Source organism: Vigna umbellata, chromosome 1 (assembly GCF_029865625.1).
Source record: "Vigna umbellata cultivar VRB3 chromosome 1, Vumbellata_1.0, whole genome shotgun sequence".
In the NCBI taxonomy this organism is placed as follows: Eukaryota; Viridiplantae; Streptophyta; class Magnoliopsida; order Fabales; family Fabaceae; genus Vigna; species Vigna umbellata.
This window is the reverse complement of record NC_142165.1, coordinates 46,598,770-46,719,034: the sequence shown is the minus strand read 5'-3', so window position 1 is coordinate 46,719,034 and position 120,265 is coordinate 46,598,770. Positions and strand designations below refer to the sequence as shown.

Here is a 120,265-nt window from a genome sequence, read left to right as displayed (position 1 = left end):
AAATTAAAAGTTGATCACTGCAAAATTGGCAACCGTTGTTGCATTTGGTGTTCCACCATATTTATATTATTACAAATTCCTTAATAGATACAATGATGAAGGATGATGAAGGAAAACGATAAGTTAACAACACCGATAATATTTTGACACAATCATGTATTATTTCGTCACTAATTCATTTTTTATTTTTTAATGTATTTATGTGAAAACTTAAAAGTGCACACTTTCATTGACTCATTACAATTTTCATTTCACGTTTGAACTTTTACTCTACAAAACCTAGGTCATGAGCTTTTGTTTTCGCATTTTAGTTGTTTCTTCTTGATTTCGTGTTGTTCCTTTGTTGCTTCCTTTCATTTGTTGTTGGCAACCTTTGGGACTGAGTATTGTGTCCTTTGCCCCCGTTTAGAGGCCATTTTGTTGTGGTTGGCGAGTTTCTTAGGCACGAGTTGTTTCTTTTCAGATACGAGTTCTTTGTCCATTCATAGTTGCGAGTTCAGAGTGGAAAACCTAGCTTGCTCTATTTTGCTCGATTTTCTTTCGTTCCTTGCTCTTTGTTTCACAGTTTTTCAATGAAGTCGATGTGCATGAATACACTCACTATTTAAAAAAATGTCAAAACATATTTCTGTTTAAGGTTCTCACAATAACCATTTTGATGTACTATCCATCTACCAATAAGATCATCATTGGTAGTAATTATGAACACAAACGGCAGGAATACACTCATTATTTTAAAAAGAGAAGTTGTCAAAACAAACATTGATAATAAGTGGGGAATAAAGACCAAATAAGTGAGTAGTTGTGTTGGACTTTTTGCACAAATTTTCTTTAAGATAATTCGTTAAAGGTTCTCGTAACAACCATTTTGATGTACTATCTACTAGTAAAGTCATCACATGTTGTAATTATGAGGACAAACTGCATCAATAAATGCTTTAAGAAAAAATTATCAAAAATAGACATCAAAATTAAGTAAAGAGCAATGACCAAAGAAGTGGGTGAGTGTGTTGGATATTTTGCATAGATTTTTCTTAATGTAATCTGTTCAAGGTTCTCACAACAATCATTTCAATGTACTGTCCATCTACTAGTAAGATCATCACTAGTAGTAATTATGAACACAAACTACATGAATTCACTGTTTTAAAAAGAAAAGTTGTCAAAACAGACATAAGAAATAGATGGGAAGCAACAACCAAATAATTGGGTAGCTATATTGCATTTTTTGTATAGGTTTTACTTAAGGTAATTTGTTCAAGGTTTTCACAACAACCATTTTGATGTATCCTCCATCTACTAGCAAGATTATCACAAGTACTAATTATGAGGACAAACTACATCAATACACCCACTGTTTTGAGAATAAAATGTTAAAATAAACATCAAAATTAAGTGGGAAGCAAAGAACAAATAAGTGAGTAGTTGTTTTGGACTTTTTGTATAATTTTTCCTTAATGTAATAGGTTCAAGGTTCTCACAACAACCATTTTGATGTTCTGTCTATTTACTAATAAGGTTATCCCATGTATTAATTATGAGGGCAAACTGTTCTTTCAAAAAAAAAACGGTTAAAACAAACATCAAAAATTAAGTGGATAGTAATGACCAAATAAGTAGGTAGTTATGTTAGAGTTTTTGGATACATTTTTCTTAATATAATTCGTTCAAAGTTTTTATAACAACCATTTCGATGTACTATCAGTAAGTCTTCACTTGTAGTAATTATGAACACAACTGGCATGAATACACTGTTTTAAAAGAAAAATTGTCAAAACAGTTGAGAGCAAATATGTTGAACATTTTGCACAAATTTTTCTTATAAAATATTCAATTCATGGTTCTCAGAACAACTATTTGATATAGTGCCTATCTATAAGTAAAGTTATATCATAAGCACTAATTATGAAGAGGTTTTAAGAAAAATCACAAGACACTGCTTGTTCATAGTCTTTTATATAGCCTCGGAGGCTTTCATGGATAACAGGGAGGAACCCTCTCTTACCGTAAAGAATGTAATTATAACCATTTTTCTTTCTCTTTTCAGAAAGTAGAAACTTAATTTTTTTTCTTCCTTCTTTTTACCTTTGGCTCATGTTCTCTTGGTCGTTTAACTTCTTAATGCCGTACGTTGTGTGTCCATTTAAATGGAATATATATATTTATTTATATATTACGTATATATGGTGCGGAGATGAACGTTCTTTTAGCTGCAAAACATATTCATAGTACTCCTTTCTTCTTAAATGGTTTAAATAATGAATGAAATTTATAACACTGTTTAGAAATATTTGGACTTAGTGACTATAGAACAACTTCAGCCTCCAATGGTTGATGTAGTTCTTGATCATCCATCTCTTTCCGTTATAATCACTCGAACCATGATGTCTTTCTTTCTTTTTTTTTCTTAATATATGTGTGATGAAAAGGAATTGGAGCCAAAGAGTCGTTTGCCTTTGTTCTTTTTGTAGAATTAAAAGAAGGCCCACTTCCTTTCCATGGAAATTAAAGAACATTGTATATTTAGGAATATAGTCTGCCTTTTTCTATTTTTTTTCATGCTTTTACATGTCAAAGTTATGCAAATTAGAAGTTATGCCTTTTTCTATTTTCTCTCATCTGATTAAGCAAAGTTTTACATAATTACAGAAGATGCAACATTAAAAGTATGCACTTTCAAATTTCCACGTCAGCACATTAAAAATAGAAAATGAAACAATAACAAAATGACACGTGTCGAAATATTATCAAAATCTGTTATAACTTGTTGTATTCCTTTTCAAAATGAAAATTTGTTGACAGTGTACGGTATAACTAACTGCTATTGATAGTTTAACATCAGATTCACCAAAACTGTTTTAGTTTATGGTTTGATCCCTTACCTATTTAAGAATTTTCATTTTATTTTTAACTCTGTAAATTTGCTTATCAAAACAACAACAAAAACATTTGGAGAAAACAACACTTTCGAAATTTGGAGTATAGCACACACTTAATTCCAATGACAGTTAACAGAATTAGTTACCTAATTGGAACCACATGGATTGAAGTCAGGACTAAGGTTGGAGTTGCCATCGTCAGCAACAACAAAGATGCTACCAGTGGAAGGGTATTAGGGTTTTGAAGTTAACACAATTTATTTTTGCTTTGAGTGGATGCTAAGTAGTATACTACATTGTTTAGAAGATGAGATACAGTATTATCTTTATAATTTGAAATTTGAAATTAATTTTTAACTATCACTATTTTGAAAAATAATTACCTTAAAATACGAAGAATTAGTGATGTTAGTTTAGATTTGATAAAATAATTAAATTATATTCTTCTTACTTAAGGAACCAAATTATATAAAATAAATAAAACATAAAACATATCAAAGCCCAAACAAACAAGGATAAACGTTAGAAACAAACTATTTCTTAATAAATACCGCAGAAGATTTAATTGAGTGTTAGTAACACGTAATATCACACTAGTATAATTGTACAAGTATTTTCGTATTATGATCTATGATATATAATTAGTTTTGGATAAGTCTCCACTTTAGCCGCTTATAATGGTAAAATAAGATGTTATAAAACTAATAAAATAAAATAGATTGTCTCAACATATAAACATATGATATTAATATATTTATAAAAAAAATAATTATACTAATAAAATATATCTAAATTAACTACAGAAAATTACTAGCCGACACTGAATAATATTACGTAGAATCATCATCCTTCATCAGAGATGTTTCAATGCATATCTTTCATCTGTTTACACCAATAAGATAATCATCGCAAAAGAAACAAACAATACACAAAAAGACAACAAAAGAGACAACAGAGTAAGCTAGTTTTCAAAAGAAGACATCATCAAACCTTTTAATTATATCACATACTAGATCAATATTTATAAAGTATTAGAAACTCACAAACAACATACATACAGTTGACTCTAGACTCAACTATTTAAATACATACTTTGACATATGACTTCACTGTATGTGTACACTCGTAATAGAATTTATGCTCTACAAAGTCATAAACACATGAGTTATCACCCTACTACTCACGAGGTTAATCTTTCACGCCTAAGACCAAAAGTCTAGGGTAAAGTTCTTTTGTCATTCTCTCCCCTATTGATCTCTATATGATTTGAATGACTGGTAGTATATCAAAATATCTCCTTTTTGAACTCTCATATGTCAAGCATATACTAAACATCACCAAAACATAGAATTTCTCTTTGAAATTCTCTCAACAATCATATCACACATAGACATATCAAAGGTTCTCATATACATTCATGCAGTCAATATACTCACCAACAAAATTAAGAATGATACAAATCAATACAAAACAATCAAAGGAATAAACCAAAGTAATCACATAAATTAGCACTCGAGGTGGCACTCAGCTCGAAACCTCTCGCACAAAGGTGGCGCTTAATGGCAACTCTGGCACTCAATGTCATTCTTCTTGAAAAATGGCTTGCCCAACGACACCATTTTTGTCATTCAATGACCTGAAATTAAAATGGTTCTAGATCTGCAATGAAAAATGGAGCTCAACTGTTCGCTGTCATCGCTAATGCTTTGTTCACTTGGAGGAGAGAAATTGGGGGAGAGTGAGTGGATAAATTTGAGGGTGAATTAATTGTTGTTTATTTGAGTAGATTTGGAGGTAAATGAGAGTAGATTTGGAAGTAAAATTTATGAGAATTAGTGTAGGATTTGATTGATGTGAGAGATAAAAAAATTGTTTAATTGGTAGAAATTGAAGATTACAAAAAAGGCCCTTAGTTATTAATGTAATATAAAATGATAATTGTTAATGTTATATTTAATTGTAAAAAAGTTTATAAAGAGTAAAATATTTACATTAATTATTAAAATTAATTTTAATATTGTACAAAAAATGTACTTTAGTAAAATGAATTTATTTTTAATTGTATTATTATTTATTACCAAGGTGAAATTGAATATTTTTAAAAACAAAAAAAATTAATCACACAACCACCACCACCCAAACACAGCCTTTCTAACTTCTCTCTTCATCCAAATCCAAAACCTCTCTTTCTCCTCTCTCTGCCTTCTCACTTCTCTCTCTTCACCTTCACCAAGCCACGCTTCCCCGCTTTCAAACTCTCGTCTTCCCACTATTCCTCCTCCCCTCTCACCACCGGCTTCCTCATCGACGACGTCCTTCGCCGTCTCAACTCCCTCGAATCCTTACTCTACTACTGCGACCTCCCCTCCGGCTCCCTCTTCGACCTCTTCATGCGCCCCCACGAGACCCGTTCGACCGTTCTCCTCCTCGCCCACTCCTTCGTCGAGTCCTTGCTCATTCCCGCTGCTTACGTCAACCTCCTCGCTTTCCTCATCAACCAGTACCTCCTCCAACGCCTGACGCTCCTGCCCAACACCGCCACGCTCGTCGCCTTCTACACTCAAACACCATCGCCATCTATTGCTACTGCTGCTAAAGAAGACGAGGAAGAACCATTACAAGAAGACGATGGAGCGCCCTTGGCTAGAACTATCAAGATATGTGTCAACCGAAGAGGCACCCCAAAACCGAATCCAAGAAACGAACGCCTGGAACTGAATACAATAAACCAGAATCAAATACACCAAAAGCTTTCGTCTATCACTGGAGTGTAACCGAATACGCACACCCCAGAACCGAATATAGCAACGACTTTCTTCTTTTTATATGGTATTATGATATCTAGGAAGGGCAAAGATGAGATTTGCCTTCAATTCACTACAAATCATCCCATATATGCGAGTGATTGTATCTCACAAATCCGCTGCGTTCCATCTTCGCAAATCGTCCAAAGCGAACACCACCTACCCCACAAATCAATCGTCACTATTACTCATAAACAGTGCATCACCTTCAAGTGAACACAGCGTAAGCGCTAGACTATTCGCAAAAAGGTCACTTAAGAGTGAAAAGGGGGCTTAGCAGTCTGGAGCAAAATTGCTTCCATACTTGTATAACTAAGATTGTGCTAGCGCCGCACCAATACTACTTAACATCATACCGAAAAATAACCAACTCAAATTTATGGTTTGGAAAATCATAAACCTGTTTGAATGATCAAATTGGTATGCCGGACTTAGTGCTTGGTTTAAAAACAATTTTCAATGTTAAAGTGTCTACCTACTTGCTTAAATAGTCAAATCCTCAATTTCTGCAATCACCATAATCCAAACCCAAACCAAACACTCAATTCAATAACAATACCAATTTCAATTAGCAATATCCAACCTACACATACTAAAGCATCTAACTTCCCTTACTTAACCAACAACTCAAAGGACCCTAACTAGCAAAACTCCTCCCAACTTGCAGGATGATGTTCTATCTACACATAGAAACATCACAAGAACGATGAGGATATATCATTATGATCACATTTTAGTAGAGACTCATATTGATAACTCAAAAGACACATGCAAGCATAACAAGGCTCACGTGCAACCGATAAAAGAAAAAAACCAAAGAAAATGGTTGAAATTCAACTTACTCAAACAAAGAACCTGATCGATCGGAATTAAAGAACTCGTTGCAAGAATCAATCCTACATTCTCGATTCTTCAATAACAAACAAAGGATAAGAATTCTTAGAAAAATTGAAGAACTTTATGTGTTTTAAAATAATAAAACTAATTCTAAAACGATTTATATTAAAATCATTTAATATTAAAATAATCGAGTTTCACTATTTTTAAATCAATATCATTTTTAATATTATGCATCCAAGACAACTAATATCCACATAATTTATTTCATTCCTAACATCAAATTGAAATTTTATATAAAAAAATAAGCAACAAAATATAATTTTTTAATTAAATAACAAGTATTTTTTATTTTATTTATATTAAAACTATATAAAAATATAATACTATATTAATAAATTAAATTTTATATATTGTGACTATTTATTTTTTATATATTAAAAGAATATCTTCTCAATGGTGTAGATTTATGTTCTTTTAGAATAATTTGTAATTTATTGATGATATAACCTTTATGATATCTTAAATTTATAATAATTAAACCATTCAAATTTTATTAAAAAAAATCTTTATTTTTTATATTTAAAAATTTAATTTTCAAAAATTTGTTTAGATTTTAGTCAATATAATATTCTTCAATAAAATAAGAGAAGTGAAATAATTTAATTCAAATATACGTGTATGTTTATTTAGAAATTGGAATATATATATATATATATATATATATATATATATATATATATATATATATATATATATATATATATATATATATATATATATATATATATATATTCCCAATAAAGGAACGATAAATTCCCCTTCTAAGAAATTTAAAAGTCTCGAAATAATTCAGTTATTTGGGGAGATAACAGGGTGGTTCAAGGCGGATGTTTCGGCTGAAGGGATGGATATACAGAAAAGGTGAAATAAAAAAAAATAACCAAAGCAATTCGATTGAAAGTAAAAGGTTTAATACCCAATTTTGTCCCCACTTTGGTTCGGAAATCTCAAGTTAGTCCCTTTATAGAAATGTGAGTGCAATGGATCCTTACTTGTAATTATTTGAGTCTAATGAGTCCCTTCCGTTAAATAGAAGGAAACGGAGTTAGTGGGCTGATGATGTGACAGTTGTCTTTGATGAGGTGTTGTTTGCGTGCTTACGTGGTGTCCCCACTTTGGTTTAATACCCAATTTCTGCGTTTATGGCCACCGCTGCACTCAGCGAAGCCCTCTTCAACCGCGGCCAGATCTGCGGCGCCTGCTTCGACCTCCGCTGCCGCGACGAGGACGCCGACTGTCCCCGTTGATTTCACTCATTTCTTCGCCGGACCTCCAGCTCCAGGAATCAAACCGCGATTTTGAATCTCTCGCTCTACGACGAGAACAAGGAGGCCATCGCCTCCGCAGGAGCGATTAAGCCGCTGGTTCGCGCGCTGAGCACGGGAACCGCGACGGCAAAGGAGAACGCAGCGTGCGCGCTGCTGCGGCTGTCGCAGGTTGGGGGTGATTTGTTGGAGAAATCTTGAGGGAAGTTCTGGAGAAAGCTACGAAAACTGTTCGAAAACGTAATTGCTTCTAACCTCGTAACCTTCTACGTGTGCTGTAGCCAACTCTCCCACGCGCGAAAACTGTTCGACAAAATTCCCACAACAAATGTTCGCCGCTGGATTGCCCTCATTGGCACGTGCGCTCGCTGCGGCTTCTACGATCTACCACAGACATGTGTCTTCTCCTTTAATTGAGTGAGTTTTGATGGCAAAGACACTGTCCTCTCTCTTTCAGCCTTGGACATATTCAAATTTGAATTGTCACCAAACTTTTGCACTCTTGCTTTCTCAGCCTTTTCCTTAATTTGTTTTTCCCTTTCTGAGGCCAATTTATGGCGGTCTTTATATGCAGGATATTTTCCATCCAGATGCCCAACCACTGTCTTAGACATCAATTGGAATGAAGATGCAACAGAGTTTAAGGATTCACAGGATGAAACTCTTCTTATGCTAGGAAGAGCTAGTGTTTCAGGAGAATTAGAAGGTTCCTGATCATTCGGTCCAAAGGTAGTGATGGCTACAGAATCACTAGCATTCCTTTGCATCAACGATTCCAGGGAATCCCTAGGTCTACTACTCATATTCATCCTGCTAGGAGAGCCACCTGAAAGATATCTGGCTGGTGATGAAAGAGCACTTGAGTCATCTTTGCTTTTGCCCCATTTCTTCAACTTTTGGATTAAACTAGTTTTCTTGCTAACACTACTATGTTTACTCATAAAACTATCAATGGAAGAAGTATTGTCAAAATCTTCACTGCCTGGTGAAGAGGTATGAGAGAAGTAGCTATCAAGATCTGTATCTCCTTGTCCATGCTCTGATCCCGCATATTCTAACATTATCTGCTTAGCCTTCTCTTGTGATTTTGGGCTGAGACTTGTGTTTAGATCACGGGTTGATAATTTTCCAGGAGGTGCCTGGTAATTCTTCAGCTCATACCTTAAGCATGCATTTACCCAACGAAGATATACAAGCTCTTCAACTTCACTGAACCTATTAATTTGGAGTCCTTCTACGTCGCGGCGGACATCCTCGACGTCGACAGCCGTCCTGAGCTTCCTGAGCAACCTTGCTTGGAGATGCTTTTGCAAGCGAGCAGCTCGCGCGTGTCACGGTCGATGCAGAGGTAAGTCACGCCGAGCTCGCGGTCCACGAGGTAGCAGTCCTCGATGTTCTCCTTGGGCACGCCAGCGAGGACCGTGATCGGCGCCTTCTGTTTGACAGCCTCAGCCCCGGAACCGCGCTTGCCATGGTGGTCTGCGTTGGAGAAGCTCGATTTGACACCCTCGCGGGCCACGGCGGCCGGGATCTGCAGCAGTTTCCCATGGTAGGAGGAGCGGAGATCGCGGCGAAGGGGAGGGTTTCAGAGGAGATGGTGGACGATGTGAGGTGAGGTGAAGGTGAAGGTGTGAGGGTGTTTTCGCCATTTCATATATAAATTTAAGGTTTAATACCACGTAAGCACGCAGACAGTTGTGTTTTGACACGTAATCAATAAGTACTGCCACATCATCAGTCCACTAACTCCGTTTCCTTCTATTTAACGGAAGGGACTCATTAGACTCAAAAAATTACAAGTAAGGATCCATTGCACTCACATTTCTAGAAAGGGACTAACTTGAGATTTCCGAACCAAAGTGGGGACAAAATTGGGTATTATGCCAAAGTAAAATAACTACAAAAGCTATTTTCCACGGGGCCATTTCTTCATGTAGCCCTTAAATTTGAAAATCTCGTATTTACCCTTATGAAAAGTTATTAAAATAAAATAAAAATTAAATGTTGCTCTTCTCCTTGCTTACGGCTGCCTTCGTCCCTCACCTCCTTAGTGCATTTCATCTTCTTCGTTACTCTTTGTTCTTTTTCGTATATAAAAGGAAATCCATCAAGCAAGATAAAAACTTTGTTCATCTCATTAACAAAGAAGAGTATGAGTTTGTTTTATGACTTTCGTAGTTCTCCGATACGGTTCAGGTAGGGATGGTTAGTGGGTGGACGTGTTTGAATTTTTTCAATTACATTTCGGATTAAGTAATCTAATATGCATCATTGGATTCAGGAGTGTGTACTGGATTGCACAATCCAGAAATATGAAATTGAAAGAATACTGGATTGGACAATCCGATAAGCAATACCGGGTCCGAGAGTGCATTCCGGATTGGGAAAATCGAGTATGTACAAATAATGGAACAACAACATGGAGAAGAAAAGGATGGGGTGCTTCGGCAGCGTTTGGAAAGAAATGATGGGAGAGAAGATCACATTAGGGTTTTTAAGAGGATAGGTGTGGGATTTCAACGGTGGGAGAGATGCCAATGTCTCCTCTTCAAACAACGAAAGGATGTCAATAAATGAGAAAAACTGGTTGTTTCCAATAAATTTTAGAGAGATGATACTTACTCAAATTTTCACTCCTTTATACCTGCTTTTATTAATTTTTTATTTAATAATTCAATTTATATTTTAATTAAATAACTTAATTTAATATCGTATCATTATAATGACTTCTTACAAGGTTGTAAAGTGACATGTGAAGTTTCAATATAATTTATTTTTCTAAATTTTAAATATCATGATATATCCACGATCTCTTTTCTTTACACCTATAAATCACAACTCTTATTACTATTATTTTAATAACTTTTATAACATTTAATTGCAAACATACTCTTTATTATTATTAAAATAGTCAAATCAAAAGCTATATACAATTTTTAAGGTGTCAAACTGTCATAACCCTTAAAAATCCTATGTGAGTGGAAGTCAGGTGTTAGTGAAAATCAGAAAGGGAAAGACAGGTGTGGACAGCAGAGTGGCTGATCGGTTTTTGACAGTGGTATAAAAATCAAACTTCCAAATTTTGTGTCACTTTTTCTGCATGCACCCTTCATCTTCAACCTTCTGAGTTCTTCATTTTCTCCTCCTTCTCTCTACAATCTTCTTCTTCTCTCTAAGAATTCTTATCTTTTTCTTCTTCCGATCGTCATTTAGGCAGCACCTAAATAATCTTGGTGCCAAACTCTCTCTTTTAAACTGATCAAGTGGTTGTTTGGAAGTGGTAAGTTAAACCCCTTCGTCCTTTTAGGATTTATGTATTCTTTTTTACATGCAAGCATTGTTCAGCTTACATGTATTCATCAAACTCTCCTCTGAATCTAGTTTTTGTCTTTGATTTATGATGGGTTCCTCTTCACCGAACAGAGGTTTGTAGGAGGGTATAAAGGTTCTGACAGTGTAGGCAATACTGTAGAAGCATAGCAGTTTCTGGGTTTCAAGGTAAGAGAAGCTTGTATAATTTAATTATGATTCTCTGTTCTGAATGGTTGTATGTTTGTAAGATACTTTGTTTGATTATTTGATGAATATGAAATATTCGTGCTACTGCATGTTTGGCTGTATGGGTGGATGATTGATAAATGGTGTGAACTGGGTCGAAATAGGGTTTGATCTTCAAACTGCAGTATTCTAAGTAAATTCTATAATTGTGGCTGAGCGTCATTCGTGATCGTTCGATTCTTCATGGAAGTGTAGGATCTTAACTGAATTCTCATGCTTTAGGGATTTTCAGTCAATGATTGATCGGTTATCTATTGAGTATAAGTGAAATTTAAGAGTTTGGTCAATTATTAAGTTTTCTATTTTCATTTAATAGTCAGTCTAATTAAGTACTCTACATATAATGTAAGTCTTTGACCCTATAATTATTTTCCAGTTTATAAATAAGCATTTTCGTATTTTAGTGTTTGACCAACTTATATCTGTTGTGTAATTTTAAAGTGCTTGAACCAAGCGCTCGTTTTCAGTAGCGCTCGTTCTTAGTAGAGCTCGGTCTTGAACCAAACGCTCGATCTCAATAGCGCTCGGTCTTGAACCAAGCGCTCGATCTCAGTAGTGTTCGGTCTTGAACCAAGCGCTCGATCTCAGTAGTGCTCGGTCTTGAACTAAGCGCTCGGTCTCAGTAGTATATTCCGTAAAATATATGTAGTAGGTATTAAGAGTGTTAGGCCAACCTCAATAGTGTTCGGGTCGAGTTTGTAGTATTAGGTTTAAACTCTTAGGTCTCTGATAAAAGCTTTCATCATTTTCGGTTAGGTTTAATGATATGTATTCTATAGTATTCCATAAATTATTGGAATTCTGTCTAGTAAAGACCTTTCGGTCTTGTTCTGTGGATAAGTGAAAGACCGCTCGGTCTTACACTAAGTGTTCGGTTAGATTAGTCTAAAAGGTATTCTCTCGTTCGGTCTTGCTTCTAAGATGTAAGTTATTTCTTTCATTTCTGTTCTAAGATGGGATCTGATTTTCAATGATCGGTCTGATTGTATTGATGATGAAGTATGATAGTATTTAAAATGTGATATGAATGAAATAGTATGAATATGAATGAGTATTCCAGGGAGGAATATCTCGGGATTGGTTATTGAATGGTAAAGTATGAATGTGGTCATGCTAAGCTGGCGTTTATCCTGATATTCTGTGATTACTCATTCTCAAGTAGAGAAGAGTAAATCATGTGTGAGAAGGGCAGGAGGTCTTAGTCCATAAGGTGAACTTGGGCGAGGTATAACGGACTAACCTCGGGTGGCAGCTGTTGAGGGCATCCCAGTTACTACATTACCTGGGTGTAAAAACGTCGTAGCTACACAAAATTCAGACAGTCCGAACAGTCAGAGTAAAGTGGTCGATCATTGAATGCATTGATGTATGATTATGGTTGGAAATTTATGATTGGTTGTTGCATGATTTACCTATTGATTTATATCATATTTATGTGAAATATATGTTTTACTGAATTAATTAAATTACATAAATTTACCCTACTTTCCTGTCTGTCATGTTGTTCGTCCGATTATTCTTCCTGTTGCAATGATCATCCTGTGGATGTGAGCAGAAGGAGACGAGTGTTTGCTGGAAAAGGCTTTGGAAGGAGTGGAAGTTAAAGCTAAACCATAGAAACGTTTGGTCATTAGAACTAATTTTATTTTGTATAACCGTTCGGTATAAGCCTAGTTTTGGAACCGTTCGGTCTAGCCGTTCGTTTTGTAAAGTTTAAATTCTGAAGTATTTTGTAAGACCGTTCGGCCATAAGCTCACCTCTTTTCTCTCAGACTGAACTGTAAAATTGTTAATTGTGAATATTCTATGATATGGTTGTATACTGTATTTTTGGGATGTTACACAAACTATCATTTTTTAAACTAACTAATTATAAATTGAATTGATTTTTGAAGAGTGTTAGGGAGAACCTGTCTGCCATTTCTCTTCTTTTTTACATTAACTAAAGCAACTGGTTGTAACTCTTCCTGTTATAAGCAAGATTCAGACACTTTCCCGGTTTCCATACAGGAGGGCAACACGAATGGATGAAGCAATTCAGGAGGCAAGGGAATAAAGAACATCAGAAAAAAACAGCATCAAAGATTCTGAAGTAACAAACTAGCCCGAAGAGCTTCTCTTCTTTCCTGCTGTTTTATTGATAAAACAATTTAAATGTTAATCATTACATCCAATGGCTACAACATATGAACCAATATCAACTACCTATATGAAGAGGAGGGGGTGGGGGGGAACTGTACATCACTGGTCACTATACACTGCAGAGATCATGCAATGGTCGTGTGCTCCAACTTATTACCAATTTTGGCTTTTCGGCTGCTTGTTTGTTCGTTTTCCCCCAAGTCTATCGAGTAAACATTGAATCTTGGAGAATATATATGAAAACTAAAAATACAGGTATATAGGATTGACCTTCGTTGGCAAACCTAGTCTATGCTTGCAAACAGCCAGTTTTTGCTAGACTCGACAATATTTTAAACAGTATACTGAGTCTATGCAGCAACAATGCTTTAGTGAACTCACTGCTTGATCAATCGAAGCTCCCAATTACCTTCACCATCAATCAGCCGCAATTCCACTGAATGGAATGGTATTAAAGCAGGACGCTGAGGGCAGGAACAGAGAGAGATATTTAGTTTTCATCAGATTATTACGGTTAACATGCATGCTTTAAGTTTAAGCTAGTTAACATGCATGCTTTAAGTTTAAGCTAGTTAACATGGTTTATCTACAACTAAAAAATCAAATAGTTGAGCACTGGGAGGGAAATGAGGCAAGTTCAGAAACACCTTAGTGATTGAGTAAATTCCCCCACAATTTTCTTTTTCCTCATACTTATAGAATCAACTTACTTGTGACGAAGTAACAACCGTGATTCCCATATCTTTCGCAAGTCCATACAGATGTTCTTCGACATCAACACTAGTTGCACTGTCAACATGATTTTTTTCAGAATATTAAACAAGACCAACAACGAATAAGAAGTAACAATTTCCCTGAAAAGGAAAGGGGCAAAGGAAAATCATACGTACTTGGTGCACTCGTCAAGGATACCAAATTTGGGCTTGTGAAAGAACAAGCGTGCCTTACAGAACAGAATGCACAACGTTAATAACTCGAAGAGAATATGGCAAATTATAAAAGTGTCTTCCTTCAACGAATTTAAGCATTAAAGGACGTCTGCGTGATACAAAAATATTTAAAACATTCTATCTAAAATTACAAGAAATTGGAGTTACATACCATCCCCAATCTCTGTTGTTCTCCAAGGGAAAGTGTGTCTTCCCATTTTAAAGTGGCATCCCAATTGCCTTCCTCCCTTTCTAGAAGATAATTCAATCGGACACACTCTAGGATATATTTTAACCGTGAATCTAACAAAGTTCTGGTGTCAGCATGCTTTTCACCTGAATTAGCAAAATTACAATTATCAGAGCTAAAATGAAAATGCAAAATAAAGAAAATGCACTCTTAAAAGCAGTTGAAGAGAACAAAGAAACTGTTTTTGATCTGTGAAAGGAAACAGTCCAGAGTAATTTCCCCCAAATAAAAGGTAAGCAAAAGAGAATTTTTCAACAATACAATCATTCTATTGCCCAGCCACAACCTTAGAACTTATTCTCAGCTAGTGATGATGATTTTAGTGAAAAGTAACAAAGTTGCATGTTATAAACTTTGGCGAGTCAAATACTAAAACGAGTAAGCCTTGTTCCAATGCGGAACACATTTCATTTATATGTTAACATAGTAATAGAAAGAAAGAGTACGACACACTTTAACCATTGAATAGAAAATCAAAGCGGATTTACCAACTTGCTATATAATGTATGGTCAGAAACTTCACTTTTACTCATAATGGAATTTTTAAGCCCTGCCGTGTTTCTTGCGCCAAAGATATTTTACCTTTTCCATACATTTTCAGTGCCTTAACCTCTGCCTCCTCACGGGAAAGGGGATATATAATCTGATCCCTTAGGGTTCCCAAACATGTATATGGCCGTTGAGGAACATAAAAGATGCCACAACCGGATCCAGTCTCTTGATCCTCAACCTCGGATGGTTTAGAGAGTCTTCCACTGGCTATTGGCCAGAGTCCTCTAAGAACTCTGAAAATGGAACTTTTTCCACTTCCATTCGGACCTTTTAAAAATAAGATACTTGTAAGACTAAAATTTAAATCACATTAAAATCCCCTATTCTAAAGGGACAAAGCAAATAAAATACAAACTATACTAACCAGTAACAAGTAGGCTTCTCCCACCCTCAATGTCGCATATTAATTCCCTAGCCAACATCTTTTGAGCAGGGGTTATGATATCAACTTTTGAGAAGGAAATGACATCAGTGGAATGAACATCCCTCACTGGAGGTATAGAACTAAGACTCGTGAAATCCTCTGTACGGTACAAGCTCATTAGCACACATTATGACTATTAAAGAGAGTTACTGCCATAGAAACACCAAGATATTGTTTGATATGATTAATTGTAAAACTTAATGACAATTAATACCAGATTGTGCCGCATCCAGAAGTTCTTCAAGCTCAAAAATCCTGTTAACTCCACCAGAGAGCTCTACAAACTTTCTATGCAATTCAAGAATATCACCAAAAGCTAAAAAGCTTTGAGAAACTACAGAAGCCAAAAACCTCAGTGCATGTGCCAGTTCACCTATTTGTATAGTATCGTCTGTGAGATGGGAGAGCAAGAACTATAAAGAGAGTAGATGACTCAATGCAAACATCTTACCCTGGGTGGTTATTGAAGCACGGTCTCCCTTGTGTTCCATGGCATATAACAAGCTTAAGCCCCAAGTCACATTATGTGGAAGTTGCTTAGTGATAAAATCATCCAGGATACCAAACAGCCACTTCCTTTTTAAAAGTAACTTGGAGTGAGTGAGAAGTTCCCTGAATCTAGACTCGACCATCTGCTCAAACATTAAGAGTATAATTTACAAATTGGCAATAACCAATGTTTTAATCATGTTACTGAAACTAAAGTCATCCAGATATTATCATAACATCAAAAGGAGCTAACAGAATAAATTTGATCTCTTCCTGTCAAACTGAATCCCAATTCACACTTTCCTGTATTAGAGCCTAACATCATGTAAAATTTGATCAAACACATAATCAAGTGTATGATTTAGGGTATGCTTAATCAAGAGGTGGATGATGAGAAAGCGGAAAGTTGAGACAACTGAACATGGTTGGATGGAGGCTTTGATTTTTACTCTCTATGGCTTGGTAAATGGTCATGGTGATCCCCGTCATAATGGTATAGTTGCTGCTTCATGACCAGGTAGTCAAGGTGCTACTCAGAGTGATAACTCAACCGCCTTTTATTGCTTCAAATAAGGGTAAAAATACTTTCAAACAAAGTGCCTAAATTTTGGATGGTGGATTGACGCCCTAGTTTCCTCCCACATTGTTATTGTGAAAAACATTTATTTTCATTGAAAAGTTTGCAAGTCCTCAAACATGCACACACTTTAAGAAAATAAATTCAATATTTGCTTGAGTTAGGATGCTCACAGCTTTTTCTCGATAACCGCCTCCAAAGAAAGCAACAGATTCAGCATGAGTACAAAGTCTTTCATGCATGAACCTAGAAAAGAATAAAGAGATACAGATCAGAATAACTGCACAGCACTAGTTGACGAGTACCTGGAATGTTAGCAGACAGTAGTATAAGTTTACCTAAATGTTCCTTCAAGTTGTTGTTCTTGACTTATCAAATCGCCAAATTCTGGAGTTACAGTTCTTAGAAATCCCAGACCAAGGAACATGTAAGCATAGAGTATGGCAACTCCCCTCCGACCTGTTAACAGCTTCATTCTCCAAGTGAACCTTTACAATAACAAAAGTACTTAGTAATTAAATAAAAACAAAGAGAACGCATAAAATATGTTAATTCATCATGTACTAGTAAAATACACTGTAGTAATATAGTGACTACTTTGCAAATGAAGGTGCTCACCATAAAATATCCACAGATGGCTTTACCATTCCAGTGACCAGTCCTGACAAGTCTGTTGTTAACTTCTCCAAGTCATGAGTTATCCTTTGATCAGCATCAATATTTTTGCTTGCCATGTGGAAGACCTACGAAGATATGCCAAGTAATGTGAATTTGGAACCAAGCCTGTCAAATCCTGTGCTAATTACTTTTTATTAGGGTAAATTAAGTTTTCAGTCTGTAAAAATAGGAAAACTAACAAAAAATTTCGTACTAATTTGTCCTCATAAAACTTAAAACATATTTTTGTCGTCCTTGTTGTTAACAGCACTGGACAGAAACATATCCTGGCTAACAGACGCTGCATCAACCACAAATCCTTCACCGTTCTGTGTGCCAAAATCATTCTTACATTGCTGACTTTCTTCACCACCAACTGTTTTGCAATCCTTGGGTTACTTCCTCTTTCAACTGCCATGGGAGGTCACATCAAAGGTCCTAACTTTCATTATTGTTAACCCCTGAGCGAGGTTGGTCACCAACATTGTCGTTGTTACAAGCAGAAGAAGACACTTACAATTAACTGGAAACCATTTCATAGGATCCATCTATGATTGGGTTGCAGTAATACGGGGAGGAGAGCCATGTCCTTCACGTTTCTCAAAGTGCATCCCGCATGTTAGCTTGGAAGGCATAACAGCCTCCGGCAATTTTCACAATCCTAGGGCTACTTCCTCTTTCACCTATGCCGGGAAGTCACAATGCTATTATTGTTAACCACAATCCGAGGTTGGTCACCAATATTCCACTTGGTTCGCTGTTGCAGGCAGATGAAGACACACACTCCTTTTGAAACCATAACCAAGGATCCGAAATGGGTTGAGGTAATACGGCAAGGAGAATCACATCCTTTACAATTCCCAAAGCATACCATACATGTTGCCTTCGAAGGCATAACAGCATGCGGTGGTGATGCAACTGGCTTTGTGATCCTTGGAGAAGAATCTGGCACCAACGAGCTTGCAGTTGCAATTTTTGGGAGAGAATTTGTGCCGGTTTCAAACATGACTTTCCAGCAGAAGGGAATGAAGGGAACGAGGCCAAAGTTTAAAGCAGAGAAGTAACAGTGCTCTAGCCACATGCTGGTGTCAAAGACTGGCGATGACTGACGGACTCAAATTAAAGGCCTTGCTAGTTGCAGTGACCGAGGAATTACACATGCAAGCAAAGAGGTGAAAGTTGTGAAGGATAGTGGTGGCAAGGGCGAGAGTTCGTTTTTCAGTCAACCATCATAAACAATGAAGACCACAAAAAAAATATTTATGTCATTGGGACTAATACAAGTTTAATTTATGATTTTTATTAAATTCCCTTTTTTACCCTTTTATTATATCCCTCATTCCATGAGAATGTGATTTGTGGTTAAATCTAGTTACCCACCCCCATCCAGTCACTAATACTCATCCTATAAGCCTTTTCACCCTAGAAAATTGCCAACTTTCCATGTTTGTATGAGAAGGTAAATGTTGCTATTAACTCAATTGTTAAAGACAACGTGGAACTATGAAGAGGTCAAGGAACAAAATGGAAAATTATGTTAAATTTGAAGAGGAAATAGTAGAATGTAATATAGCCATGAGATTTGAGACACGAATTTATTTCAATAAAAGGTTCCAGATATAACAATAAAACAATTTGTGACATTGATTTATCGGAAATTACTATTTATTCAAACATAGATAAAGACACACAATCTTACAGTCTTCAAAAAGTTAAATTAATGAGGCTGAAAAATGAATGAATTTACCTTGTAAAATCCATTGTTTCTTAAATAGTTCTGGAGTAGATGTTGTGTCAAACGAATCCGCCCACCAAGAGCAAGCCTCGCAGTCAAGTGTCTGTAGATAGACATACTAAATTTACTTTCTGAAAGACTCTTTTTAGGTCAACCTAAACAACCTTTTCCTCCATTCCAATGCCTTGAACTATCTACGCAACTATATAATATTTTTCATATTTTAAGTGCTATCGATAACATACAAATAATAGAATATAGAAATCAATGGTAAATGGTAATACGTCAACAATTATCCATTCCAGTAATTCATGGTACGAACAATTTAAACAGAAGTCCTTATACGATGCCCTTTAGCAAAGTTGTTTCTTGTAATGTGAATGTTAAATACCTTATAGAAGGCGCAATGAAAGAAGATGCAGCACTTTGGAGAACACTTGTACCAATTAATCGAATAAAGGAAACTTTATCCTGCTCCAAAACAAGCTTTACAGTAGTACCTGAGAACACAAATACCCAGGGCCATTATACATATGATCTCTTAACGAAAAGTCAGAGATAGCAAAATACCATTCAGTGATGCAATCCGATCTGACACCCAGGTCCTTGAAACAACAAGAATAACAACAGCAAGCAGTCGTGCTCCTTGTTTATCAAATATGGTGGGCACCTAAAAGCATGCAATAAACATGAGAAAAATACACTGATGATTAACCAATGCACAAAACACATCGAATATCAGTTTCTAGTTTCCAATCAACAATAATTGATCTACAGGACATACACAAACACATAATTCACAGTGCCATTCAACTACTTCAGGGTTTCGGACAGGGAAAAATGAAAAGAGAACCAAAGCTAAGATGTATTACTAGATTGAGAAAAACAATGCAATGCCAAACCTTATACTTTCATTTATACTTATAATTAGGTTAATACCAGTGTTATAAAAACAAGGCCGAGTAGGAATGATAATGGGATGGGGAGGATGCCAGTTTAACTATCCCTATCCCCGTCCACAAAGTAAAATCATACCTATCCCTAATCCTGATGCATAACGAGAATGAAATTTGTACCTTGTCTTATCCTGTCGGGTAATGGGTATACCTCTATACAGTTAATAGAATAAAGTTGCTATCGGTGAATTAGAAGTTAACCATCCTCCCTTTTCGGTATTGAAGCTACTTGTTAACAAAAATTATGTATTCAGTTATCCAGATATTTAAACTGTTTTATTACTTTGTATCAAAGCCAATTAAATCTTCCAAGCCCGCAGGACCCACCATCATTGTCCTGAACCTTAAAGATCATTCAATTTTAGCAAGTCAGCCTGATCTTAAGATAATTCAGATTCATTCGATCTTATTACCATTGTTAGTCAAACGTAAGACTTGCCTAAAACTAAATTGATTGATTAGACATCCTGATTTTTCATAACTTCACTAGCCAAGTTATATAATCGAAAGAATTGTAATTGCATCCATTTTACAACTAATAAAAGTCTAAAAATAAATTGCCAGTAAGCCAACCTACGTAACAATGTCACTATCAGTCCGCAACACACTAGAAATGCATGTCACTATCAATCCGCAACACACTAGAAATGCAGGTTGCAGAGATTTGGAACATTAAATTGACTGAAAAGACACAAGCAATAGATATTCAGACTAATAAATTTATCATTAACAGGGTAATATCAACACCAAAGATTTTCATAAATGTCATATCCAAAAGCATATACAATTAACCAATTATTCAATATGATGGTAAAAGTGTTCACTTACAAAATAAATATATAAAGTCAAAATCGTACATTGCATATCTACTCAAGATACTTACCAATACTTTGCACATGGCAGCTACTCTCATTGGCAGTGCCCTTGAATTACCACAAAGTTGGGGAACAGCAGATGAAGCAGTATGTTTCGTAGATGGAGATGATGCTATCACTTCTGTAATATATGATTGTGCCTTTGAATTCGAGAATGCAGAATCCTAGGCATAGGAAAAAAACAAAAAATCCTTCATTATTAATTTAAGATAATGAACTGTGAAGATACCAAAAAACAAGAATCATAAAAATCTAAACCTTTTTATGCATTGCAAATGCTCTTTGAACTGCCTTGGCATCATTCTGTCTGTTTGTCTCCAATGCCTTCATTGTATTATTTTGTAATGCGGTAGAAGAGTCCTCACTGCAGTTAAATTTGAATCTTCTAATTAATAAGAGTGTCAAAGGAAAACCGTAATCAGCGCACAGTCAATTTCCAACCTTCTATGATGAACACTCCAGCCTCCCTCACCATCTAAGGACAAAACCACATCATGGAACGCAACTAATGCTGGACGATGTGATATGGTAATACATGATGTACCCATAGCCCGAACTTTAGCACAAAATCGTTCTTCCATATCAGTTGTGACAGCACTTGTGCACTCATCAAGAATGGCAAACTTAGGCTTATGGTAGAAAAGTCTAGCCATGCCTAACCTTTGTTGCTCACCCAATGAAAGTTCATCACCCCAGTTTACCTCTTTTTCAGGTGGATATCGATCTAATAGATACTCAAGATCAACCTTGAATACATGTAAAAGTAATTCAAATGAATAATAATTATTAAAATGATATAAATATCATTAATGTGGCATTGCCAAAAAGTAGGAGTATATGAATTTCACATTTTTCAATAGCTCCACCATCCCACCATTTGTAAGTGGTTCATCCTCTTGATCGGCAGTAAGAGGATAAATTAACTGATCACGTAGTGTTCCTACAGCAGTATATGGTCTCTGTGGCACATAAAAGATTTCTTTATTAAGATCAGATCCTACTCCTGGTTTCACAATATGTCCAGATACCAAGGGCCAAAGACCTCCTAAAACCCGGAATAATGAGCTCTTTCCACTTCCATTTGGACCTTCAGCAACATAATTATAAATACGTGTCAAAAACAATTAACCATTTGAAATCTTATTTTAAAATCCAAGGATACATGTAAAACATGATCATTTCAGATTGTCAAAAGCCAAGCCAAACAGACAAGCATCATATCAATTTTGGTTTTACTTGACTCCGTAATATATAATTTTCCATCCCCCTCAAATCTACATGCTCACCAGAGTATAATGACCAACCAGGACCGAACAGTTAAACTATTTACCATCTTTGTGTTAGTTTATATTTTTTTCTTGAACAGATAGACTGAGCTAGTCGACAGATAGACTGAGCTAGTCCACGCATTAGAAGTGGTAATTTGCTCAAACTGTGAAACAAAATATTGTTAGAGAGGCATAACTGGTTCAACAATATTGCCACAAGATGCATTAAGGGAATTGAGATTTGAAAACGGGTGCATACTATCAGTGGGGCCGAGGATACAAATGCACTATCAATTACATTACAATTAATATTATTAACTTTTATTTGATTGATGCCTACAAAATCAATCATCAATGCAACCGCCTGGCTTTGTTGCTCAGGGGGAGTCATCTGGATTGGTATGTCGTCTTCGCAAATCCTTATATGGCCTAAAACAGTCTCCTCGGGCCTGGTTTGGTAAATTCAGTTGTGTTGTTCAACAATTTGGTATGTCTCGCAGTGAAGCGGATCATTCAGTGTTCTATCGCCACTCGAGTGCTGGATGTATCTACTTAATAGTGTATGTCGATGATATTGTTCTCACAGGAAGCGACTATCTTGGCATCTCTCAGATGAAACAACACCTTTGTCATCATTTTCAAACCAAAGATCTTGGCAAACTCCGGTACTTTTTGGGTATTGAAGTAGCACAATCCAATGATGGTATTGTCATATCTCAGAGGAAGTATGCGTTAGACATCTTGGAGGAAACAGGGTTAATGAACTGTAAATCTGTTGAGACACCTATGGACCCTAACATCAAACTCCTACCAAATCAGGGGGAGCCTTTCTCAGATCCTAAACGGTACAGAAGACTAGTTGGTAAATTAAACTATCTTACTGTTACGCGTCCTGACATTTCCTTCGCAGTTAGTGTGGTGAGTCAATTTCTAAACTCCCCATATGAAGACCATTGGGATGCAGTTGTTCGCATACTGAAGTATATTAAAAGATCACCTGGAAAAGGTTTGCTATATGGTATCTAGAGCACAGGAATAGTTCCAGTCAACTCCACGGTCTCCGGCACCCATCACTGCCGCTGTCGCTGCCGTCGCCGCTGCCGCCATCGCCGCCGCCGCCGTCGCCACCGCTGCCGCCGTCGCCGGAGTTCCACAATCGACCGGCGACCACACCATCGGAATTGTCTCGGCCGGGCGACCACCGTCGTACGAAGATCGCGGCGAACGGACCTCCCACGCGCCTCCACGCGCCGCCGCAAGAGTCGCCGCTGCCGCCGCGCGTGCCGGCGCGTCGCCGGAGCTTTCCGCTGCCGATCAGCACCGCCGTGATCGCCTCCTCGCTCTCTTTCTGGATCTGTGGTCGTTGCGTCAATCGGAGCACTTTGAATTTTTAGGGTTTCTCCCTCTCTATGGCGTCTTCCTCGTCTACAAATACCTCTATTGGTGGCTCATCTTCTGATCCTTCAATATATACCAATTATGTGAATGTACACTTGTCCATTGACAAGTTAGATGGCACAAATTATGCAACATGGGCGTCCGACATCAAACTTTGGTTGAAGAGTCAAGGGTACTTAGATCATCTTACTCAAAATGTGACTACTGCTCCCATAGATGACACTTCCCGCTGGATGAAAATTGATGCTCAGTTATGCATTGTTATAAAGTCCACCATTCACTCCTCCCTGAAACAAATGTTTCGATCCTATGAAACATGTTCAGAAGTATGGGCACAAGCGAAGTTGTTATACACAAATGACACTCAGCGTCTTTATGGTGTTTGTCAGGACCTATTAACTGTTATTGGTCCGCGCAATCCTGGTCCTATGGCAGAATATTTGGGTAAAATTCATGCCCTTCTTCATGACTTTAATGATATATTACCTCCTGCTTCCACTCCTGCTGAAGAATTGGAACAACGATCAAAGTTCTTCATGTTGTTGGCACTATACGGACTCTCTGATGATGTTTCTCATGTCCGTGATCAAATTTTGGGTTCTCCTGTCATACCCAACTTTACTTCTACTTGTTCTGCTCTTTTGCGTATACCGAGCAAACCCGTCACTGAGACATCCCCTCATACTGATGATTCCTCTGTTATGGCTGCTCAACGTGATGATCGAAGTCGGTCTCGCAAGCCAAGTAAAGGACGTCCAAAATGTGACCATTGTGGCAAGTTAGGCCACAAAATTGATAGATGTTATGCTCTCCATGGACGTCCTCCTCGACCTGTAGCAATGGCAAATTCTGATCCACCTCCCCGATCACCGTCTGCAGACCATCCTACTTCATCTAATATCGTAGACAAACCTGCAATCTTTAACGAATTTCTCAAATGGTATGAGGATCATCAGCACTCTGGTTCCACTACATCTGCATCTGTTGCACGTACAGGTACACCTTTTGTTGGTCTAACTCACTCCCTCGGACCTTGGGTCCTTGACTCAGGCGCCACCGATCATATCACTGGTAACAAGTCCTTGTTTTCTTCCTTGTCATGTCCAAATAATTTACCCTCAGTAACAATGGCTGATGGGTCTAGAGTCTCATCTCATGGTATTGGTACTGTTAATATTTTTCCATCCATATCCATTGATCATGTACTTTATGTCCCTGGGTCTCCCTTCAACTTATTGTCCATTAGTCGTTTAACTCGTACTCTTAATTGTGTTATTTCATTTACTAAAGATTCTGTTTGGTTGCAGGACCGGAGTTCGAAACACATGATTGGCACAGGATGTGAGTCTCATGGCCTTTATCATCTCCGCCCTTCTCCACATGTTGGCGTTGTCATGGAGTCACCATCCCTTCTTCATGCTCAGTTCGGTCATCCCAGTCTTGCCAAACTACAACAACTTGTCCCGAGGTTGTCCACATTATCAAGTTTGTCGTGTGAGTCTTGTCAGTTAGGGAAGCATACTCGTAGTTCCTTTCCTCGTAGTGTCTCACAACGGACGTCGTCTCCTTTTTCATTGGTTCATTCTGACATTTGGGGACCTAGTCGTGTTAAGTCCATTTTAGGTTTTCAATATTTTGTTACCTTTATTGATGACTATTCCAGATGTACTTGGTTGTTTTTAATGAAGAATCGTTCTGAGTTGTTTTCTATTTTTCAATCTTTTTTCAATGAAATAAAAACACAGTTTGGGGTTTCTATTTGAAATTTACGTAGTGATAATGGCCGTGAATACCTTTCTCAACCGTTTAAACAGTTTATGGCTTCTCATGGCCTTCTTCACCAAACCTCATGTGCTTATACCCCTCAACAAAATGGGGTGGCTGAGCGCAAGAATAGACACCTTATTGAAACAACTCGTACACTTCTTATTCATGGTCAAGTACCCTCACGGTTTTGTGGGGATGAGTTAGGCCTCAAGTCCACTTCTAACATGGTATCAGAGCTATGGTTAGAGCCTATCCTAGCATTATTGGTTGTTTGTTGGGCATATTGTTCCACCCATTATCGGGCCGCTATTGGACCACCCATTAATGTCTAATCTCACGCTCGAGATGTATATACCTCGGCGTGAGGGGGGTGTGTTGGAAGTCCCACATCGACTAGAGATAAGGCCAAATTAAAGTATATAAGTGGGTGCAGACCTCACCTTACAAGCCGGTTTTGTGGGGATGAGTTAGGCCTCAAGTCCACTTCTAACACCCCTCAAATCTACATGCTCACCAGAGTATAATGACCAACCAGGACCGAACAGTTAAACTATTTACCATCTTTGTGTTAGTTTATATTTTTTTTCTTGAACAGATAGACTGAGCTAGTCGACAGATAGACTGAGCTAGTCCACACATTAGAAGTGGTAATTTGCTCAAACTGTGAAACAAAATATTGTTAGAGAGGCATAACTGGTTCAACAATATTGCCACAAGATGCATTAAGGGAATTGAGATTTGAAAACGGGTGCATACTATCAGTGGGGCCGAGGATACAAATGCACTATCAATTACATTACAATTAATATTATTAACTTTTATTTGATTGATGCCTACAAAATCAATCATCAATGCAAAACCTTTTACTAAAAACTAAAACTAAGCAACATTTATAAATCAGTGACCTTAATTAAATCAATTGATAATCAAAGTGGTAAATAATATTTCTGCAAAGTTTACAATTAATTTTAGCTTCAAACGTCAATTGTATGGCCTTGTTTGATTTATAAATTCAAAATTAACAGTCCTAAAATAACAAAAATAACCTAGAAGACTACAGTTGGAAAATATAGCATTCTAGTAATCATCAACCGTGGTAACCTCTATGAAGCTGCTAAAGAAAAGTCACAAGTACCACAAGGCAGTGGCCGAAGTGAATTTCTAGGAGAATGCACAAGGTAAAAGTGGGTAATAGATGATAACAGGTAAAAATAATGTTTGTGGGTTATACTCTCAGAACAACTTTCCAACCAGCAACTACCAAGCCTTATCCCAATAAAAGGGAATACTAAATTTTTATTTCCAACTATTCTACATTTAACAAGATTTTACAATGCCACCCACATAAATTGCATGAAACACTGTTGAGAAACAATATAGATTGAATATAATGTATCTCTGATGCAGAACCTGGTTGGATGCATTAATCTAGGCGCTTGCCAAAAAATTGAAAGGAAACAAGCCAAAAGTTTCAGCTACATTACATCCAGTGCCAATAGTGCACAACCCTAGCCATATTTCCCGTCATGTGGATACTATAAATGCATGTAAGAAAAATTAGGCCCCAGAAATGAATGAATAATTAACCCTAGCCCCCCAAATAACATGTAAGAGAATGATTATTGCAACAAAGGAAAAGAAGGGGTAATGAATTAACATCAATTGACAAAGTTGATTCAACCACCCAAAAATCGCAAAATCAGAAGCACCCACCAAGCAGAGAGTTCATACCTGTAATCAAAAGATTTGATCCTGGCTCAACCTTGAGAGTTAGATCATCCACTAATACATTACCATTAGGGGTCACAACCTGAAGTTCGGGAGCATCATCACAATCACGATATAAAAAACATAAAGAGAAGTAAAAATTCATAAATAGTTCGGCAGAGTTCACTAGCCTTGACACCATAAAATCCAACGTAGTTAGCTTCACTTATGCAATTTCTACTTCCTTGTCTTTGCAGTGAAAAGTTCTCATTCTCCAAGCTTAACTCTCTTGATATGGCCATTAACTCATGAATACGATCAGCATAACCACTGTAAAACATACAAATAACTAAAGTATATATACAAACAAAATGAACCCTAGAAAGGCATGTCCTCTAATATAAGGGACATATGACCAATCAAATATACCTGAGTCGGTTCAGCCGTCTTGCACTAATGGAAAGAGTTCCTAGAGATTGAAAAAGGGAAATAATGACACTAGTATGATATCTCAGATTGCTTAGCATCTCTGCACGCCCTAAAGTTGAACTGTCAGGCCTTAGATGGCCAGAAAAGAAAGGTTCAATAATCAAAATAACAGCAACAGTAGCACCAAGGTACTTCAATAAAAAATCCTGAATCATGCCAAACCACCAATGGTCATGTAGCACTCTCTTAATGTGTCTAAATAAGGTCCTAAACTTCTGTTGAATATGAGCTTCTTCTCTCCTCTCTCCACCATAAAATGCTATACTTTCTGAGTGAGTCCTTAACCGTGAGTGAAGCTGCCGATACTCTCCTTCCAATTCCTGCTCTCTGGACATAAGTTTACCAAAAGCAGGAGAAAAGTTTCTGATTGTAGCCCCAGCTCCGAGTACATAGGCCTGCACAGGAAACAGAATTTATTGAAACGACTTAAATTCACATCAATAGGTTCCAGCCATCAGAAACTCAACAAAAAATTAAGAACCATAGCAGCAAGTGAGAAATCTGTGAAACAGTACACTTTAACTAGATTTACCAATATCCAGAAGATATATTTAGGGCTTGCATATGAACAAAGCCGCCAAGAGTATAGCAGGCCATCAGTCACCGCAGTTAGGTCATCCTGTATAATCTCACTTAACTCTGAACAGAACCTTGGAACATCACTGGCAATTCTTTGCTCTGGATTAGTTATCCGACCATCAACATGTGATATTTTGTAATACACCATGTTCTGAAATAAAAGTAAATTTAAACAAACGTTCACATAAAAACTAAGTAGAACACTATAACATGTCATTAAGGAGGCATGGCAATTACCAAAAATATATTGAATTGTGCATGGGATGGTGATTGACATACTTGCAATTAAAAAAGGAAACAAAGTATTTGATTCTGGATAGATCAAACAATTGTTCAAAGCAACAAGGGGGTTAGCTTGATACTTTTTCCTTCACAACTTCGAAATTAACTTGCACATAATACAAGATGTGGAAAACAATCTAAATGCTATAGTCAGGACATGTCTGAGATCCAAAGCAATGCCCAAACCAAGAACAACTGAACCAGAAGACCCATTTTCCCTTTTTCTTAATTAAATTTCCAAAGCCTTGTACCCAGCAGGTTAAGAGTTTGTAACATTTATTGTCCTCTTTAAGCAGTATATGGAATTAAGGACACAACAGAACTTAAGGCTAACAGGAAAATTCTGGAAGCATTACATATTCAAATTCCATACATTTAGAATAAAGAAGAAAAAGCGGACTAGAGTTACAAACAGGTTAAAACTACTAACAAGCATGGTAGCAAGGCAGGAGGAATGCACAAATAGATTACAAGCTCAAAACAGACAATCAAATATAGATAGTTTCTACATACAATTCAACATCTACCTTAAAGTAGTGAGAATGGATAAGTGTAGTCAATATTTTCCGGAAGTGCAGACTCAAAGTCCCAGTAATGTACTTTGATGTAGACTGCATAGTTGATGAGAGGAAACACAAAACAATATTCTCTGTAATTAATCGCAAAAACATCGGCACACGTCGAAGAAAGGCAGCACGAAATAGGAAGCCTTGTACTTTTGCTAGCCTGTTGCTTAAAGTGGTTCGCAGCACCTGCAAATAAAATTCAAATGTTATCAGCTAAGAGTTGTTATTATTTATTTCTGGTGACTCAACCAACACATTTGTTAATCTGACATTCAATGATTTATTTTCATACAAACTTGAACAGTATATTGTAGATTTCATATTCAAATAAAAGATTCCATCTCTTTTTTCTGAAGTTAATGTCACAGTCTACTGTGTTCACAAGCTGACACTCCTTCAGCCATGCAAGCACAAGTTACATTCTAATGTAATTCTGTTAGCAGACTTGAATAAGCATGAGCAATAAAAAAGTCAAATTGTATTTAAGAACAGAACTAAGACCACAACTATAGTTATAGTCATTTGATTAATTATATACATGTATGATAATTTACCTTCTAAACCGCACAGAAACCAGAGGGGTGTAACTCTAGCTTTTGGAGAAGTGAAAGAGTTTCAATCTTAGTAATAATCATGGTGACAGAATCCAAGAGAATTATAAAACTAGAAGAAAGTGATTCAAAGCATTACATCTTTCTATATCGGAACTATCAAGTAACGAAGATACCAAAAGGCAGTTAGCCAGACAAAAGGCCAAAGCTTTTTGAATTAATCTTTGTACACCAAAACAGGAAATACATTATTACAAGCTTACCCTAAGAAAAAAATGAACAGAAACTTAAGCCCAATGAAATATTAAGGAAAAAAATGAAGCTTTAGTGATTAAGCAACAAATGGCGAAAAGATGGAAGAGTTATTCTTGCATTGAATGAGGCTTGGCATTTTTAGAGGAAGTATTGAAGAAGGTGGCCTTTAGTAAAGCAATTCAACCAAATAATATACTATCAACTAAAGTTTAGAACTGTTGTTTTAATTTCATTTTATTTTGTGGTTTAAAATTGTTTAGGGTAGAAACTTGCCTTATGTATGAGAATGAACACTTAACACCTATTTACAAGAACAAATCAGAAAACCATATGATTGATAATGACCATATTTTGTAAAGAAAAATTAATTATTTCACATTAATGCATAACAAAATGAGTAGATGATTACCACAATCTGCTAAAAGATACTTGTAGTCATAGCTAAAAAAAAATTCCATACCTTTCCCTCCCCCGTACTAAAACATACTCTTTCCCATATAAATATCTCAATGACATCCTAGCCTATGTTATAATTTATATTGAAACGGTTATTCTAATTTTTTGTGAAAAAATAAAGCATCATATTTTGTATTGTTGTCTGTTAGGTTCCTAAATGGGGAACCTAATCAAGAACTCTCTTCCTCGCAAAAAAAGACACAGAAAGAAGGAAACTGAATTCTATTCACAGTAAGAATCACTGTACAGAATGGAAACCGAGGCTTAACCCTCGTCACAGGTCAATACCTGTCAACAAATCAATTCATCAAAAAGTCCCTTCTAACTATACAGTCAATCTATTTATACCGTCCTCTCCCTTCTACCCTACTCCCCTTTCCCCTTACTCTATATCCTAACAATACACCCCCTGCAGAACAACCTTGTCCTCAAGGTTGGAATCGGGAAGCTTGAGCCGATCGCATTGTGATATGGTCTGATCATAGGAAGGAACCCGCTGCTACTACCTGCACTCAAAAGTTTCACTACTTTTTACATCATCATTTTCAATTGGGATTCCATTAGCAGTGGCAATAAACTGAATCCCACGTTGTGCAATTGTGCTTGCAGCCATTGCTTCATGTTTTGTACCAATCTCATCAATTACCATAACTTGTGGCATGTGATTTTCAATTGCTTCTATCGATACCTGCAACTTCAAGTCTGGGGGTTTGGGTGGTGGTCGAAATAAGAGACTGAATTTATGGGACGCGCCACAGTCCATCAAAATTAAAACTCGTTTTCCCTCAATTTCTCCTTGCAATTTCATCTTTTTGGGTTGTGTCAGGCCCCCAGCAGAAAACGCAGAAAGCTTCATCTGCATCTGAGCCAACTCTGTCTCTGCCTCTGTTCCATCTTCCTCCTCGTCCTCAACCATCATCAACATCCTCAAACTTCTTTCTGGGCATTGATGACCTGGGCCGAAAGCCCCTCCACACCTGAAACAACTTTCCTCCTTCCTACGTTTCGCAAACGGTGAGTAGGGTAAATTCCCATAATTTCTCCCTCTGTTATCGAAGTTTGACTTCGCAAGCCCACTCGCCTGTGTCACCTCCTTGCGCACCGACCCACTATTCTCCGCTGGCCTCGTTCGGTTCTGGGTTTGTCGACTGGGTTCAACCCGCGATGCCACCCCGCTCGGTCTACTCCAATTCGTCAGGTTTCTTCCCATTCCTCCTCCTCCAGTCTTCGCTCCTCCGTTAAGTTCCTCCCCATCCCGTGCGATTGGCATCGCAGCCATCAATTCCTGAGGATCGAGAAGACGCACCTTGTTGCGTATCGGTTCTTGCAACCCAGCCTCCACATCCCTTGAGATCCGCTTCGCTACCATCACTTCCTGCGAGTCATACGGTTGGACTTGGTTCCGAATGTCCTCTTGCAATCCCACCAGAAAATATCCTGACAGCTGCTCGTCCGATACCCTCTTCGTTTGTCCTGCCAATTTCTTGAAGTCTCGTACATACTCGTCTACCGTCCCCGTCTGTTTCAACAAACGCTCAACAATTGTTCCAAACCTTATCACCATAGCTTTCTTCAGTCCTTCCCAAGAAGGATTCTTGGCTTTAACCTTCCAGGCTTGGATCCAATAGCCAGCACTTCCCTCCATGCTACTGTATGTCCGGCGCACTTTTTCTTCCTCTATCACCCCTTGGGTCTCAAAAACTGTCTCCGCCCTAGCAATCCATCCCATAGGATCAAACCCTTCGAAAGTGGGTAATTCTACCCTTGTCCTCCAACTGGGTTGCCCTTCATGGCGTTCACCCCTTGCCTCTCCCACTTCCTCCTCTTGCCTCCTTTTGTTCTCGTTGACGGAGGCTTGGCTGTCGTCCGACTGTTGGCCCTCCTGGTCGCTGGTTCGCCCACTCAACCTTTTCATAATTTCTTGCAAATCTTGGCGTATTGCTGCGTAATCTTGGCGTATTGCTGCCATGTTCATTCTCAGTTCGCGGGTCCTCCTCTCCACGGTATCGTTTCTTCCTTCCATGCCTCCACCCTTTCTTGATTACTTCTTGATCTATCAATCCCCTCCCAAGCGAATCCGGCAGTCCCCTCCTAAGCGGAGCAGCTTCTTGATCCTTCACCCCCACTTTGATCCGGCAGGTCGGACCAAATTGTTAGGTTCCTAAATGGGGAACCTAATCAAAAACTCTCTTCCTCGCAGAAAAAGACACAGAAAGAAGGAAACTGAATTCTATTCACAGTAAGAATCACTGTACAGAATGGAAACCGAGGCTTAACCCTCGTCACAGGTCAATACCTATCAACAAATCAATTCATCAAAAAGTCCCTTCTAACTATACAGTCAATCTATTTATACCGTCCTCTCCCTTCTACCCTACTCCCCTTTCCCCTTACTCTATATCCTAACATTGTCATATCTCAGGTAAGTTGTATTTCAACATATTAGCCGGTAAAACTTTAAGAAAAAAAAAAAACAGAGGATACTCAATGGATATGTACTGCACGCTGAACATATATGCATACAACACTAGTACTTCACCAGTGCTGGAGTATTTGAGCTTCACAGTTTGATTAGTGTTTGTAGCATTCTTTATATACCTTCTCTTGATAAAGCCTATTTAGATATTTCAAAAAAATATAACCCTCAGCATTCCAATTAATTCTTTTCCAATATCGAAATATAGAGAGCACTTTCATGTACCCTTTTATTGATTACACCTTCAGTAATTTCTATGAACCAACAAGCTCCCCCATTCCCTTCAAAGTGGAGAAGTAAAAACTAAATAAATTTGTAATTGTCCTTGTCAATTCATAAGCATAGTGTCTGTTATCTTGTCTTTGTTGTAAATAAGGGATTATTAGGATTAAAATATCCCTAGAATCTACGTGTTCATTTGAGCAGATGTTATTTCCTTTTTGAAGAGAATGTGATTGTCACAAATAGTGGAGTTGACAATGTATTATCATGATTTTAATTAATAAAATATTTATTTTCTCCCTCTTATTATTCGAGTGTCTTCATAAGATTTCAAAGCAATGTCTTTATGCCAGTGTACGTTAGAATAAGTTTCTTATTTATATTTTTAGTTTTAAACTAACAATTTAAATAAGAAAATCATCACATCCAATCATATAATGAAACAGAAAAATATAAAGAACATTTTCAACTGCAGTCATAATTCCATTATATACAGAGCACACAAGAGTTCAATCCCTCCTGATGATCCATTCCAGCAGAAGACCCATATCTTCCGATTAAAGGTATGCACCTCATGAAACTTCATATTAGTCCAAAACATGAATGATAGCTTGAACTAAAAAGTATTTTGATTAATATGTTTCATCTACATAGTGAGTATACATGAGACGTTCACAATGATGTCTCCCAAAGTCAGGCAATTAATATCAAAGATAAGTTGACAGAACAAAATATCACAACAAATACATAAAAACATCATGCCATTTTACACTGAAATCTTAAAGATAATCACAAAGCATAATTACCCATAACAAAATAGACTTACCACTATACAAACTAAAGCTAAAAGGTTCTTTGCACCTAATTGGCCCATCTCAGATAGAAGAATTGCAGCAAGCACTTGAAGTGACTTCATCCCTCCTTTTTTCTGTTTACCTTTCGGTGCAGAAGTTATTTTCCTAACCTCCTCCTCCTTTGGGAGTTCTCTATCATTATTCTGCTCACCAGAATCGCCTAATAAATCATGTCTATTAACTCTAATCCTTGATTGCACATATGCCGCAGTTCCACCAGCAACTAATATACCAGTTGCAAGTAGCAGAGTTTTTCTGTTGTAGTGCACAAGGAAAACGAATCAACTAGATAATAAGTTACATGCAAAACTAGTTCAACATTGTAATGATTTTATTAATACCACTCAACAAACAAAATAGTATATAAATGCTACTATTAATATGAAGATGCAAGGCTATGATTGAGGAGGAAAAATACTTATCTATCAGATAAGTGTATGTAGCAATGTTAGCCACAAGGAGCAGAAACCTTAGAGAAATAAATTTTAAATGATAAGATCAATAAAGAAAGAAGAAATTTTTTACCAATTATTCTATCAAGATAAGTTTTGTTGTTTTCCTGGTCCCAGTTAATTCTAATGATATGTCTTTAAGCATAAGTTTCACGTGGAAAATAATACCCAAAGAATGCAAGTCTCAGGGTCAACCATTTTACTTATAATGAAATTATTGGTAATTACCAATTTATACTTAATAGTACATGTTTCTAAGGATTTAAACCCGTGTAGAATTAGAAGTCTTGAGATTCAACCATAGGGACTTTTTTATGTAGCACAATTATAGTTTTTGCCATTGTTGCAAAGATATTACAGTCGCACTTAGCCAATTACAATTTCGGAAAAACCTTTATATTTCACAAAATTGTAGATAAATTCAGGCAATGTAAAAGCAACTAGGATCACAATGCGTTTAGAAAAAAAGACGAAATAAAAAACCATAAACTTTGACGTTACTACTGCAATTACAGTTTCAGACCTGACTGTAAAACCTCAGCAATACTTAATGGGTCAAAATTCTGAACTTTGAGCGTTATGTGCTGTATTTCTGATGATGAGAATGTGATCGAATACGCTCATTGAGCATAAAACAGAGTTTATTTTTTGATAGAGTAAATAAAAATAGCTTATAAAAGGATAAACTTGATGCAGACTCGATGGGCAAACAAATTAAGCTGCAAGTCAACGTCAACTCAGATTGAACTTACTCATCACCAAAAACATTCAAAGAAAAAGGTAATATACCTCCTCGAAGCCAGAAAACCCTGGCCATGCTGGGTTAGTTGGAAGAGTTGAAGGGAAGACATGGCCAAAGATCAACCTCTCTTTTACCAACAAATAAACTCGTCACAATTGCTCCTCGAACCTTGGGGAGCAACAAAATCTAACCAGAATTAAAATTCACAGAGAAAAAAAAAAGACAGATCAGTAGCCAGAACTGTGGGAAATTTTAATCTCAACGCATATTGGCATGCTTTAGATGCACCATACTCAGTGAGCAAGGTGCTTCAGTTCAAGATACCAAATAATGACCTCATCACATCAAGAGGATGACTATATAACAACAACCATACCAAATTTCTTTTATTTAAATCCAATATCTCTCATTATTAAGTGTAATTAAGCTAAACAAAATACACGCTAACAAGTTTTCTTGCAGTCAAAATATCTCATACATTTTTTTTTTATCATAAAAGATAAAACACTCCATTTGTCCGCAGTAGTAGATCCCAAAAATGTAAAATCCCTAACAGAAGCTAACCTCCAAGGTCGTAAACGCTAACCATGTTCCTCCTATCCAACGCGCCTAAAGCTTCGAAATAGAAGATATTCGCTACAAAACAGAACATTATAGTTCAACAACAGCAAGCATATTCGATTGTTGGCGAAAGTGCTTTCTCTGCGGCAATCAGAATAACGTATCCGATTCTGAAGTAACATGAATAAAGACCGCAAAAGCTAATCCGAAGTCTTACTGAATAGAGAAATCGTTTTTCACAGAAATGGAATACAAACGAAACAAACCTAATATAGACATGATTGGAAATCAATCCTCATTCGATGGCTGAAGGTGGGAACGAACGCAGAGGTATTGAATAGAGAAGAAGGTTTTAAGAAGCACGCGCTGGGTTGTGCCAATTGCATATATTAGATATCTGGTGTGGTCAATTATAAAATACTAACACATAACCGGAGAGAAGAAGACAAGACAAGGAGTTGATGAGATATGTGAGATAGTTTGAGGGCTTATAGTGTGAAACACAGCACACGAACGTGTTCCACACGGGTGGTCTTCTTCTCTACCATGGCCTCTCACAAATCGGGTCGGGTTTGATTTCACCTTTGGCTACTAAGCTCGTACTTCCTGTGAATTTTATTAAGAAATTATACAGACACACACTCGCGCGTGTGGTTTCACTGTAATCAATTTAATGAAATCTAGTTGAGAGTCCAGGGATATTTTCTTCATATATAATTTAAAGAAAGAAATAATTTTTATAAATTTAAAATACATATTAAAAAATTGAGTAAAATTTTAGAAATTATTTTATGCCTAAATTAATATTAATTTATAAAATGAAATTATTTGTTATTTTTAGAGATATTTATTATAAATGTTAAATTAATTAATGTAAATTATTTTAAAATAATTTACTTAACATTTTTTTACTGTGACGCAATATAGGAATATTTATCAAGTTTTTTACCTCGAGTTTTAAATTATTACGTGACTATTAAGTATATGGATCTCATTCCATATTTGTAATGTCTTTTCGCGTTGTATTAATTCCATATTTGTATTGTCCGTTTTAAAATCTGAGATTTTGTTATGATTTTATTTTTAAAAAGTGGTTTTAAAATTTGAAATTTTGTTATGATCTTATTTTCTAAAAGTAATTAAAGAGTAGAAAGAGAAAAAAATATTTAAATTATTTTGTTTTAACTATTGTACTATTAAATGTACCATAACACTTTTCAATTTAAATATACTTATTATTTATATACCATTATATAATCAAATTAATTATTTTCTTCATACTAATCATATTTTAACACTTCTGTTTAGATTATATATTTTGAGTTTCGTAAGCTTTTTAGATAACTAAGTTCATTTATTTTGAAATTAAGAGATTCTAGTCCTTTTTATCCAAATGGTTATTGTATATTTTGATAGATTAAATTAAATAATTTTAAATTTTATAAGTTATAATTTAGTGGTATTTTATCAAAAAAACGGAAGGATTTTGTAGATGTGAATTTATGGGGTTACATTTTTAGAAGGCAAAGTTAAGGTTTAAAGTCAAAAGCTTTGATATTTTCATTTCGGGTACCCATTAATCCTTTGGTAGTTGATTTAAAGTGAATTAAAGCTTATAATAATATCATTAATTCATTTTAGTATTATTTTAGGTAGAAAATGGAAATGTGGAAGTTATAAATGTGACATCCCAATTTAGTAATATAAAACTACTAAAATGAACATTATATGGATAATGATATAATAAGCACTACAAATTTATTATGAATAAAAGTCTTCACCTGAATAATAAAAGTTCAACCTAAACCACAATCTTCACTCCCAACCTCCCACTGAGTCAACTGAAAGATTGTATCCCTAAGCTCACACCATTAAGGTGATCATCGCAAAAGAGAGACAACACACAACAGACAACACAAAAACAAGGGTAAGCTAGATTTAAAAAGAATTCACACATTGATATAACATACCACATATACATAAGTATTCATGCAAAATAAACTAGTTCAAAACATCCTAACATGTTATGAATTAGACTTGACTGTCCAGACTTAGAATGAATACCGAGCTATGACGGGTTGTGCACTCGTGGTGGCCTCTACTGCTTTGCAAAGTCATTGCCAATGAGTTTCACCCTACCACACTCACGAGGTTAGTCTGTTCCGGGCCTTAAGGCATACTAGAAGCCCCCAAGACTAAGATCTCCTGCTACTTCTCACGACATGGTTCAATCTTCTCTACTTGAGAATGAAAAACCATTGGAGTTTCAGGATAATCCCCAAGACTGAGCTCCTTGTATTCATTCTAAACATACTTGAGTCTCACCAAGAGATCTCACTTTGGAACTTACTTTCACCACTTTAAAATCACACTTTAATTCCATTTAAATCACAATTTAAAATCACACTTCAAAATAACCTATAACAAAGAGTAACCCTTACTCCCAATAATTCCAGCATCAAAATTCACTTTATCAACACTAAATTCAACATCAATCTCATATACAAATAGATTCAACATATTATACATCATTCATCAACACACAAAACGTCAAACACCTAATTGATTTCTCTACATTCAATCATAGAACAGAATTTTACTCACACAGTTCAATATTCATGCATCCTCTAACATACACAATTAGCATCAATTCAAGAAAACTCTAGCTTCCCTTACCTCTAAATCAACTGCCAAAGTCTAAAAACGCTTCACCCATTTCTTGAACCGCAAGGAATACATAGACAAACCTACGAAACACCAAAATTGGAAACGGACAGAGTTCTTAGAACTCTAGATGAATCAAGAACATGTAGGAGATGCATGATTATACATGCAACAAAACAATATTACTCTAAAACAGATTTAGGAACGAAAGGGGAAAAAGAGTTGAAACTTACTTGCTCTATTGAAGAAACTGATAGGGTAGAATGGTAGACCTTGACGTCGTAATCGTTTAGGCACCTCCTGATCGTCAAACAGATGACTCAGGAGTTAGAACTCTTAGGCCTTGTTCACTTGAGTGGATTTGAGGGAGAGTAATTGAGGGGATTTGAGAGGATTTGAAAATAAATTTTTTTGTTGATTATTTGAGTGAATTTGGAGATAAATGAGATTGGATTTGGAAGTAAATTTTTTTAATGTGTCACGTCAATCAAATCCTACACTAATTCTCACAAACTTTACTTCCAAATTCATTCTCACTTACCTCCAAATTGACTCAAATAAACAACAAAAAAATTTATTTTCAAATCCTCTCAAATCTCCTCAATTACTCTCCCTCAAATCCACTCAAGTGAATAAGGCCTTATAGAGAAGGTAATGAACTCTAGAAAAGTGGTTTGATTGTACGTTTTAAAATAATGAAACTCGCTTATAACAAAACTATTTATAATAAAACCGTTTAATTTTAAATTAATCGAGTCTCACTATTTTTAGACTATCATGGCTTCTAAAACACTATTTTATGAGGTTTCACAATAAATAAAAAAAGGAAAAAAAACTAAAAGGGGAAATTTTTCTTTATATAAAAATAAAATATTAATTAAAAACTCAAAAAATACTATAAATATACAATATCTTAATTAAAATAAGAAACACAATTTGAAAGTTGGACTCTTGATTCTACCAGAACACCTTTCAATTCAAACTTATTGTTTATATACCATTCTATAATCAAATTAATTATTTTCGTCACATTAATCATATTTTAACACTTTTGTTTAGATTATATATTTTGAGTTTCGTTAGCTTTTTAGTTAACTAAGTTCATTGATTTTGAAATTAAGACATTCTAGTCCTTTTTATCCAAATGTATATTGTATATTTTGATAGGTTTAATTAAATAATTTAAAATTTTACAAGTTATAATTTAGTGGTATTTTATAAAAAAAAAAACGGAAGGATTTTGTAGATGTGAATTTATGGGGTTACATGTTTAGAAGGCGATATTAAGGTATAAAATCAAAAGCTTTGATATTTTCATTTGAGGTACCCATTAATCTTTTGGTAGTTGATTTAAAGTGAATGAATGCTCAGAATAATATAATTAATTCATTTTGTAATTATTTTAGGTAGAAAGTGGGAATTTGGATGTTATAAAAAATGAAAAAAAAACTAAAAGGGAAATGTTTTCTTTATATAAAAACAAAAAAAATAACTAAAGAACTCAAAAATACTATAAATATACAATATCTTAATTAAAATAAGAAACACAATTATACAAATTCCAACTTTTTTTCATATTATTACTTATATTTATAACTATTTAAATCGATGTAATTATACATATCGTTTTGAATATGTAATTGCAGATCTTTATTTTAAAAAATTAAGAGTTGTAATTTTTTTGAAAAATTAAATATATAAATTTAAATTTAAATCATGTAGTTATTCATTTTAATCTCATTGTCTCTTTATAATGTATATTTTTAATATCTTTTTAATTTCTTTTTATTCTTTTTTAGTTCATTACTATATTTATAAGTGAGAGGTTGACGAGGTGAAGATGAATTTTGATGGATAAAGTTTTCAATCAAAATAATTTTCTTTTCAAATTTTAATTTATTTTTTTTAATATGTTTTGTGTAAAGACTTAGAAAATGAAATTTTAGAAGTAATAGTGATTTAAAAATGATATGACTCGACTATTTTATTATTAAAATATTTTAATATAAATAGGTTTGTTATGAAGTAGTTTTATTGTTTTAAAAGACATTATTTTCTCTATAAATTTTTTTTTAGAGTTTTCTCACTTTTCTCTAAGGGTTTTTCCTCTTTATTTGTAGCGAGCTCTTTAATTTGGATCGATTAATTTTTTGTTTATATAAGTTTTAGTTTTTTTTATTGTTTTTTTTATCTATTATATGTGAATCTTTCTTCACTTGCATGCGTTTTTTTAGTTATCTATATGAGTGTTTGTTTATCAGTGATCATAATGGTATGTATTGATCGTTTTTTATGTTGTTCCAAGGTATAGCCATGACATCTTGTGAGCTTAAAGGGTTTTGGGGTTCCTTAAATCATGTTCGTATGTTTCTTAGGTAAGAGAAGCTAATTGTTTTAATGTTATAAATATCTTAAAATCTATCATTTCATGATTGAATGGTATAATAAAATTAAATGTTGAATTGGGATATTGGATGTTTATAGTGTTTAATTGTTTTGGTTGAGTTGTGTTGATTGGGGAACTTATGATATAGCCAATTGAATTCATTGGTATGTGCACTGACATTAAATGTTGTTTTTTTTTTCAAAGTACTAATAAGGGAATACCAATTTGTTCATTTGAGCATGTCCTAATTCCCAAAACACTGAGTTTTCATTTGTTGTGATCTGACGCAGCATTGAGCGATGGCATATTGGCATTGAGCACCAATTCATTTGACATGTTTGGGAGCATTTTAGCTATAGGTCGTTGAGTGTCAATTTTGAACCATTGAACACCATATATATCGAAGGGTATAATGATGAGCGAAGCCAAGGTGTCCATGAGATCCTATTTTTGTGAATGGTTTAGCATTAAGTAGTGTCAGGATGTCGTTGAGTGTCATATTGTATTGCAGATCTGAAGCATTTTAACTCTAGGGCGTTGAGTGCCACCTTTTACGAGAAGTATGGCGCTGAGCGCCACCTCCAAGCGTTAGTGTCTGTGTGTGACTCTAATTTGTCTTCTTTGATTGTTTGAATTAGATTTAAAATGGACTTTATATATGTGCATGAGTACTATGCGGATTTGTTGAGGTGGTGATATTTTTTGGATGTATGGTGATGCTGTTATGAGAATTTCAAAGAGAAATTATTTGTGGTGATGTGATTGTGTATGTACTGACATTGAGGGTTCAACAATGGGGTATCCTGATATACTACTAATCATTTAACTCATATAAAGAGGAATTAGTGAGAGAGAGAGAATGACAAAAGGTCCTAGTCGCTCGACTCTTTTGATCCTAGGTGCGAAAGAGACTAACCTTGTAAGTAGTAGGGTGATAACCCCTTTAGTTGTGACTCTACAAAAATATAAGTATTACTATAAGTGTACGTTTACAGTGAAACTCAATGCCAACGATATGTATCCGAATAATTGAATATAATATCAATTATTTTATGTGTATTTATATGAATTATTGTATTTTGTGAATGTTTAGCTTATACCTAATATAATTTAATTGTCTTAGGAATTAGTGTAAAAGAAGTCATACTATTAATAACCAGTTAAATTTAAGAATTTAGTTGAAGTGTATATGAATAATTATTTTCATGCATATATGAAATTAGGCTATTGATAAAACTTTTGTGAATGATTAAGAAATATTGAATGGCTTTTGTGGGATTAATGATTTTATAGAAATTTTGTGCATGTTGACATAAAAAGTTTGTTCATTACTTTATTTTATATTTGAATTTGGATTTATGAGTAAATTTAATTTCATTAAAGTCAAGCATATATTAAGTTGATTCATGGAATTGCATGTTATGTGGAGCTTTGATGACTACTTTTAAAATAGTACTTGAAACTTTGTAGGATTGTGTGAATAAGTTTATTGAACTGTGCTTGAGATGTTGTCATTTTATGGAATGACAATTTGAGTTTTACATAATCTGTTTGAGTTGAAACGATTGAAGAAAAAAATATATAAAATAGGTGGTCGTAATTGATAATTGTAAACTTGTTAAAAATATTATAAATGATAAAATAGGTCTCAATTGAATTTTGATTATGTTTTGGAGTTATTACATAATTGTTTTTTTATATCTCGTTTAAACATCAATTGTTACTTTTTTTTATATCTCTTATTCAACATAAATGATGTTTTTCCCATTGATAACAAATAACTTTCTTAATTGAAATTAAATGTATTTATTTTAAGTAGATGTTAATTTTTTTTATCAATATTGATAAAAATTATTTTTTTGCCAACTAAGACCAGATTGTTGTAAGTCAAAAGTTTTGTAGCCAACATTAATATATAGCTTTTGGTTGGTGCTAATAACAGTATTTGAGTTGAGATTATTTTTTCAATTATAAGTCAAGATTATTTTACACACAATGTTAACATTTATTAACCAATATCAATGAAAATATTTTACTACAAATATTAATCACATCCTTTTCAATTAATGTTATGTTTACAAATACTGTTTTTCAATAGACGTTACCAATATTATTTTCTTTAGAGGTGGTCAAGGTTTTTTTAATAGCAATCCTTTTAGTTTAAATAATTCTAATAAATATCAATTAAAATTCATCCTAATTAATATCATTACAAAAAGGACGCTGTCAACATCAATGCAAACATCTTAGAAGACTTTAATCAAAAGTATCAATTTAATACTTTTAAGTTATTAAATGTTGCTTAATATTAAAATAAATTTCATATTTTGTAATAATTAAAATACTCAGTCTAAGTAAGAAAATAAAAATTCAATCAATTTAAACAGTTCCATAAAAATAAAACTTTAAAAATAAAACAATATGAGATAAAACTAATTCAATGTACTAAAATATATTAAAATTATAAAATTATCCATGAAAAATAAATTATTACTCTTTATTATCTCTATTTATCGACTATTTGGAGTTTCAATTGCAATTACATTCTAAAAACATTCAATGAAATATATTTATGCATTTATTTATTTTGAAATATAATATACCAATTTAAAAATAATAGTTTCATTTATTATTATTTGCATGTGTAATTACTGTATCAAATAATGTAAAGATAAATGTAACAACAATTAATATTATCTTAAGATTATAAAAAGCAAATAAAGAAGGAAAGTTTATTCGGAAAGTACGTGTAAAAAAAATGAAATGGTCTTACTCAAGAATTTATATATCGATGAAACTCTAAGCAAACCAACGCCCAACCGTTCCAACTTTCACCGTCGCCAAATTTTTATAAATCTAAATATATATCACCTACTCAATGAAATTAGTTTTTAATAATCTTATTTTCTGCATATAATACAACAATCTAGAAAATAGTTAACAGTGATGCTGATATTTTTATAAATTGAACTTGAATATTTTATTATTAAAATATAACATTTATAAATAGAAAAAATAATTTGTTAAGTTTTATTTTATAAAAATTACTATTTTTCTAAAATTATCTCTCTTTTTTCTACATTTTATATACGTTTTTATCTCTATGTTATTTTTTCTTAAGATAACTATTTATGAGTATTCACATAGAGTAATACAATTTTAATTTATAAAAAAAATATTTTTAGTAAGATCATTTTTATCATTTTTTTAAGTCAATTTTTATATGTTTTGCATTGTGTTAGATGACATTTGCAATTTATTCAAAGGGTTCAAAATTAATTTTTGTTTGATTATAATTGTTAGGATATGTTCAAATTATTGATCAAAATTTTTTCTACATAATTAGAGTATATGTGAGAGTTAGAGTTCTTGAGGATATAGCTGGTCAGAAGCTTAATTCAGGTAAAAGAAGCATGTGTTTTTGGTTCAAATGAATAGGTTATAAGAAAATTTTGATCCATTGTTCATCTGAATTGAGATAGTTTATTTTTGGTTCAAATTGTTGATCAAAATTTTTTTCTACATAGTTAGAGTACATGTGAGAGTTAGAGTTTTTGAGGACATAGTTGGTCAGAAGCTCAATTCAGGTAAAGAGAGCATGTGTTTTTGGTTCAAATGAATAGGTTATAAGAAAAATTTGATCCATTGCTCATATGAATTGAGATAATTTGTTCTATGTTGATAGATTTTGATTTTGTATGAGTTGTTAAATTGAGTATAGTTGGATTATAACTTGTGTTGTTGTGTGAGTATTGATAAATAAGGGCACCTCTTTTGAGTTAATGAAATATTTAAAGTTACCTTTAAACTAATTAAAGCAATTTTAGCAAGAGAAAAAAATATTAGTGATCATAATAGACCAATTGATTTATCTATTGTATTAATTGAGTTTTTGAAATTGTGCAGACTTCTTAGACAAACTAATTAATTGTTGAGAGAAAATCAACTAATGAAAATATAGATAACTCATGTCACTTTACTTGTTGAGTGAGCTAAAACTAGTTGGACAAGCCTTATAAACAAGGCTCATAGGGTTTAGGTCACCTTAGGGCAAGTAAAAGACTTTTAAAATGAAATGTATTTTAACAAAATCTATAGAATTTAAGGTGGTTAGATCACTAGGCGAGTATAGCCTAACTAGGAGAATTATTTGGTTAAAAGCTTCCCGTATTTGATCATTGAGGGAGCCAATACCCTCGTTGAGCGAAATTTGAGATATTAAAATCTGGAGAACTTATAGGAGATTGGTAGCTAGGCACGTCAAACAATCACTAGGTAAATATACCTCCAAAGGTGTACGTTGAATGAGTAGGGATGTTTGTTGAGTGAGCCTAGGTAAGAAAAGTTTCAAATTTGTCTCGTTGAACGAGTTTGTATGCATATTGAATGGGAGTAGAAGATTTTAGAAATATGATAAATGATTTAAGGTTTAAAAATAAAATGGGTGGATGTGTGTGACTGAGTAGTGTTTAGGTGTTAGCCAAAATCTATTATAGATGCATGTAGCCGAGTAGAGTTTGAATGTTGGTCAAAATCTATTGTGAATGTGTGAGTGACTGAATAAAACTTAGAGGTTACCAAAATATATTATGGAATGTTAACTGTGGAATGTATGAAATGTGAATGTAGTTATTTTCAAGGAGGAAATACTACATTGAATAATTTTAGGATGTATATTGAATGAAGACTATGAGGATGAGGTTATCCTAATTCTACTAATATTGTACTCATGTAAAGGAAGATACTAGGGGGTGATAGTTGTGGAGTTCCTATAACTTGGAGGAGGTGTGAAATAATATTGTGCCTCGTAGGTAGAAAGAATTTACCCTATCATACTTGTGAAGTGAAATGTTATATGGCGTGTACAAAATATGAGTTTAATTAATTTCATACAAGAGTCTTCCTAAAATAGAGTCTAAGTGTATTTTTCTTTTATAAAATGTTAATAGTTGATAACATGAAAATAAGACAAACAGACGGTTAAATATAAATACTTAATGGTTCTTATTAATTTCTGTAAACAAAAACACACTCACATATAAGAGCAAAAATAAAAACATAAAATAAATCTAACATAATTCACACCTCAAACTTTACATCCATGAGTATTATTATTCAACATACATTTTTTCTAACAAAAATTGTAAATTTTCATATAATTTTTCTTGAAAAAAACCGTAAGCCTTCTCATACAATTTTTTTCTGCAATAATCATACACAATTACTCAAGTCTCATATACATTTTATAGACTTATTAAATTGTGGAGACAACTCTTAAATAAACTTTTCATTTTTATAATATTTTCCTACTACTTTCTTCTTTATATTAGGAGTGAACTATAGTGAACATCCACTAAGAAACCAACATCACTACATAGAAGAAAATAATAATCAATATAACTATAAATTGCATGTGTTGATTCTTTCACACAAAACCTTTTAAATTCTACTCATCTTCATTTAATTTCATCTTTTTTATTGAAAAGCAAAATTAGTCATGTTTTTTTTTCTTTATCCTTTCTTCTTATGTTTAGAAGTCTAACCTCATTTTTCATATTCTCTATGATTGAATTATATTTGTGGATGATTGTAACCACCTAATTTAGTTTTGAAACATAATAAGTTTATTTTGTTTTTAAAGTGAACTTTAAACTTCATTTAACCTTAATACACTAATTTGTAATGTGAGGTTTGCATTAACTTATATATTGTAAAAAAAAATTATCTTTAGTTGGTGTGGGATTTCAAACACATCCTTTACTCGAGACATATACATCTCAAGCATGAAACTATACATTAATTAGTGATTTCCTAGTAACCCAATAACGAGTGACACAATAGACCTAATGAACAACGAATTTTACTATAATAGACTTTAGATGACTCATATACTATATTGAGAATTAGACTTTAAGTCTAACTCAATCTTATAAAATTGACTTATAAGATGAGATTTGTTGTATTTTAATTTTCATATTCCTTCTTAATTGTGAAGTTAAGAACTTTGATTTTTCTAAATTAACATTTAGATTGTTTGTAATTTATGTTTTAGTTGTTTTGGAATTAAAATCTTATAGATTAATATTGAAACCTAATTATTGATATTTCTCTAAATCTAAATTCATTTCCAAGATAGGTAGTTAGTTAACTTACTTTTATTTGAATTAGATTTGTAATGTTGGTGCAAGTTGAAAATTTGTTCATATTAATATTAGGTTGGGAATTTAACTTGTATATGAATTTTACTAAGTAATCTTAAATTTAGAAAATTAGATATTGAATGACAATGTTGGAAATAAAGTACTCTTGGTTTTAATTTCAACCCAGTAAAAACTTATAAATGTTAAATGAAAGTTATCGGTTGAAATTAGGTAATTCTCTGTTAAAGACTTTTCATTTTGCTTTAGGTTGTTATGCTAAATTTTAATAATAATAATAATAAGTGGTTGAAATCTATGTCAGTATGTGTAATTGTTGTATATATTATAATGCCAATTTAAAATGTTTGAGCAATTTAAAACTTTGCAAAAAGTCAATAATTTTCTACGTAAATTTGCTGAACGAATTTGAGACATGGAGAAAGTGACTTTTATTGTGAAAAGTTCACTTAGTGGATTCTCCGATAGCCCATCATGAAAGTTATGCCATTGGATGTTAGCTTCGTTTTAGCTTTGGAATGACCTAAAAACGAGGTCTATATCCAGTTATAACTATTTTAGTAAATAAAGGTCAAGCTGTCAAATTTAGTTAAAGTTGCTGCACTTTTGTAACTTTTAAGCAAAGTAAATATTTTTCTAACCTCAACATTTTGTAAGTCATATTTTAAGTTGTGTTGGTTATAAAATTTAGGTTTTGTTGTGATATAGACATATAGAACATATATTTTAATTAAATTATCTCAACATTAATATATATATATATATATATATATATATATATATAATATTAAGTTTTTTTTAAACCCTTTATTTAGGTAAAAAGTTTAACTATATAGGATTTATTATCACTTTAAAATATCGGTGAATATATTTTTGGGTGGTTATTAATTTTTTAAGTGTCACATCAGGTGGGAAGTATGATAAATGATTATTAGCAATGACTGTACTTTATGAAATCAAATGACAACTATATGTATTAATTAAAATAAATTGAATCTTACCTAATTTCAAAAATAATTATTCTACATTTCTAGATTTGCAAGGTGCTTGCTTATATCCACGTCTTGCATTTGAAGATTACTCTATGTCTGTTTCTTTAGGTTACCCTGTCATAATCAACAACCTAAGATAATAAATTTAGGACACCTAACTAAAATTAATTTTACAGAGTTGCCTTAAAGAGTCTATAAATAGGAGCACACCCAAACACATTCCCACCACTTTCTTTTGTCTCTTTATTTTATGTCTTAAGTTTCTACTTGTACCAAGATGTCTGGTAGGTATTCTCCTTCTCAAATAAAACGGAATTATTATAGTTTTAGTTCCTAACTTTTCATAAAATATTAATTTTATTTTTTATTCTTAAATTTTTCTACAATTTAGTCTCCTGAATTATAATTACTACTTTTATATAATTTTAATTTTTTTATTATCTACAATTTGGTTTATTTTTTGATTAAAAAAATACTAAATTATATTTTCTAACGATTTCTTACAACAACTATTTTTATTTGTAAAAGAATAGTTATAATTTAAAATATAACAACTTAAAATATTTAAAATAAATTTGATTATTTTTATTGTATTTAAATATGTAAATGGAAAGGAATATTTTTAAAGATTTAGTTTTTATACTTAATTATTTAAATGTGAAGATATTTTTTGTTTTTCATAATCATTTCATGTAGTTTTTTGAATTTTTTTTGACATAGTACACTTGGTGTTTCAGTTATAGGGTTGATGTCATATACTCAAAACACTTAAGATTGTGTGGATGACCGGACGAACCTTGAAGACTGGGCAAACCTTGCATATTGGACGGGTGGGCGGACATTGCTCTAGGCATTAGGTTAAAGACCGATCGGACGTTTCTCCATGCACTCCAGGTGGTCATCCTCCTCCTTCTCCAAGCGGGGCGGGCGACACCTGTCAAAGGCACTCTGACGCTCAAGTTAGTAATGTAATCGAGCGATAAGTAATGCATGTATATAGTGCATCATGTCTAAAGTCATACCTGAAACCTTTATTTATACTAGTTGTGATGGACTTTTACCTTTTGTCAGTTTAATGACGACCCAATCGCACCTTAACCTTCATTAGGGGCTTAATGAGTCATTATCGTTTATAATCTAATCATGTGGTCAGCTTGGCCTAGGTGGCCGGTCGGCCTAGTAGATGGGCGGCCGGCCTAATAATTAGCCGCTCAGTCAGCCTTGTCTGGGGACTGCCTAGTCCGGTGGTGCGGGGAGGTCATTCGATAAGCGATGGAGCGTGGAGACCGAACAGTGCTGGTCAGTGCATGAAGGAGCAGGGAGACCGTACGGAACAATAACCATAATGGAGAGTCCATATAGTTAGAGTTTCACCTTCAGATATGACAACCTTAAAATGATGTTAATCTAATACAATTGAATGTTTAATGAATTTTAACAAAAACATAACCCAACTAATAAAATGTGAAGTCATTTATCATTCATTATAAAGTAAAAGTAGTTAATAATCACCTTGTGCATGATACACTTCAAATCAAATCTCATACTAATGTTGCACAAATGATCAAATCTCAACCCTTCGGCCATCCGACCTTGGTCGACTGACCATTCGACCTCTAGCTCTCGGTCATCCGATCTCAATCATTCGATCATCCGACCTTAACTACTCAGCCATTCGGCCTCAAGCTCCGGCCATTAGGCCTCCAGCTCTCGGCCAACCTTTTGGCCTCAATCGTTCGGCCATCCGACCTCAATTACTCAGCCATCCAGCCTCTAGCTCTCGACCATTCGGCCTTCAGCTCTCGGTCATCCGGCCTCAACCATTCGGCCATCCGGCCTCGGCCGACCAACCTTTCAGCCTCAAGCTCTCGGCCATTCGGCCTCCAACTGCTCGTTCATCTAGCCTCAAGCTCTCGGACATCCGGCCTCAAGCTCTCGGTCATTCGGCCTCTAGCTCTCAGCCAATCTTTCAGCCTCAATTGTTCGACCATCCGACCTCAACTGCTCGGCCATCCAGCCTCAACTACTCGGCCATTCGGCCTCAAGCTCTCGGTCATTCGGCCTCTAGTTCTCGGCCATCCGGCCTCACGGACTTAGCCAAATTTAGCATCCAGCATTTGCCCATCCGGCCTCAACTGCTCGACCATTCGGTCTCAAGCTCCTGGCCATTCGGCCTTTAGCTCTCGGCCGACCTTTCGGCCTCAAGTGCTCGGTCATCCGGCCTCAAACTCTCGGTCATTCGACCTCTAGTTCTCGGCCATCCGGCCTCACAGACTTAGCCAAGTTTGACATCCAGCATTTGGCCATTCGGCCTCTAGCTCTCGACCATCCGACCTCAACCATTCGGCCACCCGGCCTCGATCGATCGAACTCCGGCCTCAAGCTCTTGGCCATTCGGCCTACAGCTCTCGGCCATTCGGTCTCTATCTCTCGGCCAACCTTTCGGCCTCAACCGCCCGGCCTTACATGGCCTCACAGGGACTTAGCTAAATGTGGCATCCATTATTCGGCCATTTGGCATCAACGTATGCATTCGGCCTTAACTTTTTAGTCATCCGGCCTCAACGTCTCGGCCATTTGGCCTCAAATTTTCAGCCATTTGGCCTCAACCTCTTAGCCATTCGGCCATTCAGCCATAACCTCGCGGCCATCCAGCCTCAATGGCTCGGACTAGTGTGGTATCAAGCGTTCGACCTCAATTTCTCGGCCTCCACTGGTCTCGTCCGCCCAGTCATACCTTAAACATGTCCTCACAAGTATTTGGCCAACCATTTGGCCTAAAAATGGAGCCTCAATCGTCCGACTCAACTCGGCCTCTCGTGGCCTCATTTCCATCGACAACGGTTTAACCATACAACGAACGAATCTCGGTCAGCCTCACCAGATGTCGGCGAAAGTGGATCCTTATGTACTACAAATATTTAACCATTCGGTCATGCTCTAGAGGAACCCCGACCAGCTCCACCGAAATTTAATGACTGTCGGTCTCCACGTCATGTCACTTGAACAAGATCGGTAGCCTACCCAGCTCGGCTCACAAGGGCATGACCCGGTTTTGTGTTCCACTCATCTTAATCAAACGAACAAAGAATGCATAGGGATGAAAGCCACCCAAAGAACCCGCCCTTTCCAGGAAGGCCATGTATAGAACCCCTTCGCAGATTAACATCATGCTCGGGCTTGGGGGGCTGGTGTTCCGTACAGTCTCCTTGCTCCCTCATGCACCGACCGACACCTTTCGATCTCCATGCTCCATCACTTACCGAACGACCTCCACGCACCACCGGACTAGGCAGTCCCTAGACAAGGCCGACTCAACGGCTAATTATTAGGCCAGCTGCGCAGCTACTATGCCGACCGACCATCTAGGCCAAGCTGACCGCATGATTAGATTATAAACGATAATGACTCATTAAACCCCTAATGAAGGTTAAGGTGCGATTGGATCGTCATTAGGTCGACAAAAGGTAAAAGCCCATCATAACTAGTATAAATAAAGGTCTCAGGTATGACTTTAGACATGATGCACTATATACATGCATTACTTACCGCTCGGTTACATTACTAACTTGATAGTCGGAGTGCCTTTGACAGGTACTTGTCCGCTCGGCTTGGAGAAAGAGGAGGACGACCACTTGGAGTGCATGGAGAAACGTCTGATCGGTCTTCAACCTAATGCTTGGAGCAGCATCCGTCCGTCCGGTCTGCAAGGTTTTCCCAGTCTTCAAGGTTCGTCCGGTCATCCACACAATCTTGAGTTCTTTGAGTATAGGACATCAATCCTATAACCAAAATAGTTATCCTTTTCATAGGCTCTCCAAAATAGATTATTGCTAGTGTAGACAAGATGAGTATACAATTTAATGATTGTGTTAATAGGAAATATAAACTTACAATTTATCATTTGTAAAACATCATAATATGTTGATATTTGAGTTTCATCATATATAATGTATCCTTGGTCAATCATTCTTGGTTTTCAAAAGTACAAGTTGTGGAAGGATGTGTTGATTGGAAGTTCCAAAATTGTGCACATTTTTTTCTTAAGGGGCTTGAATGTGCAATTATATGGTATCTGAAAAAGTATTGGACTTGCACATTGAAATTGGACACCATCTTCACATAGCTTGATTTTTCCATTTGCAAATAAGGTTGTGAGGTATGAATTTGAGTAGTTCTCCATCTTGTTGATGCCTAAGTATTACACGTAAAGATAATGAGTGTCTATGTTTTATATACAGAGAGAGAAGGAAATGATTGGATTTATTACGCTCGCTAATACGATGGCAAATTATGGTCGAACTATTGTGTATGATGGCATTTGTAGGGTAAGTATCATTCCCAATAAAGCTCGAAAAGTCTTGTCTTAGTGGTAGAGTGTAATTTTCGACATGTATCTTGAGTTCCCCATCTCCCAATACACGTCAAAGTTAAGTATAATAAAAGTTGATATTTGTGTGGCACGCTTACCTACTAAAGTCGATAAGTATTGTCTTGGTAGTAGATTGCATGTGCAATTGTTGACATATGTCTTGTGTCAACCTATCTCCCAATACACATAAGAGTCAAGGGTAATAAAACTTGACCTCTTTGTGAGACACTTACCCAATAAAGTTGAAAAGTTTGGTCTTGGTGGCAGATGCATGTGAAATTGTTGACACGTGTTTTGAGCCACCCCGTTTTCTAATACACATCAAAGTCAAGTCTAATTAAACCCGACATATGTGTGGCACACTTACCCAATAAAAGTGGAAAGTCTTGTCTTAATAGCAAAGTGCATATGTAATTGTTGACATGTGTCTTGTGCCACCATGTATGCCAATACATGTTATAGTCAACTTTAATAAAACATAACATGTGTGTGAAACGCATACCCAATAAAGTTGAGAAGTTTTGTTTTGGTAACAGAGTGCAATTGTTGACATGTTTCCTTACCAACCTTGTATCCAAATATATGTCAAAGTCAAGTATAATGGAATTTGACATTTGTGTGACACAGTTATCCAATAAAGCTTAGAAGTCTTATGGTGGTGGTAGAGTGCATGTAAATTTTGACACATTCTTGAGTCACGCCATCTCTCAATACACAATAGAGAAGTCTTGTCAAACTTAAATTGTGGGATACAATTTTTCAATAAAGATGAGAAGTTTTGTCTTGGTTGCATAGTAAAAGGCAAGATATTCTATTATTACACTTGTGGATTTTTATTACATAAGGATGTGTTGGTGTGGAATTTGTTAGGTGTAAAAGTTGAATAAATATAACATTCATTAAATAATTTTTTTTCAAAAGTATAAATCATAGTTATAGACATTAATTACATAATTATAAAATAGTAAGTACATATACACATACATAAATACATACATACAAACACACACATATAGACATACACACAGGCATACACATATACACACATACATACATAGATACACACATACACACATACGTACAAATATATACACATACATATATTAGAAAAGATACTAAGAAAAAAAGAAAATACAAAAATAAAACAAAGAGATAATATGATGAAGTGTCAGAACCATTAAATTCAACAGTGAGTGGAAGCCAGGTGTAGGGGTAAGGGTTTAGAAAATTCAGAAAGTGGAAGACAGGTGTATGTAGCTGATTGGCTGATCGATTTTTTACGGTAGTATATAAGAAATTTCTTCAAATGCCGAGCCACTTTCTGCATGTACCTCTTCTCTCCAAATTTCCGAGTTTCTCCTCCTTCTCTCTACAATTCTCCTTCTTCTCTCTACAAATTCTCACTTCCTCCTTCTTCTGATCATCATCTAGGCTGTGTGTGAGTTATTCCTTGGTGGCAAGAAGTTATTTTCCATCAATCTAGTTGTTGTGTGAAGTGGGTAAGTAAACTCATTCGTTTTTTTTAAGTTTCGGTATTTTTTGGAACATGCAAGCACTGTGCAGCTTGCATGTGTTCTTCATCTATCTCTCTCTGAAGCTGTTTCTGTTTTGATCCTCTGGTATGTCCCTTTTCACCGATCAAAATTGTAATAGGTTGCTTTAGAAGTGGTTGTTGGTTAGTCAAAGTGGTGGAAGCTTAGGAAGTGCCTAATTTATTCAAGGTAAGGGAAGCTAGTGATTTAATTATATTTTTCTGTGTTTGGAATTGATGTGTGTATGCTTGCATGTATGAATAATGGTATGTTTGATTGAATTGTATTCAAATTCCGTGTTTGGCCGAGACATGTGAACTGGGTTGGAGTTTCCTGTTGTAGAATGTTCGGTCAGTTCTGTTTGGGAAGAGAGTATGTGAAAATGTGAGTGGTGAGCAGTGTGTAATAGGTTCAGTGGAATAGGTTTAAAATAAATTAGAAATCAAGTTTGGAGGTTTTAAAAATTAAGAAAAATATCTTGTTTTGGTTTAAGGAGTATTATTCAGAGTTTTGTTTTGTTGACCATTCGGCGATGTTACGTACTCAGTCATTAACTAGGTTCGGTCTATTAGGTATTATCTATTTATGATCGTTCAGTCTAATCATAGTGTTTGAATATTAGACTAGTGTTCGGTATGAATAGAGTATCCAATAATCTCTAAGTACTCGGTCTAGTATATTGTTCGGTATAAGTTTTTAAGGGTTTCGGTTTGAGCTATGAATGTACGGTCTAAGCTCTTTGGGTTGGGATAAGTTCCTAGTAGTTGGTTTCTATGGTGGTCGGTCAATAATAGCGTTCGGTCAGTTTCTTCTGTTTTGTCTCTTATGAACCGTTCGGTTCTCTCGGTTGGGTAATGTGAAAGTGTTCGGTCTCCAACGTTCACATGTTCTCTTTATTCTGTGAATGAAAATATAATTGATGAATGATAGATTGTGTTAAATATGAGAATGTTGGACTTTTGAATACTGTGGAAGAGAATTCCAAGGCAGAATGTCTCGTGTATGGTTATTGAATTGTAAAGTATGAATATGGATACTAAGATGGTGTTCATCCTGAAATTCTATGAGTATCATTCTCACATAGAGAGAGGTATATCATTTGTGAGAATAGAAGGAGGTCCTACCACCTCAGGGTGCCAAGGTAGGTATTATGGGATTAACCTTGGGTAGTAGTTTGATTGGTGTCAGCTGTTACACTACCACAAGTGCCAAGACGACTGTAGCTACATATTCATACAATCCGGATGGTCAAGACATAGTGTTCGGTTTTGATATATATATATATATATATATATATATATATATATATATATATATATATATATATATATATATATATATATATATATGAATGGTGGTGTTCAGTTTGTATGTGATTAATTGTATTCAGTGTTTGCATGATGTACCGTTCGGTTTCATACGTATTGAACTTGCATGAATTGTGTATATGTGTTTATAATTAAATTACATTAGCTTACCCTACTTTCTTGTTTTGTCTTATTTTGTCCGTCTGGTTATCTTTTCTTTTGCAATGATCATCCTGTAGATGTGAGCAGAAGGCGATGAGTGTTCGGTGGAGCAAGCGTTGGAAGGCGAGGATCATGTTGCTTAGGTTAAGACCGCTAGGTCATCAGTTGTGTATAGCTTTAGATTGGACCATTCAGTCAATAGGTTTAGTTTATCTTTTGTAAATCGATTGGTTTATACAAAGTGTTGTATCACCGTTCGATTTATGTCTATATTTGGTATCAGACTTATGTTGTTCTGTAAAGTTTTTAATTTTATGGTTATTTTGGATAACTGTACTGTTAAAATACTTTATTAGTTTTATGTGAACTGGTCTATCATATTATTATATGTGATTAATCTATGATATAATATTATACTATGTTTTGGGATGTTACATGGAGTAAAAGATAAAATAAGATTACGTTCAATAAATTTAATGTTGACTTTTAAAGTTAAAGATACCGTAACATTATTTTTTAACTTATGAATACATGGACACGAAGAAAGAGAGAGGAAGAGAGAAAAAAAAAAGAAAAAGAAAGATCGAAAGGGAGAAAGAATGACATAAAGAGAAAAAGAAAGATAGAAAAAGATAAACAAAGAAAGAAAGAAAGAGCGGAAGAGATAAACAAAGGAAGAAAGAGAGAAAAAGAGAGAAAGAAATGGGAGACAAACACAGAGAAAGAGAAACAAAAAGATAGAGTAAATGAAAAAAACGCTACTGCTGGACAAAATTCAATAAAAGAAGACATCTATCATTACCTTTGAAGGTAGAGACATAGAAATGAGTTCTAAACTTAGTCAGTCCACGTAATTATGGGTTTCAGTCGAATGGAAAAATTTAGTCTTTTTTTTTAATTATGATTAAAATGGACCACGTTTATTAACATTAACATTTTATTAGTTTTTTTTATCATTTTTCACAATTTTTTATTATAATTTTTAGGTTGATAATTTATTTATTTTAAATATTATAATATTAGTAAATAATTTTTGAATATGTTAAATATTTAATTTATTTGTTTATCAAATTATATAAATTAACACTTTAGTTTTCAATTAAATAGTATTTGGTAAAATAAGTTAATATACTAATTATATTTTTATAAAACAAAGAATCAATTATCCATTTCAATTTGAGCTAGATTAGAAAATTTTTACCTCATCAAAAAGTGAATCAAATTAAAATAACTCATTTTTAATCTGGTGAATAGATTAGATTCACTTACATGTTTCACCTCATCTTTATTTATTTTGTTAACAGTAAAAAAAGTTAAATCGATATTTTCAAAAAGTTTAGTTCTACAATCTTATAAATAAAAGATCACAAGCTTTAATATAATATCTCCAGTCTTATTTTTCTTTATTTAAACTCTATTAAATCATATAAGTTTTAGACTTATCTTATAGCTTTATTCTTACCTTTATATAAAATTCATATTTTAATTATTTTTTTATTTTTTTCAAATTTAAAAGAGTAATTTTTATTGTTATAATTCTAACTCATGGTCTAAGCAGAATATTTAATTTCACATAGTATGAAATTACATTTTAAACTTAGGAATTGATAATTGGAAGTTAAGAGAATACTTTTTAAAAAATATTGCATAACAAAGAAATGCTAAAAAAGAATAGAAATATACAGTTGTTATGCATCAACTTGACATTATTCTTACAATTGTAAAGTTTATTAAAACTCCCAACCAATTGTCAACCCTTATTAGCTTAAAATGTGACCAATTCTTTAGTTTGTTAACTAAAAAAAATGTCATCAAGGAAGATTTTTCCCCATCTTTAGTTTGATTGAGTAAACATTTCAATAAATACTTTTAAGAAAACAACATTAATTTGTATAAATTAGAACTTGTGCAGATAATAAATGAAAACTTACCTAAATTAATTTATGAAAAAAAACCATATTTCAATTTTTGCTTCCGATTTTACTCGTTTAGAAATACTTATAGAATTCATCCAAACATATTTCAAAGTGGTTTTTGACAATATAAATGTAAATTAAAAAATAAGTTCAGCACAAAAAGAACATAGTAAACATTGCTTGCAACAATTGCCTCACATTGATAATACAATCTTATCCCGCAGACAACGTTATATCTAAAAGCCAAATTCTATTACTCCACAATAATGTAATCAGTAAATTATAATTCAATTTGCATATGTTTGGATTAACTTAATTAAAAATTAATCATCAGTTCTTCAACTTTTTTCTAAAATTATTTTAAAAATTAGAAATCTGTCATCAGGATGAGTGCAAGAAAATATAAGATGGCCAAGCTGATGAAGAAAAGTAGGATGAAAATAATAGTAAAATAATAGTGGAAACAGACTCAAAGAAAGCTTAAGCACAAAGGGTTTATATACACAAACCTCCGGAAGAAAAAAAAAACTTCACATCCTCCAAAACGCTATGCAGTTCTCCAAACTAGAAATCTTCGATTTTTACACTTGACTAGAAAAATGGGGAGAACAAATATGGAACATGGAAAACTTTTATATATAATATCAACCTCAAATAATAGTAAGACCAAAAACTCAGTCATCACTTTCAACCCGCCACTTACTACAACGACCTACTTAGAATTTTCTCTTTGAAAGCCCACAATGCATGCAGAGTTAGAATAGTCACAGCATCCAACCCTGCTTCATTTGTGCGGAGAACTAATGCACCAAATGCAATGATTTCTATGTCAAGGTTCTTCTTCCGCAAGCTGCACATTGTATCCATGCTTTATATCTGGAGAAAACCAAACCTCTGATAATTACACACCATTTGCAAAAAAATGCCACATACATGGATATATATACATATTTTTACTGCCCCCTCCCCAATCAATATGCATTGCAGAGAGAAATTCCATTCAGTAATTAAAACTTATGTGATTTAATATTGCGGGCATGTTATCTTTATACAACTATTCTTCTTTTCTTTCTATATATAGGGCACAAGTACAACCTATTCAATCAAATTTACTCTTTTGCATGAGTGTAAATTCTGACATTATAAAAAGGGCAATCAGCCGAATTATTCAATGGTTTTATCATACTAGAAGCAAGGCAAGTACAGGAAATCTGGCTAATAGCACAAGCTTTCAGTATGGTTAAGAACGGAGGCTAGACGATGTTACAAACAAATGAAAGCTGTGAGTTTGCATCAATTTGACCACTATCATAATGAAAACCGAAAATCCAAAGTCACGTCACGTAGGAACTATCATAATTATCCAGTTTGCATCAATCAGGTAGGAACTATTATTTTCAAGATGTCTAAACTAAAGCGAGAGATTCAGGTTATGGTATGCATGAACCCAAAATATAACTCTCCACCACAACCTAAACTAAACCAAACAGACAGTAGGTGTCCTTTAGGGTGAGAGAATGCCATTCAAAAGAATTTACATATCTATATTTCAAGTTGATAGGTCCTATTCTTTCTTACTTTTATTTTAAAATGCACACTCAAATATAAAATAACAAGACCAAAGTGGGATCACATAATAATGGAAATTAAAGATAAAACATAGAAATAGGAAAGTTGTAGTGAAAATACCTTTCATTGAAGGCTTGTCATAATCTTTCCTATCATCATCATTATTCCAATCACCGTCGTCATCATCACCCATATCATCCCTTCCATCATTTCCTATATCACTTTCACTAGCTGTCTCCCATTCAGAATCATCTGTCTCTGGACCATACATATCACCACCATCACCCTGACTATGGACCCCACCATGCTTAACAGCTGCCTCTCGGAATAACCACGCAGCACGCATCTGCTTCTTAACTAAACGCTCTGCATAATCTGGAACTTTATTTTGCCTCAATGAAAGATCAGGATCGTTTGACTGAGAGCACTCGTTTATAAATAAAATAGCATCTAACAAACTCTCTTTCGCTAATCCAAGCATATCATTAGCTTGTGCTCGTCTCCAAAGGCTTTTGGCATGACGATTGACAGGTTTATGAAGACATAGTGCTCGGGTAGCATCACTGATGGCAGCCAAAGGTTGTTGCAGCAAAAGATGGCATTGAGCACGATTACTATATAGAACAACTCTCTCCTTCCTAGATCTCATAGGACACAATGCCAAAGCTTCAGAATATTTTGAAGCAGCTCCAGAAATATTTCCAGATGAGAACAAGGAATTTCCTTCAAGTTTGACAACCAGAGCAGCGGCCTGCTTAATATGTAGATCTTCCTTGGGCATATTCTTTTCCCACTTCAATCTCTGCTTTGAATTTAATACATCCTCAATCTGTTCTTTAGTACGATTACTAATGGAGCTTCGACCTGACCCTTGAGACTGGATGCACTCTTGAAGAACACTAACAATTGAATCACCGAGCTTTTTGTGATCACCCAGAGTTGTAATCTCCGCAAGATCAACTAATACAGGCACGACTTTATCAATCACCTACACAATATATGCCAATGCCTTATCAAAAACAGAAACCAATTTACAATATTCAAGTGATAGAAACTTATAATCATAATCTCTAGCAATTGGAGCTTGAATGAATAAATGAAAACATCATTGTTAGTATACATCCAGTTTATACTTTACATATTCATTGGTGTATTGGCAAGGACCAGCCACCTTCCTTTTGGGACACTAATGAAAGGAAGTATTAACTAGTTTTAAGTCGCCTGTCTATAGATGGTCAAATGAAACTGTCATAGAAACCAAAAAACTAAAATAAAACCATTCTTTATTTCCTTCTCATCAGATTAACATTCTTGTATTCAGAATCATCTCATCCAGAAAATTTTCCTCGTCAGACCTCCACTTTCAATGAAATTTGCAAGTGAAATTAGAGAAATTGAAAAAGCCTTTTTAACCAAGGAAGAATACAAATAAGAGGAATGTAACGTGATAGATCTGAAAGGTAAAAGAGGCCTTTACTTTCATTTCCATTTTTCTTTAATTGAAAAAGTTAGTTCAAGGCATAAGAATCAAATTTCACTGACATGCAAATCAACGCATTCTTTGAGACAATCACTAGTATTCCTTAGTGTTCATGAGTGCAAACAAGCTCAACATATATGAAAAACCAAACCAGATGCCAAGCCGGAGTTGAGAAAATTTCACCTTGTGACATGTATTGGGATCTTGAAGCAACCATAGAAGACAATCAATAGCCATATACTGCCAGTCATCTGAAGAGCGAGCAATATTACACAATGCGTCAATAATACCAGGGCAACTGGCAACAGGCCCTCTACCAAGCTTTTGATGACAAATTGTTCTTAATAAGCCAATACCAGCTGGTGAATTCTCATTCACAAGTCCACCCCACATGCCAGGTAATTTTATCAGAAATTCTGGTTTGCATATGGTGGGAAGAAATTCATGTTTAAAAGCAAAGCAATTAATTAGCTGAAGGGACCAACACTGCAACTGACTAGCCCATTCCTCAGCCTTCCTGGACTCCATTTCAACACCACCCATACCACGCGTAAGCAGATCACAATGATAACTAAGCCTTCTATCGACATATTGGTAGAAGTGTGAATAAACTATTTCCAGGGAACTCATTGCCAATTGAATGGAGAGCTCAAGAATTTCACCATTGCTTGCTATGGCAGGAAAAGTGCTGGCATATGTAGCCAAGTGTCCCAATGCTCTAACTGCCACCCTCTGCTCAACCCAAGTTAATCTGCCTCTTAAAAGCTCAACCAAGGGAGGAATGACCCCTGCATGCACAGCACTTTCTGCAAATTCCTCCATATTCATAGTGTAGGAACCAATTATATGAGCTGCATAATAAGGAATATATATATTTTGATCATGAGAAAGCCAGCGCCGGTTCTTCAGTCCCTTCCATATGAGAGCAGCCATGCATTCAAAAATACCTAGCTCTATGAATTCCGGGTCATTTGGATGAGCCATAGCCGTGTTCCAAAGGCCACTGATAGGGAGAACCTGCCCATCATCATCTTGAATTGGAAGCTCTCTAAAGAATTTCAGTACACTAGCTCGGCGCTTGCTCGGATTCCCTTCCTTCATGACACAAAAAAAGCATCCGGGGTATGGACAGTCCGATGAAACTTTATCCATGCTCGACAAATTGGAATAACAACCTCGAACATCAACAAATCAATTCCTCATCAGGTGGCTGAAGCAAGAAAACCACTTCCAAACTGCACACAAGTAACAAAATCAAATCAGTAATCAGCGCAACCCTTGACACATACCAACCAAAAGACCAATTCTTCTACAGTTCCCTAAACAACATTAGATTCTCAGAAAGAAAAAGTATACAAGAAAAAAAGATGCAACCTATCGATTAATTTTTACAAACATTTCCCCATATCCAAACTGATAAAAATGCCCAACTCGTTGCAGAACAAAACCTACACAAAATAGTCCAAGTCAAAAATTGATTTTTAGCGCTTATTCTCCACCAGCCTTGAAAGAGACAAAGACGCCCACACACATCACCAAACATTTAAATTAATAGCAAAAACTCAGACTTTCAGCATTTATTTTCCCCTTTCCATCTGAAATAGTAAGGGTAAAGAAACAGTGATTTCTGAACAAGAAAAAAAAAACCATAAATATTCTCACTTAAAAAGTCAAACCCAGAGTGAATCACGGGAAGAGACAGGGCAAGAAGAGGATCATACTACCTAGCTAGTACCTACGAACTACTCACAGCATCAACATTCCCACACAAGTCAACCAAATTTCCACCAAATAAAAACAATTCCATTTTGTCTTTGGCGTGTTGCAGAATCGATTACGCACTACGCAGTAGCGAAGACCGATTTTCCTGTGGCACAATCGATTCCACCACGCCAAAAAAAACAAGGTAGGTGATAAAATTACCCTCCGCTGCGTAACGGTCTTCTCACAGTAACAGGGAAAAAAAAAAAGCAGAACACGGACGCTGTGAAAGAACAAGAGAGTTACGAGCAGTAAACGGTGAGGAGAAAGTGCGTGGTCGTTTCAGCAAAGCTTCGTTTACAGCGAAGATCGGCTATGTTTGTAAACGACAGATCCAAATTTGTCGTGGTGGTTTACAACCTGAGACCGTTTCATGTCGGAATTCACGTGCTCCTTAGATGCTTTGTGAACTTTTCGCTCTCTCTCTCTCTTTCTATCACGCTTTTCTCACAGCACCGTCATCTTTTGATCTAGGTTAAATTCCAGTGAAAGAAAGAGAAAGGAGAAAAAGAGAGTGAGGAACGGAGAAGGAAGACAACGGAATAATGCTGAGCCTCCACTACACTGTACTATACAAGTATAAATTTTAAATGATTGGTTTTATTTTAAATAATGATTTAATTCAATATTTTTTACCCATTTCACTAAAAAAAGGAGAGAAATAAATTTTCTTTCAAAATATATATATTTTTAAAAATGGATGAAGAAATTAATATAATCAGGGTAATTACATAATATTTTCTTTCATAATTGTTTGTACGTATTACGACAACAATATAGTGCTCACTTACGTCGCTGTCGTCATGCCAAGAAAATATTGCTTGAATAGAAACATATATTTTTATAATCTCTTAACCTTTAATGCTAGATGATAAAAAAAAAAACGTGCGCAGTTACCGTTGCATAATTTCCGTCGCAAATTCTCGATTTTAATTATTTTCTTCTTTTGGTATTAATTTTAATTTCTTAACTTGAATTTGTATGAGTTTTGGATTGGTATTTTTATTGAAAATTATTTATTTATTCTTTATATTTGAATGGGCTGTGTTTGGGCATGACCCCATTAATGGGGCCAATTGCGCACTAGCGTGTAATGTTGAAGTGCATGGGCCAATCAGATACAAACCCATGCATAGGAACAGTGAGAGATAAATGAAAAAGTGAAGAGCTGAATGACCTAATACACAATTCTTTTTAAGAAAATAATATTATTAATTTAATAGTGAGTGAATTACATTTCCTTTTCCTAGTAGGTGCAATTATTAGACTGTTGGCCTCTTTTATTTTAAATTATCTTTTGAAGACAAAAATGATTATTTGAGCAATCAAACTTTTTATATATATATATATATATATATATATATATATATATATATATATATAATCAAATTTTTTTCAAAATTTTATTTGCGTGATATGCAAATTTCTACGGTGTAACATATTTTTTCTGATTATAGAATCGCAGTACCACAAGAAATTGGAGTAATAGAACTAGTAAGTATACTTGAGATTATTTAATGGTTATGTTTTAAAATTATCCAAAACTTTAAAATTATATCCTAACATAATAATAATTTTTTATAATTTTTTGAGTTTCAGTTGTCTTCAGTTTTATTCATCTATACACTATCCTTTAATAAATTTCTTTAATCTAATTGTTTAATTAGACAATTTTCTTTTATAATAAATGAAGAAAATGTTTACTTGATAAAATATGTGATTGAGTAGTTTTTCATTTTCAAATAATTAAGTAAAGTATTTTTTAATATTATTTCTGCAAAATATTATGCATATTTATAAGTGTATTATTTTAATATATTTTAATTAGTTACTCAACAGATAATAAAGTTACAAAAATATTGTTGGAAGTTCTATATCGATCAGAGATAAGACCAATTCATAGTATAGAGAGCAAATCTTACTTTACAAACTGATTATATAGGGTTCAGTTAGGCTTAAAGTTCACTTCTTCCATCTGCTAGAAGTCTCACATCGACTATATATAAGGTTAATTCATAGTATATAAATGGATGCAAACTTCATTTTACAAGCTGGTTTTGTGGGGGTTGAGTTAGACTTAAAATACACTTATTAACAAATATATATATATATATATACATTTAACATTTTATTATTTTAAATAGGTTAAATAAATCATTTTTTAGATTCATATTTTTGGTTCCTCGGTACAATTAGACTTCTATGGTTAAATTGGTTTAATTGTGTTAGAAGTTGAGAAAATTGAGAAAAAATGATTCAAAACAAAGTCATTGTGGTTCATCTTCTTCTACAATTATGCAATCTCAATTCTCTCTTCAATCTCCAATGAAGGTCAAGGTCTCTTCATATCTAGACCTTCCTTTTAATCTCCACAACGTTCTTCGACTTCCCCTCTTTCGCTACCTTCCTTCAACCACCACCCTGGATGTAGTGGACATTAAGGGTAATTTTGTTCTATATCCCTACAAGAAACGAAATATGTCTTTAATTGTTATCCAAAATTCAAATTCTTCTGCTTAGAGCACACTAGTAAAATTTAGACCTGACCCGCCAGGTTCCCTTATGTTTGCAAACAAGAAAACAATGGGTATCAGTATGTATACAAGGTCTCACTTTGTAGACCTAAACCAGGAAGTCAAATATTTTTCTCTCCATTTTCCTTAAATCAAATACGACGACACAAGAATTCAGCAATACGATGTCATGACTCATGCTTAATGCAACAACACAAAGACATTCACCAACATATTCTAATGAAGTAGAGAGACGAGTTCGAAAAATAAAAAGAGGATGCAACTAAACATTGTTAGTTTTGAATCACATAACATCACATGCAATGAGGTATCAAATGGGGATTTTGGATTTTAGGATTTTACACAAAATTGAAAATTTCTAATTATTCAGTCATATTTGAAACCCACGATACTTATGAAAAAATTCAACGAACCAATGAATATGTGTCTTTCAGAAACATAAAAAGAAAAATTGAAAAAACTAAATTTTACAGAACTTATGTATACACCAACAAAGATAAAAAAAGAAGAAGCAACAAATTATAATTTCAAAATAAAAATTTTCTTGATTTTTTTTAAATGTGAAATTTCATGTCATTCTACTGTATCGTTTAAAAAAAATCACGTTAATATGTCACGTTATTTAGCCAATTTAAAAATAAAAATAAATAAATAACTCATTTGAACAGGAAAAAAAATAAAGACATTCAAAATTATTTAACCTTTTAAATAATATCCCTAATATAACTACTTTTTTTTATTTATATATACGTGTTACCGTGATTTTTCATTAAACCACATTTTTACAATTTTACATTTATCTTCTTCCTCTAATTATTGAGGAACAAACTGTTATGCTGAGGGAAGCATAAGTCATGTCGTGTGCTTTGTTTTTTTTAATTTTTTGGTTCGGAGGTAACTGCAGACCTATACCCCTATATATATATCCTATGCTTAGGAGACATCTCTGTCTGCGGCCATACGGAACTAATCCGTGGTTGGTTGTGTTTTTTCTTTCTTTTTAATTTATATGAAAACATTATTTTTAAAGTTTTTTTTCAGTTCTATGGTAATTTTGAAAATTTGAAAATGTCATTAAATTTTTTTATTAATAAATGTTAATTATTAGTATTTGGATAGTAAAAGAGTTAAATTCACAATTTTTCTCATCTTTCTTTCTAAACTCATAAAACTCATCTTATATATTTTAAATGTTAGTGGAAAAGTTGAATTTATAATTTTTTTCTCTGTCTCTCACTTAACCACTTTAGGATTTGGTTAATTAAATATAATTTTCTTAACCACATAATTACGAAAAAGATATAAGATAAATTAAACATTTAAGCAACATGTAAACATTAGAAATATACAACTTTCTCATGTAATTTTTATAGTTTTCAAAAGAAGATCAAAACATTATAATATGAAAAGACTATAAATTCTAAAATATAGAATATATCTTGCATCTCTTTCGATTCTAATTTCTTACACTTTATAATTTCCTGCATTATCACCTGTGTATTACTTGAACATAATAAATCAACAACCAACTACAAAAAAAAAACACAAAGGATAAGTTTATTTATTTTTATAAAGTTCTAACATAGAAATTTTAATTTAAACAAAACTTTCATAATACAACCACACTATTCAATACAAGTAATCATTTAATTAGAATAACCAATTTACATTATATATCGAAATAACATGTATTAAGCTAAATATGCATTAAGTCATGCATATAACATAGCACTCTTTGTAGTGAATTTAAGTAAAATAACCATGGTGACTTGACTCATAACTATTAAAATCTGAAAAATTCTCTATAACATTATCACAGTGATTATATTTCAAATTCAAATCCTGATATAGGAATCTTCTTCAACTCTCACTACCTAAGCTTCATTCTCTACATGAGTATGTGAGTTTTGTAGAGTTAGGATAACTCAAAGATTGAGACTCTAGCTCAATACATATGCTAACCATGCCTAAATGAAGCAATTATCCTTATAATTACTTTCATTCACAACACAACACAAAAACCAAGGCCCAATGTTAAGTCCACTTGAGCTTTCTGTTAAATGAGCAACCAACTGTCCCTGCAACACTTGACGCCCCAATGCATTGGAGCTCACTGTGTAGTGAGTACCCAATTGTATATAGGCAACCCTTGGTGAAAATCTTTTTGATGCTCACTAGAGTACGCTTGATAAAACTTAGGTGGTGTTAGATGTTAGGAGCCTTGGGGTTCACTACCAGAAGGGTGTTCGAGTTATGCACAACACCTTGATAAATATCAACATTTTCTCCTTTATGCATCAAATGAGCTTAATGATCTATTTAAGCACTTTACCTGTTTGTCCGTTGATTGAAAACATTTCATATAGTATCATTCAACAAATTTGGTGATATCAAACTTCATAATTTCATATTCAAATCATACAATCCATCACAAAGCAGTCAATCAAATTTCATAATCTGAACAAGTGCAACTAAATCAATTCACTAATAAGATTAAGTCACTCCATCACGGTTCACAAGCCAATTAAGACATCATTTAGTTCATTCACATACATCAAACACACACACATTTGTACTTAGAAAAATTAAAAATTATAAGATTTCCTTGCTTTTTGGAGACCACTTTTTGACTCAAATACTCCTTGGAGTTATACTTTTCACAAGATAATCTAACTATACAAATAAAACTACAATTAGAAATCTAAGCATATCCCTGTTGTCATAGACAAACAAATATTTGTTTTGAGTTATTTTGAGTCACATGCATAGGACTACAAATCACATGCAACTTAAAACACTCATTGACCTTTGTCAACACCAGATTTCATCCGGATAAATATTTTTTTTTAATATATATAGTATTTAAATATTATTTTACAAATAATAATAATATATAAGAAAAATTGAAAAATAATAAGGAATTTGAAAATAAAATATTTAGAAAACCAGAAAATTTACAAAATTAGAAAATAAAAAATTCAAATTCAACTTAAAAAAAAGGGTTAAATATGTTTTAGATCCCTAAACTATCAAACAAATTTGTTTTTAGTCCCTCTTTCAAAGTAAGGTATATTTTAGTCCTCCTCTTTCAAAAAAACCTCCTCCTTTAAAAAAAAACCTTAATTTTTGGTCCTCCAAAACTAACAGCGAGAGGATAAAAAATTAACGTTTTTTTTAAATAGAAGGACTAAAATGTACCTTACTTTGAAAGAGGGAGTAAAAACAAATTTGTTTGATAGTTTAGGGACTAAAAACATATTTAACCCTAAAAAAATAAAAAAATAAAAAACTGAGAAGAAAAGAATAAAAACAATAAATGAGAAATATAAAAATAAATTTATTAAAAAAATATTAAACTGATTGTTTTTATTGGAGTTAGTAAGCCCATTTTTAATCACTCTCGTTTTTATCTTCTTGCACCTCTTATTTCTTTTTACACCGTTCTCTTATTTCACTTAAAAACCTTTCCAATCATAGGTTACCACATGCATTGACATATTCTTTTCCTCTTCCTTTTGTCATGTTTTTTGAATTTCCCATGTAAAACCTATTGCACTCACGTTCTCTACGTCACTCTAACATGAAATATTATTTTTTATATACTATTTTCTGATTTCTAACTACTTAATCATTTAATAAAATAAAATTAAAAAATATATTTACTTTTATTTCTTAAAATAATATTATTTAAAAAATAATATATATTTATTGATGATAAAATATAAAAGAAAACTGTGATGAAATAATTTTGTCATAAAAAAATTATCAATAAAAATTATATTTATCATTTTAATATTAAATAATAATATAAATATTTTTATTATTGAATAATTTTTTCTTTCTTTTCAATATATAAAAGTTAAATTAATTTTATTTTAAAAAATTAGCATTAATGATATGTACATAAAACTCTATATAAGATTTTAAATAATTATATTTACAAAATAATAAATTAAAATATCATATTTAATAATTCATTTCAAAAATTTAAAATATATATTTATAACAAAAAAGTTACACTTGATATTATGATTTTTTTTACTTAATAGTTCATTTTAAAAGTATAACAAATATATTTGTAATAAAAAAATCACACTTCTTAACATTATAATTTTTGTTTTACATTTTATTAATTCATTTTTTCCTATTTTTAACTTCAAAATGTAACAACTTACAATTTTAGTAAGATTAAAACAAATGATAAAAAAAATAAAATAATTGTCTTAAAAATATATTATTAATGTATTTATTTATTTACATTAAAGGAGCATAAAACCTACAGTAAACCTATATCGATTATATGAATTTATAAACACACACTACATAAGTGTATAAAAAAAATAAATTCAGTTTAACAATACAATTGGATAATTTTATCCATACATTGATTAGATGAGTACAGAAAAAAAATTAGACAAGTGTAGCAATATACATTAGACAAGTCTATTATATATTAACTAGACAAGATTGTATCACTATTTATACACAAATTAGACAATATTAATACAATACAAGTTTCTCCATTTACTAATTGGAAAAATCTTGTAATATACTTTAGACAAGTCTAAACAAATACTTATACAATTTTGTCCATACCCTAATTAAACTAATTTAGCAAAAATCATTAGATCATTCATTCCATATATTGATTAGGTAAGTATATGAGTACTCCTTAGACTAATTTGTCCATACATTGATTAAACGAGTCTACCAACAAACACTAAACTAGTTTATCCTTACATTAATAAGATGAGTTCAACAAACAAATTACTTAAGTCTTTTCATACATAAGTTAGACAAGTTTATTAATACCCATTAGACGAATTTGTCTATTTACTGATGAGACGAGTCTTGCAATACATATTTTGGACAATTAACATAATTATTTTTTCAATGGAAAATTTTCAAACTCAAACATTATTATATGATTATGAACCTTCAAACATTATTATATGATTATGAACCTTGTATCTTAATATATAAAAAAAACTAAAATTTTGATAATAAAAGTTGAGGCAAAGATTACTTGAGAATATATTAATAAATAAAATAAGGTTGAATAATATTGAAGAGTTTAATGGTGAATAAAGTAAAATAATCAATATAAATATCATTAAAATTAGTGACATAAATAAAGATAAAAAAAAAATGAAGTGATATTATTCAAACTTTTACACTAGTCTCATATGTGATTAGAAATTTAACTTTTGAAAAATTGTAAGATAATTTGGAGATTTGACATTGACTATAAACCTTCATCTTATCATGACGTTGGAAAGAAACTTTTGAAAACGGACATAAAAAGTATGATTCAATTTGTCAATAATATAAGAATGAGTGAAAAATAATAGGTTGTACAACTGTAAATGGTTTCTTATAAAGGTGTAAATTTCAAGGCAAATGAATATTGATGAAAATAATGAGAGCACTTTGTATTGAGCTATGCGTGTTGCTAATTTCATTAATTTAATATTTGAAGATTTCAAGAAGGATTTAAAGGTCTATAAAATTAATATCAAGAAAGGAAAAAATATTATGACATTCGTTTGTGGTAGAACAATGTTAATTAACATGTTGAAGAACTTCATAAAAGGAAAAGACTTGATTAGACCTATCATGACTAGATTTTCCACAACTTGATTTTAGGTTGCTTGCATGAAAACATAATTGAAAAAACATGTTTTGTGAGTGCAAGCAAATTTGGAACTTCAAAACAAAAAGGAAAGTTTACGACATGATATTAGATAATTGGTTTTAGAATAATATAACCATATATCTCAAAGTTGTTGTCCTTTCAATGTAGTTTGTTGATTAATGGATTCAATCGTAAGATCATAATGAGTTTCATATATGAGAGGTATATTGTGGAAGACAAAATATTAAATGTAATTTTTGATAATATTGTTAAAAAGTATATTTTCTAAACATTATCTCATTTAAAATTTAATTACTTGTAAATGTAATTATTTCCATTACAACATAATTAGTATTTTTATAAGCATGAACTTGTTGAGCAAATAATTTATGAGAGATGAAATGGTTAATTTTACATGTCTTGCATCTAATTTATATATTGTTTACTTGCATTATGAGTTTAGTTTTAAAAATGATGGCCTTGAAGAGAAAGATGGTTATATGTATGCATGAGAAGATTGTTAATGGAAGTTGAACAGAAGGAAAATATTTTGTAACTTATTGACTTTGATTATGTTACAAAATTGCTTTTTATGGAAAATGCATACGGTTGTAACAATTAGAGAATGATGGATATGTTTGGAGATCGAGTGCTAAAGTTCAAGAGGTATGTTATTCAAGTTTTGAGCTTGTATTTCCTTTGCATATGATGTAAGTGAAACTCATTTGAAATGATAATTCAAGTTTATCAAATTATTTGTGATTTTTAGTTTTCTATATTGGATTTATGTTGTTAGTAAAATTTCATATGTAAAAATAAGAAATCTTTTGTATGAGAAAAAGATAAATGATTTAGTTTTTGTGATGTATAACTTGAAGTAGGAAATAAACAAATTAGAAATTTTGTTCCTTACCCAATCAATGATATTGAGTATGATGATGAATGAATAACTAAAGAGAGAGATAATATTAAGATCGAACAAGTTCAAGATAAAGTAATGGTGAAAATGTTAACTTAGTGGATAAAGTGACTTCAACTAATCCAATTTTGGATCCATTTGATATTTGATAATATAATTTTTTGTTGCATGTAACATCAATTGTTTCATGACACTTAGATTATTATGCTTATGTAACTATATCTTTTAGTCTAATGATAAACCTTTGATATCTAATAAATTTGTATGTCAAACTTAATGAACTTCATGATGCCAATTTTGAAAATAGTGTCATTAGAGACTTTGTGACAAAGTCTTAAAAACTAATAATTATTTAACTTAATTACTCCTTTGGTCTTCATTGGTTGGAAAGTTTCAAGTTGGTCATTCCTTAACTTTTTGTTTCAATTGCGTTAACTCAATTAATTCCTTTTTAAAAGCGTCAATGATATGCGATACGTCAATTCATGATTTTTTTGTCCATGTGTCAGGTTATATAGTGTGACACATGATACTATTAGTGTCACATAGGACAGTATCACATGTCAGTGTCATCATTGTCTTGTATTCAATTTAGTCATGGTCTATGTCTCTTTGATTCAATTTAGTTTTAATTTTTTTCAAAATGGAGCAAATTGTCCCTTCCAAAATGAGACCAATTTTATTATTTATATAAATTTTATATTGATATTTTTATTAATTAATTATTTGTATAAATGTTATTAATTAATTTTAATCTTATTGTAATATGTTAAAAAATTATTTTTAATAAAAATATAAGTATAACATTTATACAAATAATAAGTTTGGTCTCAATTTAGAGAGGAACAAGATTGTTCCATATTGAAACAAATTGGAACTGAATTGAATCAAAGAGACATATATAAAGACTAAATTGAGTACTAGATAATGATATTTAACACTAACACTATCCTGTCACATGACATTGACAGTACCACATGTTACACAACGAGACTTGAGACGTGAAAAAAAAAACAATGACATGCTACTAATGATGTTTGTAATTTTTTAAAGAAAATACCAAATTAAGTCAATTTTTCAAAAATTGAAACATAATTGAAACAAAAAACTAAGTAAATGACTAACTTAAAAATTTTCAACCTAAATGAAGACAAAAAAAAAAATTGAGCCTTATTATTTTTAGTTATGTAATCTATATCATTTAAAAATTGATATTTTATAATTGTATGAAGTTATCTATCTTATGTAGTTTAAAGTTACATAATAATCATATACTATTAAAACTAGTTATTTTAGAATTGTAGAATTATTGTTTATTGTTTTAATTAATTATAATGTTAAAATAGTAAATTAGTATAATATTATATATATTTTTATATGACAAAAATTCTAACGAATTTATGAGTAGTCTACGAGTTGAATGTAAAAATGTTCCATCAGTTTTCTTAAACTTTCCATTGTGATAATCTTAAATATAAATTTGAGAAGTAAATAATTCATAATGTATAATTTATAATGGACTTTGCTTAAATAATGAGACAAAATCTTAAAACTTATAACATACGGGAATATAGGTTATGCTTGATTAACGAACGTCAATTATTAAAACTGATACTATACGTGACTATGGTCATGGTAGAATTCTCAAACCAAAATGGTCTTGATCTGGCAGTAGATAAATAGATAGAAGGAAACAAAACCGCGATAGAAACTCCTGCTGGGATCTAAGTTCTCATTAAAAGGGTTTTAAGAGAAACATGAACTCCCATTTTCATTCTTTGAATTCTAAGCATCGATTATATTTTAATTTTTAAAATTTTAATCCTGGACTTTGTAAAATGGAATAATTTTTTATCCTTGGTATTAATGAAAAATGTAGTAAAAATTAAACTGATAATATTTTACAATAAATTTAGTCAATAATAAAAGATGGATTCGAAAGATCTATTTGTAACACTTGCCTTAAATTTTGAAGAAATTAATACAATGATTAATGATACGTAAAGCTTTAAACAACCAAAATTAAGTATTTGGTGAAATATCATAATTGTATTTAATCACCAGACACATTCTTGGAGAAGGGTTTCTATGGAAGAAGTGTAAGAAAATGATGGCTTTAATGAGGCTGGTTGGGCCCTAAACGGCCCAATACACTCTTCCAAACTCAGTTGCTTTACTAGCTCCCACGTGGCACATGCCAATGTGACATCACAAACTGTCGGTGGTCAACTATAAAAACTGCCATTAAGCCAAAAACCAGTATGGCTAAATAATTCAATTATTCCATATGTAAGCGGTTCGGTTTTCAAAACTCGCATTTTTTTTTTTAATTTTGAAAGAAAATGGCATACTTAGCCAATTTTGTTGAATCTATCATAATAGAAAAACTGAAAATAAAAATGTATCTTCTTTCTATAAAAAAAATTAGTTTTGTGTTAAATTGAAGCAGAAAAAAGTTCCTGAAAACACACATCACAATGAGTTCAATTTACAGGGAATCCAATTCGGCTTTTATATTATTCTTTTGTCGAAGTTGAAGAACTTTATGCAAATAAGTCAAACATGTGTATCGCAGCACGATCTTCCTTTATAACGAAGAAAACAATATAGTCTCAAATTTTCAACGTTGGTTGGCCTATTTTTACATTTACAAGTTTTAGTTATTCTTAATTAGATGGCATATCTATAATTAGTGAAAGTATAGTAAATTTATTTATTTAAATAAAATACGTAAAGTTTGCAAATTGTACTTCAGGGAGTGAGAATTGACGTTCCGTTTTTGATGAAAATTAGGAAGCATTAAAGTGTTTTTGTCGTCTTATTTATAGAATAAGCTTGCTTGGTTGCTTTTGGATATTGTTTTAATTATTAAATTGAATCGAATTGAAATGAAAAAAAAAAATAACGGTAAAAAAAAATACATTAATTTTTCTTGCCTTCTCCTCCACCGTCTTCTACGTAAGTCTTTTTCCTTCTATCAGCTCTGGCAAGAACGCAAATGAGGAGAAAACACGTGGCATAAATCCCGTGGATCTTCCAATTCGTCTTCGGCGGTTGCTGCAAGACCACCCTGTGAAACACCGTCACGTAGTAATGCAGCCCAACAGCGAAGCCCACCAAGACCTGGGCCAGGCCCAGGAACTTGGAGCCCAGCCCACAGTCGGTGGAGAAGACGAGGACGAGATACATGAGGAGGAGCAGCAAATAGAGCACGTAAGCGAGAGTCTGCAGCACCTGCAGGCACAGATACGTGGACTGCGAAGTAGAGTATAGAAACTTGAGTGGTTCGAGACCCGTGAACAACGATGTGACGCAGAGAACGGTGAAGTAGATTGAGAGGTAGACTTGGATGAAGATCAAGATTTTCTGGAGGGAGAAATAGGCTTTGATTCTTGAGCAGAGGAGAGAAACTAAGAGCAAAGGTATCAATACGAAGAAGCACGAGATAACGGCGGCGACGGTGGGTGCGTATTTTTTTCCGACGTAGGGTTTGAAACCTTTTGTCATTTCGTTATTGGCTTTGGTGATGTAGGCTTTGGAAGTGGTCGAGATTCGTTCGAGGTCGGGGAGGAGTGTTTGGTGGAATCTATTCGGTAGATCTGTGAACTCTGAAACCAAATCATCATCCTCGTCAAGAATCCAACTCGGCGGTGTCTGTTTCGTAGGTTTCTTCTTGGTTTGTTGCTGTGGAGTCTTTTGTTTCTTGTCTGTTGCCTCGTGACTTTGATCTGCTTTTGTTGTTTTAGCTTGCTTGTTGTTCTTGTTTGCTTCGTCTTTAGTAGCGGTGGCTTTCGCTGTTTTGTCACTTGCTTTGGCGAGATCCAATGATTTTGAAGTGGAAGAAACTGTGTTGGGTTTTGATGTAGGGGATTTTGAGGTGACGTTGACCTTCTTGATCTTTGTGGCGGCGGTGGAGTTGTTGAGTTTCTTGAGGGAAGTATCGGTGGTAGGTTTGGTTTTGGAAGTGGAGTTAAGCTTGAGTGGCTTGGTTTGGTTTTTGGTGGAGGTGTTGATGGGTAATTTTGTGGTTTTGGTTTGGTTTTTGGAGGAAAGGGTATTGGATTTGAGGGTTTTGGTTTGATTTTTTGAGGAAATGTTGTCGGATTTGATGGTCTTGGTTTGATTCTTTGAAGATAGAGCAGTGGGTTTGATGAGTTTGGTGTGATTTTTGGTGGATTGAGTGGTGGTTTTCTTTTTGAAAGGCTTGTCTAGCTCTTCTTTTTCTGCACCCAACATTTTTCTTGTAGCAGACAAGTGTGTAGACTCACATTGAGGTTCGAAAGAAGAACTGATGCAAATGGAGATAGAAAGTAATAACACAGCAGAGAACAGTAGTACCTTTCTGAGATTGAGTTGAGCCATTGGTATTCCTGGTTTTTGCTTCAAGATCTACGAACAGAGGCTCCCTAAGATCTAGCTATATAGTAATTAATACATAGAAGGGTCACATGCGAATTTAATAGCATCAGATTTGGGAAGTGATAGAAAGAACGAAAGGAGGGGAAGGGTAGTGTGATAAGGATGTGTAGGATTTTATAGTTTGAAGTTTGCACTATGGGTGAGTGAGTGAGTGAGTGAGTGAGTGAAGTGGAAAAAATGAAGTTAGTCTTAGTATAAGTGTTAGAGTGGAATTCTGTGCTGCCAAAGTGGTATAGGAGACAGAGACCCATCACATTGCGCGTTTCAGATGTTACACTTTCACGGCCTATCTATGCTCGTTTAATCTCCACCGTCTATAATATTCTTTCTCATCCTGATTTTTGTGATGGCCCAGTCAACGGCTCAGATTCATGTGAACCATGTCTGCACCAAAAGCCTAGAGAAGAGGATCAAAAGGGTTCAATTATTTACTTTTTGTTATACGCGTCCCATTTTTATATTATGGATAAATTAAGTGAAAAATCATCCACTTGATAGAGTTCAGACGATCCATAGACCATTAAGTCAAAAGGTCACAATACATTCAATTAATGCTTTAACTCTTGAAATATAAAAGAAAACTTATTTTAGTTTTTAAAATTATTAAAACACGAACAATTTAGTTAACGTTTTTCTATTTTTATGAATAAAATAATCATCGGTCGGTAAACTGATCGTTGCTTTCATACTGTCAGATATGTCAATTTTGCAATTTTGGAAATTAATGGGATTGTATTCATTTTTTGGGCTAATTTAGCGTATTATTTATAAGAGTTTTTCTCATAACAATTATGAGAAAACTCCTTCTAACCTATAATCTTAAGCGTCTTGAGGGCAAGGCTTAAGCAACATTAAATACAATTTATTAAATATTTTTAACTTATTAAGAAGAAAACGAATTAAGCATTTTAATAATAAACTTTTTGATAAAAGTATATTTATCTCTAAAAAAATAGAAGTATTTTATTTTCTAGTGACCTAACTAATATCTTGCGATTTGGTTAATATTTTATAGTTTTAATGTTTAACTTATTAACTAAATTAGACTAAATAGTTTTTTTTTATTAAAATATCAACTTTATTTCTTCATATATATATATATATATATATATATATATATATATATATATATATATATATATATATATAATTTTGAATAGTAGTTTGTTATATCATCCTAAAGTTTCTGTTTGAAAATTTCAATCTATGCTAATGAAGTTCTAAAGAGTCCATGACAAATTTTGTATGAATTCATTTTATCATATAAATCTATACTAATGCCTTTTGTGACATTTGAAAAGAACATATTTTTCCAGGCTTGCTGTAAAAAACAAATGCATTCCAATACTTTTACGTAATTACACAGTAAAATTCATAAAAATATATAAGTTTAGGATTAGCCCAATATAAGATGTGTAAGGAAAAAAAAATAGACATAATTTAAGCAAATTTAAAAGTTAAGGTAAAACAGAGCTATTACGCCTTTTTGAACGAATAAAAAATTGATATTTATAACAGTTCAATGAATTAAATTGATTTTATATTCGAAATTTGATGAGTTTTTTACCTGTACTATTTTAAGAATAAATTTGATGAACTATCGTATTTTAAGTACAAATCAGCTGATAATTTTGAGAATATTTTATTCTTTTAGACTCCAATTTTATATTATTGTAAGTTTTAGGATTAAAATGTTGTTTATTTCAAGATAAATCTTGAAGAAGAGAGACAAATGTGGAACAGTAAAGATTCAAGAGAAATGTAAAAGGAAAGAAAAGAAAAGTGAAGGGTAAAATGAAAAGGTAAGTAGCTTGGATGAAGGGAAAAAGAGTAAAAAACATATAGAAGGAAACTTATATTTGATTTGGTTGGTGTAGTAGAATAATATTTTATATATATTTATAAAATATATATTTTTTAAATATTTGATATAAAGTAACTTTTAAAATATAAACTAAAATTAAAATTAAAATTATTATCATACTTTAATAAATATAAAAGTTATATTTCAAAATAGTAATACATTAAAATAAATTACTTTATAACATTTTGAAAATTTAAATTAATTTCTTTTTATTTATTTATTTTTATTATAATATACATACATACATACATATATTATTAAAAAAATCAAATTAATCAGTATAAAATTAAATTTTCTTTATTTTTTTTAATTTATAATATAGAAACAATTCTGGTAAAAAGTTGTAGGTGTTAAACCGAAAAAAAAAGAATATCATAACCTCCTTTGATTTAAAGTTTATGACCATTGGTAAAATCAATTCTGTATCTTGACTACGAGAGTTAGCGTTTCATTTATAGGTAAAATAGTTACAAATCGATTTCATTCACCAAAATTAGGAAAATAACTAAAATAAAAATTATAAAGATAATAACTAAAATTAAAATCAAAATAAAAATTACAAAGATAATAATTACCTATCAAATATCCTATACAATGGTATCTATCAATAAAATTTAAACTAAAAAAAAGTCAGATTTAGGTCAAATTTTTGAGTTCTATTGGGTTGAGTCCCAAACAGTTGGAATGATATACAATTTTCTAACTTTACGTCTTCAATTTCTAAGAAAAAAGATTGTCATAACTCGTCCACCATCTTTTAGCATGCATAATAATTTATGGCTGATTTACTTTACTTTTTTAGGGCAGTCTCCATTCAAGTTGAGTTACTTGTTTTAAACTAGCGTTCTCACCCTAAGTTGAGCTTGAAATTTATTTTGTTTTGTGTTGTCAAATTGGTAATTCACGGGCTTTCAACGACAATAAAAGTAATACAAATGATAAATATATATAAATGACAATTTATAACTCATGTTCAACAACCTTCATGAGCTCCCAGTGAATAACTAGGTGTGAAAACTTACTTATCATATGCATGTGATGTTTCAACTTAGAAAAATGGTGAAATCAAATACAAAGCAACCTTGATAAGTTGAGAATAGTGCTTGGTAACCACATGAGTGTTTTAATTTGTTATCACCTTTCACCAAGGCCTTTCAATAATAAGGAAGTAATTGAATATGTTCAAATGTCTAGATGAAAAATTTGTGACCTCTTAGTGGTAAGATTTCCATTGAAGGTCAGGGCTTAATTATGATCTAATTATTGCAATTTTTCAAAGATAAAAAGATTAAAGTAATATAAAGTAATTGTACCTTGTTTAAGCCCTCATAATACAAATATAATAAACATCCTTAGAAAAATAATGCTTAAATCTTATGTATGGTTTACCTTGGCTTAAATTTGATGAGAGTAAAGAGTTGATGAGCCCTCAACATACAAATATTATGAACATCCTTAGAATAACAATGCATTAATCTAATGTATGACTTACCTGAGCTTGAATCCGAGGAGCTCAAATCAACCAAGGAGCTATGAACACTCAAATATCATAAACATTTCTAAAATAACAATGTATAATCTCAAGTATGACTTACCATGGTTCTATATGAGGAGCTTAAATAAACAACGAATCCTTCAACATATGAATACTAAACACATACAAACACTAAAAATATAATATACAATGCTTTAGCATAAGAAACTCGGTTTTATATGAATAAATAATGAGCCATCAATGCTCGGATACAATCCCTCAACATTTATATACTTAATAACGAGTTAATATATCATATACCTCATATTAAACCCAAGGAGGACATATAACGAATTATTAGTACATGAATTATCAAACGTTAAGATTTTGCAAAACATGGTCATGTAGTTGAATCCCAATACAAACAAGCCTTGAGTCCTCAACTCACGAATATCAAACATTTAGTAAAACTTTAAGCTTTTACTAAACATACCTCGGGTTGAATCTAAGGAGCATAAACATCGAGCCCTCAACTCATGATTATCAATCATTCAAGATAAACTTACACAGAGCTCATATTGTATCTGAATACATAGTCACATTAAACTCTTATGAATATTATTATTTTGAATGAGTTTCTATAATATACCTTTGATATGGATCTTTTGTAGCACTAAATACCACATGCTTGAATTAAACTTTGTATTGTAGGATACATACATCATGCTTAAAATAGTTTTTGGTTACACAAGATGCTTACTTACTTAAAGCATTTTTGGTTAAGCAGGATGTTGGCTTAATTAAAGCATTTTTGGTTAAGAAGGATATTAGCCTATGAATTTTTGGTTAAGCATGATGCTGACATGCTTAAAGCATATTTGGTCAAGCAAGATGTTAGCTTGCTTAAAGTAGTTTTTGGTTACGTAGGATGTTGACTAGAATGTCGCTTTAAGCGAGCGTCCCTACCGCCCAAGCCGAGCTTGAAGTTGATTGACTCAAATCTAAAGCTTGGAGTTGTTTACGTTTGACTTTCGCTCTTACCTAATTTGCATAATTTGCTACATGGTACCGTTCTTGGTATTTCTAGTGATCATTGATTCTTAATTCAACATAGTCAAGTTGAAGTTTTATCAAGACCCCACACTGAGCACCAATTTGTTCAAGTAAAAATTTGTAGGCCTTAATCTAAAATTAAATAACAATAAAAACCTCTTTTGACTTAGTTTACGACTATTTTTAGGCTAAAATCAGTTTCATTTCTTACCGTGGGAGTTAGCATTTTATTTATAAATAAAATAGTTACAAATCATTTTTATTTTTCAAAAATAAGAGAATAAATCAAAATAAAGATTACAAAAGGTAATAATCATTTATCAATTCTCTTGTACAATTCTCTTATACAATGATATCTATGAATAAAATTTAAACTAAAAATAGATTGGATTTAAGTCCAATTCTTGTATCGAAAATTTTAGGTTACTTTTTGAATGTTTAATATACATCTTTAATTATTGGATCGAATTTCGAACGACTGGGATGGTAATACTGATAAAATATTAAATTAATTTACTTTGTTTCATTTTGTTTATTATTTTAATATTTTTATTAATTATTATTTATTATAATATTAAAGTGTACACAAAAAGATTAAAAATATAACTATTAAAATAATTATATAAACTTAAATAGTATTTAAATATTCATAAATATCATCAATTATATCATAATTTTTTTTATTATTCTCTTTTTCTCTATGTAATGGAACCAAAAAAGAATCATGAGTGTGTTGTTGAACTTGATCCGTGTAAAATTAACACTCAGACAAAATATTCAAGAATAAAGGATACAGATCTAACACCCCTGACATAAAGTGAAATGACCATGCCAGGGGATTTTGAGACATATGATTCATTCATCAAAAATTAAGGAATAAACATCTTACCGACATTTTGCAGAGGTCTCCAATATATATCTATAACATTTGATGAACGAACCACTGTTTGGTTGCAGAAGTGAAATAACACTAGGACAAAAAAACTTTCTTATCATCATCATCATCTACCTCCACACTCTCTTCCATTGGATAATCGATGTGGAACTTTCTACTTTCATTACCAATCACCCAATTTGATTCCAAATCAGAAACTTGGTAATGTTTTTCGTTGGTGGCATCTTCCAGTTGTAGACGGAGCATTTCTGAGTCCACTAACGATACCATTCTTGCTCGTTCCCTGTCCCTTGGATAGGTGTAGTAAAGCAATGAATAGACGGAGACACAGATTATCATCGGAATTAAAATTGCAGTGTAAAGTGCCTTGGCGAGAGACGCAGCATTTTCCCTGTCAGTTTGAATCCCCACAGAATCTGAGGATCCCCTTGGGATTGGTCTGTAACCATAAACACGCTGAGCCAACACTCCAACAATAGGAGGAGCAAAAGATGCCAAAATAGACTCGAATGAACAATCCAAAGCATATATAGCTGTTCGAGACTTCTCAGGAACTATTTCTGCAAATATTGGACTGTCCACACTGTTACATTTCAAATAAAACTAAACAAGCTGCATTTCTTAGCAGCTAAACAACAACTAAAATGTATTAAGAAAACTAGAATCCCATATTAATTAGACAAAATGCTTGATTAGAGCTTATACACCTTAGGAACTCTTTCTCCCACCTTACAATAGCCTTGAACAATGCATGTCTTGGTATTAGCTCTGTTATGATGTATGGATGCCAGAAAACACTTTCACCAATCTCTCTGTAATTTATCAAGGGATATTGAAGCTATCTACTATAAGAATTCCCCACAGCTTAAAACTCACTAATTCTGAATATAAAAAACATAAGCTATTACAGTTATGGAAACGTACTTGTTAGTGGCTGGAGCATTCCAGGATGTGGTGAATCCCATGATGATTAGAACAAGACCATGCGTGAAGGCAGTAGATGAATCATCTGGCAATCCCAACAGCAAAATTGCTGCTAAAGGAATGGATGAACCAGCGCTTATTTGTGACAATACTATTCTACCAGAGTTGGGTAATTTTTTGGATAAAAAATCTCCCATCCACCCTCCAAATAACGATCCAAATGAAGCAGCAACTATAAATAAGGTCCAAAGGGTCGCTGTTGTCACATGGGAGAAGCCTATTAGTTCTAACCAAAGCGTGGCAAATGACAAACCTGACCAGGGGAATGATCCAAACACTCCCTGAGCCACAATTATCTGAAAAGTTGGAATTCTAATCACTGACTTTGCTTCCTTCATTAGGTCTTTCATTTCAGAACAAAAGGACTTGTTTGGAGCTTCATTTGTTGCTGCGTGATTGCTCTTTGAATAGTGTGGATCATTAGCGAAGAGACGTACCAATATTCCCACAATAACACTGATTAATGCAACCAGATGAAAAGCTATTCTCCACCCAGGTATACCTGCAACTGTGGTTGAGGCTATAAGTACAGAGAAGAGACCACCGATGATGCTTCCTAGGTTTCCTGTTAGTTGCAGCCACCCAAAAGCCATACCACGGTTGTTATCAACGGTTGAGTCAGCAACCAGGGACTGAATTGCTGGAATAACAATGGCAAGTCCTATCCCATTTAAACCTCTTGAAATTGCCACCTGATAATCCATATCTTGCAGCACCAAATTGTTAGGAAACATGCACATGATTCTAGGAAAACTAGATCCTTTACCTAATTACTTGTAAATATCTCATTTTTACATTTTGAAGTGTCTGATACAGGAGTATCTCAATCTCATTTTATTATAAACAGTTATTCTGATTTATAAGACTGATATCTATAGCTCTAAACTATTGCTATATAAGAAAAAAATTGACGGGTAGAAGGTGAAAATAGGTTAGGAAGAACCTGTAAGAAGGTGGAGGAGATGGCAACGAGGAAGGTAGCAGCAGCCCAAAGAAAAGCTCCAAGAGCTATGACATGCGCACGATTGTGACGCGTGGCGAGGTACGCTGCCAAAGGGTAACACAGAGACTGAACAAGAGATCTAAACAGTGTGAGGGAACCCAACGCAGTGGGGTCAGCGTTCAGATCTTCACCAACCTCTTTGTACACTCCTGGAAGCAACGACTCATCTGCTCTCTGCATAATACTTGCTAGATTCACCAGCACCAGTGTCACTGTCTCTGATTTCATCTTAATCACTCTTCTCTTCTCACCCTGTGCCTTCACTTTTCACAACCCAACGCCACAGGAACTCGTTGCTGTGTCTTCTGGGGGACACATGGATACTGCGCTGCGAGCAACACAGATCGGAACTGTTGCCTTCTGAAGACAAGGTTTGCCTTGCACGTCATTCTATAAAACTTTGAAGAAATTAATAACCTAACCTCTTATTAATTAGTATTTTGAATAAGGTTTAGGTTATTCTCTACTTGACTTTGGTTTAGCTAATACAGTTTTATCACATCGATTTAAAGTTTGGTTCTTTAATACTTTTTCCCGTGACCATGTGTTTTAACGAAGGGTTAGCGTTTAGGATATACATAGTTTAAGGTATACGAGATGTTCTAATTTGAAAAATGTTATTAAATTCCCTCGCTTTTGTCTTCTTCTGCCAAAAGTCTTCTGAGCCATGTGCCCTATCTATACTGCATAGTTTTTTTGGGTTATATCTATATATCTTTAAACAAGAACAAGTTGGAGAAGTCTATGTTTTTATATAGTCAAAAAAGTTGTGGGGTATATATTTCTTAAGTAAATGGTGGACCCTGCAATTTTTTCTTAAACCTGGTTTAGTGTGATTATCACACTATTTTAACGAGTTTTCACATGAAATTTATGTTGCATACTTTAGCATGTAAACATCTCAAAATTAAGATCATTTTGCGATTGTATATAGAGTCACTATACATTTATTCATTGAGAGAATGGTCTAAACACAGAATGAAATAATAGGCCAAACCATACAATAAAATACTAGGCCAAAGCATGATGTATCCTCAAGTTGTGACAAGGATCGTGTGGTTGCTTCTCAGATTTGACTAAATTATTGATGGAGGAAGAGGTAGAAGAGAACGTGCCAGGGGATTTAATGAAATACGTTCACAACCTTTATTAGTAATACTCAAAGCTGAAACTAGAGCCTTGCATTGCAAGGTTCGTTGACCAGACCAAACTTGAAGCTGGAACACTTGACCATGGCAAGGCTTCTGAAAAAGTTAATGGAGTTATAAAAGGTAGTTGTTTGTCTGTAACAGAGGGCATTAAGACGTTGGAAAAAATATTTAAAACACCCATAATAGTTGTGGAATCAAGAGTTAACTGTGTCAGATAATCAATCAAAGTTTAGAAATGATCAAACTTAAAAATGGTCAAGTCTTATAAAATGGTAAAATCAAAGAGTTTGAGTCGCATTATATTTTATAGGGGTGGTGTAAAAGAAGAGTTGAAAGAATATTTTCTTTTCATCAAAATCAAACTAAAACATAAAAAATCAAATTTAATAAAAAAATCGAATTTATAAAAAATGGTCAAATAGGTTACTAGTGTCAAATATTCTTTTTCTTTGTATTAATAGTTTAATCCAGATTAATATAAATTAAACAATCATACGACTAATCCACGTCTAACCCTTTTTTTAGCAGCTACGCACGTACGCCGGACACACTCATAACTAAAAATATTTTTTATTTATCTACATTAGTATATATTGGATTCAAATTCTGAGATCTTGATTTCTTCGCTATTCAACTCAACATCGCTTAATTGCATAATGAAATAATTAACCAAAAAAGAAAAAAGAAAAAAAAGAAATTAATGACGTCATCATGCAAGAAACAAAACATCCATTGTAAGAGGTTAGCCCAAGAGTATGATTCAGATATTTAATATTGTTTGAATTCGGTGTAGCAGTCTTGTGAGAAGAGATGGGTTTTGCTCCCGAAATCGGAGACCTCAAAGTTGCAGAAGACATTGGACCTCATAAGCCACGTTTCGATTCCGGCGATTCTGATCCTCATCGCAAGTTTCATCTCCAATTTCAACGGCACAGGTTCCTCCCCACTGTTGCTTACCCTGCGAAACAGTGCACTGGGTCCACTCATGTTAACTATCACCGAGCTTGATTCTTCTCGACCCTGATCCAACCATGGAAACCTCCCCGCCGCAACCTTCGTCCCTTCGAAGAACAGCCACACGTCACCTGCCGCATAATGGATCCCCAGCTTATCGTTTGGGTTATTCACTCTCAAAGAAACCCTATACTGCGACCGCGAGTTCTTGTCGCCGCCGCCGCCGCTGTTCACAACCAAATTTCCGACGCTAAATGCGGGTCCCGTGGGGTTGAAGATAAAGTACAGCGTGGCCAGCGTTATGCCAACGACGGCGACGATAGATACCACGATGAGAGCGACGGTGAGAAGGACGCGACTGCCGCAGCAGCAGCAGCCGCCACTGCGCGTTTTCTTCGGGGTGACTGGCTTCCGGAACTGCTCTACGAACAACGCATTCTCGCGCGGCGGCACGCGGTACACTTGGTCCTTCGGGAATTGCACGATGTACGTTTCGTGGACGTAGCGCCCCGGAGGCGGCGGCAGAGCCTTGGCGTTGGCTTGCCCCTCCATTGTGATGCAAGCAGTGGCAGGAGGAAGTTGCTACCGTGCGCGCGCCGTGTAGGTTACGCGACTTGGTGGTTCAACGATCTCTTGCATGCATGCAATTTGGTGGGAGGTCTAGGGCATTAGTTTAGGGTGTTGGAGGAGATATTAGGAGGGTTCTGACAGCTTGGAAAACGCGAGCACACAACGCATGAGGGCATCTTTAACTTTGTTGGGGTGTTCACACTATTTCAAGAAAATTAATTTTCTATTAACAAGTGCTTTCGACATAATTAGTTTTCTCAACTATTCTATTTTTGGTGTGTATTAAGAATCATGCATATATTTGTGCTTTGAGTGTCACTTGAACTATTTTGTTTAATTTTTTATATAAATTTGTTATACCTAATTATGACAATATTTTCAAATTTGAATTTTTTTTGTTATGAATATATTTGTTATTTCAAATATTATGTACTTTATCAAGACTGTATGATTCAGTAAAAAGACATTAAAGGGATTATAAATTTAGAGAATAGAATGACCAATTTTTCTAATCTATAGATTTTTTTTAATAGATGTGACACTTGGAGTTTTGGGCAATTTATTTTATTGTTATAATAACGTATGTTTATGCTGAAATGGGACGAGAAAGTTGCTTGAGTGATGTTCTAATGTGCTGAACATTTTACTGACTTCTTACTCTGCGCGCTATGTACGAGGGTGACTTGCAGAAAACACTCTGACGCTCAAATTAGAATTTTTTTTCTTTTGTAATTCAATAATGAGTCCAAGGTAGTTTACCTCGACATTAAACCCTTATTTATAGAATTTAAATGAATCTAAGTAATTAATTTACCTCTTAACAATAGTCGTTAGAACATTAATTACACATCAACTCTGTTCAATTGTTTCCAAAACCGAATGATTGTGAGGCTCTTCTATGTGCCTACTCCCAATCGGTCTTATGTACGCCCACAGTAACAATGTGTAAATTGTTTATTGAGTTTAATAATAATTAATATTTATTTCGAGATGAGGTCATTTATTTTTAACAATCTCATTTTTATCTGAAGAGTTTATTTTTATTGACAAAACTTGAAACTCTGCAACTCTCTTTGTTGTGGCCCACCCCACACTGTCCTAAACCGGTATGGATGGTGGGTTGTACGACTTAGTGGACTTAGAATCTTAATCCACCTCACGCTTTTCATTATGAGTTTACGAACCGGTTCACCTGAATCATCCTGTATTACCATCCTTAATGAAATGCACATAAATACAAAAAATATTTCGATGTTTTTTTAATTCATAAATAAATATCAAATACTTGTTTCAAGACTAAAATAATATATCACATGCTTTCCAGATTTAAATTAGTTAAATTTAGAAAAAAAATACACGTATATATCTTTAAATCTGATTAATCTCTATAGAAAATTACATTTTTTATGCATGTATTCAAATCTCTTTTAATATATATACTTTCTTAAGAATAAGTTTTCACTTTATCTTCTTAAATTATTGTTGATTCGTTTTCAATCTTTAGTGTTAATATTTAATTAAAGATAATAAAATAGTTATCTCAAAACTAGCCATAAAAATATTTAAATTTGTTAGTACATTTGATTTATTCTCTAAAATTTTGGAATCAGTAATAAAGTATAACATGTGTATAATAAGATAATTTAGTAATGATATATTATTTGTGCGCTTGATTGTAGGTTAATAAGAAAAAAAAATTCAAAAAATAAGGTACAAAATATTGAAAAGTGATATTCATAATACTTGTGTTGTAAGGAAGAAGTGGCAAATTAGTTTAGAGATGATGTACGGGTAACTTATGCGTTATTTATGTGTATGGGTTATTTAGTATCAACATTGGATATTGATACAATCGGTAAAAAGTCTAACAACTAAAACAAATTGTGCAAGTAAAATTGGTGGATTTTTTTATTTTCTCTGGTCTCTATTACCACTTGTTTTTGTGATTATGATTGATTCTTTATAACTTAAAGCATTATTAAAAGTTAAGAAATTTGATTTCTTTTCTTGTACATATTATCATTTCTAATTTCTTTTCATCTTTTATATTTTTGTTATCATACACGTGAACAAAATATAAAAAATATATGGATGGATTAAAGATCAACACATATCGATATAAGTTACTGTATTAAGTTTCATTATTATTGTTTACTATTATTTTCAATATTTACATACTAAGAAAAAACATATTATCGACAGAAACAAACATTCATCGATAAACATTCATCAATAATATTCATTGATAAAATGTATGATTGAATTTTCTTCTTTCATTTTTTTTTCTTTATTTCATCATCTTTTTCCTCCTCACCACTAGTCGATTTTTGTGTCAACAAATTTAGTATATGTCATAAGTGTTTTTACTTCATTAATTATGAATTTAGAATAAAATTGATTCCATAAAAAAAACAAAGTATACGAATATATATCTAAGACAACCAAAACAATTAAGACATTATTATCTTAAATCCACTTTTTTTAAAAAAAAAATTATGTCCTATGAAAGAGAAATTGAAGAATTAAAAAATCGTTTTCAAGTGATTGAAACTAAAAGGAATGAAAATTGATATAGGATATTAAAATTAATAACATTAATTTTAGAATGAGACAGTGATGGTCTAACATTTTTCACATTAAGAAACATAATTAAAACTTTATCCAACCCTTTTATCAATAGAAAAGAACTTTATTGAACGCTTTTCATTAATAGAAAGATTGAATTTTACAAAGTAAGAAAATAGAGGGAAAAGGTTATTAATTGTATTTTATAGGTAATGTAATGATGTGATGGTATTTTAATAATATCCTGATGGAGAGAAAGTGGAAGCATGTTCCTCGCGTCCCCCTTTATAAATCACTACCGATGGCGACACCTTCTTCTTCAGCACTCCAAGGGACGCAAAAATGGCACCTTCAACATTCTCTCTATCCCTCCTCTTCCTCCTTTCACTCTGCATCGCGGGAACAGTTAGATCGGTAAGACAAAACTCTGCAATTATTCATAATTTTCACGATCTCGTTAATCTCTGCCATACTGTTACTCAGCTCGGAAGTTTAATTGAACGCAGGATGACGATTGCGTGTTCACGGCGTACGTTAGAACCGGATCGGTGGTTAAGGGCGGAACCGACTCCAAGATCGGGATCAAGTTGTACGACAAGTACGGCTACTACATCTACATTAAAAACCTCGAAGCGTGGGGCGGTTTGATGGGGAAGGGTTACAACTACTTCGAGCGCGGCAACCTCGACATCTTCAGTGGGAAGGCACCTTGTCTTGACGGACCCGTTTGTGCCGTCAACGTTACTTCTGACGGATCCGGTTCGCACCACGGCTGGTACCTTAACTACGTCGAAGTCACCTCCACTGGGCCCCACATACCCTGTTCTCAGGAACAGTTCGAGGTGGAAGAGTGGCTCGCTCTCGATACCTCCCCCTACCAGCTTTGGCAAGTCAGGAACCACTGCCGCTATAGCTTGGAACAGGCCCGGCCAGCTTCGGAGCGCGCTGAATCCGAATCCGAATCCAGATCCGGATCTGGACCCAGATCTGCAATCTAGAATGCACGTCCATGAGGAAGGTTTATGGCAACGGTCGCGAAAAAATAAGTACCGCCTTAGTACTTGAATTGGAAAAGCGGGTTTGAGGGTTCAAAACCCGTTGTTTTCTTTGTGGTTTTCAATAATAATGGAAACTATCTGTATCAATCGCTATGGTATTGTAGTCCTGTGTATTGAAAGTTTTGAATTCGCTTTTCAAAATATTACAAGACGAACTTTTTACAGGCTTCAGATACGCCTCTTACTCCAGAATAAACCAATTTGATTGCAAGATAAGAAATAACCAGTTACATGGAATTTATACAGAGAAAATTACATCTATAATTCAAGTTAATTCACGAAGATAGCATAGTTAATGTACACACGGAATACGTATAGAATCATTAACACGATCATACCTGCCGGATCATCTGAACGGATTAACCAATAAAAATTAGCTTTGGTCAATATATATTGGAAAAAAACAAAAACTTTAGTAGGACTATTATAAAAGGTCATAGCCAATTTTTTGTTACTTGGACTGAAAAACAAGTAAATTAGTACTTGCTTAATTTTTTTTTTTCATTTGGGTCTAAACTTTTGAAAAGTATCTTAATTACATTCTTTTAAAAAAAATTATTAACATTTTAATGACATATTAATATATTATCTTTTCATTTTCTTTAACACTTTTTACTGTCCACGTATCATATTTTTTTTATGACAAGTCATTGTCATTATCACATGACAGAATAATGCCACGTCTTAACGTCAGTAGTTTAGATTTTAATTTAGTTTATATATATATATATATATATATATATATATATATATATATCTTTTTAATTTAATTTAGTTTAATTTTTTCAAAATAGAACAATGTATTTAGATTAAATTTATTACTTTTATAAATGTCATATTGATATTGTTTTATCAAAAATATTTTTTTACATATTATATTATTATATATTATTAATCCTCTCTTTGTTAATCATGTTTCTGTAACAATTTTTTGAAATAAATACTATTATAAAATTTATATAAATAATAAATTTGATTCGAATTAAAAGAAGAAGAAATTTATTATTTTGTATAAATTTTATTAAAATTAATTTATTCTTATAAAAAATTATAAAAAAATATATTGATAATATATTAATTTTAAATGTTTACTTTTTTTGTTTGTAAAAGCATTTTTACTTAATTAATTTTAATTTTATAAAAAAACATGAATTAATAATATACAATATAACGTAATAGGTTAAAAAAGTCATATTTAATAAAAAAATATCAATATAACATTTATATAAATAATAAATTTGGTTTTAATTTGAAAAATAATAACATTGTTTCATTTTGAATAAAAATTAGGACTAAATTTAATAAAAAAATGTATATAAACTAAATTAAATCAAGACAATAATACTTTGTATTGACATTGACAAATATACAGAGACTACTCTTTTAGGTGATGTATCACATAAAAAATGTAACATATGGACAATAAAAAAGTTTGTAATTTTTTTTAAATTTAAAAGAATTTAAAAAAAAAATCTTATATTGATACAGACATGATGTTAACATAATAAATAAAAAAATAATAATTAAGGCAATTTTTTAAAAATTGGAATGCAAATAAAAAAAACATTAATTAAGTAAATATCAAATTATAACTTTTTAATCAAAGGAGAAAACAGAAATTAAGCCTATAAAAAATAAAATTACTAAAATGGATGGATGGTACATTATTTAGTACTCAACTGTGTTGTTTTTATTTAATGGTGTTATGATAATCAACTGCTCTTTGTCATGTCGTTTATTAACATGAGGTTGGTTGTTCAAGGACGAAGAGTAAAATTTTCGTTAAGTTTGTATGTCATGCCGTAGGAATTAGTAAAGGAGTTTACAGAAACATTAACAACAGCAACAGCTGATATAACTTCTTGTACGTGACTTTTTGCCACGTGATTAATCATATGTTTTTATTTTTTGCTAATACTTGCATTGTGTTTTTTAACTACAGAAATCGTTTTTTCTTCATTACACGTTTGTTTATTTAATATTTTCTGACGAGAAATTAATGTTTCACGTGTAAATCAGTTGGGGTATAATTTATTAATTTGCTTATCGAGATGAAACAAATTTACATGTGTAGATATATCTTGATTTAAAAAACAAAATAGTTTCTTTAAAATCAATCTGTCCATGGCAAAACATGGGAGGATATCAAGCTATCTCCAACCATTGAATTCAAAGTTCAATCTCAATATAAAAATGGAAAATTTTGGTCCTTCACTTGATTGATTCAACATTAGAAATAATTAAAGTGACACTTTCCCCCTGGCAATGGGTCCCTAGTGTTCCTCCACAACTTCCTTTATCCTTTTTATACAAAGGAATTGATAATTAATTGATCATTCACCATAAGTTTGCTTATCTATCATCCTTCACATTACAAGCAGAGTAGGGCCATTTTCCTTTGTCACGCATCACTTCTCATATTTCTTCACCAAAATCAGGGTCTAAAGTACTAACCATTCTCTCTACAACTCCACCGTACTTGAATACCTTCATTCCCTTCGCTGTTGCATAAGATGCTCTTTGGCCTCCATCAAAGACGTTCTTATTCCCTCGTCCTCCGGTGACTCTTTTACCAATATTTCATAGTCTTGAACCGAAGCTTCCCATCTTTTCAACTACAATTGCATCGTAAACATAACACAAACCACATCAAAAATGTTAAAAGCACACTGCATTACGTTCATAAACAAAGGAAACTTGAGTGCATCTTTTTACCTTTGCATTGCAATCTGCCCTTCTTAGCCTGGCCCTCATGTAAGATGGTCGCAAGTTAAGAGCAGCATTGCAATCTTCCACGGCCTTCTCAAATTGGCCTAATTTTGATCTACACGCAGCTCGGTTGCATAGCAAAACTGAGTTATATGGATCATTCTCTAACCCCTCTTCATAGGCAACACAAGCTTCTGAGAAGTTTGATGCCTTGAAAAGCTCGTTTCCATTTGATCTAGCCCTTGCCACAGCTTTAGCCTTCATCATCACCTTCATCGCATCCTTGTTGTTTGAATCTAGCTTACATGCTTGATTAATTGCAACAAGAGCATCTTCAAATCTGGTACAACAATGAGTGTTATAGAAGATCAAGAAGCACATTCTGTTCTTCCTTTATAAATGACACGCTAACCTGCCAACTGCCAAATAAACCCGAGCCCGAATCACCAACAGGTTTGCATTACAAATTTGTCCAAAGAACCTGGTGCACTGATCAACATCAAAATTAGGTCCCTTCATAAGTGCTTCCTCTGCATGTTGATGCCTACGGAGCTTCAAAAATGCCTCGGCTTGCAACGCAAATATCTTCAGGTAAAGCCACAATCAGAGTCATATTAGCATGATTGGAGTGCATGTGCGTATGCATGCAAGAAAGAGTTAATACAAAGTATTACATTCTCATGATCACAATTAGTTCCTATGTGACTGACAAGTCGTGTGGAGATTATTATCCTAGAAATGTGTAGTGTAATAGAGGACATAAGCAAACCTGTGGAGCAGAATCTGCACCAGATGAAATAGCGTTGCTGGCCTCCTTAATCAAGTTGTTCCAATCTCCTATCCTACGTGCCTCAGTGCATTTGTTTAAATGGAACTGAATTCTTTTTATTTTAGCCATCTCCTCCGGGTCAGCCTCCGATCCTGCTAGTTTGTAATGATAAAGAGCCTTGTCTGTTTCTCCTAATCTGTCGCCAACCATAAACTAACACTTAGACAATAAGAAAGAAAGAAAGAAATAAAATGGAAGTACTATATTTCACAATCACAGTTTATTTCTTGTGCGAGAATACCTCTTGCTCAGGTTCCCCAATCGCTGATGAGCTCTTTGATAATGAGGCTCTATTCGAATGGCTTCTCTGCACTCGAACACAGCCTCCAGAAGCCTCCCAAGACCCGTTAAAGCTGCACTTTTGTTGCTCCTGTAGGAAGCTCTATTGGGGTCAATTGAAATTGCAGCATCATAAAGAGCCAATGCTTCTTGAAATCTTCCATTCTTGTAATCCTCATTGCCCATTATCTTCAATTGTTCGGGGTCCATTCTAGTAGAAACGACCCTGCATAGAGAACCCACTTTTTCCGTGCTTCCTTTACTTGCATTCTCCACCCTTTGGTTTGTGTATCTTCCATTAGAAACAGGGGTTTCGTCGCTTTTCTTGGACCGATAATCCCCGACGTTCTGAGAATAGGTGTTGGTATTCCCTCCTTTCCTGAGGTTACCTAAATTACTGTGCATCATCACGTTGCTAGAAGAAGCACGAACAAGGGTGTTGCTTCCCTTTTGGCGATCGGAAAACATGCTTTCAAGTTCACCAGAAATGCCAACTGCATCTTTAGGGACCCTTCTTCCATTGTTCACGTAGCCCTCGGTTTGTAACACTTTAGGATGGTTCCTTTGGAGGGTTTGGTTAACAACAGGGACTGGTTTGGCGTTTGAACCAGGTGAAGAATCTGCGTGTTTATCGGATGAAGATGTTTCAATGGAAGTTACACCTTCACGACTCCCCTGTTGTTTTTTTGTGTCTGAGGTGTTTGAAGCCTCTTCAAAATTGTCGGGATTGTCTTTGGGAGTAGAACGCCAGAATATTAAACCACCACAGCCACATTTACTCAGGGAGTTGTTTCCCATGTTCAAATGGTTTGGTTATCTGTGTTTAAGGATGCTTCATTAAGGCGGTGTTGTTGTTGATCATGATGAAAGATTGGTAGAAACCATGTAAAATCGAATTGAAACAACAAAAGCTTCAATCTTAAAATGTGAACAGGTGAACGTACAAACATAGATACAAACCATCCGGCAGGGGTTCCTAGGAGACAAAACTGCTTCCTTTTCTGTTCCTTACAGTTGGAAAGATTATACGAAATTGCATGAAGAAGAAAGGAGGGGAGGATATGCAGAAATGTGTAAATTTTTTAAAAGCAAAATGCAATAGTTAGTTTTCAGTTTTTTTGTTTCTTGTTTCGTTTCAGTTGCTTGTTTGATTATGTGTGGATCAAGGATTTCGACAATTTTGGAAAATGGTAGATTTCCTATTATGCCCTCCTTCATTTCTTACATCTCAACAACTAAGACAAACATGCATCGCACGTTTGCATGCCAGCTGTAACGTATATGTAAACAAATCTATGACCTTATTTTCGTATCTGAAAAGTTAATGGAAGAAAACAACCCATTGAATAATAATAATTTAAGAAAAATTATTATTGATGTTTGTTTTAAATTGATATTTTTTTTATTATAAAATACTAGTTTTCCGACCGTACGTATGCACTCGTTATTTTTTATTTTTTATACTTATTTATTAGTTAATAATATATTTCACTTATAAAATATAGGTTTAAACTCTCCCTTGATCCTAATTTTTGTATGGAAATCTTAGTTCGGTTCTCATTTTTTCAACAATCTCAATTGAATCTATATATTTGTAAAATATCTCAATTGAGTCCAAATATTTATAAAATTGAGCCAATTTTATCCTAAGCGTTAAGTCGTCACGACATTAAAATGTGCTGAGGTGGATATGCTGAAATGAATATTTTATTAAAAAAATATACTCGCAGTGATGACATGGAATTTAATAAATTAAAAAAAAATTAATACGTCAAAATATTTTATTACGTGTTGAACGTTCTTCTTTCCTTCTTTTTTTGCTGGTTCTGTTTAAAAGTTTAAAAGTTACAAGGAGGAGATGGTGCTACTCACGGAGGCATCCTTTCTTTCGCTGGGCCTGGTAGAGTTCCTCCTTTCTTGTGGTGCGGCGAGACGTTTTGGGTGGATGATTTTGATTTCCTGTTCTGCAGGTTTTGATTCAGGACGTAATCCTCTTCCTCTTCTAAGATTGCGATTAGGGTTTCAGTTTTCTCTTCTAAGATTGCGATTAGGGTTTTAGTTATTCTGAAGATTTGGGGGGGTTTTCTGTTCGATCATCTGATTTCTTCTGCAACTTTAGATGTAGGGTTTCATTCCATTTGAAATTGGGTTTTCCACGTTCTTATGGTTCGATTAAGGTTGATGGATGCGATACGAGATTCGTCTCTGGAATTGAGGGTTATATTTTGAGAAATTTTGAGTTTTTATGCGTTTTAAGGTCCTGGTTCGGAGTGGTTGTGGGTGGTTGCTGCAAACGGAGCAGCCATAGAGGTTGTGGTGATGGATAACCGTGGAGTTCTCAGGCTTGCGATGGACTGGCGGATTTCCTGGAACATAGACGAGTAAAACCGAACGCTGTTGATCCAATCCTTGCTGGCGTAGCGCTTAGGTGTCGTCACGGCGACGGAGGCGGAGCGAACCTCCAAGGAGAAGAAGCAGAAGTCGTCGAGGGTGCAAGACTCTCCAGCGAGGGTGATGACGTAAGCAAACCTTACGGTGACGATGAGAAGGCTGATGATGAGTAACTGTGTCAAAACATTTCTGAGTAAGGTCGGCTTCCTTGTGGCAGGCTCCATGGAAACAGATTGTACACTTTTCTTCAAGAAAATAGTAATTACGAGAAAAAAAATTAAATGAAAATATGCTTTCAATATTTCTTAAGAGTGAAGGAGTGGTTAGCGTCGAATGATAAAACAGGATAAAACAGAAAAAAAAAAATAAATGAAAATATGCTTTCAATATGGCTATGGATTCCTACTTGAGTTCTATGAAACAGTGATGAAAAAGAAAGAGAAGAAGTGATAAAAATAAGAGGAATGCGGTGTGGAGGTTAGTGGTGATGGAGACAATAGGTTGTTTCTCGAGAAAGAGAGCAAGGTTTGCCTTCATCCACCCACAAGAAACAAAGAGCTTTCAAATGATATAATTTTTCTAATTTTTTTTAATTTATTAAATTCCATGTCAGTGACAGTATATTATTTTTAATAAAATATCCATCTCAGCATATTTTAACGCCGTATGTGACAACTTAACGGTTAGGGCAAAATTGGTTCAATTTTACAAATATTTGAACTCAATTGAGATATTTTACAAATATATAGACTCAATTGAGACAGTTGAGAAAATCAAGATCGAACTGAAATTTTCATACAAAAATTAGGACAATGGTTTAAGCCTAAAATATTTAATAAAATAGTAACTAGATATGATAAAAAGGTAATGGTAATTTTTTTATAGTAAATGATGAAGTAAGTGACTGTTGATTCACATTTTATTTCATCGCTAAGGTTTGAATTAGACTATATTGTTATAAATATTACTATTAAATTAATGAAGAAGTAAATGTTAATGATATAACAATGATTTTAGTTTTAAATATAATAAATGTAATTGGTATTATAATAATTTTAGACTTACTGTCTTTCTATTTAGTAGACTCTAAAAAGAACATGAAGTTGAAGTTGATATTAAAATTTGTAAATAAAACTAATATAAACTGTTTAAACGATAGAGATATTATATGGAATGAGAAAAAAGCGAAGTTAAAATTAAAATATTATAAACAAATGTAAGTATATTATGAGATATAATCCCAATTAAAAAAGTGAGAGTAACATGAAATATATTATAATATAAGAAAATAAGATACTATATATAAGAAAAGAATATATTAAGAAATTTACTTTATTAAATATTTTTTTTTGTTGGTTCTAAAACTTAATAGTTTTAGTCATTTGATATTTTTAATTTTATTTTTATTTTGTTGACATATGTGTATGGAAATTGTTATATTTTTATTTATATTTTTTTCTATGCATAAAATTTATTTTACTTTCTTATCCTTTTTTATTTTTAAATTAATTTTCCTATCTTATTATTAATTTTATCTTTTATAACTTCTAATTAATTGTTATTTTAATGAAAAATTAAATAATACCTTATATTTAAATTATAATTTTTTTTATACTATTTTTTCATTTTTCATTTTATCTTTTTATGATTTATACTATTATTTAAATTTTTTTCCTAAAAAGTTATTTTCCTCTTTTATCCATTTAATTTATTTTTAATATGGTTTACCGTAAAAATACCAATATATTTCAAGTCTAACATTTAATAATAATAAATTATTATTTTTGCTCTTAAATAAAATTATTAGTTTCTCAAATTTAAAATTTTTATATTAATCTCTAAAATGACAATTATGTATAAAGTTGGAATAATTTTGTTAATCAATTTAATCCATAATATGCATTTTTAAAAAATATTTTAAGATTTTTTTTCATTTTTAAAATAAATAAATAATTATTTCTTTAATGTGTGTCATTAGACACATTTTAATCATCATTAAAAATAATTCCAAACGTATTTTAATTATATTTATTATTAAAAAATAAATTATATTTAAAATATTAATTTCTTTGCACTATACTATTTTTTTCCATCTTAATTTTATCTTTTTATAATTTTAATTACTTGGTATTTAATAAAGTATTAAAGAATATGTAACATCCCAAAAATACAGTAACATACCATATAATAGAATAATTACAATTAGTAATATTTCAGTTCAATTTTATACTAAGAGAACGTACGCGCATGGCCGAACGACCTTACAGAAAGAGTTACTATGCTAGGACAAAACATAAGTACAAGTCTGACCGATCGGTGTACAAAACCAAGTACCGAACGGTTATACATACAAGGAGGAGAAAGAGGTGAGCGACTGTCTATTAAAAAAAAACTACTTTACTGACCGAACGTACTATGGTTCGGTCTTAACTTTAACGTCCACCAAATTTTCTTCTTCCAGAGTATCTTCTAACAGCGCGTCTCCTTTTGCTCACACCCACACGGATGATCATTGCAACGACAAGACGAACGTACAAGACGAGACAACACAAGGAAAACACATGGTAAGCTTATATAATTTAATTCATGCATCAACATATATTTTAAACAATCCAACACACAAGAGAATGTCAACATACGTATCATACCAAGCCTATCACTAGACTGACCGTCCGGACTGTATGACATCTGTGTAGCTACGACGTTCGTGCACCCAGGTGGTGTAGTAACTGGGATACACTCAACAGCTGCCACCCGAGGTTAGCCCTATCTGTCCAAAGTACCCCTAAGGACTAGGACCTCCTGCCGCTCCCACACATGACCTACCCTCCTTTACATGAGGACGAGTACTCACGGAACATCAGGATGAATCGACAACTTAGCATTACCACAGTCATACTTTACCAATTCCAATATTCACTCAGGAGTCGTTCCTCCTTGGAACGCTCGTTCATATTCCACATCATTGTATACGTCTCATATACTTTTCATCATTTATTACTCATCATTTTAATTTCATCCTTATTACAATTTCTAATAACTTCAAATACCGAACGTTCAGTCCTCACCCAGAACGAGGATTGAACACTAAGAACGAGACCGAGAAGCCGCCCGTTCCAGATTTGAATAAGACCAAAAAGGTTTACTAATAGATTTAGGAATAAACCAAGTACAATCATATACCATATGACGAACGTTATTTACAACGTGAATCAGTTGAATGAACTGAATCTCGTGAGTTCAAACTCATACTCAAACCATAAATCGAGTAAAGGGCTCTAGGCCGGATCCCATGAAAGTAGACACGACAAAACGTTAAATAACCATATTTAGAATCATTCATATACAGAAACCGAATGCCAGTCAAAGACCTAACACGGTAAAGGAAATTCTACTGATATTGGACGAACGCTATTTCATCAAGATTGATTTTTACAAGAAATGAGTACGAGCACTAGGTATAAGACTGAGCACTACTCAGTACGAGCGCTAAGTGTAAGACCGAGCACTAATAAACTTCTAATAAAAGGTTTGATAAATATTTTAAGTTACTATTGAAGTGGTGTTTACGCACGGCAATAATATACAATTACATATATATATATATATATATATATACATATATATATATATATATGTGTGTGTGTGTGTGTGTGTGTGTGTGTGTGTGTGTGTGTGTGTGTTGGGTTTATCACAGTAGAATCAAGTATAACTATGTTTAGCCGAACGCTCAAGCATAGTATTACCCCACGAGGGCGCTCGTCCTACACTAGGATTCTCTCCAAATGAAAGAACCCCTTTTTAACTATGTTCACCAGGAAAACTGAACGATCAATGACCGTTCAATGACGAACGTACTTTATCATAGTGAAATTTTCATATCCAGAATCCATTTACATTCAAACTCATTTCTTAACTTATAACTTCATAACTTTATAAAATTCATATCATAATAATAAATCAGATTCCACATAAACAATCATATAGCATTTATACTTCATATACATTTAATCACATAGTAACATGCATTCATTTTCAGCGAACGTGCAAACGAACATACAACTAAATTAGATAAGCTTCCCTTACCTCTAGTGTGAACGGACGTTCTACAGACCGCAACTCGGTTTGCCAAACTAAGATTCCTTCTACCCTCAATGCTCAACTACTCTTCGAACCAAAATCAAACATCAAGCCAATAGGGTTCAGAATTAAACTAAGGGCTCATGCAACCAGAACTTGGTTTGCATGTTCACAAGAACGAACGACTAAAAGGAAGGAAACTTACCAGTTTCAGAACTTGAAACTGTTCGGTTCAAGATGAAGCTCGGGACGCCGGGAACGCTTCTACGGTCTCTGAATGATGATCGGAGAAGGGAAAGGGTGAGTTTTCTTAGAGAAAAGATATATTTTCTAGTGAGAAGAAGGAGAAAATGAAAGATCAGAGTAGTTGGAAGAAGGGTGCATGTAGAGAAGAGTGGGACGGAAGTTTCAAAAAAATCATTTTCTTCCCACGTCCAAACGAGCGTCCGCTCTCCTGCCGACACCTGCCTTCCACTATCTGATTTCAGAATCCTAAATGCTTGACACCTGGCGTCCGCGCAGAGAGATTTTGAATGCGTTTTAAATGAGGTCTGACAGAATAACTTTTATATGAAAGTATTAATTATTTTCTACACTTTTCACTTTTAATTTTATCTTTTTATATTTTTTATTTACTGGGTTATTTAATAAAATTAAATTTAGAAAAATGTATTTTACTTTAATTTTTTAAAATAATATATATTTGTCAACAATACAAATTGTTTTACGGTCCTCTAACACAATTTTCTCCATATGAATTTTTTTTATCAACTTAAACCATCATACATAAAAAAATATTTTAAAAATTAATTTATTTTTAAAATAAAAACATAATTACTTATTTTAATATATGTTTTTAGATAAATTTTGATCATAATTAAAGTTTTTGTCTAATACATTTTTAGAATATTTATTATTAAAGAATATTTTTTATTTAAAATATTAATTATTTGATGATTTAATAAGTCATTAATAATACTTATATGTAAAGTATTATTTTTTTACTATTTTTTCATTTTTAATTTTTTCATTTTTATAATTTGTAATTATTTTGTCATATAATAAAATTAAATTCGAAAAATATATTTTACTTTTATTTTTAGATTAATATTATTTAATTATAATATATATATTTATTAACAATATAAATTGTTTATAATGTTCTATTAAAAATTCTCTCCCATATGATTTTTTAACCAATTTAAGCCACGATGGTCATCGCTAAAAATTATTTTAAAATTAGCTTATTTTTAAATAAAAAATTAATTATTTCTTTTAGTATATGTCATTAGATACATTTTAGTCATAATTAAATTTTTTGTGTAATGTATTTTTAATATATTTATTATTATAGAATAACTTATATTTAAGGTGTTAATTCTTTTTTCAATATTTTTTTGTCATTATTAATTTTACTTTTTCATAATTTCAAAATATTTGGTGATTTAATAAGATATTAATAATTAACTTATTTTTAAAGTATTAGTTTTCTTTTACACTATTTTTCTCGTTTTTTAAATTTATCCTTTTATGATTTATAATTACTTTGTCACATAATAAAGTTAAATTTTCAAAATTTGGAAAGAATTCTTTCATGATTTTGAAATCCATAGTATCTTTAACTAGATTTTGAAACTATGTAAGTTATTTAATTGAATTTTAAAATTTGGTGCTTTACTAAATGGCTCGTTTCAAAATTAGGTGTTTCTCTGAATCGGATTTCAAAATTTGGAATTACTGAAACTATTCATTTCACAATTTTCAAAATTTGATGAATATTTTTACAAACTGGATTTCAAATTCCAGTACATGTAAAATATAATAAAAATAAATATCAAATTCCATTCATATAACAAAATATAGAAGTGAAGAAGAATAAAACGAACATGTGTACTTATTTCAAACGAAGATGAATAAAAATAGAAAAAGTTTAAAATAAAAATGAACGAAAATGAAGGAAAAAACTGAGCTGTTAAAAAATAATAATAAAGCACAAGTTGAAGTTGAAGGAGAGAGAAAACGTGTTTTTTTCTAAATGTGAAAATAATTTAGGGGTGTGAGGATTTGAATAAATATGTTTGATAAGGAACAATTAGTATTTACCTAATTAATTTAATATATTATAGATATATTTGGATGGGACATATTTGACATAGTAAAATTTAGATGTGTAAAAAGAAAAATTGGAGATACAGGAAGAAAGTCCCTTTGGGATGTGTCATTATTATGTGGGCTTATGGGGTTGATGAGGCCCAAAACAAAAATACAAGGTATTTTGTTTATTACCTTCGTATTTTCTTCGTATTTTGATTATTTTCTTTAATATTTCTGCTAATTTCTTCCCGCTGTGTAGGGTCCTGTATGTATCATATAAAACCTTTTATCAAAGAAACATGCATTTCTTCTATGTTCCTAACATAGTGGAATTTCAACAAATATAAAGGAATTTAAAGGGGAATAAAAACTTTAATAAAAAGAAGTTATTTGTTTGTGTGTGTTTTGTGAACGTTCTGAGTGAATTATATGTATTCAAACAACAATTAAGTTTCAATTTCCTATTTATGGTTAATAAAAATTGGAAAAATTCAATTAGAAAGCATATAAAACTTAACTATATTCCATGTGTTTTGTCAATTTTTTTGAGACTATATATCTCTTTTAAAAAAACAGTAATTACCCTTCAATCGGACAAAATTATGATAAACAACTAATTAAAAAAATGACTGGATGATTAATTTAACTAGGCAATACATTGTAACGCGTTGATTCATACAAAAATAATAAAAGTAAGATGATATATTGCATAATATATTGCATCTTGATAAGTAATTTGGCTAGTGTTAAAAAACATAGTGTGAAGTTTTAGAAAATAGGTTAAGAATAAAAAAAAGTTACAAATGATATTCGTATTTTTTAATTATTAAAAAGTTAAAATTATAAATAAAATTTTATTTAAACAAGCTTTATTTTACAAAAATATTTATCCCTTAAAACATTTTTTTTTAAAACTCTTCTACATTTTTTTAAAGATTATGATCCTTTCTTTCATCTATTTAAAGATTCAACACATCTTAAGACTTCTAAGATAAGGAACAATAAATTCCTCGATTAAATTTATACATAAAATAAGTTATCTTTTTATTTTTTTAGTTCATTATAATTTTTGTTGCATTATCTTATTATTATTTTTTTTAGTTCATTATAATTTTTGTTGCATTATCTTGTTAAGGCTTTACACGTGGTTTTAGAAAATTTTATTTGATCTTTATTCTTTTGTGATCTTGAAAGTGTGTTCAGATCATTAATCTAAACTATTTTTGTATAGTTCGAGCAACACGAGAGTTTAAGCTTGTGTGGAATCTCTATGAGTAAAGACTCTTCATCTAAGGTAATGGAAGCTTTTGTTTTATGAAATTCTAGTATCAATTGAAACATGAGATGAATATGTAAGGTGACTTGATGATTATGAGTTAATTTCGTGATATTTGCCTTTGATTAATTTTGTTTGGTTAATTTCCTGAAGTATGTATATTAGAGATGGTTAAAACTATTTTGTGTTGGTTATATGTGGTTATTTGAGAGATCTTATAGAGATATAATTTAATTGATTTAGTCTCTTATGTGACATTTTACAACTTTGTTGATGTTTTTCTAGGGTAAAAATTGTGGCTAGAGGTCTAGATGGACCATATCAAAGATCTAAATTATGCAAACTCATAGGTGTTTCACTTTAATGGGCAAGTGTTTCCCTCACTGAGCGAGTGCACGAAGAGACGTAGGAAAAGTCTCTTGGGCGAGTGATGTCCTTGTTAAGCGAGAGGTATTTTATGAAAGTCAAGAAATAGGGGTGTGTTATCTCAGCAGGTAAGATAAGACACATTGGGTGAAATTTCCAAATTTCGTCTAATGGTCTTATTCGTTGAGAGAGATATGCTCGTCGAGGAAATATTTAGAAGAATTTCTTTCAGTATCTACTTGCTAAGTGAGTCATGGCGTGGCTGAGAAAAAAGATTTTCAAGTATTTGAGTATGAAATGTTTTAAATTGAATTTAAGTGATGATTGAAAAGATAAACATCTTGTATGAACTCTATGTAATTGAAATGTCGAGAATTTTGTTATGATTGATTGTATGGATGTCGATATTGTATAAATTTACAAGGAGGAAATACTACTTTGTTCTTGTGTTAATGTATTGAGATTTTAATTTTGCAAAGCAATTACCCTAACTCTGATATAATTCTCATGTAACGAAGATGTCCAATTGTGAGAGTTGAATGAGGTTCTATATTTGAAATTTTGGTGGTTGATCAAAATTGCAAACATTAAATTTACCTTGACATATAGTTGATTGTACGATAGTTTATAATTGAGTTGAATAATAATAATGTTACTATATTTTGTTTTAGTTTGAGCAATATGAATTGTTTTAATTAGATTAACTTATCTAGTTTTTGGTTATTGGTCTATTATTTTCCCATTTGTTATGATTGCATATTATGTGTGAGCAAGAATAATATGGACAATATTTAATCTGATAGAGAGCGAGAGCAATTGAAGATATAATATGATATATGTATATATAATTTATTTAAAATCCTCATTTTTCCTTTTAAGATGTTATATTTTTGAAGAACAATTGGTATGTGTATTTGGTTTTGAACTATATTTTATTTGATATTGGTTTATATACACTAGTGCAAAATAGATATACTAAAACACTCTTATATCTCGGGTGGGATAGAAGAACTTAGAACTCGCTAGGATAGGCTCTAACCATGGCTTTAATACCATGTTAGTAAGTGAGTTTTAAGTTTAACTCAACCCCACAAAACCGGCTTGTAGGGTGAGGTTTGTACATCTGGAGTGTGAGATTATATACATCTGGAGTGTGAGATTAGATATTTTAACGGGTGGTTCGATAGCGGGTGGAACAATATGCCCAGCAAACAACAAATGTCGATAGAATAAGCTCTAACCATGATAATGATACCATGTTAGAAGTGGACTTTAAGCCTAACTCAACCCCACACTTGTAAGATGAGGTTTGCACCTTACTTATATATTATAATTTGGCCTTATCTCTAGTCGATGTGAAACTTCCAACATTTTTCATGACCCAAAACCTTTTCTTTCAATGCAACTCTTTCTTGTACGTCAACAATGTTGGACCGCTATATCTCCACGACCGCGACAACATTAGCTTTGTCCTCAACGCTATTGCCATTGTCCGCCAATGTGCCTCACCATCGCAAACGTTTTCAAAGCTTCACACGTCATCACCAACAACATGTAAAAACACAACTCACAAACCAAATTTGCAATGAATCGCTCGAGTACTATTTTTTTTTTATTTTCAGTTAAATATATTAGATCGATTGTTCCAAATTTAATCTAATATGAATATATATTAAAACCAATCTCATATATTTTTTACATATTACATCAATACATTTAGATAAATTGTGAAATCAATATAAATTGTGCTCTAAAACCAATTTAATACACCTATTTTCCACTAGTGATATCTTAACTGATTTAGCTAATATAAATGTTAAACACAGTATTTATTAAAAAAGTGTTATCTCAATGCAACAAGAAGATATGTTATAGGTGTTCAAGGAAATTTCAAAAGTAATTTTAGATAGAAAAATATTCTTTATAAATTAAATTCGGTTTCTGCGTAAGTTGAAAAAGTATATTAAAAAAAACTAATATGAAATAGGCTTTATAAATTAATTTACAGATAAATTAATTTTAATTGATGAAAAATTGATTGTTTTTTTATTTTATTTCGTGAATTTTTTATATAAATGATTTCATACTAAGATAAGATCTTATTAGAATAGAGAAATTCATATGCAGGTATTACTACTCAAGATTTATTTATCATTTATTATCATATAAAAAATTTAAAATTAAAAAAATACAAAAAATATGAAGGATTTACATCAAATGCATGATAAAAAAATAATATTTCTATTTTAAAAAAAATAATACACAGATATAAAATATTAAACCATTTATATGATTATTTATGAATAAAAATTAAATTATTTAACTGATAAGTAAATGATTTTTCTTAAAAAATTACGAGAAAAAGTTTGATAAATATAACTACTATTTCATCAATCAATTAAGTGTTATTATTAAAGTAAAAGTCCATATTTGATATATTTAATAATTTATTAAAATAAATTTACAAAATCATAATTATAAAATTAGTTTTCGTCAGTTTTCTTTTCCCTTTGAAATAATAAAAAATAGATCTTCTTGTATTTTTTCTTTCGTCTCATTTCCCATTGTATTCAAAAGAAGCAAAAGGACCACATTGACAGTTTGCTTGGTTGGTATTCTAACAATCACAAATTATTACTCGTCAAAGTTTGGAATGAAGTGTAGATTGTTGAACCCTAATTAATGAACAATAACGTAGACTGTTGAATCCACTGAACAAAACTTTCAGTTACTAATGAAGACAAGTCAAATGCCAAATTCTGACTCGTTTCATAGCTAGTGCTTCTTCACCAGGTTCCCATACAGCTAAAAACCTCTTATTCACAGAAGAATAAAAAAAAAGTCAATGTCTTGAAAAAAAATCACAAACACTTCTCTCAAAATCAACATCAACATCTTTTATATGCTAAAATTTCACATCAATTTTTTTCTTAAAATATTTTTAAATTGTGCGTAAATTATTTTTTTTTGCATGCATCCTAAATGTATTCAACAGAAAAAAATTATCTGAACAAATTCTAAATTAATTATTAGCCATATTCGTTAATATAATTTTCACCAACATGTATATATTTGAAAACTTACTCAAGCAATCTTGTATATATTTGAAAACTTACTCAAGCAATCTTATTATCAGTATAATGTATGAAGAATAAAATAATTTAGGTTATTATTTTATAGTATTGTCCCTAAATAAGCTTTTATATTGTTTACTTTGTATTGTTACAAGTCTGTATAATATTTTATCAATAAAAAGTATAGTCTGCTAATTTAAACATTTTTCTTAAGAAATTGAGTATCCACTGATACAAAATAGGTATATTAGATCAGTTATGAAGTACATATTAGATTGACTTTACAACTGATCTCATATGTGTCGATGTAATATGTCGAAGACATATTAGATCAATTATGAAACAACCGATCTAATATCTTTGACAGAAAAAAAAATATTTTCGAAAATGGTTTCTGTCTACTTGTTTCATCGTTGATGAATTTGCTGCAATGGTTCGTAGTGGTTGACAATGATGTTTGCGTCTATTTCGATCAAAGCTGACGGTGGCGCGACACTTGTTTGTTGCATTTTGGCTCCAGGTTCGTTATTGACGAGATGATGTTCGAATGGTATTGTAGTAGTTCATTTCATCTAGTTAACAAGTTACGTTTTTCGATGTTGTTGGTGATGAAGCGTGGAGTTCCGACATTACAATGGTAGAAAATTAGTGAACCAACATTGGTGACGAATGATAAATAGTGACATTGAAAGAGAAAGTTTTGGAGCTTAAAAATGGAGCTTCTAAAATGAGAGAGAAAAAGAGTTGCAAAGTAAAGAAAAAGTGATGGTTGTGTTGTGAGTGGTAAGAAGAGAAGAAACTTGGCAAAAAAAAAAATAAAAAAGAGACCTAGAAAAGAAAAAGGTTTATTAAATGGTTATTTCTCGTTACAACCAATCTAATATAATTATCAGCCGTGTTTTATATTACATTGATTCCTCTCCAACCGATTAATAATATGTTTATTTTGTACCAGACCCAAACTAGTCTACTTTTATTATATTCATTTTTTTTTAAAAAAAAACACCACCACGACCATACCCAAACGCTTGGACCGAAACATCCCCCACCACACCCACTACGTAGACTTGTAATGTGCCTTTGACGCAGTCCTACCTCCAACCCTTTTGCTCTCTCACTTTCCACCACTTCACTTTTCTTCATTTTTCAACATTACAATTTGTTAGGAATTTAACTATAATTTAGGACTTATATAATAATACATAAATAGGAAAACAAATAATATATAATTTAAGAAGAATGAGTTGAAAATGGTGTTATGATTTTTTCGTTATGATCTATTGGTATGTGATTCTTTTTCAATGTATCTCTAAAGAAAAAAAAAAGCAACATAATTAACCTCCTTAATATAGCAAGTATTTAAAAAATATAAATCAGAATAGTTTAATTAACGTAACGCAAAAGAAAAGGATAATATAGTTAAAGGGAAGGGGGGAAAGTAAGAAAAAACGTTAGGTGGCATTGGACTTATCAAAATGGCGACTGGTATGAAGTGCTTAAAATTTGAGTCGCATTCTCGAATAGAAAATCATGTTTATCTATTCATATCACTGTCTTCATATCAATTCCATAGACGAAGATCAAATCAAGAAAATAGCTGTTACCTCTCCTGCATCATCATTAAGGTATCTTTTTCATCATCCCCAACACAAGCTACAAGGAGAGCCTCTCTCTTATACCTCTTCTTTCTCTTATTCTGCTTTCAAATTTTACGACCTTACCAAAACGAATATTCCAACACTTTTAAACGAATTTGCGTAGGGATAAAACGACCTAAAACGTACAAAATAGATTTGTAAGACACCATTCACTTGTATATTTTAAATTAATCTTATTTTTAATCGATACGAGACTTTCAATAATCCTAATTTGTTCGACTGTATTTCAATCTCTTCAAAAGATTTATCAAAAAAATTAATAAATAAAATTATAAAAATTTTTAAAACACTTTAAGATAATAAATTTATATGTTTTTTATTAAAATCTTGAGGTTAATCTCACATTAATTTTAAATAAATAAAGTATAATTTAAAGTTACAAAATCAATTTTTAAAATTGTAAATTTGTCTCGGAATTTCCAACAAATATATCTCTTCATGATTACTCAATGCATGCAACACACATATATATTTCACATCCTAATTATATATATAATTTCCTCTCGTACGGTTTTTTTAAGACATAATTAAAAACCTAATAAGTTGACGCTTTTGCATGGGCACCGTAATTTTGTTTTTCCATGTTCCGATGACTTATAACAGGTATGTTGATTATTGGTGTTAATTTTAAATGTGATTAATGAGTGGTATTAATTAAATACAAAAAAGAAGAAGCTACAGTTAGTGCTGTCTAATCACGTGTTTGAAGTATCTTAAATTTGAAATTGTTGGCGTGGTTAGGTTAGGTAAAAGCATCATTAATAAAGAAATTAGGGTTGATTCTACCTCTAAACATCTGTAGTGTTACAAAGTTTCCTTCTCGGGAACAAAGCGAAAACAAAATTGAACATAAATAAAGGAAGAAATAAAAGAGAAGAAATTGAATAACTATGCCACGCATGATGATACGATAATTTATTATTTATTTATTTTTATTTGCATAATCATCGCCTTCGTGTGTGGTTGTTCTACGTACCTTTCTAAATTCGTCCAATTTGGCTGTAGTAGTTTACGTACAGCTTGATCGCACTTCAGAAAACAACATAAAATATTGACCAAATATGGAGTTATTTTTCAAAATTTCTTAACCGTTGATTATGTGGTGATGGAGATATCTTTTTCAGCTATTCTGGTATCCATCTATTTACTCGTTTTGATTGATTATCGACAGATGGTGGAAAATAGTACGAGAGAGGAAAACCACCTAAATCGGAACGAGAGGCTTCAAAATATTCGCGTACGTGTTCTAATTTTTTTTCAAAAATAATTCTTTTCTAAAAGAATTACAAAAACATACCGCTTCTCTGTCTATTTATTCAATTCAACTTTTTTACTATGTAGGTTTACAATTTCATTATTAAGAACCTAATTCTAATTACGGATGATCCACTAACGTAGAAAAATGGGTCGGAATTCAAAATTTGTATTTTAATTTTAGGGTTTTAATAATAAAAATTAAGAATTTAAATTAATTATTTGAGTGAATTTGTAATTAAATATAATTATTAATTTAATTCTAAATAATATATTCATATTTGTGAAATTTAATTTGTTGCACTATGTTGCTTCACCACCACCATTAGAGTCGTTTTTCGCGTTGGTTCAACCTCTCTACTCCTTTCTCTTCATATGAGTGGACTCCTTTTTCCTTACCAAAATCATAGTCCCCTTCACTGCTATGTCGAGAGCAATGTTGTTTAGTCTTACTATCACAGTCGTCGATCGCAGCTGCCACCATAATCAGGGACATCACTGACACTAATTTCGTTCCTTTCTTCCCTTCCAATTTTGTAATGGGGAGTTAAGTGAAGATGGAGAATTGGTGATTGAGAAAAAAAAATGTAATGATTTGTGGAAAAAGGGGTTAGGGTTTACTCCCTTACTCAATTCCACATTCTATATCGATTTTAATTGGTATAAAAAGTCTTCAACTAAATTATCATTCATTACCAGAATGTCACAGTGTCAACTTTCTATATAGGTTTTTGGTCTAACCAGTATAGAAAGTCTTATATTTAATTACTAGATTGACATTACTTAACTTTCTATATTAGTTTTGTGTCCAACCGGTATAGAAAATGTTCTACTTTTTTATTGTATTGTCACCTCATCACTTATTATACTGAGTGGATTATAACCGGTATAAGAAGTCACTATAAAAATTTATTTTTGCACTAATGTAAAAAATGTAGTCTATATTTAAGCAGTGACCTTTTTGAAATATACAAACAAAGAATGAACTATTGTTCAATTAAAAATGTAGTCTATTTCATGATAGACTATGATTTCTTGAAGGAATCATAATCTATAATGAGATAGACAACAATTTTTACTGAAATATAATCTATAATGAGATAAATTATGATTTTAACTGAACCGTAGTTCATATTGCCATGATTAGTTTAAATTTCTTCATTATTACTTTGCTTGCGAAAGCCACTATTGTTTGCATTGTTGTTGAACACAAACTTTTCCTCCTTATCCACGAAAGAGAAACACTTCCTTCCTTCTTCTTTTTGCTTTGGCTTGGTAACACCCCATTGCCCTTCGTCCTGATTTGTCTTCTTCCCTCTCCATTTATTTTTCTCATCTCTCTTTGTTTGTATGTGACCACCCACATTATTTATACCCTTTAACTATTTTAATGTGTTCAAAAAAACTTGTGTATCTTAAGTAGTAATTGAAGTTATTTTTTTTTCTTTTAGTATTTCAACTATGCTCAACTATTGAATTTTGAATCAATGAACTACATTGGGAATACTTGGATATCTTATTTTGTATAGTAGTTTAACACATTAGGTTGGAGATGAATTTGTAAATTTTTGTTTGTTAATTACATACACATTCTTAACAATTGTATTTATCCTTCAATGCATAATCAATTATATATATAATTGTTCATTGTTTCTAGTTCTTAGATACACTGGTTATGATAATTGTTTTAGTTTTGTTTTTGTTTAGGTTGCTTAATGAGAAGTCCTATATTGTATTTTTTTTTGTTTTTCTATTGTGAATAACTTTGGCATCATTAAGAAATTTCCACTTTCTCATATTGAAAAAAAAAATCGTAAATGTAAAACATTTAGTTATATAACTTTTAAATTTAACAGAAGCAAAAATACCTAAAGATGTAATTGATGTGAAGGACTAAAAATAATAGAAAATCAAAGTTGAAGTCCAACAATTTTCTTTAATGAGTTACTCAAATCACTATAAGAATGTCTTTAAATAATTAGTCATAATGACCAACTTAGATGACAGTTTATAAACTAAAAGTTATTGATGACTAAGATAATTTATACTATGAATAAAAACTTATAATTGATTTGTGAATTGGTTAGTAACTATTTTGATCTCAAGTTCACCGAGTGACATCATTAGGGTCAATCACCCTTGTTTTTGAAGTATTGTCCACTTTGGAAAGTAGAATTGGGCACGGGTTTATCCTTAAAAGGTGTCTCAGAGGGTGGAAGGAGGAATGCGTATTTAAACTGTCTTAGGTGTCGACTTCTAAGCGATGTGAGACTATTGAGTGTGATAGGAACATAAACCCCCCAATCGAGATTTATTGGAAATTAGAATTCATCCCCAGTGGAGGTGATACGATCTTGTATAGAAAAGAGTATGAATTTTTCTAAATTTGAATCCTCAAGAGACACAACAAAAATAAATCAGAGAAGAATGCAGAACAAGACAGAGATGGGAATGCCACAATCTAGCAGATTCTGTCACAAAGACGTTAATCTTTGATAGTATCAGAGTTATAATCCAATAATCAAGAGAATCCTCTCTCAAAGAATGCAACTTGATTTAATATGTTCAAAAGTGTTTACATTAACTTTTGGTACCTCTATATATAGGCACATAAATTTAAGAATACTTAGAAACCCTAAAATAAAGTTTAAATCCCAAAACACATAAAACTAAAAGAAAATAAAAATTATAGATTTAAATTTTTTTGTAGCGAGGTCTGCTCGTCCAGCGAACACAAATTGGCTCGCCTACTAATGTTATGTAAAATTAAAATAAAATGTATTTAATTTTTTGAATTATTCTTCAATTGTGCTCACTATCTTCATATTCTTTTAAGTTCCCTCATTCATGGAACATTATAAGATTCAAGGAGACGCGTTTTGATCTTAGGCCTAGTCATAGATCCTTTGAATTGCAAATGTTCTTTCTTAAGTTTTTCTCACATATGTTTAAGGAGATAATCTTCTATCATACCCTCTTTTTTGAAGAGAATTTATCCTCAAATTCGTACTACTTGAAGATTATTTATATGGAGGGTTTAAGTGACCGATGAAACCTTGTTATCAGTCCCATGATGACATCAATGTTTCGATTCCAAGTCTGCTGAGTGACATTATTATGGTTAACCACCGTGTTTTCGAGGTATTGTCCACTTTGAAACGTGAAACTCTATCATTTTTTTTCTTAAAAGACGCCTTGAAGAGTAGAAGAAGGAAAGAATATTTAAACTATCTTTGGTCTCCAACTCCGAAACGATATGAATAATGAATGTGATAATAATAATAACATTAATTACCAATAAGTTTTAACTACGAAAGTAATTAATCTCTATTAATTAATATCTCTCTTTTCCTTCTTTTACAGCAATTGTATTATTCTAATTAATGATTAATCTGGTTAAAGACATGTTAAAATAAATTATGGATTAACCTACTTGTTAGATATTGACCAAAGCCAACAATATTTGTTTGCATTTATCACACGTTGTCATTTATGCTATATTACTACTTTAATGTGCTCAAGTTCATTTTGCAGATATTTAACCATTCCCTCAATCACAGGATCAACAAAAATAGAATAATTCATCAGTTGTGTAGCTCAAACTTCAGATAACCTAAAAAATCACTTCAAACGTAAAAGATATAAAGAGCATGATCAAAGGAAAAATCAGATAATTTATGACTTAATTTTGAGTGTTAAATTTTATATAAATGACATTTTTTTTTGAAATATTGTATATCAATATTCTAAGACTTTATCTTAATCTAGTCTGATTTAATTGAGAAATAAATAAATTTTAATCAATAATAGTTTTCATCAAAAAGACAAACTCAAGCCATGCTCGAACTATTTGACATTGATTTCAATACATTATATAAAGAAATTAAATTATCTTCTTTCATATTTAATACTCTTGATTATTAATATATAATCAATTTTATTTATTTACAACAAAAAATATCTATATTTAGGAGAACTTTTACGTATACGCAAATTTAGGGAAAGTAAACCAGGGAAACAAAATTTTCACAAATTAAAATTACCTTATCTATTAATTAATTTGCAGAAACTTTTCTGTATTTGTTTATTCAAATTCTATTTCAACTTATACGCAGATTAGGTTTGATTTAAAAAAGTTCATTCTTGTTTTCTTACTTTTATCTTTGAGAATTATTTATGGAGAAATTGATCTAACCATGCCCACGCTTTTGCTTGGGTTCTAGAAAGTGTTTTTTTTTTTGCAAAAAAGAAAATTGTAACTTTTGTCCGTTAATGTATTCTGAAGAAAGGGAACACTTTGAGAAAAGAAAGGCTCAAGAATGTTTAGAGTTTCAGCACAGCAGATTCATTATGACATCTCCAACTCTTCTATTCACTAGTACAATTTTTTCACTGATATGATGCAACTCAAATTCAAAATCTTTTATTTTAATATTTATTCTTTGTTCATCTAACTTATTTTTTAGGAATATGATTTATAGGAGAGAAACAAACAGGATTTTGACCAATATTTTTTAGGAACCAATATAATTAACTTCAAATTTGTATATTTAATATAATAAAATTGAATATATCATTTAATATAATTATAACTATAAAATAAATCACACGTATATAAATAATTTTCTTTTGTGGATTCAAATTCTTGAACCATCAATACTTGAATCAAAACTAAACTGTTTAGTTGTGTATTTTTTTAATGTAAATAATCATATTATCAATAAGAAATTAATCTTTTATTACATAAAATAATTTTTTTTCCATAATGATATAAACAAGAAGAATTAAAATAAGATGAATTAAACTATCATTCAAGTAAAATATAATTAACTTTTCTATTTTTTTTTCAAAAATTGCCATAATGTGTTATCTTCTATATTCATAAAAAATGAATATACGAAAGATTTATAATATAAAAATTATGATAAATTATTAAACTGATATTTTATTATCAAATATTAAGTGAGATAAGAAAGAAATGTATTTTTCTTCTTTAAAAATAAAATAGAACATATGAAAAATAAAAACAAAATTAATAAATATTTTTCTCTTTAGAAACAAAAGAAATAGATGAGAGAAGATAAGGACAATATTTCAGAAACTTTAAAAACAATAAAAGAAAAAATAATCAATATCCTAATAATTCTTTTTATTTTTTATTATATTTAATTTTATATTTTATTATTGGAGGTTTGCTAATTTATATAATCTCTGTACCAAATTTTAGTTGACAAAAATATTTTTATATATTATGGAGTCTAAATTTTAAAATTAAAGGTATTTGAATAAATTTTTATTTTTTTTAATTTTTAATTTTAAATTAAAATAAAATCTCTGTGTTTTAAAGTATATTTTTTTTATGGAGAAAATTCTTTTTATCAACTAAAATTTGATCCAAGGTTATATAAGTTAGCAAACTCTTTTATTATTTATTAATATTTAATATTATGTTTATCAGAAAAATATACTCAATTTAATTTCTATCAATTTCCACTATATTATATATAATTTAAAATTTTTTCTGATATATCACATGTAATTTAAATATTTTGGAAAGGTCATGGCACCGCCGTTCTTTTTAAGGTCCGCTCTTAAAAATAATATCCGTTGAACATAAGTTTTGTAAGTGAAATTGATATTTTCTACGATTTAAAATTTTAAGATAATAGGTTTATAAGTATTTTTTATGATGATAACAAAAATCATTTCTATCTAATATAAGATTTAATTTTGATTATGAATTTAAATTTTAATTAAAAAAATAAAAAAATAAAAATTATATAAATTTATTCTCTTAAAATTTTAAAAGTGATATGAGCTAAACTCATGTGTCATTAGTTTCTATCTTATCACCTTCTTTCGAAAGAGCTGTATAAATTATGTAAGAACCGATTATATCTAGATATAAATTTTCTGAACATAGAATTTCATACGTAAAAAAAAGGTTTAATGTCTCAACATGTCCTTATTTTTGTTCAGAATTTGAAATAGGTCCTTTTATTTTTTGGCGTCTCAATTGGGTCCTTAATTTTGTTAATTTGATGCAAATAAATCATTTCCGTCAATTTCATCAAACGGCGTTAATGAATGTGTGACGTGGCCTGAGGACAGTATTGACACGTGTAAGGCCACGTCACACATTCATTAACGCCGTTTGATGAAATTGACGGAAATGATTTATTTGCATCAAATTAACAAAAATAAGGACCCAATTGAGACGCCAAAAAATAAAGGAACCTATTTCAAATTCTGAACAAAAATAGAGACCTGTTGAGATATTAAACCTAAAAAAAATGTAGATGGATGAAGATGAAAAAACGAATGGAGAGGCGAACATCATGATGAGACAAGAATGGGTATGTCCGCAACTCCAATTACTGCCATTTGACAATAATGTAGATTAGATTAGAGGTCCCATCAATATTATTTCTCAACCTTTCTTTCATTAATCGCTTATCCTTGTAGATGCAGGGGACGCTCACCATATCCAGTAATACAAATTAAACTACTTTTACATCTTCAAGCAACATACTCCAGACAGACACGATTAGTTCAACAGTTTCGCCAGATTAGCGGAAACCCACGTTTGCTTTTTTTATTCTTAAAACCCATCTCTACTCTATCATTTTTGTTCTTCAAACAAACCTGCACTCCCACGGTATCTTAATAAATATAACCAAACACAAGAATAAAGAACAACATAGCGTAGTATGACCGTATGGCATCTCCTTTATATACTTACGCTTCTTACTTCTCTAATATTCCACTAATCATACTCCTACAATATAACATCATCCCATTCATCACATTAAATTCCATGACATTGCATTTATTTACAAAACTTTTTTAAAAGCACGAAATTTGAAATTTAGATATAAAAGGACTACTGGTGGGCCCATCTTGTCCCTGTTAAGGAAAACTAACTATATACTATATACTAACACATACACATACACACCTGTCCCACATATTCCACCTTATTTACATTACTGCGTACGTAGATCAAAACTACTACAATTTTTCACTGTAAAAACATGGACAAAATAGCTCCATAACACGAAATTTCAACCTAAGTTTTAGATGATATGTAAACAATTAGCAAAAAATTAAAGTCGTTGTAGGCAAGGAAGCAATCAGAAATATATTATATGTATAGACATTGAAAAGTTGACAAATTGATTGCACGATATATTATATTTGCACTGACAATTGAATTATAGTTTTGCTAAAATGAAAGTGGGAAAATTGTTACTTTTCATTTGATTGTTGAACAGCTTCCCCTTCCCAAGAAGACACACTAAAGAGGGAATGTTTCTGTTGATTCTTGGTTCCAAGTGTCGTTGGTTGGAGCGAACATGAATGTTGTTGAACTGATTTATCCATCTGTATATACTTTGGGCACCTGGTAATAAAATTGGATTTTTTTTACCCGTGCTTAGTATCAGCAATTAACAATTAACATGACCACTCATAAGGAAAAAAAAATTAAAATGGTATAAAATATAAGATATCAGAAAAACACTGTGGAAGATTCTCTTAGATTTTATGTGAGATTTTTCACCTATTTATAATTTAAAAATATAAGGTTTCTGACTGGGTCAAAGCTATTGGAAACAAATAAGTCACATTTCTTCGTATACATGGAAGGTATACAGTTTGTTTATTGGGTTTACAGCGGAAGCAATGTTTAGTTAGTATTATGGAGAAAAATAATATTATAGAATAATTATATATGTACGTATTTTTTATGGTTTATTGACGCAAGTTGGAAAGCTACGTATGGTTGATATCTTGGCTTTATGCAATTCAACAACCATGACTCTGATCTGGTTGCTTGCACAGCTGATTATTCCGCAACATATAAGATGAACAGTGAGAGTAAGTAAATAAGGTTGTCAATAAATAAACCATTTTGCTTCTTCTTCCTCCATTTGAGTCTCTAAATCAAAACCACAAATCTCTCGTACTTTGACCATTGGGAGGCTGCCATCTCTTTCTCTTTCTTCGTTCCTATAGCTACCCCACTCCGATATTTTGCTGGTGAAACCACATATCTACCAGAAGAGGCTCTCTTTTTATAGGAGAAAAAGGCTAGAGAACTATCCTTTTCCTTTTTCTCTCTCTCTCTCTCTCTTCCTCTTCTCTTTCACTTCAAACCCTAATACTTGATCGATCCTTTTTGCAATCTGTAGTGGTAGTAGTGATCAAAAACCCAGTACAAAGAAAGAAGCATAGATAGGAAAACAGAGCAAACTTGTATTCCCAACCTCTCTGCGCCAAGTATTAAATGCATGATCGTCCGTGGGCTGTTTATTCCTTTGTTTACGTAACACCCTTTTGCACAAACACAGATTAAGTAAAAGCGAACCGAGCACTGTGTGCTAGTTGCAGTGTTGCAGAGCCTTAAAGACGTTGGTGGGAGGAACCACTTTCTCAACACAACTAGCTTGTCTTTCCACAACCAGAAATATCTCTCTCACTTTTTGTTTTCCTCTTCTCTCGCTCCCATACCTCATTCATTCTGCAGCATACCTCTTAAATGAACTCTTGTTTCTGCAACTAATCAAAATCTCTCCCCACTTCCCTCCCTCACGTCTTTCCATTTTCCGCTTTCATGGATTCGGCCAACACTAGCGGCAGTTTGCAATCTTCAAGCGGTGCCGATGAAGAGTACGATTCACGCGCCCAATCATCCTCACTCTCTGCCTTCTTAAACAACCAACAACCCCCCACCCAAGTTGCTTCCTTCAACACTGCCACCGCCACTGCCAATAACCTCCTCCCACTTATCCCACCACACCACCACCAAAATACCCACATGTTCGACCCTTTATCAACTTACCTGGATCCGCTTACCCAAACCTCAACATCACTTCTAAACCTTGACGTTATGTGGTCCAAACCGGGCAGATCCGAACCAAACCAAACCAATCTTGCTAACTTGATACCTTGCTCCTCATCGTCACCCTCGCCGCATAACCAAGCTTTTGTCTCCAGTCAAACAAGGGGCAGCAATAGTAGTGCTTTTCCTACCTTGCCTCCAGATGGTGGTTCCCGAGGACTAATGCTTTCGGTGTCAGCCGCCAATAATGATCAAATTCAAACCCACAGCACCACCAACAGTACCAACAACAACAGCAACGTGGTTCGAAACCCAAAGAAACGGTCAAGAGCTTCGAGGCGTGCACCCACCACTGTGCTAACCACAGACACCACCAATTTCCGAGCCATGGTTCAGGAATTCACAGGCATCCCCGCACCACCCTTCACATCCTCGCCTTTCCCGAGAACCAGGCTGGATCTCTTTGCTTCAGCCGCAACACCAACTTTGAGATCCAACCTTAACGTTAATGTTAACCCTTTGGACCCTCCGACGCCACCTCATTATCTTCTTCGCCCCTTTGCACAAAAACTGCAATTCCGAAGCCTTCACCCATTTCCTCCTTCCCTTTCCAACAACACCTTATCACCTTCAACTAACTCTACTACTAATTCAACTTCCATTAACTACCAACAGCATCAGCAAAACCTGTCCGAACATTTTGGACTTATGAAACAGCCTCTCAACTATAACAACGCTCCTACTCTCGAAGCATATCACCATCCCAGGTACCCTCTTGGCAACTCTTCTGTCCTTGTCTCAAGACCACAACAACAACCCTCCTTGGAAATTCCGCCGAGTCTCAAAATGGGGGTGTTTGAGGAGCTGGGACTGAGACACGAAGGCCATGTTAACACCGACCTCGGGTGTCTTCATCAGAACATGGTTTCGTCAACATCGGTTGGAGTGGGAGCATTGTCAAGTGGAAACAACAACAACAATAACTTGAGTAATGCTAATCCTTCAACGGAATGGGCCCAGAGAACGGGCACCATTACCAACAATGATTGCGATCACGGAGGAAGAGGAGAAGGAGGAGGTCTCAGTGGCACTGTCAGCTACAGTGACATTGCAGAGCGAGTCACCAATGGCAAAGCACACTACTCAGCTTCTTCATCGGATTTTCATGGAGATAAAGGACCAGAGTTCAGTGTAACTGCCAGAAGCCAAGGTATGGTGGAATCCTGGATTAATTGTTCTTCTGATTAAAGCATGGGCCACCAAACAGAATAAGAAGAAGAAAAAAGGATTGATGTTTGTGATTTCATAAAGTTTAAAGCAACTAATGGTACTATATGCTAGTATAATTCTAATGCATGGAAGACAGAATCTTGGTATCCTCATCTTAACTATGACCATCAAATTAATTATTAATTAAACAATATTTTTCTTTTTCTTTTCATTGTGCTTTGCTTCCCCTCAAATAATGTGTAAATAAGTAGCAGCTAATTAACTTCTCTCTCAATTATTGTTTTCCCCTCAAATCTTGAGTTGTGCTTTTAATCATATATATACACAAAAGGACCCTGGTTGTTACAAAAGGGTCCTGCTAGTTTCAAAGTGTTACTCCCTTTATGTATTTGGTGTCATTACTATGTCAATGGTTGTGAGATTATAATATATGATACTGGTTTTGACTTGCCGAGTTTAAGAGAGAAATTGTATGTATAATCTTCTGTGTTGATTGAACACGATTAAAAGAAAAAAGAATGTGTAAGCATGAGTCTCTCTCTCTCTCTCTCTCTTGTTTTTGTACGCCTTCAATCCCTTTGGCATCTAATGTACGTTCTGCAAAGAAAGATCTTCTCTCTTTCTTTATCAGTCTTTAATTTAACGCCGATTATAAAGTTGTGGGTTCTAGGAGTAATTGGTGGCGACATTTGGGGAATTCTTAGCCGCCGCATCCTTGTTTTATCGAAATCAAAGACATTTTCATATGTTTCCAACTTTTCAAGATTATGACAATGAGATATAAAACACGTTACACATGGCCATGTATCCATGGGTCCATACCGTCTTCCACTTGTTGTTAACAGAATACAATAATTGACGCAAACAATTCACGCCTGTGCATTTTAACGGCTAAATCATTTTCCTTCTGTCCATTTTTCTTTTCTTCAGAGTTTAGGAAATAGTCACTCATAGTGATATATATATATATATATATGTGTGTGTGTGTGTGTGTACCTACTTCATCACTCCAGAATTGGCTCACATAGTTTTACAATGGCGAATATGTAGCCATGATATGCAATAATAAGATTTCAATAGTGACCTGTTGAGCCAATTACAATGGCAGGCGTGTGTATATATAAAAATCATTATACACTGAAAAATTGGAAAAGCAAAAAGCGTCTGTGTAATTTGCATCATGGAATTA

General features: G+C 32.8%; 9 protein-coding genes and 1 pseudogene across 10 annotated transcripts; 4 read left to right on the top strand and 6 right to left on the bottom strand.

Annotated features, from left to right (window-relative positions):
* Nucleotides 1-4,550: 4,550 nt before the first annotated feature.
* On the top strand, nucleotides 4,551-5,653 carry LOC148205498 (GCN5-related N-acetyltransferase 5, chloroplastic-like; annotated as a pseudogene).
* A 7,846-nt stretch (nucleotides 5,654-13,499) lies between these two features.
* On the bottom strand, nucleotides 13,500-36,214 carry LOC124827080 (ABC transporter D family member 1-like). Its single transcript, XM_088103382.1, has 27 exons — nucleotides 35,884-36,214; nucleotides 35,621-35,692; nucleotides 35,104-35,242; nucleotides 33,835-34,117; nucleotides 29,010-29,234; nucleotides 28,154-28,351; nucleotides 27,562-28,016; nucleotides 27,324-27,462; nucleotides 27,157-27,235; nucleotides 21,841-22,079; nucleotides 21,434-21,738; nucleotides 21,251-21,356; nucleotides 21,001-21,156; nucleotides 19,732-19,831; nucleotides 19,553-19,661; nucleotides 19,174-19,264; nucleotides 17,388-17,512; nucleotides 17,108-17,257; nucleotides 16,943-17,015; nucleotides 16,155-16,335; nucleotides 15,918-16,076; nucleotides 15,644-15,802; nucleotides 15,310-15,546; nucleotides 14,650-14,813; nucleotides 14,439-14,491; nucleotides 14,259-14,337; nucleotides 13,500-14,012 (listed from the first exon to the last, which is right to left on the bottom strand). The coding sequence occupies exons 3-27, from the start codon at nucleotides 35,163-35,165 to the stop codon at nucleotides 13,926-13,928; spliced, it is 4,014 nt and encodes a 1,337-aa protein (XP_087959508.1). The 5' UTR covers nucleotides 35,166-35,242; nucleotides 35,621-35,692; nucleotides 35,884-36,214; the 3' UTR covers nucleotides 13,500-13,925.
* LOC148205497 (uncharacterized) lies at nucleotides 22,101-27,131 on the top strand. Its single transcript, XM_088103383.1, has 2 exons — nucleotides 22,101-24,654; nucleotides 24,966-27,131. Exons 1-2 carry the CDS (start codon nucleotides 23,670-23,672, stop codon nucleotides 25,001-25,003), a joined length of 1,023 nt encoding a protein of 340 aa, XP_087959509.1. The 5' UTR covers nucleotides 22,101-23,669; the 3' UTR covers nucleotides 25,004-27,131.
* A 21,309-nt stretch (nucleotides 36,215-57,523) lies between the features above and the next one.
* Nucleotides 57,524-62,473, bottom strand: LOC124825848 (uncharacterized). Of its 2 annotated transcripts, none has more exons than XM_047298561.2 (4): nucleotides 62,079-62,473; nucleotides 60,339-61,390; nucleotides 58,796-59,663; nucleotides 57,524-57,982 (listed from the first exon to the last, which is right to left on the bottom strand). In XM_047298561.2, the coding sequence occupies exons 2-4, from the start codon at nucleotides 61,305-61,307 to the stop codon at nucleotides 57,936-57,938; spliced, it is 1,884 nt and encodes a 627-aa protein (XP_047154517.2). In that variant the 5' UTR covers nucleotides 61,308-61,390; nucleotides 62,079-62,473; the 3' UTR covers nucleotides 57,524-57,935. The 2 variants fall into 2 exon arrangements, with proteins under 2 accessions (XP_047154517.2, XP_047154520.2); XM_047298564.2 differs by having other exon boundaries at nucleotides 62,163-62,473.
* Nucleotides 62,474-73,793: 11,320 nt separating this feature from the next.
* Nucleotides 73,794-75,950, bottom strand: LOC124825849 (uncharacterized). Its single transcript, XM_047298565.2, has one exon. The coding sequence runs from the start codon at nucleotides 75,364-75,366 to the stop codon at nucleotides 73,927-73,929; it is 1,440 nt and encodes a 479-aa protein (XP_047154521.1). The 5' UTR covers nucleotides 75,367-75,950; the 3' UTR covers nucleotides 73,794-73,926.
* A 4,595-nt stretch (nucleotides 75,951-80,545) lies between these two features.
* LOC124830782 (uncharacterized) lies at nucleotides 80,546-83,146 on the bottom strand. The gene is made up of 3 exons (XM_047304594.2): nucleotides 82,637-83,146; nucleotides 81,634-82,385; nucleotides 80,546-81,283 (listed from the first exon to the last, which is right to left on the bottom strand). Exons 1-3 carry the CDS (start codon nucleotides 82,922-82,924, stop codon nucleotides 80,785-80,787), a joined length of 1,539 nt encoding a protein of 512 aa, XP_047160550.1. The 5' UTR covers nucleotides 82,925-83,146; the 3' UTR covers nucleotides 80,546-80,784.
* Nucleotides 83,147-84,615: 1,469 nt separating this feature from the next.
* LOC148205496 (NDR1/HIN1-like protein 13) lies at nucleotides 84,616-85,389 on the bottom strand. The gene has a single exon (XM_088111188.1). The coding sequence runs from the start codon at nucleotides 85,351-85,353 to the stop codon at nucleotides 84,616-84,618; it is 738 nt and encodes a 245-aa protein (XP_087967314.1). The 5' UTR covers nucleotides 85,354-85,389.
* Nucleotides 85,390-88,191: 2,802 nt separating this feature from the next.
* On the top strand, nucleotides 88,192-89,165 carry LOC148205495 (PLAT domain-containing protein 3-like). The gene is made up of 2 exons (XM_088111183.1): nucleotides 88,192-88,350; nucleotides 88,443-89,165. The coding sequence occupies exons 1-2, from the start codon at nucleotides 88,279-88,281 to the stop codon at nucleotides 88,932-88,934; spliced, it is 564 nt and encodes a 187-aa protein (XP_087967309.1). The 5' UTR covers nucleotides 88,192-88,278; the 3' UTR covers nucleotides 88,935-89,165.
* A 1,984-nt stretch (nucleotides 89,166-91,149) lies between these two features.
* TPR14 (tetratricopeptide repeat (TPR)-containing protein) lies at nucleotides 91,150-93,907 on the bottom strand. The gene is made up of 5 exons (XM_047291326.2): nucleotides 92,774-93,907; nucleotides 92,473-92,668; nucleotides 92,116-92,288; nucleotides 91,710-92,043; nucleotides 91,150-91,609 (listed from the first exon to the last, which is right to left on the bottom strand). Exons 1-5 carry the CDS (start codon nucleotides 93,607-93,609, stop codon nucleotides 91,484-91,486), a joined length of 1,665 nt encoding a protein of 554 aa, XP_047147282.1. The 5' UTR covers nucleotides 93,610-93,907; the 3' UTR covers nucleotides 91,150-91,483.
* Nucleotides 93,908-116,776: 22,869 nt separating this feature from the next.
* LOC124840893 (uncharacterized) lies at nucleotides 116,777-119,522 on the top strand. The gene has a single exon (XM_047317031.2). The coding sequence runs from the start codon at nucleotides 117,619-117,621 to the stop codon at nucleotides 119,092-119,094; it is 1,476 nt and encodes a 491-aa protein (XP_047172987.2). The 5' UTR covers nucleotides 116,777-117,618; the 3' UTR covers nucleotides 119,095-119,522.
* Nucleotides 119,523-120,265: the final 743 nt, after the last annotated feature.

What these genes read in the sequence shown, in the direction of transcription:
- LOC148205497 (XM_088103383.1), top strand. Translation starts at nt 23,670, where the DNA reads ATGGCGTCTTCCTCGTCTACAAATACCTCTATTGGTGGCTCATCTTCT. An exon ending in TGCATCTGTTGCACGTACAG is followed by an intron (nt 24,655 to 24,965) that starts GTACACCTTTTG and finishes GTTTGGTTGCAG; the next exon opens with GACCGGAGTTCGAAACACAT.
- LOC124827080 (XM_088103382.1), bottom strand. Translation starts at nt 35,165, where the DNA reads ATGTCTTCCCTTCAACTCTTCCAACTAACCCAGCATGGCCAGGGTTTT. An exon ending in AACAACAGAGATTGGGGATG is followed by an intron (nt 14,492 to 14,649) that starts GTATGTAACTCC and finishes CTGTTCTGTAAG; the next exon opens with GCACGCTTGTTCTTTCACAA. An exon ending in ATCCTTGACGAGTGCACCAA is followed by an intron (nt 14,338 to 14,438) that starts GTACGTATGATT and finishes TCATGTTGACAG; the next exon opens with TGCAACTAGTGTTGATGTCG.
- LOC124825848 (XM_047298561.2), bottom strand. Translation starts at nt 61,307, where the DNA reads ATGGATAAAGTTTCATCGGACTGTCCATACCCCGGATGCTTTTTTTGT. An exon ending in ATCCCAATACATGTCACAAG is followed by an intron (nt 59,664 to 60,338) that starts GTGAAATTTTCT and finishes TATATTGTGTAG; the next exon opens with GTGATTGATAAAGTCGTGCC. An exon ending in TGACAAGCCTTCAATGAAAG is followed by an intron (nt 57,983 to 58,795) that starts GTATTTTCACTA and finishes GGTTTTCTCCAG; the next exon opens with ATATAAAGCATGGATACAAT.
- LOC124825849 (XM_047298565.2), bottom strand. Translation starts at nt 75,366, where the DNA reads ATGGCTCAACTCAATCTCAGAAAGGTACTACTGTTCTCTGCTGTGTTA.
- LOC124830782 (XM_047304594.2), bottom strand. Translation starts at nt 82,924, where the DNA reads ATGAAATCAGAGACAGTGACACTGGTGCTGGTGAATCTAGCAAGTATT. An exon ending in TCTCCTCCACCTTCTTACAG is followed by an intron (nt 82,386 to 82,636) that starts GTTCTTCCTAAC and finishes ATGGATTATCAG; the next exon opens with GTGGCAATTTCAAGAGGTTT. An exon ending in AATGCTCCAGCCACTAACAA is followed by an intron (nt 81,284 to 81,633) that starts GTACGTTTCCAT and finishes CAGTGTGGACAG; the next exon opens with TCCAATATTTGCAGAAATAG.
- LOC148205496 (XM_088111188.1), bottom strand. Translation starts at nt 85,353, where the DNA reads ATGGAGGGGCAAGCCAACGCCAAGGCTCTGCCGCCGCCTCCGGGGCGC.
- LOC148205495 (XM_088111183.1), top strand. Translation starts at nt 88,279, where the DNA reads ATGGCACCTTCAACATTCTCTCTATCCCTCCTCTTCCTCCTTTCACTC. An exon ending in TCGCGGGAACAGTTAGATCG is followed by an intron (nt 88,351 to 88,442) that starts GTAAGACAAAAC and finishes AATTGAACGCAG; the next exon opens with GATGACGATTGCGTGTTCAC.
- TPR14 (XM_047291326.2), bottom strand. Translation starts at nt 93,609, where the DNA reads ATGGGAAACAACTCCCTGAGTAAATGTGGCTGTGGTGGTTTAATATTC. An exon ending in TTGGGGAACCTGAGCAAGAG is followed by an intron (nt 92,669 to 92,773) that starts GTATTCTCGCAC and finishes GGTTGGCGACAG; the next exon opens with ATTAGGAGAAACAGACAAGG. An exon ending in GTTTATTTGGCAGTTGGCAG is followed by an intron (nt 92,044 to 92,115) that starts GTTAGCGTGTCA and finishes TTGTTGTACCAG; the next exon opens with ATTTGAAGATGCTCTTGTTG.
- LOC124840893 (XM_047317031.2), top strand. Translation starts at nt 117,619, where the DNA reads ATGGATTCGGCCAACACTAGCGGCAGTTTGCAATCTTCAAGCGGTGCC.